Source organism: Echeneis naucrates, chromosome 18, assembly GCF_900963305.1.
Source record: "Echeneis naucrates chromosome 18, fEcheNa1.1, whole genome shotgun sequence".
Classification (NCBI taxonomy): Eukaryota; Metazoa; Chordata; class Actinopteri; order Carangiformes; family Echeneidae; genus Echeneis; species Echeneis naucrates.
Genome location: NC_042528.1, coordinates 13,139,442 through 13,261,265, shown reverse-complemented (window position 1 = coordinate 13,261,265; position 121,824 = coordinate 13,139,442). Strand labels below are relative to the sequence as shown.

At 41.2% G+C, this 121,824-nt stretch overlaps 3 protein-coding genes across 10 annotated transcripts; 1 reads left to right on the top strand and 2 right to left on the bottom strand.

Annotated features, from left to right (window-relative positions):
• Window positions 1–22,481: 22,481 nt before the first annotated feature.
• mllt3 (MLLT3 super elongation complex subunit) lies at window positions 22,482–65,817 on the bottom strand. 2 transcript variants are annotated; one of them, XM_029526394.1, is made up of 14 exons: window positions 65,687–65,817; window positions 64,756–64,936; window positions 45,388–45,470; window positions 44,198–44,341; window positions 43,568–43,606; window positions 42,484–42,612; window positions 38,434–39,015; window positions 30,761–30,830; window positions 29,769–29,822; window positions 28,654–28,792; window positions 28,179–28,272; window positions 28,036–28,104; window positions 27,671–27,742; window positions 22,482–24,738 (listed from the first exon to the last, which is right to left on the bottom strand). In XM_029526394.1, exons 1-14 carry the CDS (start codon window positions 65,696–65,698, stop codon window positions 24,607–24,609), a joined length of 1,800 nt encoding a protein of 599 aa, XP_029382254.1. In that variant the 5' UTR covers window positions 65,699–65,817; the 3' UTR covers window positions 22,482–24,606. The 2 variants fall into 2 exon arrangements, with proteins under 2 accessions (XP_029382254.1, XP_029382255.1); XM_029526395.1 differs by lacking the exon at window positions 29,769–29,822.
• Window positions 65,818–67,696: 1,879 nt separating this feature from the next.
• Window positions 67,697–109,621, top strand: focad (focadhesin). Of its 3 annotated transcripts, XM_029525899.1 has the most exons (45): window positions 67,714–67,801; window positions 69,043–69,247; window positions 72,711–72,782; window positions 72,906–72,980; window positions 73,314–73,468; window positions 74,934–75,032; window positions 81,094–81,195; window positions 81,469–81,694; window positions 82,172–82,381; window positions 82,483–82,570; window positions 83,451–83,644; window positions 85,040–85,300; window positions 90,469–90,573; window positions 90,801–90,902; window positions 91,003–91,130; window positions 92,100–92,226; window positions 92,330–92,464; window positions 93,292–93,342; window positions 93,459–93,542; window positions 94,538–94,670; window positions 94,834–95,022; window positions 95,178–95,299; window positions 95,399–95,491; window positions 95,855–95,943; window positions 96,713–96,754; window positions 96,825–96,933; window positions 97,579–97,695; window positions 98,649–98,887; window positions 98,967–99,056; window positions 99,285–99,438; window positions 99,603–99,722; window positions 100,271–100,393; window positions 100,482–100,559; window positions 101,458–101,529; window positions 101,864–101,966; window positions 102,134–102,214; window positions 102,883–103,011; window positions 103,096–103,211; window positions 104,044–104,304; window positions 104,640–104,729; window positions 106,023–106,200; window positions 106,313–106,410; window positions 107,428–107,679; window positions 107,863–107,938; window positions 109,318–109,621. In XM_029525899.1, the coding sequence occupies exons 3-45, from the start codon at window positions 72,729–72,731 to the stop codon at window positions 109,389–109,391; spliced, it is 5,424 nt and encodes a 1,807-aa protein (XP_029381759.1). In that variant the 5' UTR covers window positions 67,714–67,801; window positions 69,043–69,247; window positions 72,711–72,728; the 3' UTR covers window positions 109,392–109,621. The 3 variants fall into 3 exon arrangements, with proteins under 3 accessions (XP_029381758.1, XP_029381759.1, XP_029381760.1); XM_029525898.1 differs by lacking the exon at window positions 69,043–69,247 and having other exon boundaries at window positions 67,697–67,801; XM_029525900.1 differs by lacking the exons at window positions 67,714–67,801; window positions 69,043–69,247; window positions 72,711–72,782; ... (1 more) ...; window positions 73,314–73,468; window positions 74,934–75,032 and adding an exon at window positions 81,362–81,425 and having other exon boundaries at window positions 81,116–81,195; window positions 81,512–81,694.
• Window positions 105,422–114,686, bottom strand: hacd4 (3-hydroxyacyl-CoA dehydratase 4). 5 transcript variants are annotated; one of them, XM_029525904.1, is made up of 8 exons: window positions 114,449–114,686; window positions 112,948–113,054; window positions 112,715–112,842; window positions 112,506–112,615; window positions 112,029–112,135; window positions 110,715–110,822; window positions 109,628–109,740; window positions 105,422–107,754 (listed from the first exon to the last, which is right to left on the bottom strand). In XM_029525904.1, the coding sequence occupies exons 1-7, from the start codon at window positions 114,523–114,525 to the stop codon at window positions 109,658–109,660; spliced, it is 720 nt and encodes a 239-aa protein (XP_029381764.1). In that variant the 5' UTR covers window positions 114,526–114,686; the 3' UTR covers window positions 105,422–107,754; window positions 109,628–109,657. The 5 variants fall into 5 exon arrangements, with proteins under 5 accessions (XP_029381764.1, XP_029381762.1, XP_029381763.1 ...); XM_029525902.1 differs by lacking the exon at window positions 105,422–107,754 and adding an exon at window positions 109,193–109,521; XM_029525903.1 differs by lacking the exon at window positions 105,422–107,754 and adding an exon at window positions 109,193–109,440.
• Window positions 114,687–121,824: the final 7,138 nt, after the last annotated feature.

The window sequence follows — 121,824 nt, the reverse complement described above, 5'->3', positions numbered from 1 at the left end:
GAAGCAGCCTTGGGACACTTTCTTGTAAATAAACAAATATTTGTTTATGTTCAATAAATTCAATAAGAATGGATTTCTGTGAGATCTGACAAACATGTTGAGTGTATTCCTTCTCCCATAAAATTTGGACTTTTATGTCTAGCATGCTTATATCCATGTTTACGAGCATGCTGCTGATGCAACATCCAAATTCCTCTTAGTACATCAGATTTTTACAGGTTTTGTTATTTGTACTTTTTAATTTGTAAAACTTCAATAACTATAAATTCTTGGTAATATTCAAAGTACCAAAGTCAGGCTAGGTAACAATTTCCCCTGCTTCCTATATTTATATTAAGCTAGGCTAACCAGATAATGACACACTTTATTGATTTACATTTTGTCATCATACTTTTCCCTTCCTTTAACATTCTTCTCGTCCTTTTATTTTAAGTTAAATCTGGAACAGATCCTCTGGGACTGTGAACATGAAAATTCAGCTCTTTTATCAGAAGAAAAGTAAAGAAAATCACAAAACTCTTGCTACTTACAAAGTGAAAATTAATTAATTGAAATTACTTGGCTTCAATGAACCAGCAGCGCTGGTCTTTTCCAAACCAATCAAGCATGCAGGAGAGGCTTAGTCCAAACATACCTGGGCGCACTACTCATTGTGCCTCATTTATTCTATTGATTTTAAAGGGACATTGTGCAAATGCATTTATCAAATGAAAAGATTCACGCACCTGATTTGGCAAAAGCTAATTTCCATCTGCAATCTGCAAATAATAATAACAATTACTGAACTGTGCAATATCTTGACTCAAGCTCTGAACTTGTGAAAAGGTAATGTTTAGTTAAAATTAGCTATATATATATATATATATATATATATATATATATATATATATATATATATACACACATATATATAAAACTGTATTACTGTATTACTAACTAAAAGGTTCCCTGATCTCTCAATAAAAATTACACTATTTTCAAAGATTTTTTTTTTTTTTTTTTTCTCCAAATTTTGATTGAGGTTCATCACCTTGGTGGAGTCACAAAACTGCACCTGATTTGTTCAACGGATGTAGACATCTGGATTAGATGTAGACATCAGGATTAGTCCTGATAGTATCAAACCTATGTTTCCTACTATCAGGACTAATCCTGATCAAAAGTCCCTCTGCAAGTCTAAATGAGGTGATGAACTTTAAAATGTGGTTTGCTGATGTATAATTAACCTTTAGAGTCTTTAACTGGCCCCTTTGTCTGCTCAGCTATTGATGATTTGTTTTGTAGGTCCGGTGAAAAGCAGATTGCTAATGAGGCTTTCCCTGCAGCTCCAGCCAGGCAGGTCACAACTCAGGCATTGAGTCAATTAAGTAAGACTGAGTGTGTGTGTGTGCGTTGGGGGGTCATTTGGTTCTAATTAAAGTGCAGGAAGTGAAGCTGTGGCGCTCACCTACCTACCTCCAGGCTGGGTAGTGTCTCCGGCACTCTCTGGAAACCATTAGCACATCTGGCCCTGCTGGATGGATTTTTTATTTATTTGGTCGTCCACAACCCATTCAAGTGTGTCATTACAAGTTAGATGAAGGATTTAGTGTGAAGATGAGCACTGCTCTCCTCTGCTGTCGAAAAAACTGTAAAGTATACTCTGGGCTAATGTTTACAATAGGTAACATTACTGGCAGAAGAGGCAAATTGGCCATATTGTTCTGTCTGTGAGGGACAACTTACATGTGGTTTTGTGTGATCTTTTAACTGTCTACTCAGAGTCCTTCAATATATATATATATATATATATTATTTTAGTGTGTTTAATTTTAATTAAATGGTTGTACCTTCTTAAATTAAGAACTTTATTTCCACCGATAAATTGGACAAACAAACCAGTTAATGTACATTTTTCTGGTCACGGAGGTTCTGCACATCCATCCAATATCTATAGTATCTGTCTGTGCAGGCCCACTGAGGGCTGGAGCCAATCCCAGCTGACACAGGCCCAGGGTGTGAACACCGAACCCTCTGGTTGTGAGACAGTCCCACCCCATAGTCCAATCAGCCCGGATAAAATATTTCTTTCAGATCAGGAAGCATGAACAATGAGAGAGATTATGACAAACTAACAGGTGAACTCCAAGAAAGGTTTGGGCTAAAATATGTTGTTTACATTTGGAGCCACTTCTCAATGACATTGAACACATAGATGACTGAGTATTTCATTAAAAAGCTTATATGGTAACATTGGAAATGTATGTTTATCCTTCTTTTGCACTTTTGCAAAGTCTGACCATCATTTCAGTTAGCCTGCTTTACATTCAACCGTCTCCTTCACCAAGAAAACTAACCTTGTCAAAGCAGCATTTTTACCTGAAACCTAAGATATAACAGATTGTTATGATTATATATACTGTGCAAAAAATAATGACATTTTATATTAATATCAGATTTCTTGCCCAACTGCACTTTTGTGATGCAAGTCTGAAGATCTTGGGGAGCAGTCAGATTATAACAGAAATAAAGAGAACAATTACAGCAATGAGTTCCATGTTTAATGCATTGCAGTTGATATCAGTGAACTATGTTGTGCAGTGTTTTATGAATGTAATAGTGAACTATACATCTTGATGACAAAAATGGAGCACTAAGTAAATATTAGCGATTACCACATATCTCAGTGATTTCCTGTTGAGCAGCTGCAGTTTTTGGCCCAGACAGACAAGAAGTTGGCAGCATAAAATTTTCTGCACCAAACAACTATAAGACAACAGCACTGACCACACTACAAAGCAGATACAATGTTGGGTTTGATGACACAGTTAGAGAGAAAATGAGGTGGCCACAGTGAGGGCTGGGAATTGAAGTGTTCTTTTTTTCCCTCTTCCTTGTTCAAGTTCACACTTGGGTCCATCTGGTGGCAGGTGGTTCAGAGCTGCTGAATAGGCGGTGATCCAGACTCTCCTCCTCGCCCATCACACATGGCTAACTTATCAGAACAGACACAATGAAAGCAGCAACCACACTCACTGCGCCTGCAGTCTCTGTCAGGGATGAGACTTTGATTCACATGCGCTTACAGCACATTTGCTGAGATTTTTTTCTCTCCATTTTCCCCTCCTTTCCTGTTGCATTCTGTGGTGGCTTGGCATTGTCTGTATGTGTGTATGCGCATGTGTATGTGTGTGTGTGTCCTCACACAGCCGGGGTGGGCTGGCAGGGGTCACGGTTCGCCAGCCTGCCTAGATCCATCAAGAGGAACAAAGCAGGGGGAGAAGGAGCAGTGCCAAGCCCCCAGATATCAAAGACCAGGTTTGGGATTGGGATTCGCTCCAAAAGGCTTGACCCATTTTGGTGGTGCAGGGGGTCTCAGGGAGCTGGAGAGGGGAGGGACGGGAGGAGAGGAGTTAAAAACAATAATCAAGTCCACCACAGTGTCTGAAGAGAGGGCCTGGGTGAGAGAGCTGGCTGAAGCCTCTGCATGCATCATCCCCTCTTGCCCGTCCCCTTTGAAGTCTGCTTGCTTTTGTTCTTAACATATCTTGATCTGATTTTAGAATCGCTAATTTGTATGCATCATGTGAGTGGAAGTTGGACAGAGGACGGGTGGAAGAGCTGCTCACCACACAGAATTCCACAAGGGACCTGACAGGAAGGTCAACACGATTGGCCACAGGGGGAACTGGGGGACACAAGCAAGCTAAAACCATATGATAAGTGTCTTTGAATTATTGCAGCTCTGTGCAAATTTGGCAACAATGGCTGAGTGGTTAGGGGGCTGAAATACCTTTGCAAACAGAAGCTGCTCATGCTTTGGTGGTCTTCATTTTGCTGTCAGCTTTCTCATTAGAAAGAGACAGTTATGAACTGCAAAGGCAAATATAAGAAAATGCTCAGGAGCTGATTTATATGAGCTGGATGTTCCAAAGTTTCTTTTTGGAACCAACCAACCAACGCTGGAGGAACCAAAGGAGAAATTATGGCACCGGGGACAGAGAGAGCATGGCTTAAGAAGCCGGCGTGATTAGGCAGAATGAGCTGCAGGTGTGCTGAGAGCTCAGTGCTCCCGGAGATCACCCCGCCCCTTGACATTAGCTCTGCAGGGAGGGAGAGAGAGAGAAAAGTTAACCGGGGAACAGGAGATCGGGATCATAACAGTACCCTCGCCTCATGGGGTGCCACCTGGCACCCTACCTGGTTTACTTGAATTCCTGTTGTAGAAATCCCGCAACAGTCTTGGGTCGAGGATGAGGGAGCGCCCTGCCCAGGAGCGCTCCTCAGGGCCGTACCCCTCCCAGTTGACGAGATACTGGTAGCCCCTACCCCGTCTACGCATTTCGAGAATCTGATCGACAGTGTAGGCTGGATGGCCGTAGATAAGGGGTGGAGGAGGCAGTGGTGGTGCAGGGGTCTGGAGGGAGCTCTCGGTGACCGGCTCGAGGAGGGAGACGTGAAACACTGAATGGACAGTTGAGGCGGCTGGGAGGCAGACAGCACTAGGGTTAATGATCTTCTCTACAGGGTAGGGCCCACTGTACCTGGGGAGAGTTTCCGAGATTCGGAATGGAGGGGGGAGCCCACCTGGTAGTTGGGTGCGGGGACTCGGTGTCGGTCTGCTAGACGTCGGTTACGCTCAGTTGTCCTTCCTAGAGCTGCCCTGGTCTCCCGCCATACTCACCTGACGCAGCGGAACTGAGCCTGGACTGAGGGAACTGCCATGTTGGACTCTTGGCCAGGAAACAGGGGAGGCTGGTATCCGGTGTTGATCATGAAGGGGGATAGACCGGTGGCTGAACTGATGAGGGAGTTATGGGGTTAGGGTTACCCTAACCCTAACCCAATTCGACCCAGGGTAGGTGTGCGGCCCAGGAGGATGGAAGACGGGAGGCAACGCAGCGCAGGGTGGACTCTAGGCTCTGGTTAGCCCTCTCAGTCTTAGATTGAGGGTGGTAGCCAGAAGTGAGGCTGGAGGTGGTTCCTAGGGCCCGACAGAAAGCCTTCCACACTTGCGAGGTGAACTGGGGACCACGGTCTGACACAATGTCCACAATGTCCATGGGGATTCCATGCATGCCTTCAGAAGAGGGCAGTCCGGTAACAAAATCCACTGCAATATGTGACCAGGGGCATGGAGGGATGGGTAGGGGTTTCAGGAGTCCCGCTCGGGGTCGGTATGAGAGCTTACTGCGCGCGCACTCCGTGCAAGCAGCAATGAAGGCCCGGACATCGATGGACATGGATGGCCAAAGTGAGCACTGATGACCTGGCAGACTGCAGTATGAACTGCCGATCCGGTGGGCAGCTGTCAGGAACCGTCTGTTCCTGGAGAGGCTCCTGAACCTCCTGTTCAACCTTCTAGTGGACCGCCCCCAACACACACTTAGGGTCCACGATGGTCTCGTCCAAGCCCCCACCCCAGGACGAACTGACAGGAGAGTTCATCTGGCTTGGTGTTCCGAGATCTAGAATGGTAGGTGATGGTTAATTGGAACCTGCCCAAGAACAGGACCCAGCAGGCCTGCCAGGAGTTCAGTTTGAGGAGGTAGGGGTGGTTTTTATGATCCGTTCACATGATGAAAGGATGTGCTGCTCCCTCCAGCCAGTGTCTCCATTCTTGTAGAGCCAACACCGCCGCCAGGAGTTCTCGGTTCCCCACATCGTAGTTGCATTCTGCAGGAGTGAGATAGCGTGAGAAGAAGGCACAGGAGTGGAGCTTATTGTCTGTTGGTTGGTGCTGGGAGAGGATGGCCCCGACCCCGGAGTCCGAGGCATCAACCTCGACCACGAACTCCCGCTCAGGATCTGGGTGTACAAGAACATATTCTTTAGTTTATCAAAAGCAGACTGTTCAATGGGAGACCAGGTAAACCTTATTTTGGAAGAAGTGAGGCGAGTGAGTGGTGAGGAGATGACATACAGTTCTACATGCTTGTGGGGATTGCTATAGTGTACTCACTTCAGAGGTTCAGTCTTGTGTGTGATCCATTCTGGAAGTTTGCCGTCAACAGCTAGCACCTCCTGAGGGGAGGATAGTTCATACGTGGGAATGTCGTGTGTTTTTACAAAATTGCTGTTAATGAAGTTATCATCAGCACCGGAGTCCACCAGCACCTGGACCAGAACTGAATGTTTGAGTCCGTGGATTGTACTTCGTACTTGGATTCTCAAGGAGGAGGGGGAAGAGATGCGGCTCACCGAAGTCCCTTGGTCTATTGGTGAGACCCGTCTTTTGGCACTTCCGGGCAGCTGGAGAGGAAGTGGCCTTCTTGCCCACAGCAGAGGCAAAGCCTATTCCGCATCCTGCGTTCTCTCTCTGTTGGAGTGAGGCGAGCCCATCCCAGTTTCATAGGCTCGTCAGCAGGTGGTGATCGTGGCGTTCCATTGTTCCCCGACGTTCCCGTGCTCTTTCCCTAATCCAGTTGTCAAGGCGGATGGCTAGGTCAATAAGGGAGTTTAGTGAATTACACTCCTCCCATACCGCCAGTTAATCTTTTAACTCCCCCTCCAGCCCCTTAACCCTCCGGTCGTATTCACCTCTCGCCCCTTACTTTAGTGTTCCTGGTCAAAATTTACTGGTCTGTTTTAACTGCTCTTAAATTAGCACAAAAACCATTTTTCACCACCAAATTTTGTTCAACATTCTTTAGCGGTGAACAATGTCTCAAAGTAGTGTTTAACATGAATTTATAGAATTAGACATAAAATAACTGCAGTGACAATACAAATAGGCACTGAAAATGTATTACAAAATGAACATGTAATGTAAAAACTAAATGGAAAACCTAAGACCAAACTCAACATGAAGTCGTGTGTGTGTGTGTGAGAATTCATGCACATGAGTGGCATGTGACACTCAGGTCAGAGTCCGCCTTGCAAACATAGGCATCACACACATTTGCAGCATCTCAGGCTTGTTTTGTTGTCTCTAGGGGCACAGACCTCACAGCTCCTTTTCTGCCCATGTCCTTGTTGGGGGAAAGCAGCCAGGGCAGTGGCTGGGTCTGGGGCTTGCACACTCACCAGACTGGCAGAGGCTGGTGTGCAGGGAATGTGCTGGCACCTTTGAATAAGAGGAGTCACCAAAGCTTTCCCCAGCTCTGCTAGAAAAAGTCTCCTCTTGAAACTTTTCCCTTGATTCCAGGTTGGGTCGATGGCTATCCACACCACATATGCGTTGAAAGCAGACACATCAAGGATGTTGTGGAAGAGTGCCACAGGCCAGCGGGCTGTCATTTGCTTGCAGGTGTATGTACCAGTAAGCTGCAATAAAAGGAAAAATAAATAAGAGATTGGGAACAATATTGAATCTGTCGTACACAAAATGCTATGATTCACATAAATAAAAATAAAATAAAATAAAATGCATGATGGATGAAACTTTACATTACCCTATCAAGGCAGTCAACGCCTCCTCTGTTCTTGTTGTAGTCCTGGATCGTAAGTGGTAGGCGCTCCACCCACCTGTCCCAAATGTTCCTGATGGCAGCCAGATTGTCAATTCGCCAGCGGACGGGTCGTGTATCTCTGTTATCAAATCAAATAATTCTTGAAAGGACATGAAACTGTTGTAAGGACATAGTTGCCCGGAATATAGGCCTCCCAGACTCTGCATCTCACAGACTTTTTGTAGCCTCATTGTTTGAGCAATATACTCCAGCTAAAATCAACAGACCTATGTAGGCTTGGAGGTCTACCAGGTCGATTTTTCTCTACGTGTCCCCAAACACACGCTTCCCCTCCAAGTTTGTCATCTCCAGTATAATTCCCTCAATGGACTCTGGTAAAAAAGAGTTGGAAGCTGGACTTGATGTCATCCACACAAGATGTCACATACCGTGTTGGCCCTGGCGTCATCTTTATGATTTCCACTCTTGCTCTACTTCCTCTGTCCTGGGGGGATGAAGACCAGAGCAAGTGTCCACTCTTGGACTGGAATGTCTCCTCAGGTGCCTGTTCTTCAGGTGCCTCTCCCTCTCCATCTGTTGACTGGTCAGTCTCCTCAAAGTCTGGATCAAAATCTAGGTTGTCTTCCACTTCCGAGACATCCTCCTCTATCTCTGGTTCAATTTCAGTGCCCTCTTCATTAGAGAACCGCTTGGTCAGTGGCCTACTCATTGTGCTCAGAGTAAAAGGAGTGCAAGGCAAACATCATGCTATATATATGGGGTCTGTGTGAAGATGATACATTGATTAGTCTGGAAGATGTGGTTCACATGGCGGATAGGCACAAAAGCGTGGGAAAGAGATGTGTACCCGCAAAAGACATTGTTCAGTTGGAAATGTGTGAGTGAGTGAGTGAGTTGGGGTGGTGTGTATGGGGATGTTTTCTGTCTGATGGATGAATATAGTCTGGATACCCATTCATTTCCTATGGCAGTCACTTTTGACAGGGAACAGCACAGGTGTAACAAGGTTGATTAAAACACTCAAAATTCAATGAAAGAGGTGATCATCACTTTTATATGTTCAAGTGCATAGTATGGAGGATATCATAAGGCCTTGAGGCAATCAGATGTAAAACACAATATTTATGAGTGTTTTACGTTGGAAATCGGTGAGATTTGACCCAAACACGACAGGAAGGTTAAGAAAAATGGCCTGGAGTGCAGAATCATCCCAACCACTTCAGCCGCCAAGATATGAAAGTTTACTGCGTACTCTGAAGCTGAGAGATGGCCCTGTTGGAGATCAAGAAACTGGCTTACGGCCTGTCTACCCTTTACCGGGTGATCAAAAACTCTAATTTCTTTAGTGAATCTGTGGTAATTATTAGTTAACTCGTGTTGTTGGGTTTAAATGGCAACGGACGAGGCAGCCTGTCCAGTGAGTAAACTCATAACAAAGGTTACCTTGGCTCAAGGAGTGGTATAAGTGTGGGGTTGTTGGCTGAATACGAAGTTGCACTGGTGTATGAACTGAGAACACGCCCCTAGATCTCTGGAGTACCGGGGCTGGTATGTATGGCTTGCTGGCTTGAGCTGCTGGGCTGGCTGGAGGATCATCGGTTGGGGTGTGGGGGCCGGACCCGGGTGATACTGTGAGCTGGTCCCTCAGCACTGTCATCCGTCCGCCCAGTTGTGTGACACTCGTGGTGAGTCGCTGCCGGTGTCGCTGCTTCAGCAAAGTCTCGTGCTGATTCACCCGAGCCTCTTGAGTTGAGTGTTCCTGCTTTAATTTCTCCGACTCTGCTGGGTCCATGCTGGCCAGAATATTCTGTGACATGCCAGGCAAGGAAACTAGGTCCCAGAATGCAGAGTTAATCAAAAACAAAAGTTTATTCACAAAGTATCAACAAAAGGTCAGTACGCTCATTACGATGGAAAACAAAGTAGCTACTAAAATCCTCTCTTAAAGTAACCGCCGTTAAGGCAAACAGAAAATCACCAGAAAACCGGTGCCATTGTTATGCCATTGTTGCTTATAGGTGCATTTCTATTTTGCAATTCAGGAGGAGATTATAAATCCACACCGCGACCGAACCCCGGATAAGCAGTTGAAGATGGATGGATGGATAATAAGTCCACTGTATAAATGCTACAGCTAAGCTAAGTTAACACAGTTATGAACATCCCAGTTTACAGAACAACTTTTTGCCCTATTTCTAGCATTTTCATTAGTCACTAGTGTCTGGATCCAACACAAGTGATGGGAAACAAGATTCCTTTCACTGACTCAAGTTTATATGAATCCCTCACCAAAGAGAATCAGTCTTTTGAGTCATTTCCATCATTTCAGTCACTGAGTCAGTGCGCCCAGTCCCCACTGATTTCATTCTATAAAAACACTGACATTTGAAACAGGAAAGTTACTTCAAGTACTTTTTTTTAATTTAGAGTACTACTTACCAAGACAAACATAATGTCCTGTTTTAATCCTGTGTGTTTAATCCTGTGTTTAATCCTGTGTGAGGAATGTTTCTTTTTATTTTTTTAATGTTTAAAACACTTTGTGCAGCATTGTTCTTTGGTGGAAAAGTTCTGTATGAATAAAGTTTGATAAGAAGATTGATTGGTTAATTGATTGATTGATATAGTGAATCATTTCCCTTCAGTGGAGTTCTACTGGAGGAAGTGGTAGACCTTCAGCTCAGTTAGGGGATGGGCTCTCCCAGCACTGAGTATGTGGATGTGCTGCTGCTGATCTGGCAATGAAAGCCAGAACTCATGAGTTCCACTTAGAGTGGGTTACCCCCAAATGAGTCATAAATCAAGAGTTTGACTCTGAATGAGCCACAGTGAAAGGTGTCAGGATTCAAGCTGTCAATGAGTTTGACTCCTCTTGCGGGAGGACGAGAAGAGTCAGGGTTTATATGGTGTGCATGTGAATAGGTTACAATGAGAAGAGTCTACAGTATGTGCTGTGTGGGGGACAGGGCAGTGGGTGAGTGACAGCTCAGAGCAGGAGGGGAAAGGGAATGAAGCAAGAAATCAGAGCTGCTGCTTTTCCCACAGGGATAACATGATTAATTCAGTCTCAGCTGTCACAGTCACACCATAGTGACATGTTGTCTGGTCTCTTCTTTGGAGTTAGCTAATGGTAGCAGGGATGAGCCAGTGAACCAGTTAACGGACATGAACAATCATGATTCATGAGTCCGTAAGAGGACTTAAGAGTTTTGAACAATTCTTTCAGGAGTTGCACATCACTATCTGGCAGTGTGTCAGTCCACACTGACTTCCAATGTCAAACCTGGAGGTCCTCTACAGACCGCTAGAGTCTGGATCCAGCAATGAGTCAGTCCCCATACACTTCTGGATCCAGACCACTAGAGTCTGGCTCCAGGAGTGAGTCAGTAAACTTTACAGCAGAAGTAAATAGTTAGCAACAACTAGCTTGTAGCCTAGTTAATTACTCAGAAAAAGAATAAGCTTTGAGTTACTACATGCTAACAGGAGCACAGGCCCCAGAGTCTCAGCTTTGCACATGTTCTGTCTCTTTGTCCATTGCATGACAGGCTGGGACTTCCAGGCTTCCAGGGGTCGATCCATGGTTAGGGATATGACTGCTTTTCAGAAACCTGTCCATGGCATCTGTGAATACCACTTCTGAAACCTGTTGTGTCACATCATCAGATGGTTGTTGCCATGGTTATATAATGTGGTTGGTTAACTTTACAAGGGGTTGTTAAAGAATTTCAAGGTGGCTGTTAAGGTAACACCTTGTAAAGTAATGGTTTTCTGCCTGTTAGGGACAGCTGCTACAGAGTTTAAACAATTTGTCTTTCTAAGTGGCTCTGTGGGTGTTTGGCATGGTCAGGGAGGTGAGCCACACTTTGATGATATTACCTAGAACATGGCAAAGACACGTCAAGCCAGTTTAAGAGCAGTAGTTACTGTAAATGGCATTTTGTATGAAGATGTCTCTCATGTGGCCCCAGCAGCTACACCTGCTCCTGTGCACATTCCTCAACACTGTAGAGAACAGCATGCCTTCAGATGGTGCAGGGAGGTAAGGAGAAGGAGGAGGATTTAGAGAGTTTTCATCAACCTTGTGCTTTAATGACTTCCTCGAGGTGCTTTTTGACTGCCATCCAGAGGCTCTGTAGGAGGGGAGCTTTTCTACTCAGCCTTGGCCTCGTGCCAAGGTGACAATCAATGTGTCTCTGTGTCTCTTCTGTGGGAGACTATTTTGAAGGTCTCCCCCTTTTTATTGGAGGAAATGGTATTTGGAAGCTGAAACAGGATGTCCTGCTGGCTGTCCTGGACTCCGATCCATTCCCTTACCCCCCCTCAGACTCCATTCTTGCTCCGTCTGCCCCCCACCACACCCTACCCTTCTTCCTCAGCTCCATTTTCTCAGGGTAAAATAGTTTAAATTAATCCAGGAGTTTTACCAGCCTCGTCCTCTTTGTGTTTCTGAATTTAGGAAAGGCAGAAGAATCACTGTCAAATCAAACTTTGTTTCACTGAAGCCAGTATATAGTTAACCCCCCATGGTGATCTATGATGAAAGCCACCTTTATGAGTGAACCATGTGGACATGTTTTTAATGTACTAACATTTGATAAAGCAGCACAAAAGAAAAATTGATGGAGGAAAACCACTGGTAAAAATCTTTACCCCATTTGAAGGTGAAGACAATTAAGCAAACACAATTAAAACCCTAAACTGGAACTGACTTTGATTCTGAATTATTATTTGATACCCATGTCAAACTGCAAGTTTAATGATTTGCAGAGAAAAATAGGTGAACTAAATCAGAAACTAAATCAAAAAGATTTAAGCCAAGTTTAATGATGGTGAAAAGCGTCACTGCTGCCCCACAGGTCTTAAAGAGGGGCTTTACTCAACAGGTTTCAGTTGGACACCCTACAGTATCTGGGACAAAGGCCAGGGAACGACTTCATAGAAGGTCCAGAGTGGTGTCTTTTGTTCAGTGTTCGGTGCTCTGAAGAAATCAGCAGAAAATACCTCAGTTGACCTCACTTGAATGTCGACATGATGTGTCTGTATTATACACACATCATGAGTGAAACAATCCGTCAACACCACAACGGCGTGTTTCCACCTTAAACTGTGGTGAACAATGATGATTAGACAACAATTGGATTTTTCACAGCAGAGTTCTGGAGGCACTTTAAGGTTATGGCTGATATTGGAAAGGATCTTTTAATCGAACAGTTACTTTACTCCCTATGCAGCTGAAGTCCTGTTGTATATTGACATAATAACAAAAGCCCTTCTTGTCCTCTCACATCTGTCACAGGTAGAGTGTCTGTGCCTGAAACACAGTAATTTAAAACAGGTTCATTGGATTAAAAAACAGTAAAGATGAAGTGGGGCAAACAGCTCAGCATTAATGATCACGTGTGATGTGATAATCTCTCTATGAAACCATCACAATAAATCAGGTACAAGCTCATTTGCTTTAATTTAGTTCATTTTAAAGAGAGCGTTTTTCTTTAGTGTACGCAGAAGGATACTCAAGGATATAAACACACTTCGGTCTGACGCGAAGTCACTGTACAGCAGTGACTGACCTGGAAAACACACATTTATACATGGAACCATGGAACCATGGCCTGAGTAAAGAGACTTTTGCTTTAAGCTGTGATTCTGTGCTTGAGTCCTTCTGTACATAACATATTTAGAGTTTTTTTCTTCGATCAAAACTTGAATTATGGCAGAACTGCTCTGCTGCTTACAGGAAGGTGCTGCAGAGGGGGTTAAAACTGTCCAGAGCAAAGAAGAAGCCTGGGAGGAGATGCAAAAACTGAAGACCTCCTACATGCTTGAGCTGGAGCATCAGAGAAAGGTGGATGCTGCAGTTGTTGCCTCCCACAAAAAGCTTCACCAGGACGTGTGGCAGAAAGAGACGGCTGCTCTGCACGACTCAGCCAAGGAGCTTCACAAAATCTGGGAGGAGAAGCAGGAGGAGTGGAGTACAGTCAGAGGGAGCGCAACATGCACTCCAGGGTGGACAAGCTGGAGAACTACAGCCAAGACGTTCTGGACAAAAAGACCAGGAAGAAGAAATGGTGGCTGTACAGGATCTTCAGCTGCTTTTCAGTGGAGAGGAAGGTGAATGTTGAATTGGTCTGAAGATCCAAGCAAAGGGAAAGTCACAAACAAAATATCTCTTCCCCTCCTCTCTCTCTACTACCCCCCACCTTTCTCCACCCCAGCCACCACTCAGTTTCATTTTATTGCAGTGGGACAATATTTAGATGAAGATGTCTCTTTTTTTGTGAAGATAGAAAATTAATCTGAATTTGAAGTTTATTTTGGAAGGTCATTTAGTCACAAATTTGACTTCCTTTGTTGAATTTAATTATTTCAAGCTGCTTATTCAGCATTTACTCAACAAAGTGTGCTTGTTAATGTTAAAATAGATTTTTTAAATAGGTGCAGCCCATTCTAAGCCTGCAGCTCTTCCAGATGGTAAGCAGTGAAACAGCAGTACATTTAGAGCTCTTTCATTCATGAGGGTCAGGAAAAATAAAGCTTTCATATTGGGATTTTTTTTCTGGCCAAAATTAATACAAAGCATGCTTTATTTTTACTCTATTTTAACTTCCCTGATTAAAAAATTTCCAAACGGTGGTTTATTTACTTAATTTGGAATTTACATGTCATTATTTTGTGGGGAAGTTTTGGAACTTGAAATTCTTGCTCTCTAGTGGCCAGGTATATAATGATGACACTAATTTAATCCCTAAATTGTTACTTACCCATACCATTTTCAACCATGTGCTCATGTTAACCTATGACTTATTGCTTTAAATGTAAGATTTGACTTGTTATACCACCTGATAATTACCAATAACAATTATAACTATTGTGAAACAAAATAATTCTGGTGACGTTCATTGATTGATTGATTCATCTTCAACCGCTTATCTGTTTCCGGGCCACAGGGTACTAGTGAAGTTAAAGATTAATCAAAAGTTAGTCAACAGTCTATCTTAATGAAACAGTTGACAAATGGTATGCATCAAACATGGTCATATTTCAGGTAAACATTAGGTAACACTTTAGGACATGATGAATAGAAAGAAAAGCACCTCCCTCAGACACAGCTCTGAAGAATGAAAAGTTTTGATGGAAAAGTTCTTAAAAACATAGGGGGAAATGGAAATATTGATATGTGAAGAGGAACATTCGAGTCTGAACCAAACCAGGCCTGAACCGAGCCTGAAAGAAACCAAAACCACTGACATTTTATTTATATCCATCGTCATGTATCATCATCATATATCATCATCCTGCCTGAGTGAGGACAATCTGTGAGCAAAGCTCTTATCAAATCTCTCTTTGATCCAACAGCAGTCTGCACAGAAACTCCTTCATCAGTCCAGCTGCTACACAGGCTGTGTCATAGTGCTAAACCGTTCTGTTCATCTCCATACGGCACCTTAACGCCCCCTGTGTAGATGCACAAGTTACAGTGGAAACACACTGAGCAGATGTTTGTGCTCATGGTTTGTGTACATGCGCGGTCATACTTGGCCTCCCAAGCTATTAACATTGACCTCATGACCTCTAAAGAGGTGGCTTAGACTCGGCCTGGGGGGGCAGATCTAAACACTGTAGAGAAAAAAAAGATATAAAAACAATGAAAACGGCCTGCAGGATGTGGATGGAGCCCAGCTGGAGCTGAGAAACTTAGCCGTGGACTCTGTTTCAGAGGAGAAGGAAGACTCGAGGTAATGAAGAGGTGTCGGATGGGGAATGGAAATATATGATTAAAGCACATTGCGTTTTTTTCTCTTCCCCAAATTGATCCTATTACAACCATATCTGACCTGAAGTAAGTTTCTCCATGGAGGGACGAGTCGACAGCTGCAGAGTGTCAGAGCAAAACCATAACATCTGGATCCACCATGAAAGAAAACTAATTCAAAACCACACAATTTGTGTGCAAATAAGTAAAAATCCATCTTAGTCAATATCTCTGCGATCAGCTGATTATTCCACCTGAGCTTTGCTTTTAATTTTTCATGGAGACTGTAGTTTTTCTTACAAAGTTATTGTTGTCTGCCTTGTACAGTAATAACACAACTAGTGTTGTAAACCCACAATGTTGAGATGTGGATAAGTGAAGCAGGCATCAGGACTTCAGATCTCACCTGTAAACTTGTAGTTGTCCTTTATTGAACCTGCTCATCGATGTGGGTTTATACATTAAACAGTCCTTCATCATGTGAATGACCACTTATTCTTGTTGGATGACTGACTCACATCTAATGTATGTGGAGACTGCACCTTTATCTGTTGAGGCTCCATGTCCTGAGAGAGCAGATTCTGCCAGGCCTTCATTCAGAGCGACTCCAGAGACTTTTCACCAACTGTCAGACCAAAGCTAAAAGGTGGAAATCACAGACCTCCACCATTTATCCTTACGATTATAGGCCAGAAGCTTTAATATCGCATTAAAATGTTTTCACTTGGGTGGTGGTTTTAGGGGGTTGTGATATAATTCAGTAATATATCAATATGACATTTTTTGGATAATCTTTCATCAGCTTTAATTTGACTTTCAGGTGATCCTTTTATTTTGTATAATCAAAATATTTTTAAAAGTTCAGGGGCAGTAAAAATTGCCTCTGTTGGGATAAAACACAAGATGATATAGCTGTGTCATCTTATATTGGCCTCGTCTCAGAGGGGGATGATAACAGACTTCCCCCAGAGCTGGGTTCAGTACAAAAAGACCAAACTATACCATTCAAACCTGAGAGATCTAGATTTCTGTTGTATTCAAGTGAAACGTTTTCCTGAAGTTAGTGCTGCCAGAAAACAAAAATGTGACTTGAGTTAGAGCAGTGAAACGGACTGGAGCAGTACAGATCTGTATAAAAGGAGACAGATGAACACCCACCAACTCCTCCACAGAGACATTTATAACATTTATCCTCCAGTCAGCAGGAACAGGTTGTTCCAGTGCAGGCCCAGTAAAATGCATGACATGGAGGCTGATGAAAGCATGTGAGATTCCTCTTCGCCCACAACAAATGGAAAAGCTGGATGACTTCCAACTTTTCTTCAATCAGACCACCCACTTAGACCGACACAAAAAGAGCATGAACGGCACAGTTCCTGTTGTCGGCCGGAGAGAGGAGAGTAGCATTTAATCCCAATAACTCACCTGGTTACTGGCCCGTCATTGGAATATAATATTTCTAATATTGGCGTTTTAAAGTTCCTAAGTTAAATACTGTATAAATGGAAATGTCACTGTACAGCAGCACCATGTGCTTTTCAGTACACCTGCCATCGGTGCCCTTCCTGTTACACTAATCAAGTCTCTGTTTTCATCTAGTTTTGACAGCTGGCTCCTAATGTTGGGCTGACGTGTGTTATTTTAAACTCTACATGAGAAAAGAAGAAGAAAATCCTTTGTCTCAGTAACAATAACTGTCACCATGGCATCTTTACAGTTTCTCTCATCTGGAACTTTTTATTTTGAGTGAATTGTGTCCTCAACATGTAAAATTTCTATGTCATTTTGTGTTTACTATCTGAATTGCATGCCAATTGGAAATATGAATGAATGTCAAGAAAGCAAGTGTGGACTATAAACAGGAATTTATTTTATTTATTTAAAGAGAAATAAATAAAAGGGCTAAGAAAAGCAAAAGCAGTATATTATCTTTTTATATCCTGAATTTTACCCTTACTCTTATTTAGCTCCCTGTTTAACATTTATTTCCTGATCCTTTTCCAGATAGATTATTTGATGGTATTACCAGAATGTAGAAAAATATAGCATTTGAAACTAAGTGGACTGTTAACTGTAGAAGTTGAGTGACAGGTAAAAAAGCAACTGTAATTCCAGAGTAAAATATAGCATTTGTTGTTGTTGCCCTTACATTGTGACACTGTGATACATTGAGCCTACAGCTGAATTAAAACAACTACTTGTTTACAAGTTGAAACTCCTTGTCAAAAACAAGAGCAGCTGACCTGAGTTATTCGGGAGACTGAAATTATGAAAGTGTGCCTAAATGTTGACAGGCTGCTGTTGGGATACATTATTTACACCCTTCAGTGACTCCTCCAGCAGTGCAATGTCAGATCAACTTTTGGCACCAACACATTTGGTCACACTGCATTTTTTAAATTAATAATTTATCATAAGTGTGAAATCAGTGTGCTGTCATAGGAAAGCTCAGGGCTGTTCTCTTTGACCTCAAGATACACTTCAGATGCCAAATCATCTCTGCTCCATGTTCCTGCTGAAGACCTGCTGCTGCAATAGCTACCATTAGTTATCATTACATAATACTACTCGTTTCCCATTGTAGCTTCTGCTAAAACTATACTTCTCCTCCTGCTAATATTCACTGGTACACATTTAGAACTACCAGGCTGCATCAATCACTGTATGTTCTACTTGTATTTTCCATTGCATCTTCTCCTATTCTTGTTCTCTCTGCATCCCTCTACTGAGTCCCTCCGTCCTGTCCTTCATGCTCACTCTCAATGCCTCTCACTCTCTTAACCCAGCGTGATGGCCACCGTCCCGAGCCTGGTTTTACCCGAGGTTTCTGCCTCTTAAAGAAAGCTATATAAATAAATCTGATTTAAAAATTGTTTTCAACATTCTCATGATGTGAAACTGACTGAATTAAGCTCCTGGTCAGTGGTACAAAACCACCAACAGTAAATAACCAGATTGGCTTTAATACAAGTCAATCCCTGGTTAAACATCAGGTTAGAAAAGTGAACCTAATACTGACGAGCCTTAAATTCTCGCAGGTATTCTATCTAAGACACATGGTATTGAAGTCTATATGAACATTTCAATACTTTTTTCCTTATTTATTAGCTCACTAAACATTTTTCCCCAATCAGTTTATAGTCTGTCTCTGGTTCCAAGTCTTAATTACCACACAATGTTCATTTCTCACATAATGGACCTCCTCAGCTTCAGCTACAGTTTCTTCTGATTTAACAAAAACAAGATGGCTGACAGACAAATTACAAAGTGGAGGCTTACTAATGTAACTACGGTCCTATGAATCCCAATTGACCGCCAGAGGCAGTGCTTTAAGCACTGAGCATTCCCCTTACCCTTCGCACTTCAAGTGTGTATACCAACATTGTCACCTGTGACATCTGGATAACCCGGAGGAGTCCATATCTGTCACCTGAGGATCGTTTCCTACAGAATCTTTTGGCGAGCACACGAGGATTCTGAGTGACAGAGAGCTCTGGCGGTCATTCGGGATTCATGGAACCGTAGTTACATTTGTAACTTTCATTCTATTTCATCCCTGCTGACTGCCAGAGGCAGTGCTTTAAGCACTGAACGACTCATACCAGCAGAGTCACGAAAGAATCCAGAGTACAAACCTTCACTGTGCAGAGGCAGAGGACTCTGGCCACAGAACCACAGCCAGTGGATGGTCAGTTGCCACATACACCCTGTAGAATCTGGAGAAAGTGTCCGGCGATGCCCACAAAACCGCGGCACAAATGTCCTCCAGGGACACTCCCCTCAGGCCAGCCCATGATGTAGCAACACTCCTGGTAGAGTGGCACTGCACACCAGATGGAGTGAGACGGTTACTTGCCCGATATGCATGGGTGATGACGTTGACAACCCAGTGGGACAAACGCTGTTTGGAGATGGCGCAACCCCTGTTAGGGCCATTATAACAGCTGGTCAGATCTCCTAATGCACGCAGTAGCTGCGATGTAAGCCCTCAGGGCCCGCACTGGGCACAATAGTTCAGGTTTGTCCCCTCCATCTCCTGGAGGAGGGTTGTACTGCGAAAGCCTAATAGGCTGGTTGAGGTGAGCACAGGACAGCACCTTGGGAAGGAACGGTGTGTTTGGCCAGTGTGACTCCTGAGCCATCTGAATTCCACCTTAGACACATGTCACTGACGAACAGGGTGTGCAGCTCACTGACACACTTTGCAGAGGAAATGGCCAGGAGGAACGCAGTCTTAAAGGTAAGAGCCAAGTGCTCAAATGGTGGCTGACGTAGTGCAACCCTCATCCAGGAGGAACTGGAGGAAGTCAAGGACAGTTGGCACAGAGCAGCACACAGGGTTCTCATCATGACTCATACAGCAGTTGGAAAACAGTCTCCATCTATTCTCATACTGGAGACAAGTGGACGACGGTCTTGCGTTCATTAAGGTGCGTCTGACAGCGTCCGCACAGAAGTTCAGCAGCGGCTTGGGCCCTCCAGCCACCAGAGAGCTAGGTGAACTGCCCGCAGCTCCAACACATTCATGTGTACACCCCAGTCTCCCATGGACCACCGCCCGTGGGCTACCCTGCTCTGCCACACTGCACCCCATCCTGAGGGACAGGCAACTGTGGTGAGAGTCTCCCTGCGACATGGAACAGAGCCCATAGGGACACCCCTGAGCATGTAGGTCCTGTCCCTGGACAGGACCTACATGCTGAAATGGACATTAGTTTGCCCAGGAAGAGAAGGAAATGTAACATAGGTCAGCTGGCGGCCCTCCTGGAATAGGGCAAGAAGGTGCAGGATGTTGTCAAATCTGTAGGGGGACGGTCTGGCTGTCATTGTGACACTGTTCAATGTCACAACTCTTCTCCAAATTCACCCTGAATCCAATGCGGGCCATGTGGGACAGGAGACGCACTGTCTGTATTCTGGGAGGCCTGGGCCCGAGACGGTGCACAGACCAGCCAGTCATCCAAGTATGGAAGAATTTTCATGCCCTGAGACTGGAGAGGAACAAGGGCTGTGACCACATACTTCGTGAACACCCTTGAGGAGTGGGAGAGCCCGAAGGGCAGCACCCTGAACTGCCAGTGGCGGCCTCGATAGGCGAAGCGAAGGAACTGCCGATGTTGCTGAGCGATGGGGACATGGAAGTAAGCCTCCTTGAGGTTGATGGATGTTATCCATTCTCCATGTGCTACAGTTTGCAGGACATCTGCTATGGTCCGCATTTGGAAGGGTATGTCCTTCATAAATCTGTTTAGCCCTCTGAGGTCTAAGATTGGGCGAAATCCACAAGTCTTTTTTGTCACAAGGAAATAGGTTGAGTAGAACCCTCTGGGACGTGACAGAGTATCCACAGCCTCGATGGCGTCTTTGGCCAGGAGGCCGGATAACTTCTAGTCAGTGCAAGAGCCTTCGCTGGGTCGCTGATGGAGGTCATTCTGACCCGGCCCGATGTGGGGGGCCAGCAGCGGAATTGAAGTTTGCACCCATGGGTCTGAAGCACGAGCAGCCCACTGCCGGAGCTGCTGGTACGAAAAATACCTGACCGCCAGCCCCCCCGGCCCCTATGAGCCCTAGAGGGTGGATGAGCAGACTGTGGGGCACAAAGTGGTCTGGAGGGCAGGTGGGTGGAGTCTCGAAAATCCCTGGCCGGTCTCTGTGAAGGACGCTGGACATTATGGCAGCAAGTGAGTGGGTTGGTGGAAATAAGCGGGTATGGGAGGCAGCCGAGGGGCCCCTAGGCCTGCTGGCAGGGGGCCTGTCAGGAGGAGACACCTAAGACCCACAAGCTGCTGCCTGGTCTGTCCAGCCTGGATGGTACATTCCACTGCTTTCTGCGTTGCCAGGCCAAATAGCTCCCCCGGTTCCACTGGGGGCTGCACAGGGTTCTTCTAGCTGCCTCTGTCAAGTTTGACTGTGAAAGCCAAACCTCCACAGTCCGGAGGTGGCTGACACAATGGGGGGGGATCACACCCATCTTCTGGATGTTCCACCTCTGCCAGTCTTGCAGCCCTCACCGCCTGGGGTAAGTAGCTGCAGGTTATCCAGTGATTGTCTGAAAGTGCATCCCACAGGTGCTCAGGGCCAAGGCATGTGGGGCAGAGGTCATGGCTGTCCTCCGGTTGTAGAGGGGCCTCACAAGATGTACGGAAATGGAAGTCATCCATTGTGGTGGCTCTGAGACTGCTAAGATGCTCCTGTTTGCTGTCCTATAGGCACCTTACACATATGCTGCCTGTACCAGGCAATGGACCCAGTAAAGAACAGTGATCACTCCTTGGACAACCTGAGTGTGAATGCTATGGACAGGCCAAGTGTGGGAACTGTATGCTGGAGGGAGGGAGTGCGTACACTTCCTATACCAGCAGAAGCCCAAACACAAAAATTAATCAGCAGCACAAGCTGATACAAAGCCACTGCACTGTGCCCCTTACCCAATCAGGGTTCTCAAGTTTAATTAACAGATTAACTTAACTAATTGGAGCGCTGACGCCACAGTTAAAAAGTGAACTGCATATTGGGGGGAGGCACCGCGCTTGCAGCCTGTACCAACAGAGGTTGACAAACAACACTCATCTGCGAATGAAGCTATAAGCTACTACTAACAGAGAATCCACGTTGGGCACCAGGGCACGCTCACGCAACCCACCAACAAGGTAAGTGAGCGAAGAACGTCAGCTCGAGCAACTACATTATACGCTGGGAGAAGGATGTGCGAACGGCATCATCACCGACAGGAAGTTAGTATGCACAAGAAAGTAAACTGCAAAGAACTAAGAATATATTCACCTTGTCCCGGGAGGGAAGTGAGGACACTAATTCAATGATCCTCAGGTGACATCGGAAGATATGGACTCCTCCGGGTCATCCAGATGTCACAGGTGACATTGTTGGTATACACACTCGAACTGTGCATGTGCGAAGGGGAATATTCAGTGCTTAAAGCACCACCTCCGGCAGTCAGCAGAGATGAAATAGAACAGCAGCTTACATACCAGTGGCTGATCTCACTGTGAAATAACAAAAGTTAAAGCTGCAACACATTCTCAGAATTATTTGGACTTTCTGTGTAGTCATAGATAATCTCAAGATAAAATTAAGCTGTGGCTTTTCCTAGTTTGTTTTCTACCCTTTTATGTTTTACCCATTTTTTTAAGACATTATATCCAATTCCTTCAGTCAGGTGTTTTGAAGTTTGAAGTGCAAAGCCAAGTTCTCAGAAAAAAACTGTGAATCTTTCACATTTTGAATTTGAAAAACAAGATAAAGTTGTTTATAATTGAAAAGTTGTGTAATAAGCCACCTGTATCATACAAAATATTTATTGTATGTCCTCAAAATACACAAGAAAAAAATAAGACAGAACACAGGGCAAGGAAAAACCCCTTAAGGTAATTTGGAAAGGATGGCCACAGTTTGCAATTCTGAGCTAGAGTTCATCAGGCCTCTGTTACAAATTAAGCAAGGCTGCCTCCTTGGAAAAGTAATGCTGAGCTTTGATTTAACAACTTCAAACACCTAGAAAATAAATTAAAGATGTCATTTTTTCCCCCTCCTCACACCCATAACAGTACCTGTCAGTCAAAATGAACACTTCATGGCTCCATATTTTTTCTCCATTGGCTTTACCCAAAACATTTCATCACACGTTTCAGAAATACAGACAAGAGCTGTTCCAGGAGACACTTTCCTCCTCCTTCCAACAGGGCTTGGGTCTGTTCCACAAACCCATTTCTCCTGATGGCAAAAGACCACGATTTTATTGGAATCATTTTCGAAAATCTACAATCATTAGTAATGTCCTAAACCAAGTGAATCTAACTTTTCTTTTGTGTGTTCTATTGGCCCTGTAGCAGAAAATAAACCAAAACAACAAAACTTTGTTAAAGTTGCAGCCCATGGGCAGATGAGCAGGACCTGCAGCATCTCCACATTCACTACTGAGTACTTCCAGCTTATTGATTTGTGCTCATCTCTGATGCCAGCAGCCATTGCTTCTTTCTCCTACAGTGTCAAAATAAGGGAGTACAAAAACCGCCACATGATGTTCGTGGTAAAATTAAATTCAGAAATAAAAACATCTATTGACAAGCTTTGTTTGAGGACACAACAGTTGAAGCCACTGTAGAATTTTTGTCATGTTCTGTTTCGTTGCTTGGTTGCAGTTGCAGTGGCCAACTTCCCCCTTTCTACAGAGACTTCAGTCCCATGAAATGACAAAATCAGTCAAAAACACATCGAGGGAAATATGAAGACTGTTTTGTAATGTTGGGAGAGAGAAACCAGCCTTAGTTGCCTAATGTGAGGGCAGCATCACAGACACCTTTACAAAGATTTTCTTCCGTACTGTGATTCGCTTCTTCACTCATCATATCATTGCAATTTCTAAGCCCCTTTGTCACTTCCAAACCTTCCTCTGTTCTTTGTGGTATTTGAATGCGTTGTCAACAAAACAAAATGTGAAGTTGTTTTGAAAAGATGGGGCTACAACAGGAATCGGGTTGAAGCCCGGTAAAGACCAAGTTCTATTCTACTCACGTATGTTCTCTAACTCACACCTTTAGTTTACAAGCCAGGCCCCCAGCTGAATTTGCTGAATTACCTCAACTCATAATTTTTAGCTCCTGTGTCATTTATGGTTTTACAAATGGGTTTTGCTAGGATTGCTAGCAGAAAAGTTTTAAATCTTTTATGTAAAAAAAAAACCCAAACAAACAAACAAACAAAAAAACTCACCCTCACACCTGCTGTGGCAGTTTTTTGTTCCCATTTACATGTCAAATTTATTCTGATAACTGATTTTAATTCAAGTCAGTGACACACTGCGCTGTCGAGACGCTCAGCTGTCAGTCACAGATAGACTTCTTGTGAAGTGCTTTAACTAAGTCCCTTCTGCTGATTTTCTCCTTTTTTGACATTTCACACACACACACACACACACACACACACACACACACACACACACACACACACACACACACACACACACACACACACACACACACACACACACACACACACACACACACACACACACACACACACACACACGAAATTCAATAAATAAGACTTACAATGTTGTAAGGCAATGCTGACCATGCATTTGTCACAATGAACAAACAAATCAAGAAACATACATGGTAACAATATGCACATTCATTAAGAGCAACACGGTTGCCACTCCCCACAATTTTATTTAATTTTTTTTCTAATAATCAAGTGAATTTTTCAAGGCTTTCCGGGTGATCTCCTGATCGACAGGGCTCATCCCCACCACATCTGGCTCTGGTTTCTGCAGTGGGACTACTTCCTCATTCAGAAAACCCAATCCAGCCTGTGGGCTGGACACACAACAACTGGACCCAGCCACAGTGGGGCTTTGCATTGCATCCAAAATTGGGAATTCATTCAAGAAAAATCAAAAGTCTATGTGGAGACAGATCCAGCAGCCAGCTGCTCTTAGCCTCAGGACAGTCCCGAGGTCTCTAGGTAACTCTGGAGTTTCCTCACTGTACTTCTGTCCAAGGAGCAAAGGTCGAAGTCAAATGTAGTGTTAGTGATGTGGAAGTGTCCGGTCTCTTCAATCAGGTTCACAATCTGGAAAACAAAAGCACTAGAAGGTAAACATCCCCCTTTCAGAACTACCATCTCAGCTGATGATGAAAAACTCAGTCATCACTTTCTTTCCAGAGATACCAACACATCAGCTGATGACATCTTTGCATCAAATCAATTAGCACTTTCATGTTTACTTCAATTAAAGGTCCAAAGTCTCAGATTCGGCCACAAATTGTTTTCAAACCTTTAAGGAAAAAAAAAAAGCCCAGGTGTGTGCATGTGAAGTAGCCACTGTGAAGATGTAACAACCAATACCTCAATCTGTTGTATTTCAGAGAAATCAACTGAAATGTGCATGCTAACCAGCTAACTTTATGAATCTAGCTGCTCTACAAGTCAGTGTAGTCTGTTCTGCCCTCTCCCCGCAGTTTTACTTGTTATGAAGGTTTTTGCTCGTTTACAAATGTGACAACATTTCAAACAGTCTGCTTTAGGTTTGTGGCTCAAACACACATGAAACAAGAGTTAAGTATTTCTTTCCAAACAGAGAGAACTTGAACACGTGATTGTTTGAACAATGAGGAGAACCTGGATCAGACCACAGCTCCTCTGGTGAAAACATAACGGACGTTGGTGCAGAGAATTTGGTTGCAACCAAATCTTGTGGTGAAACAGTAACTGACACCTAAGTCACTAAGATGAACACTGAGGGTGTGTGTCCATGCACTGTTGTAATCTGACAGGACAGTGTCTCGCATGCTGCTTGGGGGGGGGGTAGGTTTTCAGTGTCTCTCTCGACTGGCTAGAACTAAAACATGCTTCCTTTAATACTTTCTTGGTTTCCAGGGTAACAAGCCTTGTCTCATCTCATTGGTTAACTGGAGAGGTGCAACAGTGGCATCTGAAATGTTCTGAGATTTTAAACTAAACACACAAGGAAGAGGCACATAGAGAGGCGGCAGCCATCTGAATGAAGGTGAAGGCATTTACAAAGTGTTTCTAAAGTGGCCAAGTGTGAAAATGGTGCGCTTTTTTTTTTAGCATTGAAACTTCAAACTGAACCACTGAACAACAACAATGCAATTCTTGCCTGTTTTGTTCCAGTGAATGTGTGATTAAGTGGCCCACTACTTCAGGTTGCTCACTGTGAGCATAGAGCTGGAAAGGTCAGTTTGGGAAAGGGGGCCTAACCTGATCTTGTTCATCCCTTCCAGGAAGGGATGGCTGCCCACATTTATCACAGGACAGATCTCAACCCCTTATTTTAGTGGTGTGGGAGGTGTTTTGGCTCATTTTCTTCCCTGCTCAGGATTCAACTGTAAACAGCTACCAAGCTCATGTAGAGTTCCACTGTCTCCAGACATACCATCTGCATTACACTTCTCGATGTGATCCAATATGCGGTACACACCAGTAAGCACAGAGGCTAATACTTAATCATTTCCATCTTGTAACAGGAAATGGAGCCAGTTGGTGAACTCTGATAGATTAGCCTGATTACAGTGAAGTTAAAGCCGAGTGTGAGCCACACTGTTCTGGATGAGATTTCGTGCTTCCCTCAAAGCCAGACATCTTGTTAGGGGAGTGAGGCAGAACTTGGCAGCCGCTGCTGGGACAATCCATTAATGCCATCACAGGATGGGCCCAAGAATATGAGCAAGAAACATGTGATTTCTTAGGTGGAGGGAGGTTAACCACATAATTCATTGCTTCCAGATGAAGCTGCAGATTACACTGACCAACAGCACGGACAAAATCAGTGAAGACTGTGGGAACCCTCTCTGAGTTCAGGGTTTTATTGTTGTTCACACATTACCTTCAATGAATGTTGGAAAGTTTCTTTTCCACTTAATTAACTTGTCTTTTATTACTGTCGTAGGAGATACTTCTTGCATCACATTGTAGCGTAGTCTGTACTGAACTGTGTGTATTGTACCAAAGAACCAGGTCCCCAAAACAAATGAGAGAAGTTAGTTTCCTATACAGGGCGTCTGGAGTAAGTTTATCACTAAGGTTAGCTCAAAAACACACCAAATAGATTATACTGTACAACTCGTTTGTCCCGGGAGAACCTTGAGACCCCCCCCCCAGAGGAACTGGAGAAGTTTGGGCTAGTTTTCGCAAGGAAACCAGGGTAATGCTAACATAATTACTGCAGCGCTTTAGGATACCCAGTGATGTTCAATTCTCACCAGAGAGACAGCTGAAATTTCTGAAGGACGAAGGCAGGTAGCTATGAGGACCCTCATCTGTGTTATTAGCTAGAATTACCTTTCATATGCATACATGAATCCAAACTCCCTCAAATTTTATACTGAAAATCTCAAATATGCAAAAGAAAATCATACACACTGATAAATTGTTTCCAACAGTGTGTGTGACACATTTTACAAGTATGTATGTGAGATTTTCAGTTGTATCGCATCATAGATGTATATGAATGGTCATTATGGCTCTCATGGCTGATCATGGTTAGATGCTGCACTGTTGGATTCAGCTGCTCTGATGTGTTCTTGTCTGGAGTTGTTGAGACGCTGATCCAGTCTCTTTCTATAACTGGTGATGCTTAATTAATGTTCAGCAGTTGGAAACTGGTTGGAAACTGCTGAACTGCTGAACACACCTCTTAGTGTGTTGTAACTGCTGAAGCCATGAGCATAGTTTAACAGTTGGGCATTTTTACACCTCAGACATGGTGATGAATTCGAGGGGGCATTGACAGCAACAAGGTTCGGGATTTGAACCACTGACACAACACTAGGACCACCAACAACTGAATATCACAGCCTGGGACCGTTTGAATATCCTCACCCAACTAGTCTGCACCCTCAGGTGCTTAATGTGTGAAGCTTGTGTGTGTAGTCTGTCAGCAGTTGTGGGCTGTGGATATAAGCAGCTCCACCTGGCACCATTTTTTTAAATCCTAGACTTCCAGCTCTCAGCATAACCCGTGCTGACTGGAGCAGCTTACCTGTTGCAGGATGTGGCCTTCTCTTAGTGTCATCAGTCTTTTATGCAGCTCCACTAGCTCATCCAGGTAAGCCTGGGAATCACATCGCAGCAGGTGTCAGCACACACGTAAGGAAACATGCTTGTTCAGATGTGATCAGACCAGACTACTAACAATGTGGTAGCATTCTGTAAGTTATCTACACATTGCTAACCCTAACCCTCTGCTGTGGGTCAGATTGATGATTCAGGATAAAACATAAAAAAAAAAAAAAACCCAAAAAAACAAAACACATATACTCTGAATGACACCACATACTGGGTGTGCTTGTGTTCCATCTACCTTCATCCGATTTATATGAGCACTTTTATACAGTGTGTGTGTACCTTATCACAGTCCAGATTCTTGTTCTTGTCTTGTTTGCTTGGCTTGGTGGGACTCTTCACCTCCAGTATCTGGCAGGGGTGGAGTAAACAGTTACGTATATACAGTGAAACACCTCATGACCCTTGATGTACTCTAATTTTACCTGATTATTAGTAGTCTTTAATAGGGCCGGGGCCTCACTATGGGTGGGTGAGGGCGAGGAGCTGTCACTCTCACTGCCATCGCTTAAACTAACCCTACATGGGTCATCAAAAACATGCTTCATTACATCAACATACCAAACCAGATGATATACATTCATTTCATTTACTGACAATACTGAAATACTGATGTTAAACACCCATGGGAGATACAGGATCTTTTGTGACTCAGTGTAAACAAAGTAATATTTTATAACAACACATCAGTGCATAGCCTTATTATGCTGGTTGAATTATACGCATATATATTATATTATATCAGTGCTAACGGGCTTCAGTGCAGAGGGCTGATAACTGCAGGAACTACTGCCAAACAATTCACACAACTGTTAATCTACACTTCAGACTGCACAGTTCAGCATTTGCTGCCCGTGTATCTGATCAGGCATTCATGAAACAGAGGGCAGGGCCACTAACCGGCGTTGGTGGTGTGCAAGATGTGTGTGTGCAAGTCGCTCCATGTCAGAGTCCATGTCATTATCATCGTCATCCTCTGAATCATCATCATTGTCATCTGAGTGCAGGTCCTGCATTACAGACTGCAATGGGCCCAGAACTAAGGGACACAAAACACAAAAAGTTCCAATAACAATGTTGTTTTTTTTTTTTTTTGCATCTCATCTGAAACACTGGTGAAAACATGCTTTAAGGAGGGGATCATGCTGTGTGGAGGTGATGGAAGGATTGTTAAGTGGAGCTTGAGGTTGGGAACATTTGCTGGTTTCATTCTGGAAAAACTGGGAAAATTTTAGAAGATAAAATTAAAATTTTTCCATAAAGATCCCATAAAAACACCAACCAACAGTGTTAGTACACCTCTTAGTGTATTGTAACCCCCCTCAACCTATATGTGACTCAACCCTGGGACCATGAGTATACATTTCAACGAAAATCTTAATAACAAAAATGTATTCATTGATTCCCCAAAACGTTACTGTAGTTAATAATGTGATCTAAATGACAATCATTGTTTCCAATACCAAGTCCAAATCTTCATTACATCAGTGCATATTCAGATCAATAGTGTATGAATGCATTGTAAGTAAAAAGCATTTACATGGTTAGAAAGACATGTTTTGTGAAGTCTAACTGACCTTAACCTTTGACCCTTAACCTCCAAATTGATGCTGCATCACGGAGCCCAAGTCAAAAAGCCCAAGGTCTGTGCCAAACCTCAGAAAACTCAGGTGTTTTTTGAGGTCACAATGACCTTGACTTTTGACCACAAAGATCTACGTAATTAGATTATGAGTCTAAGAGTACTTTTTGTGCCATCTGTGATATTGAGCCCAGATGAACTAGACTGTGTGTATTATTAGCTTTTATATAATAACAGAAGTAATCAATATCATCAATACATGTGCTGGCAGTGATGGTGCTCTGAAGGGTGGAGGCTTATCCATGATACAACACTATCTCCTGCTGACATGACTGTCGGGAGGTGCATGAACTTTCATGCAAGCAGGCAAAACAGCAAAAATATTATCCATGCACATGTGACTGCGCTGTGGGACCTCCGATCAAAGTGTTACCTGTATGGGTGGTGGCAGGAAGAGCCACCCTTTTCCTGATGATGAAGTCCACCACTGCACCCAGAGAAGATTAAACACAAGCAGATGTCACCCTCAGGAAAAGAAGCTTCACAATGGCAACACAAAGCCCCACAGTCTGGACTCACCTTGCCCTGATAGACTATGTCAATACATTTTAAAGCAGTCTTATTGTTACTGGTTTGGCCACTGAAACATTCACTGCAACCCCCAAAAAGTACAGAGGAGAACATTGACGACAGTTAGGCAGTTTAAAATGTCAGGTTTATCGCTACATAGCATCTAAAGGTAGACGGTAAAGATCCATATGGTCTCAAGATTGATGTTAAAGACCTTACAGTCTAAAGGTATATGTCAACAGTCTATAAAGTCTGAAGGTACATTTTAATGGTCCACACAGACTGAAGACCAAAAAGTGGTCTTTAGATATAAATCAAGTCTACATTTTATAGAGAAATGAACAAAGCCTGTTCTCAAAAATGGAGCCTTTAAACCAGCTGTCGAGGTTCACCGGGTGGAGCATATACCATTAAGGACCAGACCTTATGGCAGTGGCCTGGTTTTGAATCCAACCTGTAGCCCCTCACTTTGTTTTTGTAAGGGCAATTATGCCCCCAAAATAACTAACTTATTGTGACTTTGTGATGCCACAACCACAACAAAACAGCTATTGCCTTTAGCCAACACCAGTCCACCTGGACTGATCATCCAATTTCGCAAGATTTGGTTTCTTCTGAGTGTTTACCTGAAATCTGCTCTTTTTGTTGTTTGACTCAGAGAACAGAAAGCTGATCAGAAGAGCAACACAGATCCTCTCTTCAAGATCAGACTTTTCTTATTCAGTTGTTGCTCAGTGAGACAGTTTCCTGCCCTATGTCTCATATGACACACTGGCTTATTAAGATGATCATTGTTGATTGAAATACACAATGAATATGAGATCTGCCTTAACTGATTGTATTCCAGACACTAACCTTGTCGTTTGTGATGTGTGGGCGCGAAGCCTGAACTGGAGCTGGAACTGGCTGGACTGGGCTGTTCAGACTGGGAAGAGGATGAGAAAACAAACTGTGAGACTATAACACATAAGACATACAGAGGTTTGATCAAACATCACCACCACATAATCTTAGTGCTGCATTCAACACCATAGATCATAATATTTCACTACAGAGACTGGAATATGAAATTGGAATTAAAGGAACTGCACTAAGGTGGTTCAAATCCTACTTATCAGATAGACATCAGTTTGTTCATGTTAACAACAGCTCCTCCTCATGCACTGTAGTCAGTTATGGAGTCCCGCAGGGTTCGGTACTTGGACCAATCCTCTTTACGCTTCATCTGCTTCCTCTAGGCAACATTATCAGGAAACACAGCATCAACTTCCACTGCTACGCAGACGATACTCAGCTGTACCTATCAATGAAGCCAAATGAAGTCACTCAAATAGTCAGACTGCAGGCATGTTTTGAAGACATAAAAGTCTGGATGACTGGAAATTTTTTACTTCTCAACTCTGACAAAACAGAAGTTATTGTACTCGGCCCTAAACACCTCAGAAAAATACTATCTAATCATCTCATCAGTCTGGACGGCATCACTTTGGCTTCCAGCTCCACTGTAAGAAACCTTGGAGTAATTTTTGACCAGGACATGTCCTTTGTCCCTCACATAAAACAAGTTAGTCGGGCAGCTTTCTTCCACCTGAGAAACATTAGGAAAATCAGAAACATCCTTTCTCAGGATGATGCAGAAAAACTAGTCCATGCATTTGTAACTTCTAGGCTGGACTACTGTAAAACTCATTACTATCTGGATGTCCAAACAAATCTTTAAATGCCTTCAATTAATTCAGAACGCTGCTGCACGAATATTAACAGGAACTAGGAAAAGAGATCATATCTCTCCTGTGTTAGCTGCTCTTCATTGGCTGCCAGTAAAATATAGAGTAGAATTCTAAATCCTTCTTTTCACATATAAAGCTCTTAATGGCCAAGCTCCATCATATCTCAGAGAGCTCATAGTTCCTTACTGTCCTAGCAGGCCACTCCGCTCTCTGGATGGAGGTTTACTTGTGGTTCCTAGAGTCTGCAAGAGTAAATCTGGAGGCAGATCTTTCAGTTATCAGGCTCCTCTTCTATGGAACCAACTTCCAGTATCGGTCCGGGGGGCGGACTCTTTAGTAATTTTGAAGACCAGGCTCAAAACTTTCCTGTATGACAAAGGTTATAGTTAAAAAGTTAAAGTCCTCTACTCTTTAGCTATGCTGCTGTAGGCCTAGACTGCTGGGGGAAGGACTGAGCTTCTCTCTCCCTCCCCTCTCCCTCTTTCTCGCTTGCTCACTCTCCCTTCCTCCCCCCTTGCATGCACTGATAAGAACCATCATTCTTAAAAAACACAGTTTCACCCCCAGTTCTATGCATTTAGGTTTCTGCCTCTTAAAGGAAGTTTTTCCTTGCCACTGTCACCAAGTGCTTGCTCATCTGGGGATCTGTTGGGTCTCTTTAAATAATTTTATAAAGAGTGGCTCTTATTAAGACAAGACATGAAGACAAGCCTTTGATTTATCATTTGTCTGTCGGCCATCTTGGATTTTTTTTAAATACAAGAAACCGAATTTGTAGTAGAATGTGGAGCTGAGAAGGGGTTAGGGAAGGATCTGACCATCTCTGTACTATATTCTGATTGTCAGGGAAGTCACCACGCATGGTACAGTTTATTTTGATGATTATATTTAAATCTCTGCTCTTGGTTTGTGTTTATAATACATAGAATTAGGAAAAACCAAACCCAATTTAAAACCAAAAAGTTTTGAAGCCTCAACTATTATTATTATTTCAATTGACTTTTATTGTGATGTCTCAGTTTGAGAATTGTGTTTAATAGTAGTTTTTCCTATTTTCCATAGGATGATTTCAAATTTAGCCCTACATGAAAGTATATCATCCACTAGGGGCAGTGCTGCTTCATCATGGCACCCTGGAATAAATGTAAGCTAAATAATGACAACAGGTTTGTGAATGTTGTGAATGTCAAAGTCAAAATAATCTTTTTTCCTAGCCTTGTTGTGAAGTTGACTTCACAAGGCTTTAGGAAGAGACAACTGCAGCAGAGTGTCTTGACTAAACTTTCACAAGCCTTTTTCCCCTCTCAAAATTATTTTATTCATTAAACATGGACAACAGATTTTGCTTGCTTAGACCAAAATCACAGAATTCAATTTGACTTGTGTCATGAAAGAGGTCAGAATAAAAATCATACTCAGAAAAAAATATGGCCGCTTTTTGCACTTTGCATACATTTGTTCGAGAAGGAAAATACACTTTTAGTCTTTAAACAATGAGAGGAGTTTCAGTCATGTTTCAATATAGTATTCTGATGATATTGTAAACTAAAAACTCTACATGCTTATTCCTCAAGATGATTCCATCTTTTACATCTGGAAGAGAATACTTATATTTGAATTTTGGAGTGGAATCGCATCATAGACATATACGAGAGATGAATTCTTTGTGTTTTATCCATTTAGGAATGGTAAGATTTCAAGTGTGCCACTTTATATGTTGCCGTGAACAGTTTGTAAATTGAGGTTGAGTGCTTCCTATGGTAAAGGAGAAAGCATTGAATCATTGACGCCCTTTCCCTTATCCCTTAGAGAGTTTGCCCAGTTCTCATCATGGCTGCTGCTTAGCCAATTTTATAATTTCCCTTCGTTCCTTTCCAGCAAAGATTTTAACTTGCTGCCAGTTTGTGTATTTTGTGAGCTGCTGTCTGCTGGGGGACAAATAGGGAGGAAAGGTCTGTACAGAGCCTGCTGGATCTGCGAGTAGGCTTATTGGTGAAGGTGTCCAAACAGCATGGACTCATCGAGGAAGAAAATAGGGTCTTTTAGGAGAGTTCCCCCAATTGAAAAGATAAAGGGCCTCAGCCTTGCCCTTCCAACTATAATTTGAAGTGTGGTAAATGCATAGTTTTGCCCCAACTGTTCCCTGTAGTTGAAGGTCAGCGAGGGAAAGCATTTACCTCATTTAGTTCATTTGATTTAGAGACATCTGAGGAAGTCATTAGATGTCAGTTATTAATTTAGGTTGCTCCTTTACGAAATTAGATGGGCTCTGTGGAGTACTGTGGAGTATGAAGCCCGTGAGAAAAGGCTTCTTAAATAAAGAGGGAGGCAGTCTGTCTTCTGAACACAGGCTCTAAATTTTAATCACCATTATAGACAAGCCCACTCAGATTTATTTTTCTTTTTCCCTTCTGCTAAGAACTACAATTGGCAGCTACACCAAATACTGAGTATCTTTTATTTTCTGGAGAACCTGCGCAGAATAATCTGATTCTCCCTTTTGATTGGGTAACTGAGTGATCGTATAAAAATATAAGATTTCACTCAAAGAAAACACTTCCTGCAAGGCTGGATGACTGGTCCACGTATGTTAGATTTAGAGGTTGTGGCTCAGGGTGTTCACTGCTTTGTTGTTACATCACCAAGTACTGAGAAATTCTGAAGTACCACATGGAGGCCTTCTTTAAGAGTATATGGGAGAAAAAAAAAAAAAGACATATATAATTCATATACGATAATGCATACATGCTCATGCTATGGTTGTTAAAATGATTTGTTTGCAAATAAAAATGTTGACCACTGGCTTGTGAAAAGGAATAATGCCTTATGAGGCATTAATAATGAGTATAACCACCTTAAATAGCCAGGTGAATTGAATTCTTTGTCTCTCAACAAAAGTAAATGTTACTATGCATTTATTTTGATTTTTAACACTTCTATAGTTTCTATTTCAACCTCAACCTGTTTTCTAATAAAAAAAGAGAGATAATTCAACTTTTCACATTGTGAGGCCTTCAGCAGTTCTGTAGTCTGTTCTACACTGGCCAACCCTAACAACTTTGATACCAAGTCATTTGTCCTCTTCAAACAATGCTTTTACATGTGTGGAGACCTCATAAATTGCAATAAGGATGTAGTGCCAGAGCCCTGGGGAACAAACAGCTCAGACCGGTAGACTTGGCTTCAGATTAAATGGAGACACTGATACATTCATGTGATTATCTGGGCCCCGATTGATCTAAAAAGCTTTAACCTAAATAGAATGTAACTCAATGTTTTTTTTTTTCCTAAGTGTTGTGGTTTGGTACATCAATAGGGAGGTTCATGATATCTCATGCTTCTTTTGTATGTTCAATTGTTGTTCAATACCAACAGCTCTGACACCAGGGGATGCCAATAATTAATTTTCTGAGTCAACCTGTACTCTCTCTATTTTGCAAAGTTCTTAAAATCTAGTTGACACAACGCCATTCCACATGATGCAGTCTGCTCTGTGTTGGGTTATCAATCTTTCCTTTGAGCACATTTTGACTTTAACTTAAAAATTAATATAAATACAGTACTGTATTGATTTAATTATACCATCACACAGTTCATGAAACCTGCAGTTAGTCCTTGCTGGGTGAGGAAAGCTCCCACGTGTTGCGGTTGATGATGAAATGAACCCTCTGTCTATATAGACAGACTATTATTTACCCAGTAGACCAATTTAATGTGGTAGCTCATGTACATAAATACAAAGATGAACACACTATTTTGTTTTTTGACCTCTTCCTGTTTGACTTGTTTAGAAACCTTATCATCAAAACTCAAGCCAGCATCATACAGTACTATTATCCAATCAAATATCAACCCATGGTGATGCTGTCCATCAGTTTGTGAGCTGCCATTTTGAGGTTTCCAGTTTGTAATGCGGCTACAGGTGTGTTTTTGATGCCAGAGGAAATCATATTAGGAGGAGAAGGTGGAGCTGAGGACTGAATGCAAGCTCCACTTAACTATCTCTGACAAGTAAGCATTTCTATATACCCTGTTTTATGGTCTTCTTTTACTCAAAAAGGGACCATCACTTAAAAAAAAAAAAAAAAAAAAAAAAAAGTTGCAATATGTTGTATTGAAGACCTAGACCATAAACTCATTATGAAAATACCTAGACCATAAACTCATTATGAAAATACCTAGACCATAAACTCATTATGAAAATAATACCTTTAATAAATCTAGTGTAAAGTAGGGCCAATTTAACAGACTTCAATACAATCTGACTTCTTTTATAACCAGTGGAGTTGCCATGTGAGATTTAAGGGTCCTCAGCAATGACCTCACTCCACTTTTATATGTGAACTTCATACTCTTTGCAATCTGACAAACAATGTCCCAGTTCACAATACTCACAGATTTGCTTATCCTCAGCCACAACTCCAGATCATCCAGTAACCCTTTCTTCTGACCACTCACTTTTATTATTTGTCTTTAACACAAAATTCGCAATTTTGGCACATTTCCCCTCCTTACTTTTAGATCCTTTAGCACTGACATAGCTCTGAACTCCTCCAACTCCAGACTAATCAGGTCAGCTGTGAATGTGTCAGACTGAGAAGACTGATGCGTAATGTACTGGTTCTTGTTTGTAAATCCGAATCGTAAAAGATTATGCTGCTGTAGACCTGAAATGCCTGAAAAAAACTAATTGGTAAGAAGTGACCAACAGAAGAAATGAGAGAAAAAGAGAGAAGTGGGACAAAAGGCAGACAGACTTCAATGGATGTCACCTCCAGCCAACAAACACACACAGCTGGTCTGTTGGTTTATGGGACAGCTTCTTCAGAGTGCCATAAATCTCACCAGCACTCCTGTTTAGGGCTTTTGTCTTTCTTCACTCAAAGCCACCAAAGCAGCCCTCTTCAAAGACAATAAATAGTCTTTAGCTGCAGTTTACTGGCATCAATCTGGCCTCCTCTCTTGGCACAGTTGGGTCAGCCAAAAAGAAATGCCAGAAAACAAGACCAAGCTGACCGAGACTATTTAGTTTGTCTTGTGTAATTCAGCAGGGGCTGCCCAAACAAAATGATTTTAATGTGAGTTAAGGAGTCTTTCAGTCTTATGCTCCATTCAAAACAAAGCCATTTATACAAAATTGTTGTGGTTTAGAACAGAACTATTTTCTACTCTCTTGCTGGTGTTAACAGTGAAGTTCTAATATGATGTTGAAAAATCTGATCCTCCTAATTCATCCAATAAAGTGTACTTGGTTGTACTATATGCTAATAATTTATCTGTAAATTGTCTATCATAAAATTAGCAATATTTATGAATCATCGTATTTATCTTACTGCCACATACTACTGCGTAATTACAGGCTGTGAATAAATTTATGCCGATTGAAAGGGAAAAAAGTTATGAAGTTTTTGTATTTACTGTCCAAGGGATCTCAAAAAACACTGAAGTTGAATCAATAAGTTCTTAGAAATCATCAGTAGTGTCACAGCCAGCCCATCATAACTACAGGCCTTTGTGATCAATCTTTTACAGGTGACAAATCCACTTAGTCTGTTCCCAAATCCAGCTGCTAAAAAGAGGATTTTCATGCAATGCGGCAGCCTGCTTTCCCTTCATGTCATCACCTACGCCACATTTCCTCCTCTCTGCTGTTTCTGGCCCAAGAGCTTAGAGGAAAACACTAAGATCAAACAAGTGGTCACATGAGAAATGAGAGCTGTGCTCTGTGTCACTCCGGCAATTGGCCACCGGGGTTGCTAGCCCGAGGAGATTCAAACACCTGGCATTTGTCACCCCACATCCCCTTTACAGCCAACCCTACCCCCGTTCCCTGTGTGGGAAAACTTAAAAGGCATTTACATACAGAGCAGACAAAAACTAAGGTTCTGCTAATGCTAAGTAATAACTCCTGTCCCTAAACATGCTAACCCTGTAGAAAGATACACAAAGACTCACACTTTATACAAGCATGGAGAACAGAAATAAAAACACTGTAGCATAAAAGAAAAGTGCTGGAAGCATGAGGATTTAGACCTTTCTTTGACAGATGCGCACCCTTTTTCTTCTTTCAAAAGCTAAAAGGATTAAAGGGGAACTCTTGTGGTATTCACTGCCACGTCTCCCCTTTCTCCTCAGGTGTTGTAAAACCATAAATCTTTCTTGTCTACTACTTGCCTTTAAATCACCCTTCTTTATTGGGAGGTTCTTCACCAAATGTTGGTGGACCAGGCAACCTAGTTAAATGTTAGTCTATTCATGAAAAACGCCACTGTAGAGGCGGCATTTTACAAATCCTGAGAGAGATAATATTCAATATTTTTACAATATGAACATCATAAATAGGCAATAGTCAGTCACTGATGTCTATGGGGCAACAAAACTGCATCATGTAAGTGTATCATTCTTGAAGTCATTTGTGACTTCAGTCAGTTGTGTGCGCTTCCTGTTTTGCCACCCAGAACTCCTGCTTTGTGTATTGGTGCCCACCCCTTCTTGCAATTTCCCTACCCAGCCCCACAGAGCCCACCAGACAACCATTACAGAAGATTCTCTCCCTGCAGGTTCTTTCATTTCACAGCCCTTCAACACCAAGGAAGGACTGACCACCGACAAAAAGTCCTGGAAGACATCTTTCCTTTACCAGTATCCCTTCAACTTATTCCTCAGTAACCACAAAAGCCCAAATATTTCTTAAACCTCTTCACTTCACTGTGAAGAAAAATCAGGAGCTGTCATTCTGTTGGTTTTTGAGGCAAGTAAATGTCCAAGTAGCAAAAAAAAAAAAAATATTCTACTTACATCAGATTTGGTGGACTGGTCCTCCATATCAGAGTCATTGGGATCCACCAATTCCTGGAAAGGAGGAAGCTTTGACATCTTCCTGCGTTCAGCCTCGTCACTTTCTGGTCGTAATTTGCTCGTCCGTATTTGCGATCTATCCTTTAAAAGTTTATTATCTGAATGTTGAGCATCTGAACCAGATGTCTGCTTCCCGGATGAATCCACAAATCCCTTTTTACGTTTTTTGGCCACATGATCGTCAACATCAGGGGTGGACAGGCGTTTGTTCAGCCCTGACCCATGGGTGATTCCCTCTGTCCGATGCTCCTTGGACAGAGACTTGGGTTCCTTGAAGCCCATTTTAGGATTGATATCTCTAAGTGGCTGGTTCTCTTTGGGTTTCCTCGAAGATTCTTTGGGGGCTTTGCTGGGTTCCCAGCCAGAGTCTCTGAAGGCACTTTTGGACTCTTTCAAGTCTATTGGAGGTTTGTCTTTATGGTCCTTGGAAGGTTTATGGAGTTTGGAGAAACTGCTGCTGCTGTTGGTGCTGGTGGTTGTGGCAGTAGTGAGAAGGGTAGTACCAATTCCTTTAGAGCCATCCTGTGGATTAAAGCCAACAAATTAATGAGATCCTACACTACGTAGGAACATGTCCTGTGGTTCTCAAAGATAGGATCTTCCTTTTTTCCACTGTGCCCCTGGAGCCTCCATCAAAGCTGTCTGGAAGTCCCCAGCAAAGAAAAGATTAGTTTATTGTTTTTACAATTCTATCCAGAAGTCACACAATATGTGAAAATGCAGCTCCTGGGTTTCAAACAATTGCAGTAAATAAACACTGCAAAAGTGAAAAACCTTATTAGAGGTTTCATTTGTCACAAATTATGACTGTTTACAGAATACATAGAGTGATTTAAGTATCGCACAGAAATTCATACATACATTTAGGAAATTCGAGCATCCCTACATTGACCATCAATGTTCCAAAAGAAATGGCTAAGGATAATTGCATGAGGAAAAGAGAAATCTCACTTTTGGTCAAGAGGCAAATATGAGTTTTTAGGGCATATTTAGCTACTGAGAAAAACAAGGCCAGTGTGCAATAACTGGTATATGCCACAGATAGTAAATTATTTCAAGCAGTGTTCAAATGGTCAACAGCAGAAAAAATAGCTCCTCTGATTATGCTGTCCTTTTTGCTGTTTGTGTAATGTTGGACTGCACTTCATGATACATGTACAACTAGTTCCAAATAGCAAAGTGAGCAAAATCCAGGCAGCTAGGTCAAAGGAAGATTAATCCTCTGCCTTTTACACAAGAGAAAATGTGCATGCCACCCTGCAGTTTGGCATTACCATTTGTGAAAAGAGGTCTATTCTTAAAAAAAGCTCAAAAGGGTCTTCTTAGTCCCCATCTATAGGCTTAAACAGCAAACTCAGGGCTTCTTTTGAGCAGTGCTGTTCGGTGGGGTGAAGGGGCCTTTTCAACAGCCACACATGTGCAACCTTAAAAGTAGAGTGAAGGGCAATGTGGAGAGAGGAGGAAATGCATTCGTTCTAACAACAGGGGCCATTTGTCCCTGGGTCTCACCTCAAGCCCCCTTGTCAATATTTCATCAATGCAGTAAACCCATTAAAGCAGTCTAGACGACGGGGTGTGTTACAACTCTGCCCAACCACCACGAAAACCTTTCATTTTGTCTATCTGCTGGTGACCCTGGGACCCCAGGATATAAAGCTGCTGGCTCATTCTAACCTCCAGCGTGCTCCTCCACTGCAGTAAACTCATTTCCCTCCCAGGGCAGCTGGACATAAAACTCCTTCATTGCTCTGGAATGGACACACTGAGCCACTGCAGCCATCAACATTGAGAAGATCACTAAAATGGCACTTTTCAACAAACCTTTCAGCACCATGACACTGGGAGGTTAACAGGTGACCATGTAAATCTCTGATGGGCCTGATGGGCCTATAATATTGACAACGAGCCTGTCATTTTCATTAATTTATGCAAACAAATCGCATATAATAATTTTTTTTTAAATCAAAAAACTGCCAGTATTTGCCAATCAATATTGTTAATTCATTCATCTTCTACCGCTTCTCAGTTTCCAGGTCACGTGGGGTTGGAGAGCGGGTACACCTCGGACAGGTCGCCAGTGCATCACAAGGACAATACACAAAGACAGACAGAGACCAGAAGCCACTCACACTCTCACTCAGACCTACAGACAATTTAGAGTGGCCAATTAACCTAGACATGCACGTCTTTGGATGGTGGGAGGAAACCGGAGTACCTGGAGCAAACCCACGCAGACACGGGTAGAACACACAAACTCTGCACAGAAAGGCCCCAGGCCCAGGAACCTAACCCGTGACCCTCTTGCTGTAGTGCAACAGCACTATACACTATGTTGCTGTGCTGCCCCAAGTTAAATAAGGTGGTTATCTTAATTTACAAATGCAAAAGTGAGGTGCTGCATCTGTCACTCTACATTTAATCATTAATACTGCTTTTCATATTTTCAGTCAAGTTGGTAAAATTACTGTTCATGGTTTTCAGTCCAAGATAAGCTGTTAATTCCTTGTTTTGACATTTGGGACTATCATGGAACAGGAAGGTCTGAATCATCATTTGTGTCAATGATGCCTGGTCTTTTAACCTGCCACCAAGAGCTGGGCAAAAATCTAAGCAGTTATTGATGCAGGTATATGAGCTCTTGCACAAAATTGTCTACACCCTGGAGCCTGTTCTCAATGGTCATAGACAGTGCTGCCAGATCTTGCAAGACAAACAAGCAACTACCTCTAATGAAACAAGCTGCCCCCCCCAAATATCTTTCATCTATTACAAGGGAATACTGGGCACCTCCCCAATAACTCATCAGGTCATTGAACATGCATGGGTCAGTTGCACCATTACTCTGGTTACTGTTTTTAGCATTTTGACTTCTTTATCAGTCGAGGTAGATCCAGTTAGTTCACCGAGAATATTGGCAGCTCTGACTGATGTGTGACAGGCTGTAAAGCTAAAGCTATGGAGTTGTTTTTTTGCTGTTGTTGTAGGTGTTTTGGGTTTTTTGTTGTCGTTTTGCGCTATTTGGTGCCAGTGGAGACTGGGTGCACAGTTTGTGGACAGATCCTTTAAGGAAAAAAGGACAAACTGCTGCATATTGCTTTGTTGTGGTTGAGGAGAGCTGGGAGAGAATCAGGAGGGGTTCATACATGGAGCAAAGCAAGTCCAAATAAGCAACTAAAACCCAAAAACCCACGACTGATGACATTTGCAAGCAACTTTACAGAACAAGCCCAAAGTTTCTTATAACAAGCGAACCTGGGAACACTGGTCATAGAGTGTGATTAATTTGATCAATACTAATTGTTTCCACTGTGATAATTTTTGGCATGTGATTGAGAGTGACAGAAGGAGGGGGAGAGAGAGGAAAGGAGGGAGGGAGGAAGGGGAGGGGGGGTGTATGACAGAACGTACGTGACCTTTTGCTCTGGGAGTAATTCATCACATACACTGTTTGGACTGGAAACCGTTTCCATTTGAAATAGGCCTCTTCTGACCCAGCTTTTAAATGACACCATTTAAAGGGACTAAAAATAACACAGAATGGAAACAACATGCCACTTTGACATTGATTTAATGCTGTACAAGATTCTAGGCCCATCATCATCATCTTCTCACCTTTCTCCTAACTTTCTTATTTCACTAAGGTTCTTGCCTAAAACTTTAGTCTGTAGTAGACATTAGAAGGAAATTAGAGAAAAAGAGGGGCATTTTAAAATGCACATTCTGTCAGAGATTCACAGCTCGTCAGATTGACTGGAGTAAATACTCATGGCTGAGCAGCAGCCAAGATATAGTTTGCTTAAACCAAATTGGAAGCCTTTGAAATCGCAGAGTTTAAACATGTTGGACATCTTTGAACCTGCGAAATATGCGGGGGATTAGGGCCTACAGACTTTGAAGGGGTTTCAAAGTCTCAGAGCTGCATGGGGCCAGAGACGGAGGGCAGAAGATAGGGTTGTTTTGCTGCAGGCTGGACCTGGAAACAACACTGACCTTTGACCCCAGGAAGCTTTTGCTCTTCTTTGGGTCGGAGAACGTGGACGTCAGAGAGCTGTTGGGAAGTGTAGGTAGCTTAAGGTGCTGGCCGAACAGGGAGGTTGAACCTTCCTGCATCACCATCACCTGCCAGAGATACATCAACAAACCAACATCAGCGGCTTGTGGGCTTTAGATGACTCTTGCTCAGTTTCCAGTTATATTGTCAACCTTTACGTAGTGACTTAACTGTGCAGTTAGCAGAAGGTATCAAAGCTCCAAAGCTGGCAGCAAACACTCAGACTGTGAATCCTGTTCATGTATTCTGACCTTTTATAAACAATAATTTGATTGTTTTAATTTGAAGCTCTTTAATCCCAGTTTGATGAAATTTTTACTACTGTAAAGCGTTTAGATGTGGTGGAGAAGATATAAACCAAGGACTTTTACACGCTGATACTGAACCAAAGCTTTTATATCTACAAGAACAACATTTGATCTGTATATAAACAATTTTCATTTTATGTGCATCAATGGTCACGCTATAATTGACCTATTTGAGCTTAAAGACATCTAGTAGGGGAAAAGCCTCCATAAATACCTTCCTCATTTAACCCATCAACAGATATACAGAACTCTGCCCAGATACTGGTCACAAGAAAAAGGTCCAACTGAGACCTATTCTGTACTGGAAAACAAAACACTAATTTGCTAGAATGTTTTTTGAGACAAGCTTGTTATTTCTTACTATTACTGAAATAATTATTAAATTCTTTCCTCTTTCTTTAAATCACCTGTAATAATGAACAAAAATTACATGTCACTGTCAAGTTGACCTTTGGCTATTTTATCTTAAGGGACATTTGAGAAGTTATCATTAGTGCATGAATTGGTGAATTAAAAAAAAAAAAAAAAAAATAAAAAAATAAATAAAAATCAATCTAAACGCGTTAGGGTATATATCTAAACGCGTTAGGGTTATATATATATATATATATATATATATACACACACACATACACACACACACACACACACACACACACACACACACACACACATATATAAATAGTCACTACGAGTAGGCAGCTGGAAATCTTACTTTTGAGTCTTCTGAACTTCGTTTATGAGGATCCCGCTGCTGTGAAAGACAAACAAGAGGTATTAATGATGAGTAGTCAAAATGTGAAGAATAGAACATTTACTTGTGCTGTATAATTTACCAAGACCAGGGACAGTGATGCCTCTCAAACTGACAGTGGAGAATGTGGGTTATGACATGGTCTATATATATATATATATATATATATATATATATATATATATACACACATATACACATACACATACATACATATACACACACACACACACACAACTCTGCAGATTAAAATTGTCCCCACAAATTGCATTATTTCTCTGTTTGTTTTTTGTCATCAAGAGGAACATATAAACTTGGATCTGAGAGCCACAGACAGAAAAGAGGAGCAATGAAAAACATTACATGAGTGACTGCTCTCGAATCTGGTTTTGAGGGATGCATTTGACCTCAGTGACCATCAGCTGCAGGCAGAAGATCAAGTGAAGAATAGCAAGCTGGATGTGTAAGGTTATATCAACCTGTCTCTGGAGATACACTGGACTACATTGGTTTTACTTGCTAAATGTCTGCATTAAGAAATGTTAAGAAATGTTACTTGTGCCCCCCCAACCACCCTCCTCACACTCCTACCCCTCCAGCTTTCAGTAGCTTCCTGCGAAACTCCTCTGTCGGGTTGTTGAAGGTTAGCTTCTCGCAGCGGAGATGATTGACAGGTGGGTGGCCCTCCAGGTGGAGGAAGAGATCGTAGTCAAAGCGAACTTTCTTCGGTTCTTCCTAAGGAAAAGTGGTGGTCCACAAAAAGAGGAAGAAAGAGAGCAGTCAGATACTGTCAGAACAACACAACACTGAATGCAGCTTTCATGTCACATGAAAGCTGCATTCAGTGTCAAGCTTTATGGAACAATGCAAAATGTTGTTTGTTTATACGTAATATAGGTTCAGGCATTTTACAAAACTTGTGATGCAAGCTATGACATGAACATGAATTAACCCTGAGGTAATCAGCTCTTCAGCAGAATAAGCTTGCACTCTTTATCTTCTGTATAAAAATAGTAGATGTACTATATAAAAGTGTAAAATAAAACCAACTTTTGACTGATATACGTTCTCTAACATACAACAGTATTGCTCATCTCAAATATACGGTCAGAGTTGTGAAACAAATATAAGCTGATGTTTACACGAGAAAGTAGCCTAAAAGACAATTTATCAGTAGATTATACAATTTAATCTATGTAATTAATAATTCACATGCAATATACTTTATTATTTTATTTATTTACTTATTTTACAGTTTTTTTTTTAATAGTCTGCTCTGCTACTCAGTAAACTTTAATTTCACTCCTTGGTTACGTGTAGTAGATGTGAGTAGATCAACCCAGCATGTGAGGAAACCCCTAAACTGGCATTGATTATAGCTCAAACATCAAACACATCATTATCTGTATGAAGGTCTTCAAATATATCTCCACAGTGTTAATCTCTTACCATAATATTTGTATAATGCATAAATTTTGCCCCACTATTAGACACTACAGTTTACCAACTATCCTTAAACACCTCACATGCAGGTAGATGCTTCCTAGGCATCTATCCTCAGAGAAGCCTCTGCTGTGCAATCAGTTACAGAAGTGTGTGGCCAAAAATTATTTTGTTTGAAACAAGGCATTCAGTTGAAGCTAGAAAATGTTGCACAGAACTGGCTTTAAGTTTGAAAAGTATTATCAGGAATCAAGGCCTTCAGCCATCCAAACCTGCAGACAAACCAAACCAGCTGAATGAGCGAAACAGCTCTCTTTAAGAGCTGCTGGTACATGTACCTTGTTTTTGAAGTAAACTTCAATAGGCAAGATGAAGCCTGCGTATCCAGACTCTTCCACTTTGTACGGGGGATCTTTGCACACTGAAATGAGAGAAAGGTTTGCTATTTAAGAGAGGACACTGACCTTCAACAGTTTAAATTCATAGAGTTCTCTAAAATGCGAAACTGCTCATTCGAAACGGTACTGAGTGAACAGCATTGATGTGTGCGTTAGCACTCTGGGGTCTAAACTATCATAATTATTATATAATCACAGACTTTGTGATCCAAAAAAAACAAAAAAACAAAAAACAAAAAACAAAAACCCCAAACAGTTTAACTGTTTCCTGTGCTTTAAAAAAAAACCTTCAGCCTTTGTCACTGACAAAGCTACAGCTCCATCCTCATGAGGTCTCATTAACTCCCATCTCCATTGCCCACATTCATGCGGCATTACCAAAAAAGTGGTTTTAAATTAGATGAAGTGTCTTTAAAGCTCATGAATCCACCGAGCTGATGACAAGGTGAAGACTTCTTCCCTTGTGGGATTTTCAAGACAAACAAGCTCAATCACAGCTCAGGTGCTCCTCCCTTGAGGTGTATGTTTGTCAGTCCCAGTCCCTTGGGACTCTGTACAGAAAGTGCCAATTAGGCCACATATGGAGAGACCTTGGAGTGTTTACTGGAGGAACAGTTGAAAGTGCAGCTCCATTCTTAGATACAATTCTAAAAAGCCTTCAAAGCAGAAAGGAATAACAAAGACAGTAATCAAAATACATGCTTTGGTAAATTATTTAAATTCTGGGCTGATAGAATGGATATTTCCATGTCTTCAGTTTATGATGAACAGAGAAATGTGTTCAGTACTTCTAGACGTTCCTCTCTGTTGAAATAAGAGTTAGAAAATCCTTTGGATTTACATTTTCCTCAAAGTATAAAGATTTACAAGATAAGGTGCCAATTTCATTTCAGGGGAGTCTGAAGCCTTTGACCACTGAGGTCCAAACAAACAAACAATCACTTGTCTGTTGTGTATTTGGAAGAATTTCAGATACACACAGACAAAATAATTTAGCATCACATAAATGAGAATCTGTATTATGACAATAGAAACAACAAACATCTACAGCACTGCGTAAAAGCCGTTGTCCTTATTTATAAAGATTTCTTCATAAATAAAACCACAATTTATTCATAAATATCTTCAGGAAAGTACAAAGAACAGAAAACTGTTTGTCCTGAGTACAGGAAGCTGGGTAATCTTCAAAGATTTCAAAAAGCAGCACTGATGTAAGACCTGGAATTCTTCATTGAGTCCTAGCAGATAATTCTTTGAAATATATAAATATATAAATAAATAATTATGTGTACCTATTATAATATTACTCATTATTGTCCAATTACAAGAATTACAATAGTTTGGAGTTGAAATAATTATCACCTATTTTGACAGTTACTGACCCATTTATTTCTAAAATCATTGAGAAAGCTGGAGTAAAACAACTACACGAGCATCTGGATGGGAACAGTTTGTTTGAAGAGTTTCAGTCAGGATTTAAAGCCCATCATAGCACAGAAACAGCGCTGGTTAAAGTCTCCAATGACATTCTAATGGCCTCAGACAATGGATCAGCCTCCATACTTCTCCTTCTAGATCTTAGTGCGGCATTCGACACCATAGATCATAATATTTTACTGCAGAGACTGGAACATGAAATTGGAATTAAAGGAACTGCACTAAGGTGGTTCAAATCCTACTTATCAGATAGACATCAGTTTGTTCATGTTAACAACAGCTCCTCCTCATGTACTGTAGTCAGTCATGGAGTCCCGCAGGGTTCGGTACCAATCCTCTTTACGCTTTATCTGCTTCCTCTAGGCAACATTATCAGGAAACACAGCATCAACTTCCACTGCTATGCAGATGACACTCAGCTGTCCCTCACATAAAACAAGTTAGTCGGGCAACTTTCTTCCACCTGAGAAACATTAGGAAAATCAGAAACATCTTTTCTCAGGATGATGCAGAAAAACTAGTCATTGCATTTGTAACTTCTAGGCTGGACTACTGTAACTCATTACTATCTGGATGCCCAAACAAATCTCTAAAAGGCCTTCAGTTGATTCAGAATGCTGCTGCACGAATATTAACAGGAACTAGGAAAAGAGATCACATCTCTCCTGTGTTAGCTGCTCTTCATTGGCTGCCAGTAAAATATAGAGTAGAATTCTAAATCCTTCTTTTAACATATAAAGCTCTTAATGGCCAAGCTCCATCATATCTCAGAGAGCTCATAGTTCCTTACTGTCCTAGTAGGCCACTCCGCTCTGTAGATGGAGGTTTACTTGTGGTTCCTAGAGTCTGCAAGAGTAAATCTGGAGGCAGATCGTTCAGTTATCAGGCTCCTCTTCTATGGAACCAACTTCCAGTGTCGGTCCGGGGGGCGGACTCTTTAGTAACTTTCAAGACCAGGCTTAAAACTTTCCTGTATGACAAAGCTGATAGTTAAAAAGTTAAAGTCCTCTACTCTTTAGCTATGCTGCTATAGGCCTAGGCTGCTGGGGGAAGGACTGAGTCTCTCTCTCCCACTCTCTCCCCCACTCTCTGCCCCACTCTCTCCCCCACTCTCAACCCAACCGGTCGAGGCAGATGGCCGTCCCCCCTGAGCCTGGTTCTGCTCAAGGTTTCTGCCTCTTAAAGGAAGTTTTTCCTTGCCATTGTTGCCAAGTGCTTGCTCATCTGGGGATCTGTTGGGTCTCTTTAAATAATTTTGTAAAGAGTTTGGTCTAGACCTGCTCTATATGTAAAGTGCCTTGATGTAACTTTGTTATGATTTGGCGCTGTACAAATAAATCGAATTTGATGTGATTTCTTGTAAAAATCATGATTTTCTTCTATGAAAAAAGTCCCCCCCCCAAAAAAAACCAAACAGCAATAAATAAATGAATAAAAAAAATAAATAAATAAATAAATAAAAAAAATCCAAAGATAAAATGTAAATAAGATAAACAAAATTTTGGAGATATCTGATTTGCTTATAATTAAGACTGAGGCTTTTCATGCCATATCCAGGTTCACAAATTATTTTTGTTTTGTTTAGTTTTTGTTTGTTTGTTTGTTTTTTTTTAACAAAAAGGTGAAGTACTCCAATGTGTACACATACTTAAAGCATCACCAGAACGCAACTGGCTACTAGTGATGTAGGAGCTCATGGAAACAACATCATCCTCCTCTATGCTCTTCCTGTTTTATCTTGAAGCTCCACCCCTTTAGGCAACAACTGTGATTGATGGCTCAACTAACGATGCAGAGGTTGACCTCACTGCTGGAGCCAAGCCATCCAAAACTGAGAACCACTGAACAAATATTATGGGTTAGAGTTAATTGTGCAAGTGGGTCAGGTTCAATTACGGGCAGCTAAAAGAGCCCATTCAGCAGCAGCATTTACTCAAACTCAGTTGGAGGCTGAGATGAGATGAGCCACCATGAGATCGAAAGAAACATTCACACTCCGTGCACGTGCTGGTGTATTTTTCTTATTGCCATGGATGAAAGTGCAGATGTGATGTTACGGAAAGCCATTTTTAGTATACTGCAGCTGCAGTTCAGGCAAACCTCTGAGGCCAGTGTCATATGAGCTGAAATCAGTCAAACTGCAACTCTGAGCTTAAGAGGCTATCCTGCTCTGTCTTTATGGAACTTCCACTCTTACATATTCACAGATTTCCTTTTACTTCTTTTCTACACATGTACATACAGTGAACTTGCACAGATTAATTTAAAGCCTGTCTTTAATACATACACTACCAGTCAAAAGTTTGGACACACTTTCCTATTCATTTGAACGAGAAAGTGTGTCCAAACTTTTGATTGGTAGCGTATTATAGTAAGAAAAGCTAACTATCATTTTGCTTTGGCAGAACACTTCCCTCTTTTATTTTAACCCTAAATCACCAAATGAAATACGTTTCGATCAACATCATGCCAGACCCCCTCTGCTAACTAGTGGTGTTGGGAGATGAAACAATGAATTGATTAGCAATGAGCTGAATGACACAACGCAAAACAATTATTTAAATAATTTTCATACCGATAAACTCCAGCTGGTCTCAAGCTGTGAGGATTTTTTTTTTTTATTTATATAAATGAGTATTCAAAGTAATGCCTCAAGCTAATAAAAAGGTTTTATTATCTTATATATTTTTCTAACATTTGGCTAGGCAAAAAACATGTAGTTTTGCAGTGTGACAGTGAAACACCTACACATAAAATTAAAAATTGGGCTTGCAGGTATTTTGAAGAATGTCTCCAGGCCCATCAGACGTAGAATTGATGTGTGGTTTAACACCATCTGTGAGCTCTGTCTGCTGTGTTGTGTGAATGGCAGCAGCCGTCTGAGTTTTTCTAAACAGCAGCAGCAGTAACGATGATGCTGCCTGAATCCTGTTCAAAGTGAACTGAACAGATCTGAGACTTTAAGGCTTCGTGAGCCCATGACATGAAGAGAGGAAATGTGCAGAAGAAGTGGCTGGGGTTCAGTAGTTCACATTGCAAAGGTTACCATTATCTGAAGGAGATGCATTGACCTGTAACAGAACATTTTCCAGTGGCCACAGAAGCTTTCAAAGAGGGACATTGCTGTGTCGTTTATTAACATGGCCTCGCTTTAAACCGAGATGCCAATCACAGAACAATGCCAGTCACTACATATTTGCCCTTTCTACAAAGACTGGTTTGTAATGAGGCTGAGCCAGACTGCCTGCCTGGTCAGAAAACAAAAGACGCAACCAGAAGTAAGACATTCTTTCATGAGGCTTGTGGGTTACATATGATTTTTTTTCTCCACACTGATTTAATGTTAATCCCCTTTCATTTATATCAACATCACTTGTCCAAATCAAAGGCTGGATATTGAGTGGCAAGGGTCCACAAAAAAGGCATCGCCGTTAACAGCAAACATTTTATGCTCATAGCCCTTTAACTTACACTTACAGTGTTTAATAGTTTAAGGGGTGCTACAAACACAAAAAAACAATTTCAAATGCTCATTTTATTTAATTTATGGTTCAGCGGTAGATCATTAAGGTGTCATTCAACAGGCAAACACTTAAAAAAAAAAAAAAAAAAAAAAAAAAAAAGATGGGATGACAGACCAGTATAATAACCCTATGGGCATCTGACATTAAATTGAGAATGAAAAAGAAGGCAGGGACAATGAAGGCTAAAAATATGTGTAAAGCCCACCGGAATTGCAGGGGCAGCAGTGGGTCCATATTGGCCTCATATGCTGGTCAGGGACAAGTTGACATGAAAGGGCAGTGGGTCCACCTACTTTCCTTTCATATGTATTTTATGCTTTAGTGTTGGCTAGGGTCTCTCCTATGACTGTACCATTTTCAACTGAGATTACAACAACAACAACAAAAAGGCGAGACAATACCTGAATGATTGAGTTTGATATTGTGTTACATAACCTTTCTTCTGTAAAGCCATTCATGGCAGACGCTCCTCAAATATTGCTCACCATTTATAGCAGAGCTAAAACTGAAGCAAAAACAGTATCAAACTCTCTGCTGCTGCAGCAACACCAGCTGTGAAACCTTTGCTGGTCTTCTGGGCTTTATTTACCTGTGGTGTCACTATGGAAGAGTGCCAAATGGCGTGATGTAACTAAGGCGGTGGCAGACAGATATATAACTAGGTTGCAACAGTAGAACAAGGCGGCGTATAAAAAGTTTCTAATAACCACCGACTCTAGTGTTAGACAGAGCCTGACTGACCAGCTCAATTCACGCTGACCACCAAGAAACGGTCAAGCCATCATATATGAATTTAACAACATTCCTATGATCAGTACTCATCTTAAAACTAGCAGTTCTCCCTCACAAACTGGAACAATTATGGAAAGGGAACTTTTGCTAAAACATCTAACAAGGCAATCAAACCGAGGAAGTGGCTGAGGATGTAGAGTTTTGGTCAGTTGGTGCAATCTTGAAGAAAGTGACTCAGAGAAAAAGAAAAATGGGAAAAGTTCAGCCAATCACTCCAAAGTAAACAACCGAGAACGACTTCCAACAATATGTCTGAGGGACATAAGAAAATCTGAGTCAAGGTGTCACAGTGCAGCTGCGACTACAGACAGTCCTATATAAGGATAACAGGGAAGCATTCATGTGCTGCAGCAGCTGAGATCGAGCCAATTTAAATATAAATCACATTGTCTGCACAATCTACCAACAAATTTACTGATCAGCATTTTGATTGCACAAAGTATGTATTCAGAAACTGAGACCTAAAACCAGCCACCAAAATTTCTGGTCACCTCCCTGAGCCAGCCCCAAGCCCCACCTACCTGGAGTGTTTATCTGAAAGTTGCCATCAGCTTTTAAAAGACATTGAGTCCATCAAGCTGATATGTGCAACTACTATGAGCTACAGTAAATGTGAGGAAGACTAGGCCACATCTCTGGCACAGAATGAAAACTCATTCTGATAGTCACTCGTGTGTCTCTGAAAGGACACAGCATGGATTAGCACTGCACCACCAAGGTCATTTATCTGGGAGAGTTATCAGCAGCTTGTCCTACAGTTGGAAGAATAGAGAGTTGGGTGAAGTGCACATTCAGCTTGGTTGGCTAGCTCACTAGCTCATCACAGTCTCAGTTATATCATGCCGATCAATGCAGCTCAAGATGCCGAAGTTCCTGAAGGAGGAGGAGGAAGGAAAAGACTGATGTTACACAAAGCTGTCTTGGAGACAGCCACCTTCCTGATCTAGTTGTGCTGCAAATTGAAGACCAACAAGCAGCAGTGCAACCAGGAGCTCAGATGAACAAGGAAGTGGAGTAGAAAAGGTAAGCCATTTCAAGCAGGGCACAGGAACCAGCACAACACTGGCACAGTGGGAGGCAAAGAAAATGTACTTTAAACTACTTCAGTCAGTGTAGAATGAAATTCTCTCTCCAGCTCTGAGGCACCTGGCTAATTAGTATCAACCACATGTGCATAGCTACTCTGGAGGCAAAGCCTGGTCTGGTAAAAAAAACAACAACAAAAAAAAATGCCTTGTCAAAGCAACTTTATTGAAATTCCAAACTGTGTATCTTGTCAGCAAGAGAAAACCTGACATATATATATATATATATATATATTTTTTTTTTTTTTCATAAAGGTTTTTCTTTGTTCACCCCATGCTTTACACATGCACACACAAGCTGACTGCCGACATTTGAAAAGCTCCAACACTTCAAGCAGGAGACAAACGACAAATCAGTCATAAGAGCATCCCTGCCTAACAAACAGTGAGTGGCTGTGATTGTTGGGTAACAATGGTGGGTCATGATTAGCAGCTTGGTGGGGATGGTGCCCCTGGTCGACTGAGCAAGGTCAACCTTACACTATGGTTTTCTCCACAGACCTGCAGGAGCTGTCCTGATCCAAAGAAACCTGAACATAGTCAGCTAAAAACAAGACTCTCAAAAACAAGCAGGGCTCAAGATTAATTTGCTGAGATTAAAGACCGGAACACAAAAAATATCCAAATTTGTGTTGTGGACCAAATCACAAGATAAAGAAAAAGCCAGGATATGTCAGGATATGCGCAATGATGATTTTAACAATTCAACTACATAGTGTTAATGTAAACACGCAGGGCTGAAGCTTATGGGCAAAAATACTATTACAATGTATTTTATTTATATTGATGAATTTTAAGAAATATTAACAAGTCAATGTCAAAGTAAACATTTGTTCTGTATTCAGATGTATATGAAAAAACACCAATATGTGAAAGAGGGGCTTGAATAATATGAAATCTGAAATATCTGAAAATGTCTAATTCATGTATTTATCTAATAACTAATGGCTGGCTGAGATTTGCAATTTCCTGTGTGTGAAGGATTCTATTTCCCCCTTCAACTAACCAACCAATGAAATTCCTCTGATCAATCAATAATTGCTTGACTGCCAAGAGTAAAACGTAATAAAATGTATTTATCTATTTATTTGTATTTAATCTTTTAATACTTTTTCTTATTTATTGATGTGTCAAGGATGAATTTTAAGCCTCCCAAGTCAAAGTCCATGGTGTTGAAGGAGAAGGTTACTGCCAAATTCCAATTCCTAATCTCAGAAACAGTCATTCCATTCTTTACAGAGCAGCCGGTCAAGAGCTTAGGGAAGATCTTTGCTGGATACGGCTGCCATCCAGAAGTCCACGCAAGAGCTTGACACTTGGCTCACCAAGGTTCACAGGTCTGGTCTACTTGGTAGATTTAAAGCCTGGATCTATGAGCACTCCATCCTGCCCCGAGTCTTGTTGCCCCTGCTGGTCTAAGCAGTTTAAATAACAACAGTTGAGTCCCTCAAAAGGAAGGTAAATAGCTTTCTCCAGAAGTGGATGGGCTTTCCAAGCAGCTTCAACAGCGCAGCATTGTATGGGACAAACAACACCTAGCAGCTTCCGTTCAGTGGACTCAAGGAGGAGTTAATGGTGGCTCGCATGTGGGAAGTCCTCCAGTACAGGGACTCCAAGGACGCTAAAGTGTCTGCAGCCGGCATTGCGGTGAGGACAGGTGGGAAGAGCAGGTGTGGGCTACTTCCAAAGGACCAAGTTCAGCAAAGTCCAGGGTAAGGAGCGAAATCTTTGCAGCCTACAACACCTTGCCAAGCCAAGCAAACGTCCACATTTGGGGAAAGAGTGAGACACCCTACTGCCTGCTTTGCTCTGGAAGAGGCTAATTAGAACATATCCTCAGTGCCAGCCCAAAGGCTCTGGCAGATGGCTGTTATCGGTGGCAACATGACCAGATACTTAAGGCAGTTTCTGAGAGTTTAGCGTCAGCCATTAACACCAACAAACATCACCATATAGCAAAGGAAGCAGTCACCTTCATCAAATGTGGAGAAAAGCCCTCGACTAGGCTAGACTAGACTAATTGGCAGCTACAGGCTGTCCTGGGAAAACGACTGACATTCCCACAGCACATTGCAACAAGTTCACTCCGTCCAGACATGATCATCACCTCAGAGGCCCAAAAACATCTGATCATGCTGGAACTGACAGTGCCTTAGGAAGAGCGCTTAGAGTAAGCCAATGTGAGGAAGTGTGCCAAGTACAAGGAACTGCTGGAGGAGCACAGGGGCAGAGGATGGTAAACATTCTATGAGCCCATGGAAGTTGGCTGTAGAGGATTTGCAGGACAATTTTTTCTGCACGGTCCTCACTCAGATGGGTATCAAAGGAGCAAAGAAGAGGGATACTGAATTTGTCAGTGAGGCTACAGAAAAAGCCACTAAGTGGCTTTGGTTAAAGAAGGCTGATCTGTGGGTAGCTGCTGGGACTCAAGGCGGGCCCTGATTAACCCTTGCTGGGTTGCCTGGGCGAGGGTATGTGTGGTAAGACCTGAAACACCTCTTGACCCCAGGTCATAACACTGATGATACATCACAGTGCATCCTGGAGACTGAAGAGTTTCTTGAAGACTGCTCCAAGAAAGAGCATAAGTCATGATATGATATGCCAGCTCTAGAACAACCCAAAACGTCTGTGGAAGTTTTCTTTGGTCATGATGCTTTACAGTGTTTTTATTTATAGAATACGGAAAAAGTCAGTGTCTGTTCCTTATGTTTTTGTGCCTTCTGAGCTACTACACCCATTTAAAGTGACCAAAGTCTTATATATAGCTGAGGTTGAGCAAATTCTGAATATGTGGAGACGTGGTGGCAATTAAAAAAAAAAAAAAAAGAAAAAAAAAAAGTGAAACGCATAACATGCATGAAAAATTTTAAAAAGCCTTAATATCTGTACACTGTACAACTAGTGTGTACAATATAAAAAATAAATCATGAAAAATGCCAAAGATCAACCAGGGTACACAGTGACATCCTTACAATTCCCACCAATGATACAGTCTGTATTAACAATGATACAAAACAGAAGCTGGAGGCTAAATTCAATTAAACCACTGTGAGGAAACTGTACAGTAATAGTTGACGTTGGGTGAGGCAAATGATTTCACCTTTTGACTCCATTTATCTGACTGATAAAAACACAGCCCTGGGCTGCTGACTTATAGCTTTGGTGTGTGGAGGTGTTGTAAATAGAAGACAAATGTTTTATGGCAGGGCAAAGTGAGAAAGGAGAGAAATAGTTGCCAACAGACAGCCCCATATAAACCATGCTTCAATAAACCACTTCCTTCAACCTCCTTTCATTGACTGAGCTGAGGGACACCCAGCATTTACAGCTCAGTTCCTGTTATTTTGTGGTGGCTGCCCCATCTATCTGCACCTCCTCCCCTTCCCCATCCTTTCATGCCAGTAGCAGCAGCCAGTCTGCATTCATGGCTCTTGTCTTCTTTGTGTTCCACCTATGGAGGTAGGTATGATTTTGGAGGAATCGTAAAATAATTACTGGCAAATTCCTGCAACTCTTTGATTTCTGCCAGACACTGGAAAAGGGGAATGGAAAGGAGGGGATTTATTTATTTATTTTTATTTATTTATTTATTTATTTTTTTGGGGGGGGGATTCTTTACACAAAGAGATAAAAAAAAAAAAAAAAGACTGCAGACCTTTTTTTTTTTTTTTTTTTTTTTTTTTTTTAACATATGTTCAGACAATTCTAAGGCTAATGATCTACCCTGTTATGCTCTGTCCAAATAAGTGGATCATTTGGAATTGAAAGGACCCAAAGTAGCAAGCGCCAACTGCAAGTCAAAACAAATCCTATGACAAAAAATGCCACCAAACAAGGGACATGTACACAGTGTCGGAAAAACATTGGAGTAAAAACTGTTCATCCATCATTCGGGTTGAGGACAGTCTCGACCATTGGAAAACCTCACAGATGTTAAAAATAAAGTTCTTTTTCAGTTCTTGTTATTCTGCCAGCGGAAAACAGTGGCCTCTAAATTGCCACTTGATTCTTTTATGAAATCCCTAACAATCCCTAACCCTTCACATGGTCTGGTGGACTGTTCCTTCTGCTTCCCCTGGTCATCCTTACACTTGCACTGTACAATATAACATTGTCCACTGTCCCTCCCAGACAGGCGCTGTTCCTCTTCTCATTTAGATTAGAATCATTAAAGCTGCACTCAATAAAATATCCACCTAGCAAGTGATGTTTTCACTGTGTTTATTTGCTTATTAGCTTGGTTCTGTACTTGTTGTGTAATCCTGCTGACAAAGCACACAAACTTGGCAGGACATGGGCAGAATCAATGGCAGAACCTATCAAACTGTCAGATCTGCTGAAATGGACAGATCCAGGATTTTTATTTATTTATTTATTTTTATTTTTTTAAACTTGAGCTATGAACTCCACCAAGTGTCATTCTATATATGAAGACTTACAAGAGCAACAGTCGAAAATTTCCCTATTTGCACATTTAGCAGATTTAAGTTCAGAGTTTTGTTCCACTTTTGACTGTTTTTACTCAGCAAATTGAACCGCTTAGTTATTCTAGCAATGACCTCAAAACCATGAAATTAGACCCAGTTTTCCCTCAGCATCAGGTCTTTTTCTTGACACAAAGAAAAAAGGAAGGGCTTCAGCAGTAACTGTAAATGTGACTCTTATTTGGAGACATAATTGTGCATCAAAACTGCATCAAAAAGGAAGAAAATTCACTTAACAGATTTACAATTATGGCCTCTTTTGAAGAAATGCTGAGAGCTGATCTCTAAAAAAAACTTTTCACAATGTTTTAGATACAGCACCCACAGCCTGCAGAGCCTGCAATACAAGCATTTCCAGCATGCATTCAAACGACTGCTTTATTTTTGTAGAAAATGAATCTAAGAAGTTTTACTTCATTATAATCACTTGCAAAACACCAAACAGAGTACATTACTGAAACCAATTTCAGCTTAGTTAACATGTCACAAAATAAGTGTTTACTTTCTCAAACTACTTAGACAGACCAAGGACAAAAGAAACATACAAAACTACACATCTACAGAAAGGCATGTTTCACATCCTGTGAAGATATCATAGCATCTATTAGCCCAGCTCAGATATCATATTAGCAAAGCCATGGCAAAGAGGGAAAGAGAGCGCTGCACCCATATTTTAGCCTGAGGATCTGTATCTTATGTATAGGTCACTGCAATGACTTGATTTATGTGGTATGTGCACACAAACCACAAATTAAGCTGGAGTGGAGGATGAGGGGAGTTAAAAGGTTTCATGCAAGCGTTCCAAGGCACCCAGGAGATAGCCAGAGGCTAACATGTTGGCCCAATCATTAAGGCATCAATCTGTGGGTGTGTGTAATGTGTACACTGTGAAGGGCTTATACTGTCGCCAATCTGGCTAACATAAGGAAAGGGGATACTCTTCACCCTCAACTATTGTTGCCTAGTTTCAATTCAAACCTTTTTAAAAAGGCCCAGAACTGGAGATATGAGAGTGAAGCTTTAGATGGCTCCAACTTTCCAACCTTTGGTAGAAGCTTTGAGGCAAGTTAGAAGCCACACCTGAAAACGCAGCTGGAGAAGCCTTGCAGAAAATAATGTCTGACATTGATATTTTCTTCAAACGACATGGTGGAGTTTTTCAAAAGAAATGTCCTCCAGGATGACCGTTAAACCCTTCTACGTGACAATAACAGCAGCGCCCACTTTCCTAAGATGAAGGATGGGACAAATTCTGTCATAAAATAATGGATACAAGCTCATAAAGGTAATTATTTTAGCAGCATCAAATAAACAGATCACTGCCACCCACATATGGATTTATGGTTTTCCAATGTATTAAAGTAGACCTGAACAAATATTGGACTGAAACTGTAAACAACTGCATTTTAGCAGAGCTGGATGTAAATCTTCAAAAGCACACAATTAAACATGGCAACCAATTTTAGATGGCTTCACCTAAATGCATTTACGGTGCTATAATGTTCGCGTTCACATCAATTATTTAGGCTTGTTCTGCATCAAGTGCTGCAGATGTCCAGGAACTTTATGAACACAAGCTGTCATCATCCAGGAATTATCTACTACCCTGTATAAATAATTGCAAGCCGTAGTTGTGATACACTGTCTTGTGTACTTATGAACACAGGCCATAGTCATCCAGGAATTATACACTTTCCTCTATAAACAAACCAGCTCTTCAGTCATCTAGGAATTATTCACATCCTTGTAAATATAATCACGAGTGGTAGTTATTCAGGAATTATACACTGCCCTTTATGAATGAAAACAATCTATAGCTTTGGGTGAATGACCTCATCTGGGTGAATTTCATTTCCAAAATAAATGACAAACAGGCTCTATTCCATCTTTTTTCTTCTTTATTTCTCCTGCTGAGAAGACATCAAACTGTAAAACAGAGCCACATGCCAACCAAAGCTAATGCATAATGTATGATAATAATATTGTTTGATGCTAAATATCTAATTCCAAAAGTGGCTGGTGCAACATTTATATGAGATCTGGTCTGGTCTGGTCCAGTTAAACTGGCCATGAATACAGTGCCAGACAAGCAAATTAAATAAACCCCGTTTTTAATTTTTTTTTTTTTTTAAGCTAGGTTTCTGCCAGCTCTTGTGACAAAAATCCCCTTAAAAAGATACATTTGTGGTTTTAAGAAACAAAAACATAATAACTTGGACTATCGATATTAACATCAACCTTTAGACCGAGCTGACCATTAAAGAGACCCCCCAGAAAAAAAAAATTCCTTAGTATTTGTGCATCTTTCCTGGTTCAACTCTTTGACGTCCCAACCCCATTTTTTGCCCATTACACTGTCACATTTTTCCATTAAAGTGACAATCCTCTGAAAGATCACAAACACCTCTGAAGAGATGCCATCTCTAGAGTAGATTAAACAGCAGCCGAGACTCTAAATGAGGTGCTTAAGCAGCATGAGCCACTGCTGTCTATTGGCAAAATAGCAGCGCCTCCTTCACTGGTTCCAAAGAGCTTCTTTTGCCTCAATTTGTTAAAATGGCATTACCATTTGGCGCGTCTCCATGGCAACACCTCAACGCTGGCCCGTTGACCGCATGGCAATAATGAAGCACAGTGGCAGCTTTACTGACTGATTCATCATTAATCTTAATGTGCATCTGGCGGCTTCTCTAAACTGAACAACAAATCACTGAGTGTGGAAGGAGGCCATCACTTCACCCAAACTGCACAGCTCCGACATGCATAGAGATACATAAAAGTGATAAGAGGATGCTGATAAGAGGAACAGTCTGAACAATAAGAACAGCCGATGTGGAAGAGCCATGTCAGCTATACATCAGCGAGCCTGTCTTCAGCATCTTTAAAAGTTCAAATAAAACACATCGTGCCCAAATCCAGACAAAAATTAAACCTACACAAGCCAAGTGGCAGAGATAGATTTCAGGTATTGTAAAATGCGATCATGGCTCCCTCCTTTCACTTGCCACCTTGTCATGGAAGTTCTGACAGGACTTTGGTAAGTCCTGCTTCACACAAACACTTTCCTGATGCACAATCATGATACAAAGCTGACATACCTGACCTCCTTTCATCATATGCTGTAGTCACTTATGTAAGGCAACATTCAGGTGGAGGCACCTCAATATACAGAGCCTTTTTTCAAATGCATCAGGGTAAAAGTTTTCAGGATTCAATTTTCTTCTTAGATCAATGACGTGATGAAAAAACAATAAATTCAGACATTAAGAAGTCATCAGTTACAACTGCATTCACAAACCATGAGAAACAGGGAGAAGTAAAAACGATGTTCCACTCCATTTAGTTTGAGATGGGCTTTTTTCTCCCTTCACCAACCCACTCTGCACGCTCAATATAAGGTTTCCAAGGCGACACAGTATGAAACCAATCACAGCTATTTCTTGATGCTCTACAAATACTCCTGCTGCCCATAAAAGTAAAAATATTATCTATAGAAAAAACCTGGCACACAAAACTCAGCTCCTTTTGACAGATTTACTCTGTGCTCATAATGCATTTAAATGCCTCTCATTTAATTTTAGAGTGGATGGTGAGTTGAAGAAGTAATAAATAAAGAATAAATTGATTGCATTCAGCTTCCCATTGTTTGCATTTGAAAAAACAAATCTGATTGGATGAGAATTACCTGGAAGACATAAGACAGCTGCTGTCTTATGTTAATAATCAAGCAATTCAATAAGAACTCAGATTATTTGCAACTATATTCACATTAATTGAGATTAATTGAGAAAGTATTATTCACTGTCATAAAGCAGAAAATCCTCTCATTTCACAAACTAAAACTATAGGAAATAAAATGGCTGAAACTAACAGATAAAATGTAATTGTTGAGAAATATTTTTTAAATTAAAAAAAATTTCCATATTTCTGAAAGCCCATGACGATATCTTAAATGTCTCATTTTGGCCATCTAATTAAAATTATAAGTCACACAGCAAAATCAGGACATGAATCATTAAACATTTGGGACTTTGGTTGAAGAAGCACTAGAATGTTCATTGATTATCAAAACAGATGCTAAAATTTTGTGTGTGAATTACGATATTTTACACTCCTGATCTTCTTCTCCCAACAAAATCCCCGCATTGTAGCACAGGGAGAAGCTCTAATAATGCATCTGTGCACATGAGTTAAATAACAGAGACAGCTAACATCCAGGGGCAATTGTATCAGTTCACTTGTCCTCATCAAGGACATTAGAGAGTCAGGAGAATAGTTATCAATGGTAGTTTCATTGGAGGAAAACAAGGGATCCTCTTAAGTAGTTTTGCCAGGTGAAAAAGACCCTCTTGTGTATCCAGTAGACACACTGCCCAACAGAACAGAAGGGTATTTGGTTCGCAATTTGTCACCATGTAAAAACACAGAGACAACAAAGGCTTCACCAGCACTGGAAAGATCTCGTGGCATATGTCACCATGAAGGTTAAGTTTTCTCCCACTGGGCTTCAAACCAAAGTCTTCCAATCAAATCTTCAATTTCTAAAGACTGAGCTGGAGCTGAGCAGCTGGGAGAGGGATGTGGTGTGCAGATGCCAAAACTTGTTTGCTACCCTGTAATCAAAGGCCTTTTAAGAGAAACATAGAGTGCTGATGGCTCCATATCAGCAGATGGAAGAGTTTGATATATATACTGTTGAGAAGCACTGGGGTAAATGTCGCATTTGCTGTGACTCAAAACTCTAGACAGCTAGAACCAAGTTCCTGACTTGGTTACAATCACCCCATCAGATTATCTGACCATTCAAGGGCTCAGATGGATCATTTTCAGAAACTACTGAAAAGTGTTTAAACTCTGGAGTCAAGACAAATAAATGAGGAACAAACCCTATAGTGCTCAATTTCCAGTTAAAACATAGGTAAGATCCCCAATTTACTAAAACTGCTCTGCAGTTTGTACAAAGGTTCTTGGGTCATTTGCTGGAACTTTTGTTTACACTTTTGAAATAGTGTTCCTCATTAAACATAGGAAAAGGCAAATTTGCTAAGTCATTCCCCATTTGGCCAAGAAGTTGCAGAGCCTCCCCACCTTGTGGTTGTCAGTATCCCTACATACTTTGTGATAGAATTTATGCTCATTAATCATCTTCAACATTGACAGTACAGACATTTAAAAACAAGTCAGACACCATTTCATCTTTAAATTTTCTTCTGTAATTAATGACATGAAGGACTGTCCTATTTTCCTCTTCCCTATAAAGCCTGTCTGGTCCTCATCTATCAAGAGAGCAATCACTTACTATTTATTGGCTATGGTTCATAATCTGTATTTAAAAACACATTGAGCTATATCCTTAACAGTTCATCTAACTATCCTCTGAAAATGCTTCCCCCATGATGGTGGGAGGGCTGCATCATTCAGAGTGTGATTAAAAGAGGCTTTTAGTTAGAGGAGCAATGGTTCTCTTCATCCTGAATGGAGTCCATCACGGCCTGAGGATTACTTTGCACTGACGCCTAAAATTACACTATCAATTTCCTCCATTGAGGTTTCAGATGCAGATTTGTCATGTTGTGCTTACAGGTGCAAGAGAGGTTAAATGAGGCCAGGTATTGTTGGGATTGTCAGTCCCTCTGAAACATACTGCAAATCATAATACACACACCCAAACTCTTTTCTGGATTACGTCCAAAATGGCAGTTAACTTGGCTCTCTAATTTTTTTATTTTATTTTATTGCATTGGAAATCCTGTTGTCTTCTCAGTTTTGAAGTAAATAAGTTGGATTATTTGTATCCCGTTTCACCTTTATCTGATTTATTTAAGCTTTTTCAAACTTTCTCCCTTTAAAAAAAAAACGAAAAAAAAAACCAAAACATTTTATTTAACAGCCCTCATTTGCTCGAGTTTTGAGGGGTCTTCATAAACACCTGCAATATCACCCAGTTTTCCAGTTGTTATATGTTGTCCTGTATATTATTATTATGTTCCAGGTACATTTTTAGGCCAGCCACTTTTTTTTTTTTTTTTTTTTTTAAATGCATCATTATTCAGTCTTTAGCTCCCACATAATGGTTTTGGCCTGCCACCTACAATTAATCGAGAATCATACGAAAGGTCTCACTCTTTGCCTTTGTGGAAATTTCTACAAAACATAAAATCTTAAATAGCTCTTGGCTAGCCATTTTATTAGCTAACATATCAGTGTAGATAGTACCATGTTTCAGTTTCAACTCCAATATATTATTTAGTAATATTATTTTTCGATTAAACTAATTAATTTGTCTTTCAGTCTAATCTGGAACTCAGTATATAAAAAAGTACGTTTGTGCAGCACATAGGCTGAACATCTTCTTGGGGAAGGTGATATCACTGTCAGGGGGAGCATATGTGCAGCTTCTATATTTGCCCTTTACTAAAACAAATATACTCCCTTTGCCTTTTTTTTCCCCAGAGACAAGTTCAAAGCAAACAGAATTTAAAATCAGTTTTCCAACCACGCTATTTTCCTTCTTTCTTCTATCTGTGGAGAAAAATTCACTTTTAAAGCCCATTTTCTTCAGCTTCTCTTTTTTCATGTTTCACATCAAAAAGCCACATTGATTTTTTGTTGGGTTTTTTTTTGCATTTTACATAGCAATTTTGCTACTTTAGATGGACTTTTTTACAATTAACACTGAATGATTATATGTTACAATAGTGCATGATAATTGCTTATCAACCACATCGGAGGCCTTAAATGAAAAAAAGAAGCATTTCAGGGGACACAGCGTTTATAATTACATATCAGGGATTCTCATTCAGAGGGTTCCTTCTGACAGAACTGCCAAATGGTGGAAGTAAGTCAGAAATCCACAACCACAAGATATTTTCACTCATTTCACTCACAGAACAAAGCAGGACATACTACAAAGACCTGATGCCCCAGTAATACAGTAATACCAAACAACATCAACACCTGACCATTTTCAGATAAGCAATGAATATGCTTTGAACTCTTCTGATAATTGAGTGATCACATCTCAAACAACACCTTTCCACCTGGACACTTTTCTTTGTCACATATAACTAAACTAAGTGCTGGATTGAGCTTTTGTAAATAATCCTTACCCTAGAGAATTACTGACCATAAAAGAAATTATCTGATGCAGTTGGACTCACAATGAACCTACAAGGCTGTTGGTATTGCACAGCAGATTAATACTGTATGTGCAGCATGTGTGTATGTAGGTTTGTGGGAGGGCCACTACACAGATGAGGTCATGATGAAAGCAATTATCAGTCATACTTTGACTGCAACTTGCAACGGACCAATAAACGGAAAGAAAATATCCTCAAGTTAAACCCGTCACTGCTTTGTCTCCACATTTAGCCGCCCCCCCCCCCCCCCCCCCAAACTAAACAGGCTGTTCTTACATACAGGCTTCATCTGTTTCATGTCCAAAACCAACACTTGCATGCAATTACTTCTGTCTGGCATGGTTCATACCAACACGTGAGCATGCAGTGACATTTAGAAGGAAAACTGAATTGCTCCAAAAAGACATCAACACCACATAAAACGCATTTGGCATTGCTACACATTATTTCCAACCTTTCCATTCAGTCATCTGAGAATAACAGAGAAAAGCACACACCACTCCAATCATTCCATTCATGAAAACAGAATTTTTCAGGAAATAAGAGCACTATCGCCATAATTTTTTTAGCAATTTCTATCAAGCAAAAAATACTAAGGTTGGGGGGGGGGATTTTTAGGTGCTATAAATAAATTATAAGGAAATCAACTTTTTTTGCCTGCCACCCTCAATAACGGCAAGGGTCACAGTCAGCTAAAGACTCTGTGGCTTGATCATGGAAACAATGTGTATGTGTGCAGATAGGTGGGCTCGAACCCCGCTTGTTTGTTTCATGACACATGAAGTCATGCTGCCCCGGAGAACCAGAAAACCATCAAACAAAGTAGAAATCAAATGGTTCTGACCTCTTTTTGGTTTAGGGAAGCTTTCGTGAAGGTGAAATACTACTTTCTCAACAAAGTGCTGGATGTTGCTGTGCTCAGGTCCTCGGACAAACACCATCCAGTCGTGGGTGAAGCCTTCCACAGTGGGTTTCTTTCTGACCTGGGCACGGTGACCAAGTTCTAGTTTCACCTGAACAGCACCCTGTGAAATAAAATTATTTCAGGTCATTGCTCAGATCCATAAACCCTGACTACTACACGAGTTTGACAGAGTCTGAAAATGTTCACCACAGTTACAGAATAATCACAAAGCACTGGGTCGACCTTCAAGAAAGCCTCTCTATGGGGCTGGATTCCTGCAGGGAGAACTCCGTTAAAAATGTTCAAATTTAATTACACTGCACATCGACAGATCGCCACACTAGAGATAACCCGGCATCTGAAATTTATTCTGTCTGCTAAAGCCTACATGTGAATGCTGAGTAACTACCATGCTTGAAGGTGCACACGTTGTCTACGCACTTGAACCTACTGAAATCTGCTCCATATGCATAAGATTACACCGCTGTGCAAAAACACTGGAAGCAGAATTACAAGAAAACCGCCCCTCGAGAAAGTTGACGTCTTACCCGATTTCAACATTTTGACTTTAGGCATTGCATGCAACATTAAGCCGCATTTAAGTGAGGATGGAAACGTCTCATTTACGCATGAGTTAAATACGCATTTATTGCGAGGAGCAGGAAAATATTCAAAGTGAGACTTATTTTCAGGGGAATTTTGTACTCAAATGTTCACTCGGGAATAGCGGCACGTATCGGCTCTAGCTAGCTGCACGGCTCCTGAGCCCTCGTTACGGACTAAAAGACACCGACTCCTCCGGTGTGACAAAACGGCCAAACACGCTGCGTTAGACGGGACGGGCGGGCGGATCCTCCCGCAGACTACTCACCGAGTTGGCCATCCTTCAGGCCGCGCCTTATTGTTAATTCATGGAGAATGAGTTTTAAACGAGAGCAGAGGTGAGTGCGGTTTGCCAATGACGGCGGACATGGTCTCTCCTGGACTGAAGTCAGACTCAAGACTTTCAAAGGCTCACCGGCTGTCAAACTCCTGTAAATAAGCGAGAGGATTTCCGCTCTGGACTTTCAAAATAAAGCTCAACCAGTTGCGTTGTGTCATGAATACCGCTAATTCATATTGACATCTGACGGTGTTTTTATTTTCTTGTATTTCATACTATGGGACTTGTACGACCAAGTCGTAAATTAATTCTTTTAAAATTTGACCAAATTGATGTCCCTACATTTATTATTTAAAATTAAAAATATATTTTAGCGTTTCTAAGCAGGCTTTAAACAAGAAAGATTTAGATCAGGACTTAGTTTGTCCTTACACTTATTTATTGGTGATATTAGTGTGTCAAAATTCCATGTTGCCTAAAAATGCTGGAATCAGCCCCCCCCCCCCCCCCCAAAAAAAAAACAAAAAAAACTCAGCTAACACCATGAATATTTTAATGCGTCATGCACTAATAAAACTTGGCTGAAAACCTCCACCAAATTAATAAAGTTGGTAATGTCTGAATCCATTTCTTTACTAACTCAACATTTGTGTTCTAGTTCCCTCATAGTATTTAACAATGTCTATCAATGTCATTCTATATATACCTTTAAAACGAACCAAATTATTCAACTCCAGCACCGGGACAACACGTGGTTAAAGAAGGGTACGGCTGCATGCAACAACATATGATACGGGTCATCGTTTTATTTTGAATTCCTAATGGTAACATTTCCGTAATTTTCCCGGCGCAATTTAGCAACCGTCGCTGCTTTCAGGAGTAGAGCGCACGCGCAGCTTGGTGTGCCCGCTGGGGCCAAGCCTTAGCACGAAACAGAAAGGGCCAATAACAAAGCGGCAGAGTCACGGGCCTCCAATCAGACAGCCGCAACCTCATTGTAATTGTGTTGCCTTCAGGTCCCATGGGAAACCTTTTATAGTAGCTTTTTATAACTTAATCATCGGCAGGTATTCGAGCATGGAAAACGCTCTGTGAGGCCAATTTCACACAACGCAATACTAAAATTTGGAATCAGGAATTTGTTTTATTCATGGTGAATTCTTTATTTCAGAATTACTGGAATTAAAGAGGAGTTTCTTCTGTGAAGCATTTATTTAATGAATTAATATGGTATTGATCATTACATCTGCTTGGCATTGACAATCAAATGTTATGATAACATATGATAACATTTTGAGATCACAAAAATATTAAAATTAATTTGATCATAGTGGATAGTATCAAAATTGGAAGTTTACTTGGAAAGTAATTTCCTTTTTATATCTCAAACAGTTTCAATATCATGATTCCTTAAGAATAAGATTTCATTTGGATAATAGTACATGTCTTGTAGTGAGACAAGTAGTGATGTAGTGAAGATGTCTTTATCAAGACATCTTCACTACACCAGTATTGTTAAGATGAAGACAGAATGAGATAAAATACATGAGAGGTGATATCTCTTTCCAAATATCATATAGCATTAATCAAATTACATATTACGTTGTCATTAGTTACAGTATCATGTTGCATTCATAGATTTTAATAACATAGTCCTTGAAAGTTAAGTAATGTTGCATCCTGTTGTTGCCGTACAGGAGTGGAGGAGAGACGTTGTGGCATTAATGCCAAATTGATCAAGAGTGATCTAGACAGAAATCAGTCAAAATTCTGTTATTCAAAACTAAGAAAGTCATGGAAGATAACGACAGAGTGAAATAACATCATATATGTATAGTTTAAAAATATCCATGATAGATAGATTGATAACACCGGGTTGAAATCTAATGAGTCAGTATAGGTGAGTTTAAGTTTAGTTGTATATAGTGACATGCCACTTAAGACTGCATCCATAGAATTTTCTGAACATTTCAACGGTGTTATTTAGTCTGGCCCACGATGAATACACAGAATCGCGGTGCGAGACGGACTCAATTCTATCAATTTTGGCCCTGTAGGCACACCGTAGTTCCATGCGGGTTTGCCGGACGCTGACTGAATAAGGTAAACTTTGCACAGCACCATGGTCGACTTTCATCGAGTTTTACTAGATAGGGTGAAAGTCGGTAATTCTGCTGCTGTGGACTGAACGCCCATCTTTACTGTTCAAAGGGACAGACAGTCCAGTTAGCCTTAGCCTGTATCGATAGCTCCAGCGTAGCTTTACTTAGCCCGCTCAGCTAACTTCTTCTCCGTTTGTGTTGTTTCAGTCCAGTATATAATCATCGTAGCACTGGGTGTTTTTTGTTCCGCACAGGTTTGCATTAAGAATTTCTGTCAGGATTGGTCTGTGAGCCATGTAACCTGTTTCAGGACCACAACTAGCTTGCGAGGACGCGCCTCAAGAAACTCCATTGAAATATCTGTCAATCGTATCTTCACTTACTTATTTACAAAATATGATATCGTATAAAAACATTCAGAATAAATCCTTTGTCAAACCAAGAAGATTGATTTGATTCGGGATAAACATTATGTACTAAATGGTATCGTTTGAAAAATGGAAATAAAATGAATTCTTGTATAATCGTCGGCATGGGCAGCAGCAACATGCGTATGTAAGGCTAACTGGGTGCATATGAAAAAAATGGCAGTGGTATTTTATATCGTGAGTAAGCTATAAGTCTTATTTCAAGCTAATTAGTATTAGATGATACCATGGACGTAGTTGGTTAGAATTAGCATGGTATCAGCAATATAGGTGAACTATAGTTTAAACTTAAATAATCACGATTTTTTTTCTTCAAATGATTACATTTTTGATGTGCAAATGAACCTGCATTCATTTTGAGGAAAAGTTTCAGTGCAGACTGAGGTCAGGTTGTTTCTAACTGGCTGTGGTGATGATTGAATTGAATAATGCAATGAACTGCCTGAATGCTTTGCATTTTTGCATTTCTTCCTGATCCAAGCCAGTGTTTGTCTTGTCTCGTGATTTTCTGGAACACTGATGTGTGTTGATCAGTGCAATAATGTGAAATTAGAGTTGCACATTATGCAAAAATGAACAAAAAATTCATTGAGATCAGGTTTCATTTTTCATTTTATATATGGGTCTTGTACCAAGCAAACATGTACCGTTACCCCTGGACTCATGGTGCTAACAGTTAACAACAATGTTGTGGCACTTGTCACCATCAAAACATTGAATCTTCTGCAATTTTGATGCTGCTAATGGCCATATGGTAATTTCATTGGGCATCGCTACCAGAAACTACTTTATGGTTCTTCATTATGTTTCTCAGAGTTCTGACATGAATGGAGAGAGCCCCCCTGGATCTACAGCCTCAAAGAACTACTTACATCACGCACAACAAAAGCTCTCCAACAGTTGCCGTAAAAAACAATCCTTCTAAAAACAAAGATGGACAGATATCATCCCCCAATGTCTGACTGCTTTACAGAAATCTCAGTGCTTGGTTTTTTTGTGCACACATCCTGGCAACTGTGGTGAGGATGCAAGCAACTCAACTGTACTGATGTCAGGGAAGCTCAATCCTCCCTCCAACGAGCTGTCACAAACATTTGCTTGGGTATTAATAGATTGCTAAAATGCTATCTATCAATTTCCTCCTGACTGATTCAACTAATGAACCAGAACTTGTTGAGATGGTCTGGTTATGTTCTGTACTGCCCTGATTTGATGACTTTCAACATGAACATGAAAGAATGTGTGTTGTGGTACATGAGAGGTTGTCTAAAAGCCCCCATGCTTGTCCAGCATGTGCACACTGCAGCAGCAGCCAGCGTCACACAGTAAAGCCTCAGTACTGTCATTTCTAAAGCACTGTTGGCTCAACACTGTTCATGCATTGTCCTCACTTGTAATGCTAATGCAGACATGGCAGTACAGGCCAGCCTATATTGTTTAGCTGTAAGATAAATATGGTGCAGAAACCTCTGGAACAGTTTGGTGTATAAACTTATACTGTAAAGGTTTCGCTGACCACTGACAGAGAAAAAAACAGGTTCAACCCAATTCACCAAACAGTAAAACACTTGTTTACTTCAGTTTCACAGAAAAGTAAATTCACCATCATGTCCAGCTCCTCTCGAGCTCATTTTAAAGGCTATAAAGCTAAAGGGTGCTGGATATAAAAGATGTGACAGCAGCTATGTCATGATCAGCCGAATTCAGATTTTCCTCAGTAGGTTAGCACTCAATCCAGCTCAGTGTCAGTCTGGAGTGTAGTTGTGTGTGAGCAGGTGTGCTTACCTGTTAATGTCGAAGCTGTGGGAGCCGATGGAGAGTGTACAGGAGCAGGGCGACAGTACAGCTCAGCAGGCTGGCCTATCACTTAGATAACAGGAGGGGGGTTGGGTTCTGTGTTTGTGTTTGGGGAGAGGGGTTGGAGGGGGATAAGGTACATGAGGCTCATATTCCCAGTAATGTTAGAACTGCATATCAGTTTACTGTTTAACGTAAAGACGCCCAAGGAGAAGGACTGAAATATTGTCTGAACTGCAAGGTATAGGATGTGTCTAATGGTATTAAAATACTAAAACTAAATATTTTCATGTATTTTCCCTCACACTTCTCTAGACTTAAAACAGCCTGGTTTGAATGAACAGCAGTCCAAAATTCAAAGATGTACAGTTTACAGCTGAAGCTAAAGCAAATCATCACTAACTATTAAAAATTCGTCTTGGTCTTTTCCCACTTTAAGTGTCCAATAATTTCCTTAACGGTCCCATGTATGCCTATTTAATAATTTTCCTGTGATTTATTTGAAGTGTCGACTCCAAAGTTCTCTTTTGTCTGTGAACAAATCAAAAAATTGTTTCCGTGTCGTCCCTCTGATTAGCTTACCAAACATGACAATTAAAAAACATTTAAATCAATGTGTATCATAAAGATCAACTCCAAATCAGCAGAATTCAACAGTTATTGATTTTTGTGCTGCAAACACATGTCTGACAATACCATCAAAGGAATGTCAGTAAAGAAGTAAATGGGAAGAAATGGCATCCAAGTTGAAATTTCCTCATGGTGAAACCTATCAGATGAAAAGCCTCTTGGCTCAGGTTAGCAGCTGTGGCATTCAGGCTGCTCAGCACCTTATTGTCAGGCCTAATGAGACAACCTGAAAGGAGCCACTCATCTGCTTAGCCAGCTGTTGGAGAATGGCGACGTATTCTGATGACTTTTGAATAATTGAATGGAAAATTATGTCATGGCTGTAGGCTTATAATTTGATAACTCATGGCAGGGATCAATTTCAAAGGGTCAGATGCTGAATACATCCGAGCAGTGCTCCTTTCTGCAGCGTCTGCTCCATTAGTGCTATGAAGCAACAGGTGGCTGCATCGCTTCAGCACCACCCACATGTGATATTGTGGAGTTAAACAAAGGCCATCATTGAGCTCTCCCTTTGAAAGTTTTCCCTCAGAGTTGTCTTAAATTGATTTAATGGGAGTGAAAGGTGTTGAGTTCCCAAAGTGAACTTGTGCATTCGTTTGATGAAGGATACAGGAGATGTCCAAATCAATTTCATATATTTTATTTGAACACCAATAGTAAAATGTACTATAAAAAATAGATTGTTTACAGAGCTCTGGACCAGACTATGTTTCCCTGACCAGCAGACAATTCCAGCATCAGGTCTGATGCTCTGTCTTTCCCTGGTCCAGTTTATGTTACTGTTACACAAAGTAAAATGAGGTATGTGGGTGTGATTTCTTCGGGTTGCACACTTCCTCCTCATATTATCTGACTCCATTCCCACAATCAGCCCCTAATTGCTGTTGTAGGTCCCTGTTTTCTGTGCAAGAGAAAGGAGAACAGACACAACAATTTCAATCATGTTTCTATGCGATCCTTATTATATTGTGCAGTAGCTACTTCATTTGTGTGGGTGTCATTCTTTACTCTATCATAAGTAGTTAAATCCAAACAGCATAATAAAAGTATAAAACATGTAAGAGGTATTAAAGCAGCCTGATCATCAGTTGTACAAAAGTGTGTAAGTAGCATAAGGTCAGACATCCCAACAGATGACAGAAAATCTAAAACCAGCACCATTTAAACCCTGGCTCCTAACCATAGTCTAGCCATACGCTCTATATAAAAGTTGAAGTATTTAAGTGTTCTGGATCTGAAAATTTAAGCCAATGCTGAAGATCCAATCTGATGACCACAGGGGGAAAATTCCACTGGTTCTGAAAAGACATCGGATTGTATTGAAGTCTATGGGAAATTGTCCTTATTTCGCACTTGATTTATGACCCAAGTAATTGTTTTTCTCAGGAGTTTATGGAGTTTATGGTCTCTGCCTGTAAATCAGGATAGAGTATAGAGCAGTTCCCTCCCTCACTTCTCCTCAGCTCCATTATCTCCAAATATGGATTTTTATAGTCTCAGAAAACAAAGATAGCAACGTTTAAATTACAAATTAAAGGCTTCAAAAGGGCTGTTTACAGACCACTGGAGGAGCTCATGGTGGACTGATACTTGGTCAGTTAATCTGTTACAATGTCTTTGGCCTTGGCCAAGATTCAAAACATATTTCACATGTCGGTTTACTTGATCTGTGCTCTACGGGTCTTCTGCTTTGAACATTGCCTGCCGTTTTCAGAAAATTCAGAGCACTACGTACTACGTACCAAATGTGGAATACAAATTCAGCAGACACTGCCGCTAAAAATTAATTTTAACCTCAAATTTTAGAAATCACACATTTTTAAACTCATTAATTTGAAATCTACTTGGCTAATTTGGCTAAAGAGATTGATTTAGTGATTGAAAATAATGCCAAAAAAAATCAGAATTTCAAGATATTTTATTTTCCAAAAAATTTTAAATGATTTCAAAATCATCTTCTGATGTAAAAATGTCAGTGTTAAATAAATAAATAATTTCATTGCTTGATTATTGCTGCTTTCAGCTTTATTACTAATGTACCTCTTTTCTCAGGAATGACTGACAGATGCGATGGAGAGTTTAAAGGCAAAATTAGATTTTCCCAGCCCCATCATACAAGCACAAGTAAGCTGCTGACTCATGAAATTAGTTTTGTGGGATTCTTTAAGTCTATGTATGTGTGCAGATCACCCTTGTGATGACCATAAAGTCTAAAATGTACATTTGCCCTGTTGTTTGGTTTTCCAGACAGTGAGAAATCTTGTTGCTGCTGTGTTAAAGGAGAAAGAACAAAATGGGCAAATCAAGCAGTCATCCCTTCAGGTGGGTATCTCCATGAAATCAGGGTTTGAGGTAGTCAACAAGTGGGATTGATTAGGCTTTGGTGATGATTTCTTTGAAGTTCATCTGGTGTAACAGTAACAGTAACAGTTTTTCTGAAAATCCCAGAACCTTTTTAACATCTCAAGATATTGCTGCAACAGTTGTTTCAGTGTGAATAATAAAGCTTTAAACGCAAATAAGTAATCAGATAGCCAGTGTCTATAGATGGGAGGAAAATGTACAGTATGTTGGGTGGTTGAGAGTTATTCCTTTGATGCCTCTGAGCTAAATCGGGATGGAAACCTTGGTTGTTTTGTTGGTGGTGTGGACCAGGGCCCAGCTTTGGAGACTCTATGGCAGCAGTGTTGCAGTGATTGCTCCCTAGTGCGTTCAGCCTGCTGTGATGCTGTGGTGCTGCTGGTGGATCAGGGCCATGCAGACCTGCACTATGTCCTCAGCAGTGTCCTCAACCTTCTGCCCTCTGCCAGGTACACAAAACACACTAACACCTGGAGCCAGAGATGTAAATAATTAATGCATGTACACGACCTCCCAGTCATGAATTAATAATTCTGAACACACACTCTGACACACCATCATCCTCTTGACCACAAGCACACACATTCTTTCAAGCAAGCCATTTCGATAAAAAGGTGAAAATGTGAAATAAAGAGAAGACACAAATGTAGAACAGAAAATTTCACTGGGCTGATATAATTATTATGATTTCTTATTTCCACTGTTAACAGAAAACAAACAATTAAAACATGAAAATAACAGTTTGGGGTTTCACTGTCTTTTTGTTAGTGCTGAATGAAAAAGCTCTATTATTCTGAGTCATTCTGTTTCACACTATTTTTGTATTCACTGGTCATAGTTTCAGAGCCTATGTAACCTGATGAAAGGCAGGACTCTGCAGTTAGTTATGGTACTAACGTTTACAGATTAACTCAATTTGTAGTCTGGCAAGCAATCTGTGAAGTTTTATGTTTTTCTGAGCCATATCTGCAAAGTTGTTGTGTGGACAGTGACTTTATATGTGTTTTACGGGAGTGACCTCATACTCTTATGATTAACGAAGGCACTATGACTGAGATGTATTATAGAGTTATGGATACTCAGCCCTTAAAATTCTTATATGTGTCAGCATTTGTGTGTTCACATAGATTTGGTCAAGTCTCATTTACATGTGAGACCTTTATTCATCTGGCTGCAGGTCTCTTTTATCATAAGGCTTAAAACAAATTCTTCTTCACTCTGTTGACAAGTCTGTGTTCCTCAATGAAACAACAGATGATATGAGTGGAAATATGATACATGCAAGTGGACATGAGATCTGTATTTAAAAAAATTAACATTCCATTATTATTCAGGGCACAGATTACAAGGGGCCAACAGTGAATTTCAGAATGCTGTTACTGGCAGCCGTTAATTTGTCCACATGTAGGTGACATACATGTAGACATGCAGTAAACATGCTGATTATTTATATAAAAAAAGCTGCTCATAATAGGCCAAGTGCTCTTAGTTTGAAAAGCAGAAATGCTGTAATCAGCAGATAATCAGTTGCCATTTGGAAGTGGCAGAGTAGTACAAGACGATTTTCCTCCAAAGTGTGTTTTCACTTCTTAACTTTTGTGTTAGGAGACTGTTGATGTTGTAAACTTTACTGTGTTCAAGTTTGGCAGGTGACTCTAAATCCTTGTTTTGTACTTGTCTATAGAATCTATTTTCAAGATCATTCTGTTTATTACAGCTATTTACCCACTATTGTACTCACCAAGTTAATTTCTGTAAAATGGGACATCACTAAAGACTTGTCAGTGTTTAATTCTGATCAGAATTAGAGACAAATTTCAATAAATCAAGAATCCTTCTGACAGCAGAACCTCATTGAGGAAGTTGGTTTGGATCATGAACTTCTCTCTGTCTCATGACTTGAACTGTCGACAGGAACTCCCAGGGACTGATAAAGGTCATTGGACGTCTGCTCCAGATGCAGGCAGACCAAAGAGACAGAGAAAAACCCTTCAGCTGTCCTTACTCCATCAGGTCTGTCTTTGTCATATATACAGTGTGATGTTTGTCTGTTTCATGTCTGATATGAAAACTATTCATTTGTCCATTGCATTGATGAGCATTAAAATGTTCAACCAGATGAGGAAAATGTTATAAATACACTTTGTAGGTGTAAATTATCTATCAGGATGTTCCTAATGAACATCTTTGTCGATGACATAGAAATTTGAATACACACTGATCGACAAGAAAATCAGCACTTGTGGATAAAAGATTATATTGGCTTCCTGTTTGTTGGTTAAATGTAGGTAGGTTGAGCAGTGCTAACAGCAGCACTCTGTCTACATGTGAATGTGGGTCACTCAGACTCTAGTGGTCTGTGGAGGAACTGCAGGTTTAACATGTGAGTCATGGGAGATCAGATATCTGCCATGTGCGTCATGGCTGCTGTTGCTTATCTGCTGCAGGAAAGATACACGTGTTCATTCTGGTTACGGTGCTGTTTCTACCTGCTCTGTTTAATTATAGTATACAGGATTCCTGATTGTTTAGTTTTTCTTAAAGATATAATTTTTTTTTTTATGTTTTTTTTCCCCCCATGTCTCTCAGCTGGGCAGAGACTGTAGGGAAAGCATCTGTTTTTTGTAATATAGCTGCTATGATGTCAAAAGCGCATGCAATTGACTCCATTGACATTGTTTTTGCTGCTAGACATACAGCTCACATTTAAAAGGGAGAAATTTAAGATCATAAAGTGAAGCACAAGCAGCATATCTTGCGAGTGTCTGCTGTTGTTAGCTGAGGCCATTAACCGCCTGCCTTGTTACAACTCTGCCTCAGGCTGGTAGCTAAATAACATCTTACAGTCTTAAGTTACTTAACCTGTGTTGTCCCTTTTATCGATTAGTGTTTTTAGTGCTAATGAGGTCCATACACCCCAAATGTTTTGTATCAGGACTGCAAATGTAGTTGGGAAAACGTTATTAGAATTATTAATTGTCTCCTCCATCTGTTTTCACACATGGAGCAGTTCTCAGCAGCTTTGGTAATCTTACCTGAGCTTTTCTGATTAGCGGAGCTCTTTACTTATGCTGTTGAACTGACCTCTGCATCACTACTTGTCCATGACATCGGGACAAATAGCTTGCATGGTTTTACTTAGCTCAGCTCCGCTCTGTTTCAGGTCTAAATTGGAAGGAGAATATAAGACAGGTTTGGTGGGAAGTTGTCTTTGATGGGTGAATCACAAGTAGTCTCCAAAGTGGTGGAACTATTGGTGGTAAAGGTTGCTTTTACTGGCTGGATATCCCCAGGCTGATATCGTGCAGTTGTGTGGATGCAGCCTCCATTCCTCCTCCCCCTTCCCTTCCCCCTCTTCCAGCTTTACATCTGCACCTCTGCCAAGATCCTGGGGCCTCCTTAATCAGTTACAGCGGGTGATAAAAAGACTGAGCTCTTTTGTCAGTGTTTTTCCTTTTTTCTTCACATTTCCCTCCTCTCTCTTGCTCTCCATGTTTTGTTTTGTTTTTTTGCGCTACCTCTGTCCCCCCTTTGATCCCTAGCCTCTCCTTCCCTACATCTCTATCCATACTTTCCTTTACTCCTTCCTTCCCATTGTCCTTTTCTTTCTCATTTTGTCTTTATCGCTGTCTGTGCTGTCTGCGTCTGTCTGGCAGTCTCAACCTCCCCGGTGAGAAGATGAATGTGTTGAGGGCAGCAGGGTGGCGCCGTTGGACTGGCAGACTGGCCTGTCATTGGTCATTGGGCCTGGCACCACTGGGCTACTGTAAATGCTATGGGATTAATGGAAGATGCACACTGGTGCCCATTGTTGACCGTCTGCTTGCTCCTGCCCTGTGCAATCTGCCACCGAGACTCTGAGCCACTCCAGCACCCAGCAGGACCAGTGAAGGTTCAGGAGTAGGTCTGCCACACCAGCTCATTTTTCATGTAAAGTTAGCCTGGCTTTAACAATGTAGCCCACCCTTGCTATCCCTTGCAGGCTTTCCCATGTACTGGAGTGTTTCTGGTCTGACTCCTCAGGTACAGTGACATGGCAAAAGACCCTATTAAAGTGCCAACCTGCAGCCTTTTCACAGAACTCTTTACTGGACGCATCTCACCACTTAAAGTACGAGCTGTGATAATATTCATAGCTAAACAGACAAAGATATGCTCCAGAGCTCTGTGATATTAGTATATCAACTGCTGATAATTTTTTGACACAATTACAAACGTTTTCTGAAGGACAGAGTAAACAAAATCCAATTTAGGGATTTAATTTATTAAAAAGACACACATGGTAGACAAGCTGTAACTCTGAGCCGATCTCTAAACTAGCCTCAACAAATCTTTTTTGATTCTGAACACATTTTAAGTTTGAGCATAAATAATTGGAATAGAAATTCAGAAGCCCTGGAAAACATACTATTTAACCTCTTGTTGAAGGAGCTATGGCCAGCACAGTGGCATAGTGGATAGCACTGTTGCCTCACAAGAATATTGCAGGTTTGTTTCCCGGGCCTGGGGCCTTTCTGTGTGGAGTTTGCATGTTCTCCCTGTGCTTTTGTGGGTTTCCTCCAGATACTCTGGTTTCCTCCCACCATCCAAATTGCCCGTAGGTATGAGTGTGATTGGTTGCTCGTCTATTTCTGTCTCTGCAATGGGTGTGAGTTTGAAACAAAGAACAGCACAAGCCCAGACCGGAACAGTTCAGAACTTTATGGACAATGTTAGAGAGTCCAGACAGATGGTAATTGGGACGCCTAATCGGTGAGCACAGTCAATGTACAGAACTGGACAAGGACCCTCCGGAGAGGGAGTCCAGGCAGGCTGCAATGCAGGGAGCGGGCAGATGCAAAGTCCAAGAACAGAATACAGGTCAGGTCACCGGGGCAGAGATGAGGGGACATGGTTATGGGCAGAAGGCAGGTCAGGTACCAGGAGATCAGTCTGGAAAAGAGTGCTGGAGAGTAGTGCATGACACGATCTGGCATAGAGTGAGCGTGGAGGGTTGAGGGGAAAACCAGGAGTGGACTTTGACAGTCTCTGTATGTTGGCCCTGCGATCGACTGCCGACCTGTCCAGGGTGTACCTTGCACTCGCCAAATGTGAGCTGGGATTGGCTTCCAGCACCCCCCATGACCTGAAAACAGATAAGCAATAGAAGACTAATGAAAGAAAGAAAGAGCTATATGTAAGTTTTGTGATTAGTACATAGCCAGTGTTAACATGAATAGCTGTTTACCCTTAAAGTATTGAATAAAGCTGTGAGTTAATAACAAAGGACTCTCCACTTCCATTGTTGGGACTTTCACATTTCAGTTGCTACTTTGGTATTTCTTTATTACTCTTGCATTTGTGTCACTGCGCTTTTGTGACCTGCAAATGGTGGTTTTGCATTGTCTGAGCAACCACTCCAAAACTTAGAAACAGGTCCCATAAATTAGGATGAGTCATCGGTTTATTGGCAGTAGGGGAAATTTGCATATTCCAGCAGCAATGAATAGCTAGACTACCGAGATGAGGTAGAAAGAGAAAGAAGTTAACACTAAATATATAGATAAAGATGTAAAACCAAAAATTTTGCTACAGAGTTGTGTGTTTAAACAGCAAATCAGCTGTTATAACATGATACGTTTGAATATTGTAATAACGAAATAACGAAAATATCATATTATAACGTGATATTGATGTTTTTGTTTTTTGTTTTTGTTTTTTTAACTGACATGGCAGCACTACGCTTCCATATTTTCCTAACCAGGTGCTTCCACCACTCTTATTTCAAATTAAAAGCCCCCTGTAGAGTTGTATGATTCTGACACTGTGTTGGTAATGATGGTTTTGTTAACGTAAGTGTAGGAAACTTTGGTTCATCTGTGAACTTGGAGTTGACCTGAAAGGAGGGAGGTTTCCGTCTTTGACTTCCTGCCTCCTCCTTTGTCAAACCTCTGACAGGCTGATGGATGGGAGCTATATTATTGCTTAAGGTTTGGAGATGGCAGAGATGGTCAGACAGATAACACCATATGAATACTGGCCAGGAAAGAAGTCAGCCCATGCTGCAGCCTGTCACAGGCACAGACATGCTCAGTCACTGAACTTCCTTCCTATGCTTAGATATGTGACGATTGATGTTAATGGATTGGTTAAGTGGAGCTGATGGTGGTGTCATAATGAGTGAATGGTTTCTTAGCTTGACAATCAGGGCAGAGTACAGATCAAATTTATTTATATACAGGCAAATGATAATATCGTTATATTCATATATATATATAGAGAAGGTTTAGACCAAATGCTTCATAAAATTTATGCTCAGTGAATATAGAAGCATAAGTGAAGAGTAGTTAACTCGAAATTTTTAACTGTGGGTTTTGCCATACAAGACGGTGATAAGCCTGATCTTGCAAACTATGAGAGGGTCTGCTCCACTAGACCTATGCTGGGAGTTCCATAGAAGAGTATCCTGAAAGCTGAAAGCTCTGCCTCCCAATTTCCTCTAGAAGACTCTAGACAAGTAAACCTACATCCAGAGAGCGAATCAACCTCCTGGAACGATAAGAAACTATGAGCTTTCTGAGATATGATTGGGCTTGCTCATTAAGCTATTCTGAATTTTACTGGAAACCAGTAAAGTGAAGCTAACAGTACAGAGCTGGGAAGATCCATCCCTCACTCATCCTAGGCTCCACCTTTTCTTCCAAATATGGTTCTGTCTGTTTCCAAAAAACAAGAGTATGAATGGACAAACTACAAACTTGAGACCAAGAAAATGGCAGTTTACAAACAATTAGATTACGTCATGATGGGTTGACAGGCTGTTAGCTGCTCTGTGAGGCTGAAGCAAATGGCGATTTTTTGGACAATCGGCTAACATGCTCATAAGGACAAAGGTAACATTTAGCACACGTAATGCTATCCATTTTGACAAACTGGCAAACTCTGGGCTTCAGAACAACAGTTCACAAACCAATGGGTGATGTCACAAGTTGCCACTTGGTCATACTGATGTTCCCACATAGTTCACTGGACAATATGTGTTTTTGAAATGAGCAGCTAATTCAGTCTAGAGTATACATTGCTCTGTGAGTTGCCTTTTTCAAGACCTCCAGTTTTTAGCGTGTCCATGTAATTTGCCTTTGACACAGTGGACCACACTTTCGCTTTTGAAAATTCTGTGGGCATTAAAGGCACTGCTCTGGAGTGGCAGAGGTCTTATCTCTCAGATGTTTTTCTGTGAGCCTGAGTTCCATACTCAGGCCTATCATCTTTCTACATCCGCTGGGGCCAATTTTATAAAACATGGACTCTCTTACCATTTTTGCAATGATGATTTCTTCTAAACCTCTACTTCAGTGTCTCAGTGATAACATGCTTTTACATGGCATTGAATTTCTTACATTTTAATGAAAACAAAGAGGTTCTGTTTTTTGGATCAAGCGATACCATTCACCCTTCTTTTACAGAACTTGGCCCCCTTCAGCCCTACTAAAGTCAGTAAAACCTCTGTCACTTATTTGGGTGTTATAATGGACTTTGATTTTAAGATGGAGAAACATTAATGAGGTGACACGTTCAACCACAGTTGCACTTTAAGCTGCAAATTTAAGCTCTAACTTGCAGATACTGTTTAAACTTCATAATTATGATTTTCTCTTATCAAAGTTAAATAACTGATTGCTTCATTTGTTTCTGAATAATATCTCCTATATATCTTGCACATCATGTTGGCATCTACTGGATGGGTTGGTAGACAATAGAGTTAAATGACCTGACAACTGTGGGCTACTGCCATGAATTGCAGATACTCAAGATCCCCAGACAATGTAACCTAATGACTTTTCCAACTTTTCCTCTAGTGCCATCATGAGGATACTTTTGTGATTTTTTTTTTTTTTTTTTTAGTGCAGGAGATTCACATCTGGTACATTTGTTCATGTTCCCCACTGGATGTATTGTAATATCCTTTGTGTTCCCTTAACATCCAGTAGCATCTGGCACATTCATGAGATTAAAATGAGAATCTGGACTCCAGACCTGTGGTGTGAATATTTGCCTTTCCATGTTTTGTTGTTTTTTTTGTGTTTTTTCACAGGACCAGCCCTCACCCATATATCACAGCCTTAGAGAACCGTACAGACTGCTGGCCTGCTCTGCAGCTGGAGATTGATGATTTCATTCAGCAGGCTACAGACAGGTCAGCCACAGCAGAAGCCTTGAACCCTCCATCCAAACACTCACTGGTTCAGTGCACATGTTTTAAAACTATCTGTGAAGAGCCCCTATCCTAAATAAACCATCTACAGTAATGACAAATACAGACAGTTGCATCTCTCAGTGACATATATCACTTTGTTCACAAGGATCAAATTTCACAAGTGTCGACCTCCAAGGTGTGATTCATTTGAGCCAGCACTGTGATGGCAGGTAGGAGGTGCTTATTAACACTCTATGTATCTATATGCTGCAGAAATGAACCAGCCTATATCACCATGCTGGCCCCCTTTCTGCAGTACCTGTACTGTGAACCTCAGAGGCAGCCCCAGCATGCCCTCCTCCGACACAGCCTACTCAGGGTGCTGCTGCCCACACATCAGAGAGCTGGATCAGTCCTCCAGGACCGGGGCCAGGAGAAGCCCTCCACAATTTCTGACAGCCTGCTGCACTGCCTCTGCCATTTGGTCCCATACATGCAGGTGATGCAGTGATGGGTGATATTAGACAATTATCAACATCAACAAGAACTAATTCTTGTGTGAAATCAAATTCTTGCGAAATCACTTCTCATCTCACACACAACAGCTTATGAAAAACGTATGTTTTCAACTGAAACACAAACAAGTCAGACTTCTTGTACATACATGCAATTCCAACACCATTCCCCAAATATTTGAATATATTGCTTTAACGCCATTTTGAATTTAGCTTTAGTGTTCTCTTGAATTATATAAAACTGGCAATAAGTTCCACCTGATCACAACTCTGTAGATGGCTGTTTTCTGTATCATACTTGTTTTCAAAAGAATGATAGGAGGGGCTCAGAACTAAATCCATGTTGAGGTTTAGACCTGCTTGTTAGAAGCGGCCTTTTGGGGAATTTCTGGGTGAGATCCTAACTAAGTGGAGTGATATTGAAGAAGCTTAAGAGGTGTTGGTGTTGTCTGTGCTGACAGTTGGACAGCGTGGAGGGAGTGCTGGAGCTCTGTGGATTCTTTGACGCTCTGCTTCAGGGTCTTGTTCGTGCCCCTGGGGAGCACTGGCAGACTGAGAGAGCCAAGCTCATCCTGCACCTCTTGTGCTCCTGTCAGCATTGCCTCAAGTTGAATGGAGACTGTCGGCCACTTCTTGGTTTATTGCAGCAACTCCTTCCTTCCTGCCAACAGGTCACATATCAACAACACTACTTTGTCTCAATTACCCTCACTCGTGCACTGCTGCACAGAGCGAGCACCTTCAGTGTCTAAAGCTTTACTGTTATTTCTAGGTGCTGCCAGTGGATGAGCTGATTGTGGGTGTGGCCCTGCTCTTGTTGGAGGCCCCTGCAGCTCAGCAGACCAGCCTGCTCAGTTTGGGTATATCATAAATGTGCTTTGGAAATTCATCATAGAGGCAAATAATAAGAGTTACAACTTTCATTTTACAAAGAGTTTTTGCATGTATTTACTTGGCCTGTTCAGGTCCTTGGCAAGGGACCTGCTTGCATCCCAAGTTGAACAGTTTGGCTGGATGATGCTTTTTTTCTTTTTTTAAGTTGGAAGCTGCAATTGTTCAAATGAAGAAGAAGGTTGTGTTATGTAGGATCATGTAGGATTCTAGTTGATCTAGAAAAAAACAGGAAGTTTTTTTTTTCCTCAATAAGTCACTATATCCAATTACTTCCAGTTACAGTAGAGAAACTATTACAGCTGATTATCTGCATTTAAGAACCTGATCACCTCAGAAAAATCCTGGTGAAAACTTCACTGTTTGGTACCATTTAAAGTGGAAAAAGAAATAATGTGCGACAAGTACTGTACTGTTGCATTTAATTTAACTGTGAGCACAGAGAGCCTTTAATGTTGTTAATGCATATACGGGACCTCGGTCTAGAGACAGTCAAACACCATATATTTAGGTTCAAGTGGGTCATTGTGTAATTGTTGTCATTTATGCTTCCTTGTTAAACTTCTATATTTTCCCTGGAATTGGAGCCAGATTAAATTGTTTTATTTTAAAGTTTTCTGGAGTAAGAAGTGTTTTTATTGATAATAGAGTGTTTTGTTGTCACTAAATTAATTCATTTAATTTTTGGTTTTAGTGCTCTTTACTTCTATTAATCCCTTCAAGAATCCCTAAAGCAAGAACTTTCCTTTCCTCTTGCCTTGTTTTACTCTTTTATCTACACATCGATTTCTCAATCTTCATCTTCATCATGCAGCATGGCATTATTTTTCCCTCTCTTTCTCCACACAGCTCTGAGAATAATTCCTGAGCAGGCAGAACTGGTGCCGTGGTTCAGTCCCTTCCTGGTTCTTCCTGTGTTGCAGCTGCTGACCTGTTCAAGCTTCACTGAGCCTCTGGCTGACCAGCGGACACATAGCCTCAACCAGAGCCTGGCCCACAAATTGCTCTTAAGCATCAGCAGGCAGACAGGAGCATCCCCACAGGTAACACTCAAGGTTTTACAATGCTTTTTATCCCTGCTTTTGGAAGCAGAGACAAAGAGACAGGGAGTTTGTTTGTACTCAGATTGAGTCCACTGCCTCAGTGTGGAGGCTCACTTAGGCGTATTAAATACCACACACATTGCCAGTGTGCTTTGTTAATCCAAAATCCCTTTCAGGTCATCACTAGACATGCCCTAATACCTGCACTGCTTGTTTTGCCAATAATCAGGCAGTGGCAGTATTTACTGCCCCAGTGGATGCCCGTGTAAAGAGGACAACAGGTGAGGAGGGACCAGCAAGGGCAGCATGTAGGGCCTTCTTATTGGCTTCACAGCAGGTACTCTCGATTAAAGGAGCGAATAACTGTCCAGCAGCTGCCATAAAGAGAGTCAGAGATATCAAACAGCAGTCGCTTTCTGGCTAATGTTTATTTATTTCGAAACATGGAAAGCCATAGGGTACCACATGGCTAATTAGCAAGTCTGTTTGAATGGCTTAGAAATGTAACTTAAAATGAGAGGGTTAGGGTTAGGGTTGTCTTTTCTGAAAGTGATCCTGCTCAGCCTTTGAGTAAATGCCCTAAAATCTCATGTTTTAAATTCAGTACGTATCAAACAGTCTTTTTGTGGTTTTGATATTTACTCAACTCATCTGTAAATTCAAACACTGATTTCATTGTGTCTTACAATGTTCATCAGCTTCATCAGTCACAGTATGTTTAATCATGAGTATCAGATATGATCAGGTGTCATCAGAGAGGAAATGTGAATGAACCTAACAATCAGCAAACAGTTGGCCTGCTCTGGGACTGAACTAAATGTCTCCAACTCCAACTCAAACACTGACTGCAGATAAGGTCAGGTCAGTTAAAGAGAATGAACTGATACCTCAGATATGAAGGACACAGCAGGAAGCGATAAGTTTGTTGAAATGCATGTCTTTCAGTTATGATGCCACTTGAAGAGCGAAACTGAGGTTTTTGTGCGGCTCGAACTCTGCTCCTTACCGCAGTGGATAGATAGCCTGGTGGTAAAGTTGCCTGTCTCATTAGTGACTCCTGGTTGGCTGAACAATTTGCTTTTTTTTTTTTCTACTCCCAAGTTTTCTGTTTAGTCACAGATCTATCCAATAAAGACATCAAAATGCAGCAAGAGTTTTCTAAGTAAGCTCACCAGAACACTGAAGAAGTCAACCGGTTGATTTTAGCTGCTCAGTGTGTTTAATTTTATACTTTTAAGTCCTTGGTCTGAAAAAGTGTGTTTTCGCCAACATCTCATCATGGCAACACTAGATTTGTCTTCAGAAACCTGTTGTGATTAAAATACAGTTGATTTGAATTTCATTCTTTCATTTTATTTATTTTTTTTATTCTTTTATCCATTTTGTACCCCTCAGCCTGGTCTGCCAATGCTTCTTCAGTTCAGCCCCTGGTACAGCGAGCTCAGTGTCACTGTGTCCACACTGCGCAAAGTGGCAGATGATCCAGCGCCAGCTGCTGATTGGCTGCTGTCAGTTGGCTCAGCTGTGTCGTCTGGCCAGCGTCTGCCCTCCAGCCTCACCCTTATTGTAGCCTATCTCATCATAAAGGGTGAGGACGATGTCTGCCAGCTGGCTCTGAACGTAAGCCAGGCCCTAGCTGCAGCCGACCCCTGCCAGGTAGGTAATCTACGTGGCTCAGTTCAACACGGGGGGATGTCTCAAGTTAGAGCCTCTTTTTTAAGCTCAGAAAATAACATGGTACATTGATAATCAGTTTTGCTTAAAACAAATCATTCCAGCCCTGCAATTCACATACCTCAGAAATACTTAAAGAAAATACTACAAATTGTAGGGAGCCAAGAGGTGCACCATCTATACTCTACTAAATGGTGGTTTCTGAAACTAGCTGAAATGAATATAGTTTGTTGCCAATAAAGTCCAGATAAAACAAAGGGAGTAATTATTCATACAATAACAGTAACATATTTATACAATACTCAAGCCACCATTCTACCACATGTCCATCTCAACGCAGCAACTTAGAGTTCCAATTTGTGCTATATCTGGTGGTGTATTTTTTTAATATGGCCATACTTTACTGTTACAATTGTACACTGTTTGGGCAACAATCGGCTGTAATACCAGGAACAAATTGTCTGCAGCTTTTTCGACAGTGGATGCAGACAAATACGTCATTAAAGGGTCTGTTTGCTTGTGGCAGTTCATATTGAGAGAGCTACAGCCAGTGTGTTATCCCAGCATTCAACTGGCATAGTGTAATTTCATGACCCGGTCAAGTGACAGTTGGTGGATGAATTGTGCCAAAATGACATTGTCAAGGCACCTTCAGTTACTGATTTTCTGAATTTCTATAAAGAGAGAGGCTGGAACTGACTGACTTCTCCATGGCCCTCTGAGACTGTAAATGGAGATTCAGATGATGTGAAATTTCACATGTTGCTATGGCCCCGTCATTATTCTGGCTTGTTAGATGCCTCACTGTATTCCCCTGCTGATCTAATTGCTCCCAGAGTGCCACTTTTGCCGTCATTTGATGCATTGGTAGGACGTTATTGGCATATTTGAATCCAATGGATTTCCTTGCTTGCAGTATCTCATCCCCTCACTTCTGCCTGCTCGCAGCCATAAACACTAAAAACATAATCTCTTTGTTATAAGAGAGGAGGGTAACATCCAGGCTTCTTAAAATCTGCCAGTATAATAAGACCAAGATTTAAGATTAGCTATCTGTTGATAAGCATTTTCTGATTGCTGAGGGACCAAAACTGTGAATGTAGGAGCAGCATCAACAGTTCCCATTTTTCAAAGTCTAGTTGTTTTCCAATCATAATTATGTTAGTGGACAGATCTCTCCATCATATTAACCCTTACAGGAATTATTTTGTAACACTGAAGCTCTTTGAACTTGTAATGTGAATATGATGATGCGTACACTTGTCATTCTACTACAAGCACAATATCTCATTTGTAAACATTTCCAGAAAATTGTTCCTATTTTCCCTGAAGATCCAGGCATGTCATGAATAAATAATTTTTTATTTTTTATTTTTTTGAAAATTGCTCATTTTATTTTTTATCTCCAGGACTCAGTTGAAACAATTCTATTCCAGATTGGAGGAGTATGACTAAATCATACTCCTGTTGAAGACTGTGATTAATTTGTTTAATAAAAAACAAAACAAAACAATGAAATCAGGTGTAGCCAGGTCTGTTATGCAATCTAGGTGTGGATAACCTCTGACACAGTGTTTATCCAGCTTGGTTATGCTGATAGACAATAAACTGAATCCATCCTTGTCCCTGTCCACGGATGTCTTACTGACTTTGATTGTGGATTCTTCTGATTCCATAGCCAGTGATTTAAGATTCGGCTGCACTGTACTGCTCAAAAATCTAATTTATTGCATATGTCGTGGAAAAATATTTCTTTGATATATGGTCATCAGCATTTCACAGTTCATGGTATAAATCGAAGAGAAGCATCTGTTTCATTCCTATCTGCCCCTTTGTCTTTCTCGCAAGTCATGCAGGTGAAGTGGTTGCTATGCAACAGTGAAGGTGCAGGGCAGCAGTGAGAGCTGTATGTTAATTAAAGTGCACAATTCAGAGATGTTGACACCTTGTATCCAAGGACCCTGAATGGTTATTTTTTTGACCCCAGCACTAAAGGGATTGATGCCTTGAAGTATTCACCCCATGTTGTCCCTCATCCCACTTTTTAACCTCGGTCTGTGAGAGTTTCATTGACCAGAGTGGATGTGGGTAGAAATTAACTGGGGCTAGGCTAACCCTGACAATGGGTCACATCATAAGGAGACTGGGACGTAAGGCAGTCCATGACCTGGACTGGTTAACCAGTATGTGCTGATGCTGTCTCTACAGCTCACCCTGCTGGAGCCTGTGCACACATGTGGCTCTTTCCATTAAATATTGGTGTGCTCCCTAAGGCTTGTCATTTTAATAATTTAAACCTGGGGTAAATCATTCTTCAACAGACAGCAACATGGATATTCTAATTATAGCTAGCCTTAGTCTCCACCAGCTCCTGTGTTAAATATAGGGTTGCAGAGGGGCAGAAATTTTTCAGTAAATTTTCTGCAAAATTTTCCAAAAAACTTGCTATGGTAAGTTAAGATGGGGAATTGTTTTTTTAATATATATATCCCATTGGAATTATAGGAATTAATTGGATTTAACAGGAAATTTTAAGGATGCTCAGGGGGGGTGTACCCTGGGCGGAGGGGGTGTAGTGTAGGGTGAGAATGAGAGCAGGAGAGGGGAATATTCAAACAGGTGTAGGCAGGAACATGGTGCTGCATGAAGTTCATGGAGATGATGCTGTAGTACAGAATTCATGAAGATATGACAGCAGCAGGTGTTGCAGGAACATGGGATGGTGATGAGTGATTTTATTTATTTATTTTTTTTAAAGAAGCGTGGTTATTGTCAGCACATGCAAGAGGGAGGGAGAGAGAAGCTCAGTCCTTCCCCCAGCAGTCTAGGCCTACAGCAGCATAGCTAAAGAGTAGAGGACTTTAACTTTTTAACTATAAGCTCTGTCATACAGGAAAGTTTTAAGCCTGATCTTGAAAATTACTAAAGGGTCCGCCCCCCGGACCGATGCTGGGAGTTGGTTCCATAGAAGAGGAGCCTGATAACTGAAAGATCTGCCTCCAGATTTACTCTTGGAGACTCTAGGAACCACAAGTTAACCTCCATCTAGAGAGCTGAGTGGCCTACTAGGACAGTAAGGAACTATGAGCTCTCTGAGATATGATGGAGCTTGGTCATTAAGAGCTTTATACGTTAAAAGAAGGATTTTGAATTCTACCCTGTATTTTACAATGAAGAGCAGCTAACAGAGGAGAGATATGATCTCTTTTCCTAGTTCCTGTTAATATTCATGCAGCAGCATTCTGAATCAACTGAAGGCCTTTTAGAGATTTGTTTGGACATCCAGATAGTAATGAGTTACAGTAGTCCAGCCTAGAAGTTACAAATGCATGGACTAGTTTTTCTGCATCATCCTGAGAAAGGATGTTTCTGATTTTCCTAATGTTTCTCAGGTGGAAGAAAGCTGCCCGACTAACTTGTTTTATGAGAGGGACAAAGGACATGTCCTGGTCAAAGGTTACTCCAAGGTTTCTTACAGTGGAGCTGGAAGCCAAACTAATGCTGTCCACAGTGATTAGATGATTAGATAGCGTTTCTCTGAGGTGCTTGGGGTCGAGTCCATTCACTTCAGTTTTGTGAGAATTAAGAAGTAAAAAATTTTGGGCCATCCAGACTTTTATGTCTTCAAGACATGTTTGACTATCTGGCTGACTTCATTTGGCTTCATTGATAGGTACAGCTGAGTGTCATCTGCATAGCAGTGGAAGTTGATGCTGTGTTTCCTGATAATGTTGCCTCGAGGAAGCAGATAAAGCGTAAAGAGGATTGGTCCAAGTACAGAACCCTGCGGGACTCCATGACTGACTACAGTACATGAGGAGGAGCTGTTGTTAACATGAACAAACTGATGTCTATCTGATAAGTAGGATTTGAACCACCTTAGTGCAGTTCCTTTAATCCCAATTTCATGTTCCAGTCTCTGTAGCAAAATATTATGATCTATGGTGTCGAATGCAGCTCTAAGATCTAGAAGGAGAAGTATGGAGGCTGATCCATTGTCTGAGGCCATTAGAATGTCATTGGAGACTTTAACCAGCGCTGTTTCTGTGCTGTGATGGGCTCTAAATCCTGACTGAAACTCTTCAAACAAACCGTTCCCATCCAGATGCTCGTGTAATTGTTTTGCTACAGCTTTCTCAATGATTTTAGAAATTAATTTAAGGCTTGATATGGGTCTATAATTGGCCAAAACATCTGGATCAAGATTCGTTTTTTTAAGCTGGGGTTTGATGACTGCAGTCTTCAGAGTCTGAGGTAGATAAGGTGAGATTAATCAGATCTAGAATGAACAGCTCAATTAAGTAAAAAAATCTCTTTCAAGAGGCTAGTTGGTACTCGGTCTAATAGACATAATATTAGAAAATAATACAAAATAGAATAATACAATAAAAAAAAAAGTGACAACATATTTCAACACAAGTATTTGTGAGTAGAACTAGAAGTTTTAATTTTTGAATTGAGCAATCAATTTTACAATTGATCAATTAAAACATGGATGTTGAGGAAAATATTAAGATATTGCACCTCCCTCGTCAACTCAAACTGTGAAGTTACCACCCCAAAGAAGAAACCACATCACATTTTACAGCAGCACTACAACAGCACTAACAAGCAATGCCACCCTGCTGTCACCAACAAACCAGATGTTACTAAACCCTGAAATGCCTTTTATTTATGTTCAAACTAAGCAGCTAAACATTATTAAACCATAAAATGGTTTTCATTCACATATTTGGGGTAAAAGAGGATATTTGGTATTGGCTTTTGGGCAAGTGGAATATTCTTGTGGCTTTCCCATACCCCCCCATATCCAGAACCTAGACTGAGCTGAAAGTAGCTGCTCCTGGAAACAACACTGATGAGATAAGTGAGACTAAGCAAAAGAGCTTAAGGGTAGTTTGGAAATCCTCTTTCGGTTCATCACCATGAAATGAGCATCTTGTAAGGGCACATCTTTATGTAATCTATGGTCAATATGCAAATCTTTAAGTATATAGCTTTAAAAGGCAATGTTTTAAAGAAGATATCAATGATTAACTTTCCCCTCAGGCAATGAAGGAACTTAAAAAAGGAGGAAAAAGACAATAGTTTCAAGATTTGCATTTAGATTGACTCAATTGGTGTTTTCTTCATTTTAACTTTGTCTGCAGGTCCCCACACTCATCTCTGTTTTAATGTTCAAATTGGGGAAAGAGAAGAATCCAGGTTTGGCTCATGCTGTGCTCAACTGCCTGCCAAATCTCGGGACTCATAAGGTGCCAAACAGATGATGACGACTCAGTGATATATGATGATGGTGTGACATGTCATACAAACTAATGTATATCTTGGTACAACCTCCGCCCTTCAGTTCATGCCTACTCTTTGAAAAGTCCTATCAGAGTGTAGTTTGAAAAAGTCATATAAATCCAGATTTGCCTGTGACTCAGAACCGGGTAATGATCTTAACCATCAACAAACACCATGTGCTCCAATGTTACAGCTGTGTGTCCCCTTGGTGCTGCAAAATCTCCACATGATTGCAACTGCCCCCAAGCTGAGAGCTGTGGCAATGCGCCTCATGACTGCTCTCTGGAAGAAACAGGTCAGTAAGAATGACTGATAACTGTCATCTTCATCATGGCATTACGATAAATACTGTTCCCAAAAAGTGACAATGAGCTGACTGTGCTCCTCCCTGTAAGGACCGAGTTTACCCGGAGCTGCAGCGTCTTCTGTCTCAGCAGGACTGCAGAGTGGTGTTTGGGAGGGACATCCAATGGGAACAGATCCTTGCCCGGGCTGCCTGCCTCAGGGACATCTGCAAAGAGAGGTCTGACCAACACACATGCTGGCATAAAGTAACTCCTCTTTACAGGGGACAGACAATGCCCTCTCCCTAGCTACACTTTCCTGCTCCTCCTTGGTGACTTGTGGCTTTCCCAGTGTAGATCAGAAATATATCATCCCTGCAGTGTCTTCTGGCTCTAGCACAGGGCCTTACTAAGAAAACCACCAATGGAAGGCCCTCAGGAGGCTTCCTAATCAACTGAACTGGGTTCTTTTGATGTGAAAGTGCAGCAGATCTACACTGAGCTCCCCCAGATGTTATTTCGACTGTTGCAATCCACAAACTATTTTTTTTTTGTTCCCTACCCAGAGCTCATGACCATACATCAGGGTTGGAAAGAACATAAAATGGTAAATTGACACCTTAGCCCTCTGGCTCAGGGCCTTCTCCACCGCAGCAGTCTGGTACAGTCCCCACTGCACCAACAAGCCTGTCAGTTTCCAGCTCCATTTTACTCACCTTCATGAAAAAAATCAGATATACTGAAAGTCTTTCCCATATGGCAGAAGATCTGTGTCTGAAGAGGGCAACCCACCAATCCTTTACCCAGTCAGCATAGATTTGAGAGTCTGGCTGATTCTGGAAAATAGGAACTGACTAAGCACTGACGGAAGGGAAATCATCTGATGGTTTCTTTTTTGTTATTTAAATAAATTTATATTTACGACTTATAATGTGACAGTTCCATAGTTGGTCTCGACACATCTGCACTATAGACAATACCAGCTCAAAAGTCCAAGAGATCAGACAGTTCACTGAAGCCTTTCAGGCTTAGCTTGTCTAAAATGAAGCCATAATTACTCAAGTTGAATTATTAACTCACTTAACAGGAGTACTCAGTCAGCAAGATATTGTGTGACATATCACATTATATAAACAATTGCCTTTATTTGTGTGTGTGTGTGTGTGTGTGTGTGTGTGTGTTTGCGTGGGCATGTGTGTTTGTGTCAGGCCTTACCAGCATGGAGGAGACATGTTGGCAGCTATTACACACACTCTGAACCAGTGCACACGACCAGACTTGGCAACCCCTGCTGCTCTCGCCCTGCAAGGACTACAGGAGCTGTGCCGGGCAGAGGTCTCACACACACATAAAACATGCATTTTTCATCAGATGTATGGTGGTCTCAAATCTCATTCCCTCCTGAATTCCAATGAGCCCCATAAGGTTTATCTTCCAGGTCGTAGACATCATCTCAACATGGAGGCATCTTGGGCCTGAACTAAGCATAGAGTCTCGTCCCCTGATGGTCAAAGTTATAGCTGAGCTCTTGGCTCTTGTTCCCCACCTCAACGTCAGGTCAGAAGAGTATGAGGTATATGAGCCTTCATTCAAAGGCTTTCTGTTATTTGTCTTTTATTTTGGAAAAACACCTTGTTTACTCACATATAGACTGACAAGAGGACACAAAGATAAAGCTGTGCCTCTACACAAAACACAAATTATGTAAGATGTGGAAATTTCAAAATTTCCAAAATGTATATATTTTACAGGTAAAAAAAAAAACAAAACTAAATGCACAATCATGATCTCTTTTGGTTGTTGTCCTTTCTACAAGATCACAACAGTAAATGTCAGGGTTTTGGCCTCAGATTCAAGTTGGATGAGGGTCTTTTGTCTTTGTGGTGCCAACCTTCCTAAATACCTGACAAGTTAACCATATGATTATGGGCATATGGCTGAACAGACATAGCAGCAGGATTTGCACATCTTTTATTGAAATTTTTTCACAAATTTGTGGCTGGGGTAAACTGCTTAAAAATACTCCTGTTAAAGGATGCTAAGCTCTAAAATGAACATGTTGATGTGAGTTTCATAATTTAAATACCCGACTGTTCAGCAGCACATACATGTTCCTGTGTATTCCTGTGTAGCCAGATGATCTCTTTACCCATGCTTCCAATCATTTTGCTGAGCTAACTACAGCCCAACCCCAGCAATGTAGTCCACACAGAGATGTGAGATTTATGTATTATTAAAACATTATATTTTATATATAATGAATATAATCTGTCATTGATTTGAATAATAACGTTTTTTCATAATTAAACATATGTGCAGTTACTCAGTGATATATTGAACTCCACGTATACTTAAAGTTTAGAAAATTGTTTTTATTCTGTTTTTTTTTTTCTTCTTCAGACACTGAGAGAGGAGGTTGTCAGCTTTCTGTGGAATTATGCTGTCAGCAAGGTCTGTTTACTAAAGATATTGTGACACAGTCCTACAAATGAGCTCATTTTAGATTTCTAGATCAAAACACCCCCCAAAAAATCTATAATGTAAAGTGTGTGTGTTTGCTGTAACAGGATCCAGAGGTGGCCAGTTGTGGTTACAAGGCTTTGGCAGAATTTCCAGAAGAAGTCCACAAAATAACTTTCATTCCTGAGGCAGTAAGGGACCTGCTCCACTCAATATTATCAATGATGTACTCATTCTCATGTTATTCTTAAAAATGTAATCCTTGTTTATCCACATAACACATTGTGTTAGTTGGTGCCATTTTATTTGAGCTTTGTTTGTAAGTCATGGTAACAACCAACTAAAATTATTGGATGACTTAATGTGTGCTATGAGTTTTGGCCCCTTGTGTGATTGAGTTTGACACCGCAAATCTATAATGTATAGTTCTAATTACCATGTTAGCATGCTGTCTTGCTAGACTCAAATGGTGACATTTCACTGGATAAATATTAGCATTATCCTCATGAGCATATTAGTGTATTTGTCTATATGCTGCAGCTAGCATAGACCATTTGCCAACCTACCATAAAGTCACCCAGTGGTTTGTTGTTGTTTTAAAGCTTTTAGAATGTAATTTGGCACATAGTTTTTGGCACCCAGTAGAAATTGTATTTGGAGGAGAAGGTGGAGCTGAGAAGGAGTGAGGGCAGAATCAAACCTGGTCTCTATCAGATTGGATATCACAGTCTATCAATCACACAGTAGCCAAACCCTAAATTGTCTATGTTTTATGGTCTATTTTCATTATATTGGAGAAAACTGGAAACTGAGACCCTACACTCGATTTAAAAAAAAAAAAAAAAAAATTCCTCAGCAAATAAATCAAGTGACAAAAGGTACTGTTTCACAAAGTCTTCAGTATAATCTAATTTCTCTTTTCAACCAGTGGAGTGGTTCCCCTATGATCACTAGGCAGAAAGTAGGTTTAGAATAATATTTTGAGTGTCTCTGTCTACTTCATTAAACAGTCTATGGTACTTCATTAAGATGTAGCCTTGTTAGGTCAAAAAAGAAGCGATTCAGATAAAACTCAGCAATGGAATCATGGTTAATTTATATTTTCTCCTCCTTCACCATGTAGTGTCATACCTGTAATCATTAGCTTGTCTCATTGTTTGTCAATTCTGTTCTATTTGATGTGGAGGCCAGGCCACCTACAAAGCTCCTTAAGAATGAAGAGGATGAGCAAAGGGAAGAGGAAGAGGAGAAGGATCTCTCCATCCCAGGCTCATCTTACATGAAGTTGATTGCGCTCACTTCTACTTCTGTTCTTCCAGGTAAATCATGCTCAAACTAAGGTCAGACATCTGGCTTGGCCTTTGCAATACACCTATGCTAACACAACCAGCTTTGTGGGGTCCATGGCTGGAAGAAGAAAGTGAATCTGGGAGGATGCTGTAAACCTTTCCTCTGGTATTTTGATACAATTTGACTCTTTAGCATTTGAGCTCTTCCTGACATCGCTGGTGAAGCAGGAGATGAGCCATATGCCGAGAGGGGTATACTTTTCTGCCCTGAGGGGGGGGAACCTGCGCTCTGACCAGGGTAAAACAGTAGCAGGAATCCCGTCATTCATGCTGAAGACCTACGAGAAAAATAAGCAGCCTGGACTCAAGCCTGGACTGGCAGGTGATTAAATCCATCCTCCATTTTCAATATGTTTAATTTTGTAGTTCTTGTTCCATATTCAAAGTTGTTGTGTATTTTTGAGTTGGGTTTTGTGTTCTTGTTCAATATCTGACATCAAGCTCATACATTTATCGTGGTGTGTGTGTGTGTTTTAGCTGGTCTGCTGCTAAGCTATGAGCTGCCTGTGCAGATGGATCGTAACGGCAAACCAATTGATCGCTTCCTCATCAGCCGAAGCCGGAGCTACCAGCAGACCCTGACAGCTCTTATTCATGAGGTTTGTATAAACCTGTGCTTCCTCTGCATCTCAAACATTTCTTTTCTTTTCTGCAGTTAAAAATCTACCTCCTGTATTCTTCTGAATTTTGCCATGCAGGTTAACATTCAGCCATCTGAGTGGCACAGGGCCCTCCTCTTACCACAAGCCTGGAGGGGCTTCATGAGCCGAGCTTTCCATGCTGTCTTACAGGTTTGTGCTTCTGGCACCTGACAGATTTAGTACATATTTAAAGAAGAACTGCCTGCATAACATTCTCCAGGCAGTGTTAAGTAGAGTAAGGCAAAGGTTTAATTTCATTATAAACTGTGCCATGACTCGTCTTTACTTTGCTTTTACTTCTGGAAATCCTTTAAATTAATAAATTCACATTATTTTTAAAAATAAAACATTTTGGCACATCTGGTTTACATTATTTATTTCTCATCATTGCTTTACTTAAGGTATATACTTTGAAAACTCCACATCTGACAAACTCATACAGTATTTGTGTTGTTGTTGTTGTTTAAACCCTTGCATGGTAGAGTTGTATTTGTAGATTTATGTTGTGTTCAGGGTCGACGTGCTGACTTGGAGATGCAGCAGAAACAAGGCAAAGAAAGCCCAGAGGAGCTGCAGTACAAACAGCACTGTGCCTGGCTGTGGTAAGCTTCACTCACACAGACAAACTGCTACCTGTAATATACACACAACTGTAAATACTCTCAAATACAACAGGTGCTTCAGAACTGTCTTAATACAAGTGTCAAATACAAACAAGACACACTGTGATAGAGTAAGACTGTCCAACAAAACAGTTTTTATTATACAGCTGGGAAAATGGTAAATCTAAACTTTGTTCACCATATTTTAGACATTTTTATTTTTAAAGAGTGGCAAATGGAATCATTAATTTCATCTCATGTAAATGAATAGCCTTGGAAATGGAAATTTGATAACTGTGATTTTCATTAGGACAGATAATGGATTATCTGGATACTACACAAAAAGATATTTGTAATGTTTCATTCTACTATTTTACTCACTGCAGGTTGTACTAATTCAGAAATTCTCTGACTGAGCAGCAAATCTTCCTGTACAGTGCGCAACCATGATGCTTAGTTTAGAGCAAAATAAATAAATGTTGCACATAGTCTGAATATCACTATATTAATTTCTACTAATAGCCCTGGGGGTGGGGTGGGGGGAGTAAAACATCAAGAATTCAAATACAGGAGAAAATGCCATATTTTTACTTTTACTTTTCTTTTCATCTATTTGATATTTTTTGTTTCCATTGGTAGATACATTTAGACAGAAAACTCTCCATCTAGTTTGACAGTTTTCTCTGGAGCTAAAAACAAGGAAGTATGTGTTGAATCTCTCTCTCAAACCTTTTCCATCACCTCCATGTTTTCTTCTCTTTCCTCTCAGGGCCAGAGATCAGCTGGCTGACGTCATCAAAGCTGCTACAAAGTGAGTTTTCCGTTTGATGTTGAATTGATTTTTCTGATATTCAAGATTAACTGTGCTTTGCGCTCATCAGGGACAGTCCTGTTGTCCAGGGAAACTCCATTCTCGCTCTGAGCAGCCTGGCTGCTGTCCTTGCTAAATATGAGAGCAACCTGCCAGGTGAAAGAGATGGGAACCTCGGGGTAAGTTAGCTTCAAATTAATTTAGATTTTAATTCATAGCACTGGGTAGCTGTGCATATGCCTGGATGTGCTAGTGCCTTGTAGTCAGGCTGCTTCAAAAAACAGTGCATTGAGGAGTCTGACAACCACCTTACAACCACAACAGTTGGGAGGGATGTTTCTCCATCACCCTCCCCGTGTGCAAGTGCACCTCAGCCAATGTGCCGGAATTGGTGTCTGCACTGGTTACGGAGTCAAAGGAGTCTGAGTTTGACATACTTTATACCTGCCAGACCGGTCACATATAAAGGGAATAACAACACTGATACACTAACAAATTACAATGAATTAGAACTACAGCCATTGAAGAGAAACAAGCCAGATGGATCCAAAAAGTTTAGGGCTAATTAAATACAAAAAAAGAATTTGTCTAAACTGATTAATTCCCTGATCTAATGGGAACTTCATACAGCTGGACTTGGACTTTATGCATTAAGGCTCTGCTGTGTGTGGCGGGTTTTGTTTTTTTCCAAATAGAAATAAGAAATCCCTGTCCCGCACTAGTGAATTAGAACAACTTCAGAAATATTAGTTTAACATGATGCTGTATATAAAAGGTTACATTAATAAGAATAATGTTTTATCATTGTTGATATGCCTTTGTAGGCTGGACCAGAGTTCGTGCCTACAGCCAGCTGGATGTCCATGGTATTGGACACGCTGCTCAGCATCATCAGCAGCAGCTACAAGGCCAGAGGGCAAGTTTTCCCATGGTTCCTGCATGTAAGTGCCAGATACCATTTCTGTGCTGTGATTGGCCAGTGACTCACACACAACCTCTGGACATCCTGAATGACAGGCAGTACCAATGAATTATACTCATGAGGCCTTGAGGTTTGACTTAAAGCCCATTCAAATTTATTTTAACGTGTGTAAAGTACTGCAGATGTCAGGCGGTCTGGATCTGTACCCAGATGCCATTTTATCCAGACCTGTTACCCAAAATTAGCTTTTCTAATTTTAGAGTTTTCCAGCCTTTGCCACACCAGCAATTTGCTGCCTCTAGAGTCAGATTCCCACAAATCAGACACCATAGAGAAATAAATAAAGATATAAGAAGTAATATATAAGAAGGACAGAAATATCAAATCAAATCAAATCAGATTTATTTGTATAGCGCCAAATCATAACAAAGTTACATCAAGGCACTTTACATATAGAGCAGGTCTAGAACAAACTCTTTATAAATTTATTTAAAGAGACCCAACAGATCCCCTGATGAGCAAGCACTTGGCAACAGTGGCAAGGAAAAACTTCCTTTAAGAGGCAGAAACCTCGAGCAGAACCAGGCTCGGGGGGGCGGCCATCTGCCTCGACCGGTTGGGTTGAGAGTGGGAGGACGTGAAAGGAAATGGAAATAGAAAAGGATGTGTTCAAAAAGTTAAGATGTGAAACTAGAAAATTATTTCAATTTTTCTAAAATGAAGCACTTTGTTTGAAGGTACAAATTTTTCAAAAATGCCTAATGTTTTTTTTGTTTTGTTAACAAGCAGTTATGACATAGTGACTAATGTGGAGAATCAGGGGAGCACAGTTGTAATGACTCATTCCCCAGTCAGAGGAATGTGGGAAGAGAAGAAAATATGACAATTACCAACAACTCATTTCACATTTTTGCAGAGACATGAGTTTAGTGTCTCAGACTTGATACAATTGACACACCCTTTTTCCCGCAGCGTTCCTACTCTGGTGAAAACACAGCCAGTGCCATAGCCCGCTCCTGTGCTAGTCTGGCCTTGTCCTTGCTCGTTCCGGTGCTGGTAGTTTGGCAGAGGGATGGTGTGGCCCAGGTCTTGTCAGCCTTGGAAGCTGGCCTGCCATGCTCACCCACCGCTGATGACTCCCAGGCTATACAGTTTCACTCCGGCCTTGCGCTGGGGATGGTGCTAGCTAGCCTGCACCATCAGTTCCTCAGGTGGGGAGTCTGTGAATTCAACCCCTTCACTGACAAATTTCTCCCAGTGAGGTCTCACCTGCCTATCTCTGTCTTTCAGTGATATCTCCTTCCAGAAGGACACTGAGCTCCTCATCAAATTCCTTGGTGCCCTGGAAAATTGCTCCTTCAACCCTGACATGGAATACAAGTTAGTGATCTGTCTATAGACATGATGTGTGAGTGTATGTGGTCACTATAGTGTATACTTGGAATACTCTCAAAGACAATTCAGATATTTAGCATTGGAACATTATCATCCGCATTTTTCATTTGAGAGATGTGGTAGAAAATCTGACTTTGAAACACTACAGCCATCCTGACTTATACTGCCTTTACATGTGTTAAGAATATAACCCCCCTTCTGTTCTGTCATTAGCACTGGCTGTATGTTGGGTCTGGGTCTGGTGCTGGCAGCCTTATGCAACAGTGGGCAGAAGGACAGTTCAAGGACAGTACATGTCACTCAAACACTGGACAAACTATTGTCCAGCTTGCAGGACAATTGTGGGCAGGGACGCATGATGCAGGAGGTAAAACAGTTGCACACAATTATTGTCATTCTGCTTTCACGCATAACAATTTGGTCTTAGAGTGAAAAAGAAATAAGAAAAGAGTGAATCTCTAAATAAAATGTAAACAGGCCCAAAACTTACAGTAAAACAGATTTGAATGATTTTGACTGTGTTATGTATAGGTCTTGGCGTACTCTGTGGCATGTGTGGGTGTCTCAGCCTTCAGTGGCGGTCTTATAGATGCTGCCAAAGCTGAGGAGGTCATGAACACTCTGCGCACCCTGACTGAGGAGAGCCAGCAGGTCAGTAATATATTTGCTGGGAAAAGGAGGAAGTATTTGTGGACATGTTAAAAGTAGAAAGCAGAACTCTGGGCCTCCTGCTAAACCTGTGCTTGGTAAGCAATTGAAAATTCAGTGTGTCCTTCACAATCAGTTCATAATTAACCTCTAGATAATGTTCTGCTATAAGTCATTGTCCTGGTGTAAAATCCCTTTCACTTTATTGATTGCAGGAAGTTTTCATTTCTGCCTCTGTCTGTGGCCTGAAACTGAATATTGCTACAAAGCACTTGCATCAAAATTTTGCTAATTTATTTCTGTCTTGAGTTTGTCAAATAAAATGTGTCAGGGTATATATTTTAAATATCAATCTTTGTAACGCTGATATTAATATGTGCCTTTGAATCGAGGCACATCAATGTCGTCTAGAATCCACCGTGTAATAGTATGTGTTGTCTTGGATGTCATTTGATGCTGACAAGAACCTTTCATAGCTTAGGGTAGCACATATCATAAACGCTATGAAAGGTATTGGTGATGAACTAAAAAGTGTCACTGCTTGTGTGAAGACCCCAGGATTCTCCCTAGCTCTGGGGCTGGTTGTCCATGGCCTGTCACTGTCTGGTCACGGTAAAGCAGAGGACATCCACCCTCGCCTGCTGGCTGCCTGGATCAAGATCTTTCTTACTGAGGTACCGAAGCATGACCAGAGAACTATCACTGTAGATTGACACACTTTGGATTCAGTTTGTTTTACCCAAACCCAAACTGTGTTTTTAGGGTTGTCCCACTATGCAGCGACTGGCTGCTGTCAATGGGCTGGTGGCTCTAGCGGGATCTGAGAGTTACCTCATTCAGGTGAGAGATGCAGCTGCCGGTCATTAATAACAAAGCCTGTGTGATTTGGACACACTGAGAAGAGAAAGTGTTGTTGTCATAATCAGAAATGATTCAAGGCAACAGAGGGCATTGTGAGATTTGACTGCGGGTAAAGCTCTAATGATACAAATTACAGTAGAATTTCACAAAGACGCATCATTTTCACAGCGGCATAGTGGATAGTGCTGCTGCCCCGAAACAAGCAGCTTGCAGGTTTGAGTCCCGGCCTGAGGCCTTTCTGTGCACAGTTTGCATGTTCTCACTGTGCCTGTGTGGGTTTCCTCCCACCGTTCCAAGACATGGATTGTAGGTTAATTGGTGACTCTAAATTCTCTGTGGGTCTGAGTCTGAGTGTGAGTGGTTGTTGGTCTCTGTCTGTCTCTCTGTGTTGGCCCAGTGATGGACTGACGACCTGTCCAGGGTGAACCTGCCTGCCCAATCACATTGGGCCAGGGCAGGTGGGATTGGCTCCAGCATCACATCTGACCCGGAAATGTATAAGCGGTAGACGATGAATGAATGAATGCATCAGTTTAATTGTCCTGATCAAGCTCCTGGTCCTGTTACTTCTCACTGTCATAATGTCATAGCTCACTAAGCATCTGTGGGAAATAAATAGATTAGAGTTTTGAATTATGGAGTGAGGTTTTTTGTGGTTGGAAGTCATAATTTGATTTGAAGTCACAGTTGCAGTAAATGTCTCAGAGAGGCTCAGGTAAGCCACTGTCATCAATCTCATCTAATCTATTTTATTTAACCTCCATCCATCCATCATCTCTCCACATGTATCCATCCACCCACATCTAACTATCTTGGTTGATCTCACTGATGTAATCTAAGATATGAATGTTTTGTTGGTCAATGTCTGTGTTTACAGCTGAGCAGTGATGCAGAGCTTTCAGCCGAGCAGCAGAGCAGGCTGAACGAGGTCATTCGAGCCATCACACAGGTGTGTTGCGAACTGTGCTATTTGTACAGTTTGTTGAATTACTTACTCAGAGTCTAACTCTGTTTGGTTACATGGGCTCATGGGCTCAGTCCTCATAAGTGTGGATGTTTTGAAAATGATGTTTGTCATAGAGGGAGTATCAATGTCACCATCATAGATATCCTGGGCCGGTTTCTATGGATATACACTTGATCCTCTGAGGATTAACCTTTTCTGTTCCTCCTCCAGTGATATCAACCTAAATGTCACAGTCTGTTTATTCTTCTTTTTGTACTTAAGTCTGTTTATTCTTCTTAATGTACAGTACATCAGCCTGTTTTTATGTCTTTTCCAGGTCATAACGTTCTCAGGAGCCATTGGTTTACAGTCAAATAGCGCATGTTTGGTGGGTCATTTACATTTGGCCCATATGTCAACCAGCCACAGTCACACAGCAGGTAGGCACAGCAGGGAGGAAGTCAGGACACGGCAACAATTCCTTTTATTCCTTTTTCTTTCTTTGTGCTTTAGACCTGGTTAGTGTCCACCTTTTAAAACGTTGCTCTTTGGTGTGATGTTTTTTATGTTATGTTATGTTGTTTTTCCTGTGTGTTGTTTACTTCAGTTCCTAAGGATTTCAGTTACCTCTCAGAGAGAAGTGTCATCAGATCAGTAGTTGACTTCATCTCAGAGGCTGGAAAGAAAGGTTTGTAGATCCACAGATGTGAATTTCAGCATTCACTCCATACAGTTGTTTTTTATAAGTTGTGCCTGCAGTGTATCTTTTCCTGGATTGTTATGTGTCATTGAGTATCTTGAGAAACACCTATAAATAAAATGTATAGATGCTGTATGTAAGTGCATTTTCACTTGATTACAATATGATGATCATTTCATTTTTTTAAATGGATGGTCCCATTTAAAGAAAAATAGGCATAAAACTTGTGGCCGCCATGGGACTGACAGACTGTACCACCCAATCAGTTCAAAGTACAGAACAGTTTAGTTCCAGCCCTCACTCCTCCTCAGCTCTACCTTCTCCTCCAAATATGGGGTCTTCTGGTTTCCAAAAAAAAAACAAAACAAAGATGGCAGTTAACAAACCAATAGCTGACGTCACAGTGGATTGGTAATTGCATGGAACCAGTGGCCACTAATGCAAACTGCAACATGGCTTAAATGTGTTGAACTGATGTAATTTACTGGCAATACTCCACTTTTTCCCATTTTTTGCTGATATGGATGAAATTATCCTTACACTCCATTTTGTAGTGGTCTAAGTGTAGGTCTTAGAGTCAAATGTGTTTAATAGTACTGAGGCAAAGCTGACTGGCTTTGATATTTACTTATGTTTTTGAACTTGTTTACACCCAGGTCCAGAGTTCTCTCCTCCTGCTCTGGTGAAGACTGCTCTGGTCCCCTTTGCATCAATTGGATCCAGTTTCCAATACCCGCCCTTAAACTGGAGTGCTGTCCTATCTCCACTGATGAGGCTCAGCTTTGGTAACAGTCCTCACGTGGTCAAATATTCTATCTCAACAATGAGTGGGGTGGAAGCAGAATGTTGAACTGCGTTGTTTTCAACAGGAGAGGACGTGCAGCATCAGTGTGTGGTGCTGGCAGCCAGTCAGGCTCAGTCGTCTCAGTCTGCAGCTCTCTTCCTGGGCTCCTGGCTCTCTCCTCCCCTGGTGCATAGTCTAAGTGTAAGTTCCTCTTGAGTTCAGCTCTATAGACCTATCAAGTATCAAGATCATGTAGTGACATAAAATCTAAATTTCCTTTTGAAGCATCACCCAAATGTTTCCATCTACTCCGGAGATAGAAAATGACGATGGAGGCATCATCTTCCTCTTCCCCTGCAGCTTTACTCATTAAGTTCTCAATCATTCATTCAGTTGTAAGGGTGTTGTTTGACAGAGGTCAGAAAGACAAGGTCCACTTATTAGAGTATATATACAGTATATACAGGGTTAATGTGATGAGTTTCAACCCTGTCCCTTTGTCTGGGGTTTATCCTCAGTAAAAACCACTTTGAATTTAGAACACTTGGCAGTTCTCTTAAGATTCAAGTTACATACTGCGACATACCATCAAGGTTTGATTCCAATTAGATTACACCGCATATTCCACCCTATGATCATGTTTTACGTCATGGCTGCTCTGATCAATTGCCATCTATAGGTGTCACTATGCAACAATGAACTCAATATTATTTGACCCAGGGATCATTTTAGCACACAGAAACTACTTGTACAGAGAGCTTATGGGGTTTTTTTTTTGTTTGTTTTTTTTTTTTACAATGTGAAAGAAAATGTCAGAACTACTCTAATCTTACATTTCTTCTAAATAACCAGCAGCCTTCCAAGAGAAGATAAGCTATCATCCCTTGATGATGGCTAAAAATCAAGAGATTAGCTATCAACCCCCCATTAACCCCCCTTACGATCCCTTACTCACTACCACTTTTAATGCTGCTGCTTATGTGCCAATCGGAGAGGACTATGGAGACCTTGACTTCCTGTTTTCATCCTGCAGTATCAGACCCGGGCTCACCTGTATGAGACCCTGGGCTTGTGGATGAAGCATGTGACAGAGGACAAGCTCCAGGTCTACATGGAGAGTCTGGGCCTGCAGCAATTCCAGGAGGACGTTTGGCCCCAGCATCTGTCCTTGTGCCGATCTCTCCTGCAGGGTCTTGCCAAGGCCATGCACCTCCCAAATCCTCCCAATAATATTTGGACCCTCCTCTGTTCCACCACAGAGAAGATTTTCACCCTCCTGCCAAATCAGATAAAGGTAGAAATGTCTTTTCTTTTCAACTGACTCTTTGTCTGCCTCCCCTCTTTCACTGCTTTTCATGCTCACACGATGACAGACCATACTTATCAAGTCTCATCTTTATCAATGATTTCAACCTCAAATCATTCCACTCATTAAATCAAATTAGGCATTATGTGGAAAAAGAAAACCTCAGCTGGTGTGTTGAATGTCTGTTGGTGATGTCCCAACAGGCTCAGAATGACTTTCATTCTGGTCATTCATAATGGACCGTCAAAGTGAACGTTCAGTGTTTGCTCTCCAGCTGCTTCACATTCTTTTATTGTTTCAGCTGAAGATGTTTTGTGTTTCAGGGCGCTGAGGTGGATTTGTACACAGGTGTCTCCAGATGTCTGTCTGAGATGTCTGACACAGAGGTGGATCGAATTACTCGGGTCACAGAGGTGAAGTGTGATGTTCCTACTGTTGCCTGTCTTTATGCGAAGCTAGGCTAACCACAGCCTGATTCCAGCTCTCGGCTTAACGTACACTCACTCCCAGAGAGCAAGCAACTACAGTTTAATGCATTAATAATAACAGCAATGATTTCTGAACTCTTCAGTCTGTTTACATGAACAGAAGCCTCAACATCACTACAACTTGAAGCAGCAGTAATTAAAGAGACGGCCATGCTGTGAAGTAAAATTTGTTAACGTCAGGAGATAGTGCTGCTGTCCTCCCATTTTAAGAGACATGTTAAAGCAACATTCAGAGGATCTGCTGAAGTAATAAAACGGCTGGTGCAAAAGTTAAATGTGCTCAGTGAGCATTCATTTATATGAAGCACATAGCAGAAGTAACACTCCAATTTTATTATATTTCCATAATAAAAAGACAATAAACACATTCTGATTCTGATTATAATGCAAAGGCAGTATAGCCATCAGTTCAACAGTTGCTACTGAAGTTCACTTTTCAACCTCAGTCTAACATACCAGATTTAAAGCCACTTTTCGTTTCTGATGGTTGTAGGAAAATGAGACAAATAACATGTCCAGATCAGATATATAAGGACACCCTCAGTGTATACCAATTCAGGGGCCGAAGCCTTTGGAGGACACATTTTACAAAACATGGTCCCTGAAAGCCACATAGACCACAAAGTCCATAGTGGTCTGCAGAAGATTTTATTCATCTATCTTCACCTGCTCTCTTATTTGCTGAGTGTGGTCGTAAGCCACCCAGGTTCTCCCCAGCAATGACCACACCACCACTGATCTTCCGCAAGATCTCTATTCACTTGAGTATTTTACACAAAGTCATATATCGTCTTGTTGCTGCTCCCTCTGGTGAGCATCCTCCCTGTACTCCTTGTCCAGCCACTACTAGGTAGAAAGAGCCCATTAATACTTTTGTATAGCTGTCCTTAATCCCTTTCACCTGGGGCTGGTCCTTCAGAGCCAGCCCTGCCCTGTCTCCCCCAAACCATGCCCACCTCCACAAAGAGTTTTAATTTTGAAAAGTGATTCATCACTGGCACAAAGTGAACTATTGTATAAATCGGGCCACAAAGGATCCACCCATTGAATCTTTTGTTTTCTCAGGAAGTGAAAGACACATTTGAAGGAGCCTTTGAAAAGCCTTGTCTTACAACCATGATGCAATCAACCAGTCAAACACAGTGTCATATTCCGAGAGCATATGTGTATTACGCATTTTCATAACTAAACACATTTACTTTAAAATGGTCTCTTTAGACTCAGATGGAGAAGACGTGCTTTGTCCTGGCCTACCTGGCCTCTCAAGGCAGAGTTCCGCTCCTGGCTCTCAATGATATCATAGCTGGGGTGCTTCGTGGTTGGCCAAGCCACAGAGTTGGCTGGATTCTCCTGCAAATGTTTTATCAGTGTCGCTTCGCCAGCAACGCCAACACAGGTTATAGTAGAGAGTCTCCTGCTTTCATTGAGCTTTCACATAATACTCAGAATATTGGAGGGGTTTCCGAACACAATGTTTTAATGATTTGTTTGCGCACTGTGTGTCAAAGGCGTTGCCAGACGAATGGAGTGGCTGCTGGAGCTGATGGGCCACATCCGAAATGTTGCCTATGGTGCGACCCCTGTTGCATGCGGAGACACCAAACTGGTAAGTTCTTGAGCTCTGTGTGTGGAAAGGATGATTCAGAGCTGAGGGAATGTAATCAATACGATCAGCATAATAAGTGTGGACCTCTGAAGGTGAGTGTTTCATGGCTCTTTGGGGGGAAGAATTTGTGGTTCATGAGTTGGAAATTGAGGCAACTGAAGTAAAAATATAAACACATTTTACTATTATGATGATCATATCTAAAGTTCCTCCAAATATATTTTAAATTGTGTGAAATTCTCTTCGGTGATTAATATTTAGTTCTGCATTGTTCAACTGCATATAAAGGAATTGAAAAATGGACATCTGGGTTAGTAAAAACTGAAAACTCAGTAGCAGAAGAGGTGTGGTGGTAGAGAAACTTAGACATCGATGAACAGGCTTGTTAGGTAAAGACTCGGCTAAAATCAAATCATTTAACTTTTTTTTCAGTGAAAATAAAACCATAATTCAACACCATAGATGAAATCACAATGGGACTTTTTTGCGTCACTAACAGATGGACCAGAATAGTTAGCATATTTTATTTGTCTATGCCGATTCTTAGCTTGTAATTGGATGTGGCTGACACAGTTTCAGTGGTTGTGGTAATGCTAACTCTGGTTAAGGTCAAGGTTTTCAGGTTAATTGAGCGCCGGCTCCTGTGACCACAAGTTAACAGGACTGGATCCATTGATTTGTAATGCATGACTCCCTGACTGTCTGAACTGGTTTTTATTAGAGCATCATTGATGGCGGCAGTTTCTTGATGTTGACTGATTATATGATCAAATGTTTTTGATCATGTGAGGGTCTCTCAAATGTGATTACCATCAAGTGGTGTTGTACGGAGTAGAAATGGTTAGTTGTTAAACTGCTAGTCATGAGTTACATATTTTTTTGTAACTCTTGTAACTTGTTGAATTCCCAGAAATAAGTAAAACTAGTCATTGGACCAGATCCAGCAAAATTCTTTCCATGCTTTCAATTTTGAGGCACTATTTCGCTGAGTGGATTTCATCAATTTTTTCCCTGCAGGCTACAGACTTCCTGTTCCAGGTCTTTGCTGCTGCTGTAGTTTCCTGGGGGGACCATGCCATGCCCCTCCTCTATGGCATCAGGGCCCACTGGTTTCCGTGGCAACCAGGTTCCAAGCCTCAAGTTCTGCGACACAATTTGTATGGGGAGGAGTCACTCACTAACCATGCCCTTCCCCAGTGCCTGCTGGGACTTTCACACAGCCTGGCTCTTCTTTTGGACAAAGAGCCCTGGATCAGCCAAACACAAAAGGTCAGCATCAGTCCACCGACGATCATCCACATTCTCAGTCTGAAATTCGGGGCCCCACTGCATGCATGGTCCCAGCTGAGTAGAAGATACACTTTTGTTGGATATAGTTTATAATTGTATTTATTTTAAGCTTAATCCATTTTTTAGACAAAAAAAAAAATGTAATGTTTGTGTGTGTTTTAGTTCATAGACTGGCTTCTCAGCATCACAGAAGCTCCTGATCAGAATGTTTCAGCTACAACCACCAGCACAGCTAAAGGTGAGGAAGACACACAGCATCTCATACATTTAGACACGTATATAATATACACTGCTGAGGCATGCCAACAGCAGCTCTGCAGGTTGACTTCAAAAGGCAGTAAAGATCTGCAGGCTGCAATGATCATACAATGTGAATTTTGTATACACAAAAATCTGTAGAGGCACCGTGGAGCAGTAGTCAATGAGCAGCTCTTAGTTTCTTTTTTTGTGTTGTGACCCACATTTGGTAATAGACACTGTGACATCACGCCAACATGTAGAAAATGTAGCAGCCCTCTACTGCAGTCATAACACTGAATATTACAGTATTTGAACTGGACTGTAGGGGGATAGACAGACACACCAAATATCAGCTTCTGATGGTGCCACTGTGGTGATGGTTTCCTTTGGGCTGATGGGGACAGAGTTACAGTCAGTCTCATCAGGTTCCCCAAGCCACTTCTTTCCACTTAGCCAGCTTTGATACTTGGACCCAAAAAGCATTTTCCCTGTTTAATCAGTGTAAAAACAAACCTATGAAATAAAAAAATACTCATGGAAACAGAATAGTGACATTCATTCATTCACCTTGTACCACTTATCCATTTCCGGGTCACAGGGTGTAGGGGAGCTAATCCCAGCTCACACTGGGTGAGGGCGGGGTATAGACCAACAACCACTCACACTCACATTCAGACCTACGGACAATTTAGAGTCACCAGTTAAACTAAACATGATGTCTTTGGATGGTGGGAGGAAACCAGAGTACCCAGAGGAAACCCAATGCAGGCACGGGGAGAATATGCAAAAAGAAAGGCCCCAGGTTGGGAACCGAACCCATGACCTTGTGGTGCAACAGTGTTAACCACTACTCTGCCGTGTTGCCCAGAGTAGTAACATTTGAAAACAAATAAAATGTAATGATAATCTGAGAAATGTTCAAATGAATTAATTTGATTGTTCTATGTTCATTGTTGGGGACTACGGATGAAATTTAGCATTATGCTAATTCCGGTGTATTTATACTACATTTTGTATGCACTGTCCCGACGTAAAGTAATTATCATGGAAATGCAAAGTTGTTTGTTAACCTGGATACATCTGAAATAATTTTTTTTCTATAGGCAACACCAGCTGCTGCTCTGGCATCTGGACTGTAAAAAAAGAATTCACCATGGAAATAAGACATTAATCTTGGCTAAAACTAACAATAATGAAAGGATGAAATGGGTTCTGGTGAGAAACAGAATGTAAACACAACTGGAGACCCACATAACATCCATCCTTTTACTCTTGAATCACACATTCACCAGAGCAAGAAGCAGATTGTTGTCAGCAGTGATAAGTCCCAGTTTGTGTAGAGGAGAAGTTTATCTGATGTGATCTGTGTTGTTCCAGCTGCTCTGTTGGCTCTGAGGTCCTCCACTGAGTTCAGGAAGAAAGCTGTGTGGACCAGAGCTTATGGCTGGTAACCGAGAGTGGACACAACACGGTGTAACCACGGCAATGCATGCAGAGGGTCTTCACCAGAGTGTGGATGTGGAAACAGTTATGCGTCAGAGTTCGGTGACAAACTGATTGACTGACAAGCTTCTGGTACATCTTAACAGGAAGGCATTTTGACAAATAATATTATGTTAGTATTAGTTTTATGTTCTGCTGCTTTTTGGCCTAAATGTTAAATAAACATTGAACAAATCTGTCCCACCGTTCCCTCTCCTCTTTGATCCATTCACCCTCATTTCCTCTTCATCTTCTTATTCCATTTTTCCAGGTGGTGGTGTCTCTCCTTTAGCAGCTGCCACACTGTTACAGAGGCTCCTGAAAGGACAACACAGCTGTTAGTGTGTCAGTAGTTGTTTCATATTGAAGCAAAGACTGATCATCACAGCAAATGTTCTACATTAAGTAAAAAGTCAGCCGCATATGAATGGTACCTGTACTTCATCAAGCAAAACCTAAATTGTATTATGTGATAGGTGTACTATTACATTTAGGGGCAGTAAATTGTCTATAGTCGCCTTCCCTGAAGTTGGTACGTGTTGAGGCATGATAAGCCACAACCACTATCCTGTGTGATTCCAGCCAGAAACCTGTCAGTCAAGTCAAAACCCCCCTTTTTTTTCCTCTTTACATCTATACTAAGTTGTTTTTGTACAGAGATAGTCGGCCTATGGTTAGCCTGGTATAAATACTGGAGGTTGAGCTTAAAGCTAACTGTGTGATGTTTAACGGGTGTATTTAGCATGTGTGGTGGATAGTTGCTTCTGCAGGAAACTGGTCATAAGTCATTTGGGTCCAACCCTTAGGGAACCATTGCTCCCTGTATGCTTTTTTAATGTTACATGAATGGACCTGCATTTATTTAGTTATTCAGGAGAAACTGGCTCATAAAAATCTTCAAAAAAAGTTGCTGGTGTTTCCGGTTAAGTATTGTTCATATTAACCAAAGCATCAATGTAACTGATCCTCTGAGGTTTCATTTTCAACCAAAGTGGCGGTCTGACCCTGCAAACCACATCAAAAAGGTTTTATGTGCTGGAAGGTTTTCTAATCAGACAAGAGTGTATCCATCCACCCTGTAGTTCAGTACAACCTCCCCAGCTTTAGCTCTGTTTTCCAGATATTGTCAGTAATGATTTTGGTTGTGGACGCCACAGATACAGTGGTACACAATTTGGCGACCTCACTTAAACAATAAGACTTTAGGAAGTGCACACGCTTGTAAGGAACACTTGTAGCACATCACTGTATCTAAAAAAAGACTCATCAGTATCTAACATATCTAATCTTACCAAGAGCGAGCAGGGGCAGGCAGCCCATCAGGACAATAGGGCCGTGTGTGTGTGTGGAGTTCAGTGCAGCAGGCTCAATGTAAGGCAGGGCCTCGTATATAGTGACGCCTGGGAATAAACCAAACCATTATAGGTTAGGTCAGCAGAAATGGAGCACACAGAACTTTTAAAAATTGTAATATTAAATATGAAGTTGTATATAAATACAAGTTGTTTACATCCCAGAACCTGAACCTCATCAGGTTCCCCAAGCCACTTCTTTCCACTTAGCCAGCTTTGATACTTGGACCCAAAAAGCATTTTACCTGTTTAATCAGTGTAAAAACAAACCTATGAAATAAAAAAATACTCATGGAAACAGAATAGTGACATTCATTCATTCACCTTGTACCACTTATCCATTTCCAGGTCACAGGGTGTAGGGGAGCTAATCCCAGCTCACACTGGGTGAGGGCGGGGTATAGACCAACAACCACTCACACTCACATTCAGACCTACGGACAATTTAGAGTCACCAGTTAAACTAAACATGATGTCTTTGGAAGGTGGGAGGAAACCAGAGTACCCAGAGGAAACCCAATGCAGGCACGGGGAGAATATGCAAAAAGAAAGGCCCCAGGTTGGGAACCGAACCCATGACCTTGTGGTGCAACAGTGTTAACCACTACTCTGCCGTGTTGCCCAGAGTAGTAACATTTGAAAACAAATAAAATGTATTGATAATCTGAGAAATGTTCAAATGAATTAATTTGATTGTTCTATGTTCATTGTTGGGGACTACGGATGAAATTTAGCATTCTTGCTAATTCTGGTGTATTTACACTACATTTTGTATGCACTGTCAGGATCAGGACAATAGGGCCTGAGACAAAGCTGAGAAATATTTTAATAGACCCTGAATATCACAATGCAATATAAACTACACAGAAATTCTTATGTTTTTGTTTTTGTTTTTTTTGTTTTAAACAACACAATATCATGTTGTTTTATGTTACAGGTATCCAGTACAGGTCTCTTATTTCTCTTCTTAGCCTGTGTGTCTCTTCACTCAATTTTGTTTGGCTGCCATCAACAGCAGTTTTCTCTCTCACTCGCTCACTCACTCTCACACACACTCACTCACTGGAATGTGCTTTCCTCACACACTTCCTGACATTTTATCATCAACTGAACTTTGCAGACTCATTTCCTGTATACACACTGACGTTCCTTACACAACGACAACCTCTGATGTGAGGCGGCGTCAGTAAAGTGAAGTTAAGCTCTTATGGCGCCTCCATCCATGTGTTGATTTTTGTCTAATCAGCCAGTCACCTTCAGTGGCAACTGACAGGACGTATAGGGGGATCCAAAGTGTGTAACGAGTCCACAGCATGGCAGTGGAGGGTGTATCCATCAGACACAGCAGTTCGTGTGGGTACCTGCGATCACAAAGCACACATGTTGAATAGAGTATCATACAGTAACGTACTGTATTCAATCTGTAGATAAACTTTTTTTTCATCTTTTGATTGTGTTGGCTCTGTGTAGAGAAATGAATTAAATTATGATCTATTTTGCAGTGACTTACATGGCCGTAATGTCAGAGGCATTGCTTATAGTTGTGAACTGATGATGCCCAGCTCTCCTGGTTTTTCAAAGATTTACTTTGTTGTTTTAAGCTGCGAATTAATCTGATTTATCCTCTGATGAGCATGATAATTCATCGAAATCAGGCTAGTTTGCATGAACATGTCTTGTCAGATGTCCTAGGAAGCTCAAGAAGGCATGAAATAAAATGAGTGTGTGTACCGTAAGAGGTCCAGAATGTTCCACAAGAAAAACTGGACACACACAACTGGTTTGCCCTGGATCTCCTCCAACAAGATGACCAGGACCAGCAGGAGGTTCTTCTCCATCACCTGAAAATGGCATCCGTAGTCTAGCAAATGTCCAATATCTGAAGGTCTTAGGATGGTAAACCTGATCATAGGATTTATAAATTCACTGAGGTTACTCACCTGTATGAAACGAGGTAGGAGTCTGGCTTTCTCAATCCCATCTGCAATATGGAAAAGTTCCAGGATGGAGAGTAGCTGGCAGAGACTCATCACCAAGCCAACAGAGTAGAATGTGTCTGCTAAGGCATCTGCAATGTCCAATAATAAGTTTACCATTCAGTGACGCAATGCCTCATTCCCATGCTGAGTTAAACCAGTGCTGGTCCGTCCAAACTTCTCATATTTAAGCTCACCTCGACCAAATGTGAAGTACCTGGCTATGGTATTAGCCAGGATCCATGTGTGTCCACAAAACTGCAAGAGGTTGTATGAGAAAATGTAGGCAAGTCTGAAGCTGAACCTGCAAATGAAAAAAAATCAAGTTTATGCAATTTCACTATGAGCCTTGACAGTCTGGACACAGGGGGAACCAGTCAAAACCAGCGTCACGGCACACACTCACAAACTGAAGAAACCCCGCACCAAGAAGAACGAAGACATAATCAACATTTGCTGCCATATTTATATATTAAAAAACATTAATATTTAGTAAATTAACTTTCATTTTAACCCATACACTTTATTTTCTGTCTGTCTGTCTTCAGCTTTTATTGGAATTAAATGAAATGCAATCTGTTTTATATAGTTGTTGACTTCTAGTGGCATACCCATTAGTGATGCTGTTTCCACTGAGTGAGTGTGTCTAGGTCCCGAATAGCTAATTATTCTAATTTTATTCACCATGTCCTGAAAAAATTTGTGTCTGTTTAGCTGCTGAATGCCACTCATGTCCACCTGCAGCTCTGTGTTGGCCACTGAGCAACTCCTGTCCCCTTAAATACAGTGAGGCAGCTGAGTCTGGAACTGCAGGACTCAGATCCTGCCACTATGACTTGACGCTGATTGCTGCTGTCATCATGAATGACTATTATTAACCAGCATAACAACCAGCCTGACAGTTGGAATACAACAGTAAAGGCAAGTGTCCCTGGAATCTCTCTCTCTCTCTCCCCTCTGTCCCTCATCTCTCAACCCAACCCCCCTGAGGCAGAGTAGCCCCCCACCAGCCCACATAACTAATAACATTGTCAGGTCTTGACTTGTCCACTTAAATGTCCTGGCCATTTGATCATCGTCATGTTTCTCTACAAAATGTTTAGAATTAAGAATATTTGAATAGTTTTATTTCATTTTTATAAGAATCTTGATGCGACTTAAATTTTTGTATTTAGGGCTAAGGTCTGCCACTTTTATCTACATCTAAAGAAGGAGGTTGTGCAGGTGCATGTTAGTACCTGCACAACCTTCTTCAGATCTTTGACTAAGGTACAAACAAAAAATTTACACAAACAGGGACATAGTCATAAATCTTTTCATGAATGACAGAATAAAACACATGACCAGCTGCTGCACTGAAAGAGAATGGAAACGTTTATACTCTTAATTTGTTCACTCTGAACTTCCCCTTGAACAGAGCTTATTAATGAGCCTCTGTTGCCGATGACATTGGCATGTATAAGGATCGCACACCCCTCTCCACTACTCACTGCAGATAAGAAACGAATAATTTACAGAGGATTTAAAACTTGGAGCATGCACATCAGGCATGCAGAGATACAAGTGATAACAAGCCTACAGTGATAAAGCTGTTTGTACATGTTACACTGGCTCGTCCATCAATCTCTGAAATGCCCTGATAATACAGAACATTCCTCCCTCAGAGAAAGTTCAGGTCAGTCTTAAAGACTCACTCACATTCTCCTTCTTTTGCCCGTTTGGTTGCAGGTGAGAGGACCAACTCGGAGCTTCTGTGTGAGTCCAAGGAGAGTCATTCCTCCAGCTGCCTTCTGAGTCTCAGTGCAGCAGTTTTCTCCGTCTCACTTCATCCTCCCTCGCAACTGGAAACACAAAAATGCTGCAATGTTTGTGCTTTGTCGGGTTTCCTCAGGCTGATTGTTGAGCAGTTGGTGCTCAGTGGCAAGGAGGAAGTGGATTGTTCCATGTGTGAACGTCTGACATCAGATAGTCCCAGCCCCCTCCGCAGAACTACAAGCTGTCAGCCAAGAGCAGTGAGATCAGGAGAATCATACACACACACTGCATGTCTACATGCAGCTTGTTGGGATTAGCAACACAAACAGGTTAAAGCCTTTTCACATCAGCAGATAGAAAGTTACTTACTCATGGATGAATCGTAAAGCAAGCTGGGGCCTGGACCTGGGCCTCGAATCTTCTCCCAGATCATAATGGTAAATTTTTGTTTCTGAGTGCACTTCTTGTTAAAAGTCAAACACACCAGCTGCTTATTGTGCAGTAACAAAAAAGCTCACACCACATTTAAACCTTAAGTACAAGTAGACTTGCTTGTGAAACATGGCATATGAAGTGGTAATGAGAATGGACTTTTGAAATGATTGATATGGTAAATACACTCCACTTATGTAGCTCTTTGTGGCACTGGCCATCCAAATTGCATTACACCACATTCCACAATCATCAGTTAATACATTCCACATACAAACTCACATACTGATCAGCAATCTGGAGTTAGCAGCTTGCCGAAGGACATTTTGAGGCAGGTATTTAAAACAGCAACCTTACCCTTAGTGGACAAGCTGCTCTAACAAACAATGCCTTCATTGGGAATGACTTTCAGCAGCCAATTAATCCACATTTGATGCTGCAGTGAGTATTTCCAGCAGCTGGATGACATGTGAGGGAGCACAGTCAAAAGATAATAAACAAAAAACTTGACCTCATAAATAATAACTCTCCAGAGTATGGAGGATTTTAATATGTTCACCTTTGACCTCACATAACCATGGCACCTTGAGTTACTGTACATTTTATTTAGTTGCATGTGATAAATCATTTTCTAAGCTTCATTATACTCAGTGTGTAACACTAATCACACACAAAATTTAATTTCTTAGAGTGTTTTAGAGTAAAATCAGTGACAAGTTTGAACGTATCTGAGTTGAGTCTGGACAAACACACAGACGCTCAGAATAATAGTGTACACTGCCCTCCAGTGGTGAGAGAACAAACTCATCCTGCAGATTCAGCCTGGCGAAGGAACACAGACACACTTTGAACAAAAGAGTTTTGATGAACAACATCCAAACTGTCAATCAGCAGCTTCAGCCACAGACAGTATAACTATTCAGATGTGGACTCTGTGCTGCAGTGTGTTAGAAGAAGAGAGCAGGGAGGGGAAAGGCAATGCCAGAGAGGACAGGTGCCACATGCCTGCTCTTAACAGTGTTGTGATAGTGAAATATCAAAAATACAACGACAGTCAGAATACAAATGATTAACTTTATCAACTGGAATTTCACACACGTTCATTTTAACTTGGATGACATGCTCATGTTGCCCAGTGCTTTTTGACTTTTCAGATTAAGAGGGGTGTACAACAAATACTTCCCAGCTGATGTATCAGTTTTTTTGACTCACTATTATCTTTGTGCATATTTGTGTATTTGCTCTGTGTGTCTGTGTTGTTTTTTTTTTAAGATGCAGTTTAATTCTCAGGTTCACAATATGGAGCTGACGGTTCTGTCCAAGGGTGCAAAAATACACCTATAAAGCCCTCAAAACTCATTGTTGCAGTGTGCATATTTACAGTGTACCTATGGAGTGTGTCTGTGCAGTGTATGACTAACTTTGTCTCTTCCTGTAGTCTGTGTTTTGTCCCTCCTTTCCCCGTCTTACAAGTGCTGAATCATCATCTCTGATGATGATTTGTAACATGTAAAATGTTCCTGCTCAGTACCTGCTGCTGCAAGAGTTACCTTTAGTTATCAATACACACTACTAATAATTTCCCATTGATACTGCAAAAACCCTTTTTCCCGTATAAACCCTATTGCTTATATTTTGCACATTTCAATCAGTATTTATTTGCATTTCCAATGGAATCTACTCTCCTCTTGCCTTTGTTCTTTCTCCAAACTCCCGCCTTTCCTCCCCTTTATGCTCTTTCTCACTGCATCTCTCTCGTCTCTGCTTCTCTCTCTGCCCCCCCTTTCCCTTTAAAAGTCGAGGCAGATGGCCGCCCCCCCTGAGCCTGGTTCTGCTTGAGGTTTCTGCCTCTTAAAGGAAGTTTTTCCTTGCCACTGTCACCATGTGCTTGCTCATTGGGGGATCTGTTGGGTCTCTTTAACAAATGCATAAAGAGTTGCATAAAGACTTGCTCGATGTGTAAAGTGCCTTGACGTATGTTGTTGGTCTTTGATTGATTTGGCACTACATAAATTAATTAGATTTTACTATGAGTGCTGTGTAACTGTGCTGTGTATCTGCGAAGTGTATGTTTGTGTAGTGTATCTGTGCAATGTGTGCAGTGCGTCTGTTGTGTTGCAGCCTTTTGTGCACTGTACCAGATGCAGCTTGTGAGCACATGATGTGGTTTAGGTCTATAGAGAGTCACCTGACAGTAGGAGTTCGGGAAACTTCTGGGTCTTGTCACTTACAGTGGATGTGTGTGGAGACTCTAGCTCTGATAAAGTGTTATTTCCAGTCTGAGGCAGGCAATCAAGTATAGATATGAACACTCTGCACTGATGAAAGGCCACTGACAGATGGAAAACAGATTAGTCTGGAGCTCTGATGGCTGTGGCACTATCGTGTATCTTTGACATTACGGCTCATTTTCTGTATCAATTGCTTGTGTGTGCGCTGCGACCTTTCTGCTGCAGCTGCAGACTCACGCTTAACAATCTTTGTCATGGAAGTCTAACTGCTGAATCAAAGTGGACATTCACCAACTAATTAAAACTCCCAACCACATCTCATAGTTTAGGGCAATCCTAACTGACATTAGGTGAGGACAGGGTCCACCAAGGCAAGGTGCCAAATATGGCTTCTGCTCTCAAAAACCCAAGATGCTGAGGTCCAAATTACAAACTCAAAACTTCAAATCAATGGGTGCTTCTGGAATAAATGCAAGTAAGATCAAAGTCAAACATAATTTGCACAAAAGTGGTGGATCAGCCATCAAACATTTCTATCCTGAAGGCCATGAGCATGCAGAACAGGAAGTCATGTGTATGAATACAAAGCTCCTTCCTGCAATACCTGTTCACTCCAGTTCAATCACTCCAGTGATTTGGCCTCAAACCTCATTAATATTGGGGGCAATTTTCTACCCCTCTTATCCTGATGCAGACTGGTAATGTCTCTGGTTAGACCCAGTGTTTTATGCATATTTTTTATTTCATTTTCTGTCAGTCTAATATGGGGATCCTTGGCCAGGTGATGTGACAAAACTGTTTTAACAGGCTGCTCATCCTCATGAATACACAAATCTCCAAGTGTAAAATTAATAGCAGGCCCCTTCAATTAAGGCTCACAAAGTACGTGAAAGTGTCTGGATGAGTCTCTATCAGCTGCTCAAGAAGATGTCTCACTGTCCGGAGACATGGATACCTTTTATGAGCTCCTTCTTACAGCTCAGATCTGTATGTGACGTATACGACCTGAGTGTTAATGAAATGCATTTATTTATTTGCCACTATGGAATAAAATTGACTGATGGGGACTTTACCCATGACACTGGTGAAAGGCAAGTCTTTATGGGTGTACTCCTGTCTTTAACCTCTTATGTCGCCTTCTTAATCCTTTTGACTAATGGCCTGACATGATTGACTGCCTACTGTTTCAATGTGGACTCCAGGAGTAACTGAATCTCCCAAACACGCTGCAGTCTCCAGGCTGCCTCACTAAAATAGTGAGCTAAATATATCCTGTTTGTGCCACTGGGTTTACAGAAACTGAACCCCAGCATGTCGCCTAAAAACTGCCTGGAGGGGGGGGATAGATGATTTAGTTTGGATAACTTCCTCCACAACATTCTTTTACATAAGTTGGACTTTAAGTCATGATTCATCATGCAACTGAGCTTAGAGTTTACGCTAACTGTAAACTTTAACACACCAACTTAGTCGGGACCTTGGATTTTTTGACAGCCTAGGGTAAAACTGTAGTTTTGGGCCCCTAGTGGCCCCATAACAGATCGAAGATACCATGTCAGCTGCATTGTACGTGGTGTTCATATAATACTATTCAAAGCAAGGGCTTGTCTATTTTCTGACTCATGTCTGTGTCCTCCTGCACTGTAACAATCACACCCACTTCATACAGTGACTGTTCTGGGGCTGTGGCACAAACAAGTCAGTAATCGTTGGACCACCATAGTTTTCTGCTTTGATTACTCATAAACTGAGATGCGATGCTCATCTCAGACACTGATGAAGATAAAATGAGTATTGCTAAGATACTTCACACACACTATTACACATTTAATAGTCTCTGGCTCCAGTAACTATCTCTTAAGCAGATGCAGATCAGAATCGCTTAATGTCTGGTGTGAGCAGTTCTTCAGCTCATTCCACTGTATCTTTGCTGGTGTAGGTTGGGTTGAGGCAGGTCCACCCCAGAAGATGGATTTCCGCTAATGTTTAGGGTCAATTTGAAACATCATCAGCAGGTTGAACCATCCTAACATGATCCTTGAATGACCTTGATAAACCTGAGGATTCATTTTCCCCTTCATAGTGCAAAGATCTAGATCCTGATGCTCCACACGTTGGGTGGAATTCTCATCTTTTTACACCACACACAGAGCTGCGCTTTCTTCAAGCATTTCAACCAACCATAGTCTAATCAGCCCTTCACTGTTGTGAAGAGTCAAGCTTCTCTGTGACAAACTTCAGGGGGATGATGTAGCAGATTCTTCTGTGGTGTCCATAGCAACAGGACTCTATGATGTCATGAACAAAGATTCTTCAGCTTCACACTCATCAACTATTCTTGATGAGATGTATGAAAATAATTTTTTTCCTAACAGCTTCTGTGCAACAGGGTCAACTGGCAGTTTATCAGAGAAGAAAGAATGAATCAATGTGGTCTGCCAACCAGTGGAGGCCAGTTTCAGATGAGATCTGAGAGAGCAGAACTTCTCTCACTGCCATCTGAGTTAGATCCTGCACTGGTGATCAAATGCTTTATAACAACCAGATGAAAAGATTTCTGTATCTGATATTCTCTGGTTACTTTTAGCATTGGCAATAAACTGAACTTTCATATCATTAGAGAGCCAAACATGGTTTTAATTTTCAGGTCAGGTGTCAGGTTGCATGTGTCCTGAAAGCTGTAGTTAGGATTTCAGCTTTTGTTCTCCAGCCTGGTGGATCCTGTTCTTCATATCTCCACTGGATGTGCTGCTTCACCTGTTGCTTCTTAGACCTCATCCACATGTTGGTCACCAGATCCCTTACCTCCAAATTCCACCGAGTGACTTCTTCAAAAATGTTTTGGAAGAAATAGTTATTGCTCCAGGAAGCATGTGAACCAGGAATGTGTTCAAGCTGGAGCCAGTGACACAATGACAGTGGTCACATGTGCTTTGGGACCTATCATGTCACTGACTTAATTATAATAAAATCAGATTTCTTGCTGCGTGTGTTATCATCACCACCAGTTTGCACTGGTACGGGATGTGGTCTGGGTGCAGGGCCTGGTCTGGATACTTGCGTCCTGCCTTCGACACAAGCAGAGCAGAGTTTCACCTCAGAGCCTTCTCTGGTTTCCCACTCCACTCAATCTGTGTACAGTACTGTGTGTCGCTGGCAGTCAGTGGTGGGAGGATTTTTTGCCTACCAACAGCAGAACTTAGCCCCAACCCCCATCATAGCCTGGTTGTGAGTGCAGGCTACCTTCCAGCAAACCATGAGCACAGCCAGTTATTCATTCCAATTAGACTGGACTCCCTGACGCTGGCCGACTGTTACAGGACTCTAACTTACACTGAAGATATCAGTCACCCAACCCACTGAGTCTCATCCTTTTTATTCTGAAAAATAATCTTGCTCATGGACTTTTCTATCCTCATACATATCTCTTTACTTTTAGAGAAAACTGACTCCTGATGCAAACTGCTGTGGTTAAATTAGCGGTAATATTTAGTGGGAATATTTTGTATTCACAAGGCTTCCTGCGTGTCTGTCTCTCTGAACTACAGAGACACAGATTTTCTCAACTCTATACATCAGGTTTAAAAGGATAGACAGGACCAGAGTGTTGGTTAAAAAAAATTATTTAATAAGAAAATCAACAAGAAAAGATGAAAAAGAACTGGAAAAAAATGACAATACACACAAGGGAGGCAACAATAACTGTACACAGTGTCCAAAAAAAAGACCAAGAATCCAAGAATCCATTCCATCAGGCCAAACAACGACACCACAGAGCAATTTAGCTTCTTCATAGCTTTGTTTTTGGTTTTATGAGCACAGACGTACAGCTGCCGAGCCTCTCACTGCTCTGATCAGGCCTCATTTCACTCAATCAGACAGGCAGCAGCTGGTGAATACAGCAGAGACTGTGGCAGCTAGAGAAACAGACACATTTATCTGACGACCATGTAGAGAAAACAACAAAACAGCTGAAAGAAAAGTCTATATGAAACTCATGGAGACACTCCAAATTAATGTTATTGTTGCTATGTGTCTGCTGAACATACAAATAGTCAGACTGACAGCTGACACTGTTTCATTTACCGGGAAAAAAAAGAATCCAAAACAAAAACAATGCAAAAACAAACATGACAAATATGATAAACAAAACAAAAAGCTCGCAAGACAAAAATGCAAAAACAAAACACCAATAAAAGAGCAAAAATAATAAATGTGATAAGCAAAACAGTGAAAACAAACTAAACAAAAACAGCACAAAACCCATTTAAAATAAACAGCAAGTTGACGTGCTGTTTCAGAAACTGTGGGATCGGATTTCAAGTGTGCAGAGTGTGCAGTAAAATGCACCTCCTGTAAACCATCATCAGCTGCTCACATCAATGCAGTCACACAGAGGTGTTTATAAATGTCAAATTCTCTGTGATGGTGATAAGCAAACTGCATCCCTTTGCTCTTTCAAGAGAAATGACAGATTATTTCTGACCTACTTTTGCTCTGGAACCTCTGGTATCTTTCAAAGGCCCTTGGTGGTCCCTGGCCCCTAGACTGCCCCCTCAGACACAAACTGACCCCATGAGAGCTTCAGCTGTCAGACGTGCACAGAGGCTGACTCATCACTGGAGTGTGTTGTTGCTAAGTTGTTGTCACTCAGGT

Excerpts from the sequence above, each read along its gene's own strand:
- mllt3 (XM_029526394.1), bottom strand. Across the intron at positions 28,105-28,178 it reads TAAAGACTACTAATAATCAG|ATACTGGAGGTGAAGAGTCC; the intron begins GTAAAATTAGAG and ends CACCCCTGCCAG. Across the intron at positions 27,743-28,035 it reads AGAATCTGGACTGTGATAAG|GCTTACCTGGATGAGCTAGT; the intron begins GTACACACACAC and ends TGTGATTCCCAG.
- hacd4 (XM_029525904.1), bottom strand. The coding sequence starts at position 114,525 with ATGACTCTCCTTGGACTCACACAGAAGCTCCGAGTTGGTCCTCTCACC. Across the intron at positions 112,136-112,505 it reads AACATTCTGGACCTCTTACG|GTACCCACACGAACTGCTGT; the intron begins GTACACACACTC and ends TTGTGATCGCAG. Across the intron at positions 110,823-112,028 it reads CCTGTCAGTTGCCACTGAAG|GCGTCACTATATACGAGGCC; the intron begins GTGACTGGCTGA and ends GTTTATTCCCAG.
- focad (XM_029525898.1), top strand. The coding sequence starts at position 72,729 with ATGGAGAGTTTAAAGGCAAAATTAGATTTTCCCAGCCCCATCATACAA. Across the intron at positions 72,981-73,313 it reads TCAAGCAGTCATCCCTTCAG|GGCCCAGCTTTGGAGACTCT; the intron begins GTGGGTATCTCC and ends GGTGTGGACCAG. Across the intron at positions 99,439-99,602 it reads AGGGACGCATGATGCAGGAG|GTCTTGGCGTACTCTGTGGC; the intron begins GTAAAACAGTTG and ends TGTTATGTATAG.